This window comes from Cyprinus carpio, chromosome B23, assembly GCF_018340385.1.
Source record: "Cyprinus carpio isolate SPL01 chromosome B23, ASM1834038v1, whole genome shotgun sequence".
NCBI classification, from domain to species: Eukaryota; Metazoa; Chordata; class Actinopteri; order Cypriniformes; family Cyprinidae; genus Cyprinus; species Cyprinus carpio.
Window position 1 is genome coordinate 12,234,340 of NC_056619.1, and position 144,179 is coordinate 12,378,518.

The 144,179-nt window shown below is 36.5% G+C and overlaps 10 protein-coding genes and 1 pseudogene across 15 annotated transcripts; 3 read left to right on the forward strand and 8 right to left on the reverse strand.

Moving 5' to 3' along the window:
• The first annotated feature begins 15,772 nt into the window (after window positions 1-15,772).
• Window positions 15,773-33,051, forward strand: LOC109081501 (vasopressin V2 receptor-like). Its single transcript, XM_042750873.1, has 6 exons — window positions 15,773-16,129; window positions 25,776-26,162; window positions 26,945-27,190; window positions 27,281-27,427; window positions 28,758-29,406; window positions 31,462-33,051. Exons 2-6 carry the CDS (start codon window positions 25,779-25,781, stop codon window positions 31,662-31,664), a joined length of 1,629 nt encoding a protein of 542 aa, XP_042606807.1. The 5' UTR covers window positions 15,773-16,129; window positions 25,776-25,778; the 3' UTR covers window positions 31,665-33,051.
• A 3,964-nt stretch (window positions 33,052-37,015) lies between these two features.
• LOC109088212 (selenide, water dikinase 3-like) lies at window positions 37,016-43,239 on the reverse strand. The gene is made up of 8 exons (XM_042751288.1): window positions 42,765-43,239; window positions 41,636-41,739; window positions 41,448-41,555; window positions 41,154-41,308; window positions 40,898-40,988; window positions 40,616-40,715; window positions 39,709-39,921; window positions 37,016-39,203 (listed from the first exon to the last, which is right to left on the reverse strand). The coding sequence occupies exons 1-8, from the start codon at window positions 43,063-43,065 to the stop codon at window positions 38,929-38,931; spliced, it is 1,347 nt and encodes a 448-aa protein (XP_042607222.1). The 5' UTR covers window positions 43,066-43,239; the 3' UTR covers window positions 37,016-38,928.
• Window positions 43,240-43,622: 383 nt separating this feature from the next.
• Window positions 43,623-45,786, reverse strand: LOC109088225 (translocon-associated protein subunit delta-like). Its single transcript, XM_019102398.2, has 6 exons — window positions 45,625-45,786; window positions 45,264-45,382; window positions 45,114-45,188; window positions 44,648-44,737; window positions 44,244-44,309; window positions 43,623-44,047 (listed from the first exon to the last, which is right to left on the reverse strand). The coding sequence occupies exons 1-6, from the start codon at window positions 45,674-45,676 to the stop codon at window positions 43,943-43,945; spliced, it is 507 nt and encodes a 168-aa protein (XP_018957943.1). The 5' UTR covers window positions 45,677-45,786; the 3' UTR covers window positions 43,623-43,942.
• A 967-nt stretch (window positions 45,787-46,753) lies between these two features.
• LOC109088214 (NF-kappa-B essential modulator-like) lies at window positions 46,754-54,546 on the reverse strand. Of its 2 annotated transcripts, XM_042750481.1 has the most exons (15): window positions 54,275-54,546; window positions 52,969-53,156; window positions 52,604-52,896; window positions 52,446-52,517; window positions 52,053-52,232; window positions 51,416-51,477; window positions 51,196-51,243; window positions 50,401-50,503; window positions 50,167-50,282; window positions 49,932-50,084; window positions 49,737-49,827; window positions 49,007-49,150; window positions 48,737-48,873; window positions 47,587-47,660; window positions 46,754-47,433 (listed from the first exon to the last, which is right to left on the reverse strand). In XM_042750481.1, exons 2-15 carry the CDS (start codon window positions 53,150-53,152, stop codon window positions 47,270-47,272), a joined length of 1,821 nt encoding a protein of 606 aa, XP_042606415.1. In that variant the 5' UTR covers window positions 53,153-53,156; window positions 54,275-54,546; the 3' UTR covers window positions 46,754-47,269. The 2 variants fall into 2 exon arrangements, with proteins under 2 accessions (XP_042606415.1, XP_042606416.1); XM_042750482.1 differs by lacking the exon at window positions 51,196-51,243 and having other exon boundaries at window positions 54,275-54,545.
• A 639-nt stretch (window positions 54,547-55,185) lies between these two features.
• Window positions 55,186-56,062, reverse strand: LOC122141984 (annotated as a pseudogene).
• A 1,642-nt stretch (window positions 56,063-57,704) lies between these two features.
• LOC109088167 (SLIT-ROBO Rho GTPase-activating protein 3-like) lies at window positions 57,705-87,262 on the reverse strand. 3 transcript variants are annotated; one of them, XM_042751063.1, is made up of 24 exons: window positions 86,988-87,262; window positions 79,468-79,995; window positions 79,042-79,213; window positions 76,643-76,805; window positions 76,428-76,490; window positions 74,919-75,092; window positions 74,658-74,786; window positions 73,840-74,061; window positions 73,436-73,537; window positions 73,114-73,299; window positions 72,460-72,544; window positions 72,184-72,211; window positions 66,773-66,800; window positions 66,510-66,570; window positions 66,146-66,223; window positions 65,652-65,780; window positions 65,152-65,257; window positions 64,819-65,049; window positions 63,947-64,002; window positions 63,549-63,720; window positions 62,302-62,397; window positions 62,026-62,205; window positions 60,375-60,456; window positions 57,705-59,153 (listed from the first exon to the last, which is right to left on the reverse strand). In XM_042751063.1, exons 2-24 carry the CDS (start codon window positions 79,532-79,534, stop codon window positions 58,947-58,949), a joined length of 2,817 nt encoding a protein of 938 aa, XP_042606997.1. In that variant the 5' UTR covers window positions 79,535-79,995; window positions 86,988-87,262; the 3' UTR covers window positions 57,705-58,946. The 3 variants fall into 3 exon arrangements, with proteins under 3 accessions (XP_042606997.1, XP_042606996.1, XP_042606995.1); XM_042751062.1 differs by lacking the exon at window positions 66,773-66,800 and adding an exon at window positions 71,712-71,808 and having other exon boundaries at window positions 63,549-63,675; XM_042751061.1 differs by lacking the exon at window positions 66,773-66,800 and adding an exon at window positions 71,712-71,808.
• A 3,158-nt stretch (window positions 87,263-90,420) lies between these two features.
• On the reverse strand, window positions 90,421-92,778 carry LOC109088229 (U8 snoRNA-decapping enzyme-like). The gene is made up of 4 exons (XM_019102402.2): window positions 92,517-92,778; window positions 92,340-92,380; window positions 91,999-92,224; window positions 90,421-91,917 (listed from the first exon to the last, which is right to left on the reverse strand). The coding sequence occupies exons 1-4, from the start codon at window positions 92,643-92,645 to the stop codon at window positions 91,711-91,713; spliced, it is 603 nt and encodes a 200-aa protein (XP_018957947.2). The 5' UTR covers window positions 92,646-92,778; the 3' UTR covers window positions 90,421-91,710.
• A 5,614-nt stretch (window positions 92,779-98,392) lies between these two features.
• Window positions 98,393-115,116, forward strand: LOC109088220 (myosin-7-like). Of its 3 annotated transcripts, XM_042750015.1 has the most exons (43): window positions 98,393-98,540; window positions 98,782-98,918; window positions 99,325-99,428; window positions 99,622-99,765; window positions 99,929-100,085; window positions 100,251-100,278; window positions 100,495-100,591; window positions 101,086-101,178; window positions 101,266-101,329; window positions 101,423-101,521; window positions 101,662-101,765; window positions 101,883-102,021; window positions 102,105-102,223; window positions 102,314-102,463; window positions 102,926-103,096; window positions 103,202-103,381; window positions 103,655-103,787; window positions 103,876-103,946; window positions 104,261-104,348; window positions 104,451-104,568; window positions 105,315-105,438; window positions 105,540-105,676; window positions 107,115-107,370; window positions 107,490-107,732; window positions 107,824-108,000; window positions 108,835-108,980; window positions 109,089-109,179; window positions 109,265-109,654; window positions 109,831-109,957; window positions 110,143-110,261; window positions 110,863-111,059; window positions 111,162-111,345; window positions 111,435-111,600; window positions 111,724-111,848; window positions 111,945-112,060; window positions 112,140-112,332; window positions 112,835-113,038; window positions 113,196-113,321; window positions 113,394-113,564; window positions 113,660-113,764; window positions 113,844-113,939; window positions 114,114-114,251; window positions 114,598-115,116. In XM_042750015.1, exons 2-43 carry the CDS (start codon window positions 98,819-98,821, stop codon window positions 114,607-114,609), a joined length of 5,802 nt encoding a protein of 1,933 aa, XP_042605949.1. In that variant the 5' UTR covers window positions 98,393-98,540; window positions 98,782-98,818; the 3' UTR covers window positions 114,610-115,116. The 3 variants fall into 3 exon arrangements, with proteins under 3 accessions (XP_042605949.1, XP_042605950.1, XP_042605951.1); XM_042750016.1 differs by lacking the exon at window positions 98,393-98,540 and having other exon boundaries at window positions 98,657-98,918; XM_042750017.1 differs by lacking the exons at window positions 98,393-98,540; window positions 98,782-98,918; window positions 99,325-99,428; window positions 100,495-100,591 and having other exon boundaries at window positions 99,628-100,085.
• A 1,570-nt stretch (window positions 115,117-116,686) lies between these two features.
• Window positions 116,687-123,759, reverse strand: LOC109088215 (short transient receptor potential channel 4-associated protein-like). The gene is made up of 19 exons (XM_042750018.1): window positions 123,576-123,759; window positions 123,178-123,306; window positions 122,959-123,075; window positions 121,977-122,034; window positions 121,811-121,866; window positions 121,578-121,706; window positions 120,817-121,018; window positions 120,522-120,707; window positions 120,294-120,436; window positions 119,556-119,684; window positions 119,401-119,459; window positions 119,211-119,312; window positions 119,042-119,125; window positions 118,848-118,938; window positions 118,480-118,620; window positions 118,275-118,386; window positions 118,074-118,186; window positions 117,523-117,729; window positions 116,687-117,432 (listed from the first exon to the last, which is right to left on the reverse strand). Exons 1-19 carry the CDS (start codon window positions 123,696-123,698, stop codon window positions 117,295-117,297), a joined length of 2,319 nt encoding a protein of 772 aa, XP_042605952.1. The 5' UTR covers window positions 123,699-123,759; the 3' UTR covers window positions 116,687-117,294.
• Window positions 123,760-124,911: 1,152 nt separating this feature from the next.
• Window positions 124,912-128,327, forward strand: LOC109082424 (epithelial membrane protein 3-like). Its single transcript, XM_042751025.1, has 5 exons — window positions 124,912-125,057; window positions 127,054-127,146; window positions 127,264-127,366; window positions 127,486-127,626; window positions 127,727-128,327. The coding sequence occupies exons 2-5, from the start codon at window positions 127,069-127,071 to the stop codon at window positions 127,900-127,902; spliced, it is 498 nt and encodes a 165-aa protein (XP_042606959.1). The 5' UTR covers window positions 124,912-125,057; window positions 127,054-127,068; the 3' UTR covers window positions 127,903-128,327.
• A 177-nt stretch (window positions 128,328-128,504) lies between these two features.
• LOC109088210 (NSFL1 cofactor p47) lies at window positions 128,505-136,877 on the reverse strand. Its single transcript, XM_042751026.1, is given in 9 exon segments — window positions 128,505-129,438; window positions 129,508-129,724; window positions 133,835-133,941; window positions 134,214-134,323; window positions 134,413-134,496; window positions 134,616-134,784; window positions 135,939-136,013; window positions 136,092-136,189; window positions 136,721-136,877. Coding segments are annotated over 9 exon segments (1,125 nt in total). The 5' UTR covers window positions 136,823-136,877; the 3' UTR covers window positions 128,505-129,275.
• Between the last annotated feature and the right edge of the window lie 7,302 nt (window positions 136,878-144,179).

The following is a 144,179-nucleotide window of genomic DNA, read 5'->3' on the forward strand; positions in this document are numbered from 1 at the left end:
TCAAAATATATACTGTATGTCTGTGTATTCATATACACAGTACACATATTATGTAAACAAAAACATTTGTTTTGGATGCGATTAATCCTTTGAGAGCACTAATTTATACACTTTAAAATATAAACTAAGGTTTTATTTATACATTTCTTTTGACATGGCATTTGAGTGTTTCCATCTTTGGTAGTCATCAGATATTATTTTGCATCATGAATCCTGTAGGAATGTTGAGCGCAAGTACATCTGTCAACAGTGAATTAGGAAACCAAAAGTTAAGGGGTTTAGATTCTTGTCCAAAACACATGCCTGTGAAAGTGCTGTGCAAAGATTTCTGGCAGTCGTCGTGTTATGACTGGTATTAATAACAGCCGTTCTTTTGAGGTTGATTTATTTTTTTGATTCATCCAACCGTACAAGTATTTTTTCATTTTTGTTTTTATGAATGATGCCCAGAAAGGGAAATTACTCAAAGTTTGGCTGAACTAGTGAGCTTTGACAAGCAGCAACACTTATTTTTGACCTGCAGGAGTTCAAATAATTGTAAGCAGGAGAAACAAAAAGGTCAGATGAGAAAAAGATCCATCAAAGGAGAGAAAGTCTTTAAAGGAACTAATATCACCCCGTGGTTATTAAATCAATGTAAGAGCGCTCTCTTGATGAAAGAGCAATTGAGTGGAAAAAAGACAGTTTGCTATTGCCAGCGAGAGGGCGATGAAAAGGAAAGTGATGGAATGTCAAAAAAGGAGTGAAAAGGAAGGAAAAATTAAGAACGAAGACCTTAGCAGGGTTATACTGATTTCGTTTTTCTGTTGATCACACATACGTTCCCTCAGCCGTTATGATCGCTTTGCTAGTAATATACAACAGAGTACTGAAGTAGGCCTGAAGTAAAATGAGAAAAACAGCTTCAGCATCTCAGCTCCAGCAACGCAGAGAAAAACAGCTCGAATCAAACAGAAAAGGGCCAAAAGTAATTTTGCTGTCTGTAACTGTGCTTTCAAAAACAAGACATATTCCAACTGAAGAGGGCTCTCCAAAACAGCCGGTCTCTCAGTTTTTAAGTGCTGAGGATGGCAGTTTCATTACTTTTCTCAGAGGATTGTTCTGTTTTCCTCCTTTCTTCTGTCTGTACCCTGGACATACAATTCAAACAGTCACAGGGGGGAAAAAATCAGGAATGTTTTGTGAAAATGGCCAACTAGTCAGGTTACTCACCGTATTTAATATTATTTAATGGGAGATATGTTTTTTGTCCGAAGAACCATGGAAAATACACTTTATCAGGAATGTTTTTAGATGTGAAGAAAAACCATAGTACAGTTTAATCTGTTGAACTCATTGATTATCCCTTAAAACACCACTTTCATCCATATTTAAAAAAATAAGTACTTATAAGTTAACATAAATAGTATTTGGGTACCTTAAATTTTAACCAATAACCATGTTCCCCTGAGCCCAATAAAAACCATCTAAATAATAAATGTTTAAAAAAGTTAAAGTTAAAAAGTTAACATTATAATTAATCTAAGAAAACATATTGGTCTCATTTATATACATACTGCATTTCATTTCTCACCTCCCCCAATCAAGTCTACTTACAAAATTCACATGCAGATTTTAAAATTTTTTGTCTTTCAGCAATTTAAGGGTATATGATTATAATCTAGGCTGGCCTTTTTCCCACTTTCTGTCCAAAAGCGAACCAGCATTTGTGATTTAATACCTTTCTTTACCCTCACATTTACATCGACGCAGCTACTTAATGTCATCAAAAATTGAAGAAGTCTTGACCTAAATGTTGCCAAAATGCAGGGCAGTTGAAAGCCCAGCGGAGCCAGCGATCACCCTGTCTAGCTGCTCACGTAACCGCTCTGATTATTGCTTTTTCTTAACTCTTCCAAGTATGCATCCACTCCACTCCACATGTACATCTCTGCCCCTCTCGGGCTGTCCATCACGCTACTCAGCACAGGTTCTCGTAAGCTGTAGTAATTAGTGTAGACACCGGCTGCCCTCCTCAAGACCTGCAGTCATCCCGGATCAGAATCAGCAGCCGTGCGCAAGAGATCCAGCCATGATGGAAACAACAGCAGGAGGTGCCCAATTCCCCAGCAGGAACTTACAAGGGCCACTGCTTATTTCCATGGTAACATTAGGGGCGAGTGTGAGCGTTCCAGTCTTTCACATTAGCCTCTATAGAATAAAGTGATTTCTGGATTACTGCTTAACTTGAATCAGCACCAGTGTGTATATTTTGGTATTTATTTGTTTTTTAAACAATGGATGAGTAGTGCAGTCCATTTATTTTTATGTTGCTTCATAAAACCCTAGCATTTTTTCTCTGTTTTTTTTTTTTCAGTGTGCTACATGTGTCAAAAAAAACAGGTTTGATACGCATGCCCTTTAAAGCAAGTCATTAAAGCAGCAATTTAATTTCAACTGTTTCCATTAATGCAAATACAGCTCCTATCTACCTGAATGTGAAAATTGTAAAACATATTTCAGTCAAGAATAAAATGTGATAAAATTGCCTCATAATATTGACTACTTTAGCTAACTTTACACAAGCAAAACAATTTTTTAAGACTGAAAATGTGCATAATCATTCTCTCCATTAATTGAACAACTGTTCCTCACCTACAGCAGCCATGATGAGTGTTGCAAAGTCTCATAAAAAAGCGATGAGATTAAAGGGATAGTTCACACAAAAATGAAAATTCTGTCATTAATTACTCACCCTCATGTCGTTCTGAACCTGTAAAACCTTCGTTCATCTTCGGAACACAAATTTAAGACATTTTTGATGAAATTCGAGAGCTTTCTGCTCCTCCATAGACAGCAAGGGTACTACCACGTTCAAGGCCCAGAAACATATAAGGACATTGTTAAAATAGTCCATGTGACATCAGTGGTTCAACCTTAATTTGATGAAGCTACGAGAATACTGAAGTGTGCATAGAAAACAAAAATAACGCAATTCTTCTCCTCCGCATCACCCTGGCACCATTTTGGAGAGTACCACAATGTATGCGTGATCTTGAAAATTCTGGGATCGTGACAGGATTTTCATATTTGGTTGAGCTATCCTTTTAACTGTAAATAGCATTAGTGTATTGAGCACCTACTGTGCCATTCTCCAGGATTCCTCTGTTACGTGGGCAGTGTGAATAAGTGTTAATATTAGCATAAACTTGTTCATTTCGCATTCGGTGTGAAACAGGCCTTATGGTGAGATCTGCTATGTAAGAACATTGCATCGGCTGTGCGCTTTCATTTTAGCATCTTATGTTGTCCTGTTCCTCAGTGCCAAACAGCTGCTGTTTTTCCAACCAACCCATCCCCCCACCACTCCTTCCACGGCTTCCTCTCTTTCCCACTCTCTCTAAGAATGTCTGCCACCATCTGTCCGTTTTTCCACACCGTTCCTCTGTCCCCTTCATCAGCCTCACCAGGTGCACTGCTCTTATAATCCAACGGCTGGAAACAGATTTGGACCTCGCTGAACCTGCAGAGGAGTGATCTGTGACTCAATCACTCATGCTCTCATTCACAGATGACCACATCCTCCTTCTGTTTAACATTCGTTCATGTTTTAATGCAGAGTTTAATCGTTTTTCAAGTTCCAGCCTATTATTTCAAAGCAAGGAACTGTGAATGTGCGTGCGAGTGGTACGTGTACTGAAAGATGTTGTGGATCATTAGTTGGGTCAGATATCAGGGGCTGTAGTTTCACACTGGCAGCTGTGCGCTGACACCTGTCGAACCACATCTCTACAGGGAGAGTGAGAAACAATGAAGGGCAGACAGAATATATCAGAAGTGGCCATTAAAACAGAGGGAGAAAGTAGAGAGCTGAGCGAAAAATAGGTGCATGACACCCCTGGAATGTGTGATCATCTCTAAACATATGTTTGGCAGACATCTCACGGTTATGTCACTGTGAATGCTGTGCTCACCGTGTGCATGTTCTGTATGTGGGCAATGCATGTGTTTAGAGTTACCAGGGTGTCTTAGGTAAACAGGGTGCACTGGCCTTTGTGGCAGAGTTTTTGACCTTAGCAGGTCAATCTACCATTATTTTTAATAAGTGCACCATTATACAATAGTTTGTTCTGGTCCTCAAATTTAACTGGCTGAGCTGCATTCCAAGAGCGCTGATATAACTGTCTAACAACAGCACTGGGATTGTTCACTGTTTGCGTAACTATGCTTGTCTGTGTTGGTGTGTTCCAGACAGACTGTCTGTCTGTGGTGGGGATTTTTTAGTGACTCTTCCTGCATGTTACATTGTCGCACCAATAGGTTGCAGCACGTGACTGTCTTAATGAGTTATTAGAATCAATTACTCAACTGAAAACATTGAGTCATTCACAAGTTAAACAAGTGACTGCCTTTCTGAGTGATTTATTCAATCATTTACTCAGTAGATTTGTTCAAGAACACTGATTCATTCAGGAATGAAATAACTGATTGTCTTTCTGTGTGATTTATTCAATAATTTACTCAATTGATTTGTTCAAAAACATTGGTTCATGCAGGAACCAAATAAATGACTGCCTTACAAAGTGATTCATTCAATCATTTAATAAGCTGATTCATTCAAAACATTGATTTGTTCGAGAATGAAATAAGTGACTGCCTTACAGAGCGATTACTCAATGGATTTGTTAAAATATACTCAATTATTAATAATTCCTGAAGTCTTTCTGAGTGATTCATTCAATAATTTACTCTACTGATTTGTTCTCAGGAACCAAATAAGTGACTGCCTTACAGAGTGATTTATGACTGCCTTTCTGTAATTCATTAATAATTTACCAAAATCTTTCCAAAAATGTGCATTCATTAAGGAACAAACAAGTGACTAACTTTCTGACTCATTCCGATTTATTAAACATTTACTCAACCAATTTTTTCAAAAGCATTGATTCATTCAGGAATGAAACAAGTGACTGCTTTACAGAGCAAATTTTACAATCATTTACTCAACTGATTTGTTCAAAACACTGATTCAGGAGCTAAACAAGTGACTGCCTTTCTGAGCCATTCATTCAATCATTTCCTCAACCGATTTGCTCAAAAACACTGATTAGTGTGTATTGCTCAGAGACATGCAACAGTTAATTCTGCTGTGATTTCATTAGGAACTATTTTTGTTGAGGGAAATAGACAAAGTAACTGGCAATGTCTCTAAAATGTAAGTTACTAAATATTAACTTCTTGTCTATTGTTGTATAAAAGAACACACACACACTTGCACTCAAGTCTTACATTGTTTGCTTCCTTGTTCATTTCCCCACTGATAAACAGGAAAGTACTAATTTGCACCCTCTGAGTATTACAATATCCGCTCCGTTCATCTCACCATATGACATTTCCTCACATTGATTCCTCCCTGATCCATATTTGTCTACCCTCATCTGTAGTCCGTTCTTTCTTTTATTCTTCCATTCTGATCATTTGCTGAGTGTCACGAAAAGGCATCTTCTTCCTCTCTCAGACCAGCTCTTGACCTCAAAGGACCTGCTTTACCCCGCGCAGCCTCTCCATTCATGTGCTTGCAGACAGGATATCGACTGCTCCAGTCACCTGTCTGATTCTGTATTTGGCACCACAGCTCAAACAAAACCATGCGGAGAGTAATAAACAAGGCTTTCATTATTTGCTGAAAACTAATAGCTGATTTAATGTCTCCATGGTAAAAGAAGCAGCAATGATCAATATAGTTCACTCTGTTTTTTGCAGCTTCAGGGAATGGTTTGGTTCAAAATGGCCTTTTTTGGCTTGTATTATGCTTAAGCAGACTTTGCTGGAAAATATTGAAATGATTGTGAGACATTACAGTTCTGGCAAAAATAATATCTATATCTAAATTAGATTTATACAGCAGGGATGTTCCAGGCTTGAATTTAATTGGTTGACGAACATTCTAAGCTATGCAAATATTCCTCTGGAAACACGTGGCTAAAGTAGTTCCTGGCAGGTCTTGACTGCATTACAGTTCAATAACACTTCACCAAACGTATTCAGTTATTTTTAGTCAAAGGTCCTTACAGCAAATGAACTAACACTCCCAAAAACTTGGGATGGTAAGATTCACCAATTCGCATCGGTGCATCGGCATAAATGATGGAATGCATCGACTGAAAGAAGTGTGCATCGGATACAAGTTGGCATTTGTATCATGATGCATCGTTTCTTATATATTTGCATAGGTAAAAAATGATTTATTTATATATTATATTAGTAGTAGATTTTATTATTTAGAAATAATTTATGACCAATATTTTATATGTAGATTGATTTCTCCTCTCTTACACACTGTAACTTTCCTCTGTCACCTTAAACATCGTCACCAGGTGCACTGCTTTTATAATCCTATGGCTGGTAACAAATTTGGACCTAAGTAAAACCAGATACATGATTTGGCTATCTGTCTCTTGATGATAATATTTTTTTCATTTCCACTGAGTCTCTTCTGCATAGACACTTCACCCCAGGTGCCCTCGACTGACCTTCCTCCACATGTATCCTTTGATGTCCCACTTCACAACAACAGTTGCCCTGACAACATAATTACAGATTATCAAGATGAATGCAGAGTGGAGTCCTTCATAAAGCTTTTACTATCTGCTAGAGAAACACATCATGGCCTTGCTCCTCTACTCACAAAATGATGACAGCCCCGGATAGAGGCTATCAAGTGCAAATACAAAAATCTGCAGTTCAGACGGACAGCAAATAGGATGCGACAGACGGAGACAAAAGCAAAGGAAATTGGAGACAGAAACACGAACTGCCTTAATGAGGCACTTTAAATGCTCATGATGACCCAGTAGCAAATAACTCGATAAAAACAAAACTCCTCATGGAGAGAGTCATTTGGTTAAGTCCAGCGAGATATGCAAGGAACTGAATGATTAGCATGGGCCCTCACCCACACGTATGCTAATGATGCTAACTGAATGACAATTAATTAGCCCTATCAGCTGAAATTAACTCCACACTGGCCATCCAGAAAGCGAAAGGGTCTTTATCACACCCTCTCCAAAAACGTCTTATCTAAAGCCTGAAGGTGTGCACTATGCTTTTAAATGTTGGTTCCGCTCCTCCTCAGCGTTTTTTAATTCAGCAGCGTTCGTGAGAAAAGCGGGGTGGAGACCTGAGATGCATCAGAATGGATTCTCCTGGGTTCTCCTCCTTTACTGCCTTCTCCATTTATGATCACCTCTCTCTCTCTCTCTCTCTCTCCTCTCCTTCTCTTTTTGCCATGCTACCCTTTATGTTTTCCACGGTTCATGTACCTACAGTGTGAGCCATCTGCTTCTTTTACCATTCTTAACTTTTTGTTAAGTCCTTGTGGACAACTGTTTCTCCTCATCATTACATATTTACTACATGAGACTGAATTGAACAACTTAAACCAGTTACAGTATTTTCTAAGCTTTTAACCACACAAATAGATGTAATGTGCAAATTGAAAATTCTGCCATTAATCACTCACCCTCATGTCATTCCAAACCAGTAAGACCTTTGTTTATCTTGAGAACACAAATTAAGATATTTTTATAACATGTGAGAGTTTTCTTACCCTGCAACTGAACTGACACGTTCAAGGTCCAGAAAGGTAGTAAGGACATCGTTTAATAGTCCATCTGACTTCAGTGCTTCAACTTTAATTTTATGATGCAGCTAGAATACTTTTTTTGTGGAAACTGTTGATTAAAGTAGTTATTTTTGTTTTCTTTGCAGACAAAATGTATTCAAGTTGAACCACTGACGTCACATGGACTATTTTAATGTCCTTACTACCTTTCTGGGCCTTGAAAATTGTAGTTGTGTTGCGGTCTATGGGAGGGTCAGAAAGCTCTTGGATTTCATCAGAAATATCTTAATTTGTGTTCTGAAGATGATCGAAGGTCTTTGGTTTGGAACAACATGAGGATGAGTAATTAATGACAGAATTTTCATTTTTTTTGATGAACTATCCCTTTAATAGCTAATGGCTTCTGCTAATGCAACGTGACAGCATATGCCAGAACCCATACTGTACTCTTCTGCTGTAATGAAACACCTGTCATGAACGTCCACTGTGTTGCATACACTCAGTTTAATTAATGTCCTTGTTGGTTCAGGTTGGTTAGTGCTGGTCTAGCTGTTGGAAAATTCAGAACTTAGAACCTGTATGTTGATGGCATATTTTTCTTAAAATGAGTCCAGTGTTCTTCAAAATATCTCTTTTTGTGTTCCACGGAAGAAGAAAGTCATACAGGTTTGGAACAACATAAGGGTGCAGAAAACTCTCTCCTTAAAAAGCCTGATGGGAACAGCATCACAGCAGTATCCAAAAGACAACATATGCTAATGACCATCAGCGGGTAGATCCAAGAGGTCAAGGTTTGGCTATTTAGCATAGCCCTGTTAGCCCCTGCTGTAATACAGCCGTCTTATCATGGCTATTTAAAAATAAATATTTAAAAATAGCCATTTACTCTGACAAAATAGTATTTTTATATTGCTACAGTATTTTTATACATTACTGTTCAAAGGTTTGAGGTGGGTAAGATTTTTTGTGTTTGAAAGAAGTCTCTTATGCTCACCAAGGCTGCATTTTTTAAATAAAATACAGTAAAAACAGTAATATTGTGAAATATTATTACAATTTAAAATAATTGTTTTGCATTTTAATATATTTTACCATTTTTATTTATTCCAGTAATGCAAAGCTGAATTCAGTGTCTTCAGTGTTCCAAGATCCTACACATTTTTTTAATATGCTGATTTGATACTTAGAAAAAAATGTATCATCATTATCAATGCTGATAATTCTTTTACGAACAAAGTTCAAAACAACGGCATTTATTTTAAATAAAAATATTTTGTATCATTCTGAATATAAATATTTTGTAACATTCTGAATGAAAAATGTTTGAATTGAAATGTAAATACAGTATTTACACATAGCAAATATTTCAGTAAATATATTTTACTGATGAGGTTTAGTTTTTCTCCATTTTATAATTATGTTACTTCTTATTTGCACAAAATACAAAGCTATAAAGCAGGCCAGTTGCCAAGAATTAGGAGCCCCTCTCTCATTGCATGTGTGGCTGGGTGAATGTCCTGGCCCTTCTTCATCTTTGACCCTACAGCGTGCCGTCATATACTCTCAGACTGGCCTGAGTAAAAGCTGCTTCTGCAATTCCCACAGCACTGACTGAGGAAAACAGAATAAGTTATCTGGGAAGAGAAGAAAAATGGCCAAATGTGGAACCATCGTAAGGAGCCTATTGTGAGGTGGTGAGAGAATAGTACAGATGACAGTCTGAGGAGGAACGGTCTGATGTAATTGCTCACTTACACTCTGCTCCTTTTAATTAAACCGTATAATAACGATTAATCAAAGCATGACTAATGCACCTCACTGAGAGCTGCTCTGGGATACCTACATCCGTCTTTCATTAAAGAACAGGAAAGTGGTGGTTGTGAAATATATGTGTAAAGTGGTATTGAGCAGCTTTGAGAGGATAGTAGAATAGCTGCAGAGGACATAAAGGACATCAGTTCATGTACTAAAGACTGGGCTGTTTCCTGTGGATTTTGTTACCACAGGAAAAATGACAGATATAACTGAGCAAAAGATTGAAGGGTTAATGACAAATAAGAGAGTCCACTTTGAAGGAAAGAAACATCTATTAAAAATCTAGCTTAAAGCACATATTACATTCTGAAATCTTATAAATGTATTATTTGTTTTCATTTTGGTTTAAAAAGCTAGGGTAACACCATATTTTGTGTTACACGTTACATGTGCTTACTATTATAACAACAATAAATTATGCATAATTACATGCAAGTTACCCTAATCATAACCCTTACCATACAGTGATTACATGTAGTTAATTAATATTTCTCAGTAATTAAATGAATAATTACACTGTAACAAGGACATCTTAAAATAAAGCGTAACCAAAGCTAGTTTTAATAGAAAATTACACTATTTTCAAGAAATTTATTAATTTATAAAGATTAGTTTATAAAGATTTTTGGGGAAAACATATTAAGAGATCTTTAAAACATGGTTAAAGAAGAAGTGTGTTTCAAATCATTATATGTATAATCAGCAAACATATGAATAAATTAACAATTAATTAATAATGAAAGATTTCATTTATTCACCTCTAATTTAAATAAATCAGCAGATTTAAACAAAAGCATTAGTCACGTCATCAACATGTCAAAAACTTGGGGTTGGAGTAAAAAAATACTTTTCTGAATGAAGGCTGCGCTTATTTGATAAAAAACAGTAATATTATGAAATTATTAGCATATAATTATATATATTAGCATATATTCTAATATGCTGAGTTGCTGCTCAAAAAAACATTTATTATTATTATCAATGCTGAAAATAGTTGTAAAGCTTAATATTTTTGTGCAAACCACGATACATGTTTTTCAGGACTCAAATAGAAAGTGAACAGCATTTATTTGAAATTGAAATCTTTTGAAACATTATAAATGTCTTTACTGTCACTTTTGATTATTTTAATGCATCCTAACTGAATAAAAGTATTCATATGTTTATGTTTATGCTGTTCTCTACACAAAACAGAATTAAGACAATGCCCTGATCTTTCTTCACAGATAGGAGTCATTAATTTATATTGTATAATTTGATACCTTCTAACCTGAACTTTGAATTCTATTTTAGAACAGCAGTTCAGAGCTTTTGCGGATGTGCATGAATGTGTTTAATATACAAAGTTTGTTTTAAATGAACTGTCCAGTAAAAGGCTGGATAACTGTAGCCTGCAGCTGGATTTGTGAGATATCTAACTTGGCACCCAACTCTAGGATCCCGATCCAAGTGTTTTTCTCCCCCTCATGCCTTCCTCAAAGGATTCAGACCTTAATCAGATGCACTTGCTGTAATCCAGATCCAGATGCAGTCATCCCTTCTCTCTGTCAATCAGACCTTCTTGTTTATGTAGTTACATGTGTGACCTTGACTTATACAATAACCTTAAACCCTGAATTTTCATCAAACGATGTATGCAAACCCATGAACTGAGCCTTTCACCCTAACCTATGTACTCTGTATATATTACAGGACCACTGCTCACAACCACCATTGTTCTCATGATTAGACAGATGTTCATGTGTGTTTAAGGGCCCCTCGTTTTTAAGATAGCAGTGGGATCCATAGTCTATTAGTAACTATTAGACATAATGATAGCATATTGTGTGCATGGATTTCTTTGGTCAGTTTCAGTAATTGATAATTATGAAATGGCCATCTGTCATGTGAAGTATTGTATAATGAAACACACACACACACTTAAACACTGGGTTATACATATAAGTGAGGCTTTAGGATCTGTACTCCCCCCAGAGGAATCTGTTATTGCTCAACAGTTTCTCTTCCATAGCTCAGAGGACTTGATGGACTTCTATTCCTGGCTTTGTATGAGCATGGTCAAATATGTTTCTAATAAGAGAAAAAATAGACACAAAGGAAGCGACTTTTGAGTTTTTATGTAGATAGTGCAGATAAATTAATTTAGCTGCACCAATATTAAATCATGTCAGATAAACAGACTGTTTTCATGTCATGGCTAATAAAGTGACAGATACTATCTAAAATACTGCAAAATTTTGTCTAAATTAAAAATGAAATACTATAAATAACATTTTTACATGCTTTAAGTGAATTCAACCATCACAACAATGTACAGTATGAAAATGGTTTAAAGGTTTCAGTTAATGATAATAACCCTGGTTTGCTGACTGCAAATTAAATGTAAAACTGGGCATTAACAATTAAATATCTAATGTACTGATAAATTTTAATAAATACATAAAGATATTGTTAGGATTTCTTCGATTTTTGTCAGGAGAAATCTGCGGAGACCCCATTTGCTTTCAATTTGATCTCATTGCTGTCTGGAAGGAATAAGTGAGATGCGTGTGATTTGTCATTTTCTTGGGACAATTTCAATTAGTAGAAAAGGCTAAAAGAACTGTTAATGCTGGTTTTATTGGTGAGCTTAACAGACCTTATATTTTGTTGTCTTTTTTCTTTTGTTTTTTTCTTTTTTGGCCAGTGGTGAAAAAAAGACAGAGGTGATGAATAATGGATGTCAAAATATAACCGCTGAAAGGCATTGTTTTATGGAAAATATAAAGGGACAAGGAAATAGAAAGCAGAAGTATAAGATAAGAAATCCAAAAAGAGATTTCTGGTTTTCCACACCTTTCTCTCACCTCAGCTCATGTGTGTTTGGTTGGCTGGCTGAGTCTTTCTTCTAGCTGCATGGGTTCTCAAGATCATAAAAACACAAATCTAGTCCTTGATGAACCCCTTAGGTTTTCACACAACAACCAAGTCCCTCAACCACAACACCCAGAAGATGAATTTACTGTAAAACACATTTTATAGCAGGCCCCCAGACAACTGTCTCTTATATAAATTATTAGCACATCTTTGGACACCAGAATGGGAATCTGAAACTTCAGGAGAGAGCCAAAATTGGTCTCCAGTATAGTGTCTACAAGGACACAAGGGAGTTTGGGCTAAATCCTAGAATGAGAGGAAGTTTTGATTCAAGTCCATTATGAAGACAGACAAGGTCCCCTCCTAAAGGATATGTCGCCTTCAGAGAATCAACTCTAATACTTTGTCCATATGTGCACCAAATGCTCCCTAATAGTGAACACACCACTCAAAGTGTCATAATATGTGCTGTCTTATTCTTTGCAGAGAACAGCATTTTATGAGCCAAGTCGTGAAGGGAGCCGTTAAACCTCAGTCTCACCTCTGACCACTCGCTTATGATTCTGCAGCGAGAAGCTGGACATCAGTCTGCAACCCAATATGAAACCAAATTGACAGAGAGTGTAAATAAATACTTTCTCACTAGCAAATATTGGACAACAGGAAAATCTGTATAAAGGCCTGTTCAATGATAAATATAAAGATAACAATAAATACTCATCTGACAGTTTTGTGCATATGAACCCTCGACTCACATGTGCATTAGGCGTATTCTGAACAAAATGAAATTAAGTTTTTTATGTGTTATTTCAGTATTTTGTTTTCCCCAAGCAATGAACATTGTTTAAAGGTTTAAGTTAATGATATTAACCCTGGCTTGATGGCAGCAAATTTAGTCCAAATGTAAAACTAGGCATGAACAGTTAAATATCTAATATACTGTTTAATTTAAATAAATACATTGTTAAAATACACAGTAAGGATTTCTTCCAAAACCATTGAGGAGACACATCAGGTATTTTTGTCAGGAGAATTCAAATCAATTCAAGTTTATTTGTATAGCGCTTTTTACGATACAAATCGTTGCAAAGCAACTTAACAGAAAATTAAGTTTCTACAGTACTTAGCTTATCAGTGGTGACTGTCAGTTTATGTACATATGGCAGAAATGTTCAGAAAAATCAATTGAAGACATAATCAAACAGACGATGAACACTATTAACAGCAATTATTATATGAATCTTTATATGAGTCTCCATTTGTTTTTGCTTTATCTCATTGATGTCTAAAAGGAATAAGTGAGATATTTAATGTGCATAGGTGTATTCTGAGCAAAATCGCAATGTTTGTAAATGCAGAAAGCCACTGTAAAAAATGTCACCAGAGCTACTGCAAATGCTGTTTTTTCAGTATGCTGTATATGTAGCAAATACTCCTTCATGTATCGGTTTATTCGGCGTATAAAAACATATGCAACAAATCACTGCATGTGCGAAAGTTATTGTTGTACCAAATTAAGAAAGTATTCAAATTTAAGCATTTACATGGCTAAACATTTTTCTGTCAAACAGAAAAAAGTGTTTGGTCAGAGCTGAACCCACATGAGCAAACAGGGTGGAAATCAAATCATGTGCTGATGGGGGTTCCTGTGCCAGCCAAGCCACTATACCATTGATATGAATGGGAACACTAACACAACATAGCTTTCTCCAGGTATTATAGACCTGCTTGGCTGAGACAAGTTGTACTAGGTTTGATAACTGATTTGGTCTGTGGATAGAAAGTTTCACAGAAATCGAATTCTCTAGCTCAGATACACTCTTTAAGTAATGGGCATGTGGCATTCTCTCTCCTTGAGTGCCGCTAGTGTGTGCGCAGACACTCACGCTGCCTCTGCAGTAAGAATGAACAGACTCTTTCACAACGCCTCTGTTTCTCTGTGGGAGCAAAACAATCGCATGGAGGGTCACTGCTAACCGAACCATGAATCAGTCCTGTAGATCTATTTCATTAACCCAATTAATTACTTTTAAACAATAAAATCAGTCCCACTCTTTCTTCTCCTCTATCCATCCATCTATTTAATCTATCTATCCATTGTTCTGTCATCAGGAAAAAAATGATTAGGCAGGACTGAGGGAGAGCTTGAAAAAAGGGGGGAAGGGATTTATGTCATTTTTTAAATTTTTTTGGCTGACTCAAGCACTGGGAGTGACTGCTGAGGATGGAGTTCTGCGCTCATTTGAATTGCAGAGAAAAGAGAGAACATCATTTGCTCAAACTTCCATTTAATCCCTTTCAGAGGAGCAGGTGTTTGAAACGCTCGGAGGCTGAACACTGTCATGTTTATGTATTCAGTGTAAGTGTGTAATCTCTTCCATGTTTTAATCGGTCCTTTAATGTGATTAATTTCATAGTATAATGAGCCTGTCAGGTCTAATTTCGTCCTCCTTCAGGGAAAATAAAAACATGGGATTTCTTGTTATGTGCTGATGGCACACACACATTATGAAGATGGATGAAGAGTGTTAAGTTTCAAAGCCATTATTCACTCCTGTGAATCTGGAATAGACTTTACAATTCCAAGAAACAGAATACATAAGACTACAATAAGGTCAATGTGCATAAGTGTGATTACTTCAGTGACATAACTCCAAACTGGTTATAGACAGATTCTACCAGTGTTCGACTACACAAACAAGCCCTTCAGTTATGTGCCACAGATCTGTCCTGACGACTTAAGTCAGCTGAAATATTACAAGTTTTGCATTTCATAAATATATATCTGTATATAATACTGTATAAGAAACACCATCTTTAATTCTTCTTTGATACGGATCAGCATGTGAAAATTAATTCAGACTAACATTAGCATCATTTTTTTTCTGGACTCCATAAAGAAGCTGAAACTGTAAAATAATCTGTGCTTCTGTAGACTTCATGAAAGTGAACACTATTTAACATAATTATGTTTAAATGCATTTACAGTTTGGGTTTATGACATTTAAAATGTCTGGGAAAGGACATAATTATTCCGTTTGACCAATATGGTTGCATGTTTGACCAGTTGCAGGTTTTTGTACACTTTTGTTGTTGAATTTTGTCACACTTAGTAAATTATTGTCTTGAGATGTCAGGGTGAGTGCATTAGTTAAAATGATCAGTTTATTGACATGATGCTGATAAACAAATATTAATGTAATTAGCCTAATTAACATAGGAATGTTCTACAATTACATGCTAGTTAGATATGTAAATACCATTTAGAAGTTTAACTAAATATTTTTGTTTCCCTCTCTCTCTCTTTCTCTATCTATCTGTCTATCTATCTATCTATATGTATGTATCTGCAGTGATTCATTTTTGAAAGAATGTGTTTAAAGAAACTGGATGAAGGAAGGTTTTGGAGTGTGGATGAAAGATAATGAGGGCTAGGGAGGAGTTCTTTGAGAGGGAGGGAGACAGTAGGAGGAACAGAAGTAGCCCAACCAAATTATGTTTAGTGCGTGCACCAGATCAGAGAATATACTGAGACATAACAGACAGAGAGAAAGACATATAGACGCACTTTGCTATTCTATCTGAACGCTGAAAGGATAGGAGCGCATTTAACTCTGTAGGTGAAATGAGTTTGACTGACAGAACAGAATATTTTGGCGACAGTCCTTTATATTTTACATAATCCCCATACAAAGTTACAATGGTAGACGGCGGATATCTTAAACAGATTGATTGTCAACATAGAAGGCGTGGACGTGGCATGGACAGAGCATTATATGGCTTAGTTCGTGAAGAAAACTGTGGATTATATCGCAAAGTGCAATACTTACAGTGAAGAAACGGATCTGCCTGACGGTAAGTGCTGCTAATCAATCAGCGCTCACATATAGCGCTTTCTGTCCACTCACGTGCTCCCTTCAGGCACTACACTGTCAAACGACTTTAATGTTGTTGAATACATTCATATATTTGGTTACTATTGAGTCTTCAACCACTTAAATAACGATCCTGATTTTCCAGTGTTTAAAAATAATACAAACTAAAATGATATAAGCATGTATTAACTATAAATATTGTAGCCTACCTTTTCCAAATGATCTTTTTAATTTGTTAACCCCCAAAAATGTATCTATCGCGGTAAGTATTTTCTTACTTTAGAGACATGAGGTAAGACAAAGATAAAAGATCAATAACTGATGTATCTGTCCAGCAAAAAAAAAAAAACACTTGGAGATCGAGCACTTCTGAATTTACGACTTTTAAAATGTTAGTAATTTGAAGAGGAAGATCATGTAAAATACTACATTTAAAAAAAAAAAACATGTTAATTGCTTATCTAAGTTACCCTAAATTACTGTAAAAATATAATAAAATATGAGTCATCCTACCTTATACTCTAGGATGACTTTTTTTTTTTTAAAGCAACATATTAAAATATTGTTAAAATGTGTTTTTGTAGGTACATAAAATCAGTCACCTGATAAACAGTAAAATAACATTCCCAGAATCCCCTGTGTGATAGCCTAGGCAAGGCTATTTTATTTTATATTCATTTGATATTGCTAGTTATTTAGTGTAACAAATGTCAAGCGTGTTACCTTAAAAGTTTTTTGTGTTTATGTGGATAATTTTGTGCACATTGTGAATGCTCATGGAAAACTTAATGAGCTTTGTTTCATTGTGTAATGTTTTAATAGTTCGAGTAGGCTGCTATATTAACTGTATTATACAGCCACCAAAATGCCTGAAATTAAATGCCTGAAACACTGTCATCACTTTTTCTGAATTTCTGCTGACAATATAGCTGCCAGCTTTTGATAATACATCTAAACAGGATTTTTTAGAGTGAAGAATATGGGCAGAATATGCATGGGGCCCATTAGACCTAAGGTTAAATCACAGTTCAGTTGTCAGTTCAGAGTCATCTACAATGTTGAAATAATTAACTTTAGAACACAATGCAATATAAAATATTTTATAAAAAATTTTCGCTTCATCGAATTTTGAGGTAAACCCCCATTCAGTCCAGTGGATTTTGATGGCTGAGGTCAGCTGTAAAGGTCTCAGTACATCCATCATCCTCGTGCACACACACAGGAGCTTGTGTGTTACAGAGCAATGCTAATTGCCCTTGATGCTTTTGATTTTCCTCTTAATTATAAGACTCGAAAATGCTTTACAGTCTTTCATGAAAAGCTTTACCCATGGCTGCTGATTCACTGGACATTCGGTCAATGTGATTATGTGGGGCGGTCACAATTATGATTGATTGCCTTTTGTAAACAGGAATTTAGGCATAAATGAATGTATGTAGGCTTACAAATAGATTACATGCATTAATCCAGAGAAGAAAAACAATGCAGTGACTCATTTAAATTTTCAGAGCACTTCATGCTTAATTGTTCAGGATTTACATGTTAACGTTGCATAACTGGCATCACAGTCATCATGAATAAACATGGGTGACCTGCTTTTGTTGAAACCTTACAAAGCTTCATAAATCTGTGGACTAAGAAGAATGACTAGGTAAAGTTAGCTGCCCTCAGCTGTTCCAAATTTCAGTGTGTTTACCAGAGTTAGGTTCATGCCTCAGAAGTTAATGTGCCTCCCAAAGAACTTTGAAATCATGGACAGAATCCTGTTATAAATAAACAAACACACAGCGTCTCTCTGTGAACCTGAGAGGTGTCAAAGTCAACTGATGCCTGATGATGCATTCGCTTATGCTTCCCTTGTTGTGTATGCCCCAAACTATGCAGACTAAAGCAGGATAATAAGGCATGGACTGTTTGCTCATATTGTTTTTGTTTCAGTTATGTTATTTTCTTTTTTTCAAGGTTTCAGTTGCACTTAAAGACTGTGATCGGTTTAAACAGGCATATACACTCACTGGCCACTTTATTGGGTACACCATGCTAGTACCAGGTTGGACCTCCTTTTGCCTTCAGAACTGCCTTAATTCTTTGAGGCATAGATTCAACAAGATCTTGGAAACATTCCTCATAGATCTTGGGCCATATTGACATGATAGCATCACGCAGTTGCTGCAGATTTGTCGGCTTCACATCCATAATGCGAATCTCCCGTTCCACCACATCCCAAAACTGCTCTATTGGATTGAGATCTGGTGACAGTGGAGGCCATTTGAGTAAAGTGAACTCATTGTCATGTTCAAGAAACCAGTCCGAGACTCATCAGACCAGGCAACGTTTTTCCAGTCTTCTATTGTCCAATTTTGGTGAGCCTGTGTGAATTGTAGCCTCCGTTACCTGTTCTTAGCTGACAGGAGCGGCACCCGGTGTGGTCTTCTGCTGCTGTAGCCCATCTGCTCCAGTGTTTGACGTGTTGTGCACTCAGAGATGGTATTCTGCATACCTTGGTTGTAACGAGTGGTTATTTGAGTTACTGTTGCCTTTCTATCATTTCTAACCAGTCTGCCCATTCTCTTCTGATCTCTGACAACAACAAGGCATTTTCGTCCACACAACTGCCGCTCACTGTATATTTTCTCATTTTCGGACCATTCTCTGTAAACCCTAGAGATGGTTGTGCGTGAAAATCCCAGCAGATCAGCAGTTTTTGAAATACTCAGACCAGTCCATCTGGCACCAACAACCATTCTACGTTCAAAGTCAATTAAATCCCCTTTCTTCCTCATTCTGATGATTGGTTTGAACTTCAACAAGTCATCTTCACCACATACGTTCATTGTAAATTAAATGTCTTTTGTTTCTCGATTGGCTGATTAGCAATTTGTGTTACCAAGCAATTGAACAGGTGTACCTAATAAAGTGGCCAGTGAGTGTATGTGATTTACTCATTTAGTCATTTACTCAAGTCATTTGTGCATGAACCAATTTCAAAGATCTCCATGTCTTCATTCTCACACACACCTATTCATGTATCATGTATACAGTTTGTAACTACCTGAAAAGACTCTAAATTAAATAGCTGCAAAAAATAATAATAATAATTGTTTGTTGCTCTATACCTCACTATATTGTTCTTAAATGTCTGTCAGGGTTGGAGGAATGTGGGTGTGTTTTTTGGGAGGGACTCTGGGGTTCTGACCCGAGTGCAGGGGTGTATTCCAGAAAGCAGGGTTAACTTACCGTGAAATAAACCCTGAACTCTCGGTTGATTAACCCCAAACCTTGCTTACTCGGGGTATGTGGTTCCAAAAACGCATCTGGGAGTGAGTTCATTCAACTCAGAGTATGTTCCTGATTAAGACTCAAGACATTCTCAACAGAGCGACGAATCGGCGAGTCACTATAGAAACGGACGCTAAGAAAAAGCGCATTTTGTTCATTAGTTGTTTACATGCTTAGTGCATATCGCCACCTAATTGATGGCTGTGCAATCCTTTTTATTTTTTTCATTTATTCTTTAATCCTTGAGAATGTGAATTATATTGTTTGTTTTATGCTAATTATATATTAAATCATATCAGATATGTATTTTGATTTAGAATTTAGACATGATAGAAAATGCCGATCCATGTGTGATCATCAATGTATAAATGTTAAATTTGTGATCATAAAATGTAATATAAGTAAAAATATAAGTTAAACATTACCTTGTCATAGTGTTTTATAATTTATACAGATAACTCTTATATATGCCAATAAAAGAAATAGCTAATCATATAAGAATAATATATTACCTTATTTATTACTTATATTAGTGCTTCCTCATTAACATATAATAATTATATATTTTATTATATATATATATATATATATATATATATATATATATCATTTAAATAGGCTATATTACATATTGTAATATTATATAATGTTGTGCGCTAACTGTCACGCCCACTGAAGGCTCGCTGAAGTGAACTAACCCTGGAACATAACCTGCTCTGGAGCAGGTTAAGTTCAGAGAGTGAGTTGCTATGACTGCTAACATACCCTGAAAGTTACCTCCGTTTTTGGAACCGAAAGTTGAGGTTATCCGCTTACTTACTCTTAAACATACCCGGGTATGTCACATAACCTGCTTTCTGGAATACCCCCAGAACAGAGCTGAAACATGAAAGGACAAACAGACAGTGGGAATGGGTTAGATAAACAAAAGTGTTAACAGATGAAAATAGGTGGATCATTCAGTCATCCTTCCTGTGGTGTGGCTGCTTTCCTGTGATTGACAAAGATGTAAAATAAAGGAGCAAGATGTACTTGCAAGTGTTTTTCTTTTCTTTTTTTAGAAACAGCATGGAATGTTTAATAAAAGCCAAGATTATGTAGAATGATTTTTTTTTTATATAGATATGTGTACAGTTCAAACCAAACAACTAGTGGAAATGCTTCTATTTTGCATTTATTTTTCTAATTCACATTTGATTACTGGCCTAAAAATAAGGTGCAGTATCTGAAATATTTCTTATTAATTGTAGCTATATCATAACTTTTCTTGTGTTTCATTTTTTAAATACCTCAAACTTTCAAATTACCTTCAGGCTTCAATGGGAAAAATACATATTTTAAAGTGGACCCCATTATATGACTGGCAGACAGCTACTTATATTAGAAAGGAGACACACAAGTGATCTGCTGCCGTCAACTGACTCTTTCTTTTCAATCCCTCCATTCTTCTCTATCATCCCTTTAAAGATAGGGATGCTGCACTACACAGTAGCTTCTCCTGCTGTGAGGCATTCCTGGGAGACGTTCATAAATTAGGGATTACTTTCCATACACGTCTTTTTCACCTAGTCCACCAGACACGCACACACACAGATTCCAGTGTAGCCACATAATGCTCTCGTCTGATGTGCTGACGTACATTGATAAATTCCTCATCAGCACTTCATCACCGCTCAGTGTGAGATCTGGCCACTCAATCTCAGCGGCAGACGGATTAAAGAAACCATCCTGGTCAAACATCTGAGCCTATTTTCTATTTTCAATATGAATATTATTCAATGTAGTCTTTGCTGCATAATTAACTTGCAAATTGATATAACACATTTAAATTGTAAATTGAATGTATTAGGTCATAGTGATGTCTGTGGTGCTGGAGGTAAGACTTTGGTTTCCAGTATCCACTAGGTCATAAATAAATCATTGCTTTTTCACTGTTTAGCCTACTTGTTATTGTGAAAGTAGTGTTCTGTCTAAAAAAGCTCACAGACCAATTGACCCTTTGCTAAGCCCGGCATTAAAGACATTAGTGACTATTTCTACCTTAGCAGCTGTTGTCATCTGCTATGTTCTCAGTCACGCTTTTGCTCTGTTCTTATGTAAGTCTCGGAGGATTTGTGTTTTATCAGTTTTAAATGCAATTTACAGAAATTCTACTAAAATACAGAAAACATACAAATGTTTTCATTGAAATAATGAACCATAAGTTAACATTAGAAACAGCAACACAACCCACTATAATGCTGACTACAAAACCTAAGCAAAAAAACAAGCTAACACAAATTTCAGTTCACCATTATCATATCATAGTTTTCTGATTTGAAATATAATTAATTTCTAAAACATATACAACACACACACACACACACACAAAGATTCTTGCCAAAGTGTATTTCACATATATTGTGAATGTTGTTTTTCCAAAAAAATTATAAATAAATAAATATATACACCACACACATTTAATATTTTTTATGTAAATATTTATGTAAATATATTTTTTAAATCTATATTTGCCATTTTTGCCAATTTTGTGTATTTTTTAAAATATTTAAAATGTATTTATTGCCATATATAATTGCCAGGTACAATTTAATTTTTACTTATCATTATTCCGCTAATTTAACCAGTTATATAATATTACAAAGTAAACACCTGAGGTTTTATATCATCTTCCTCTCAGATTTTTAAATTCACTTTTAATTTCCAATGTGCATTTCTGTATGCCCTCTCTTTTTCCACCTCTTCTAGTATTTCCTCTCTCATTTTTCACCATATTTATTTATTTGATGGCAAAAGGCCCCTTAAAAAAAAGTGCTGCTTAAGGGTCACAGGCTCAAGTCCCAGTGCACCCCATTGCTGTGCCTTGACCGTCCTTTCCTCCCATCATATGACCCCGGGCTGGCACCGAGCAAGGCACAGGTCTGGGAAGCATCATTTTTAGAACCCATGAGAGTCATTCGGCAGATGAGATCTGAAAGGTAGAAGTTACACCTGACCATCAACATTAAGAGCTCAGCTGTGAAGTGAAGAACCAGGTCGAGTTTTGCTAAAGCTGTTACTGTTCTGCTGCTGGAATAGATGAGGAGATATCAAGGACAGGCTGATCTGGTAAAAGGATGATATTTGAGATTTGATGAACAGGGAGAGGATTCAAACTGAGAAAGGAGCAAAGGAGCGAGAGAGACGGATGAGTGCACTGCTGCTCTCCACAGTTGGCTTTCACATCCTCCAATCTCATCTCCTCTTTTCCACTGCCCCCTTGACCTCGAAGCAGAGCACTACGGGAAACGTGAAATATTTTTAGTGTCCATCTGATAACCAGCAGATGGAGGTTTGAAAGACAGAGAACACATCTCTGTTAGCTTAGGTGTGGTTTTGATTGGATTCTTGGATTGCGCAGTGGTTGCTCTTTCATAGCTCAGGAGACACTCTTAAAAAAATTAAATAAAGGTTCCAAAATGTAGATTTTCACACCAATGCCTTTTTGGTTCTCCAAAGAAACTTTTGGTGAAGAGCCATTATTTTCTTAGTGTGAAGTACATTTTCAAAATCTGAAGAAACTTTTTTCAGTATTGAGAATCTTTTGTACAATGGAGAGGTTCCATTGATGTTTATAGAACCATAGATGCCAACAAACAACCTTTATTTTCAATAGTTTTAACATGTTTCTTCTAAAATCTTTAGGATAAATAAAAACAATGAGATTTTTGACATACAGTAAGAGTTTAGTGCTATAAAATTCAAAGGCCACATGAATTTAATCTTCAAAGATTTTTTAAATGTTCAATGCTAAGATGGAGAAAGTACAATGCATAGTTGTGAAAACTAAGTTAAAATGGAGAATGTAGTATAAATACATTCAATATTAATACTGCACTAAGGAAAAATATACAAATATATTTCAGGTAAAAAAAATATGGGATAATTTTCACCAATTACCTTTTTATTTTATTTCTAAATCTTCATACAAATGACCACACATTATGATTTTTCTTTTTTTAGTTCTGAATAAATCATTTGATCGCAGACTCGTTCTGACATTTTATCGCAGTTTTTTGTTATGTTATTTTATTGTCTTTTAAAACCATAGAGAAGACGCATGTGGTATTTCTGGAGAGGAGATTCCATTTCCTCTCCATGTAATTTCAACATGAGAAATGAAAGAGATATGAAAGAGTCATTTTTACGCTTTATCTTGTGGGTAGACCCAGCCGAGTGCTTCATGCACACATGCCCAGCAGGGGCACATCACAGAGCCACTTTCTGTCTGATGAATAGCCAGTGCCAGCACATGTGCATCAGACACATTTAAAGACCCAGAGCGTGCGAGGAGGCTCTTTCTGTAATTTCCCAGGAGGTATCAAAGTAGGTAATGGAAAGTAGTTGGGACATGCATAGAGTGCGAACAGACGACAAACTGGACAGCAAGAACAACTGACGGGCTTTCCGCGAGCAACGTCAAAGGAAGGCCTTGCCAGGCTTTGTGTTACAATTGGAAGGATTTCATTAGGACTCTGTAACCAGCACAGCTCTGAAGTGGCTATTTCTGTTGTGAATTGATTATGCAAATACAAGATGAAAACCACCACTCCAGATGGATGGAGAGAGTGAGAGCAAGAGTGAGTGAGTGAGGATGAATGAAGTGAATGAAATATTGCAGGTCTCAGAGACTTGGACTTGAATCAAGAGCTAATTTTAAAACAAACTGCATTCGAAAGCTTTCTGCTTCCATTCTTGCTAATCCTCACATAAATCATAAACACACTGACAGGAATACACTCATGGAAGGCTACGCAGCATGTATGAGCTAACAAACACCAGAAGAATCAAAGAAAATATCAAACCACACGAAATCAATTCCTTGTTTTCCAGTGACTACAACATTTTTTTTAATATTCAAATGATTTACACTAGCATTCAGAAGTTTCAGTTTGGTTAAGATTTGTTTTTGTTTTTTTATGTTTTTAAAGTGCTCACCAAGGCATGCTGATTTGAAACGTTTCTTATTATTATCAATGTTGAAAACAGTGCTGCTTATTTTTATTTTGTTTAATTTTTGGAAGAAACCTTTATTTATTTACTGTACTCGGTTTTTTAATTTAATGTATTAAAATAATTAATACATTGAATTAAAAGCATTTAAATATTTTAATGCTGAAAAAAAGCATTTATTCCTTTAAAAAAAAAAAACTTTACACATTAATTAAATTAAAATAAGACTAGTCCTTCGAATCTGTCTGTGTGAGACTTATTAATACAGCCACACATTTTCTCCTCATAGTGGCAGCGCTCTTTGCAATAAACCACCCTGTTCTACCTTTATTATCTGATGCTGTTTTCTTAAATGCTTTCGCACTTTCAATCTTTCACTCATATTTGATTTCATATTTCCTTAATACCAGTATGCATGTATGGTAAATTGCATGCACTTTAAAAGTGTGGAATTTATGAGCGTATTCAATAAATTTCAATAAATATTCAAAAAAGCATTTGCACAAAACTTACTCTTGGGCCTCCTGTTTCAGTTATATACTGTATGTCAGCACATAATAATTACAGACACCTTTAAAATCTGCTTCCTTCTCCATTTAGCCCTTAAAAGCGCGTCCTCCTGCCCACCTCCCCCATCCATGCCTCAGTCATACACTGTGTATCCAAAAGAGGGGTTTAAAGCATAATTGTTCCCATACCTCTCTCATATTTTTTTTTTCTCAGTCTCACCGCAAATGTTTTCCTGTGTCTGGAGACAAAGGATGAGTAAATCCCAAGAGAATCTCAGATTTGCCTTTCAGATATTCGCTAAATAAATTTGCTTTAGCAGCTGGTCATAATAATCCACACAGCATCTTAATGAGGCAGACTTAAAGAAACTGGAGGGGTTTCTAAATGTTTTATGTGGAGGTTCCAGAAAGACAATGATTCAAAGCTGTCTTTAATGAATTCATAAACAGTTTTATTATTAATGTTTTTCACTTGCTTTCCTTTTGTTCCAAACCTCAAAACTTACCTCAAAACACATGGGTACACGTGTAGTTAATTTCTTACCGTTTTGGCTAAAAACACAATGATTAACATGATGTTTTAAGCTCTTTCTCTAAAAACAGAAGCTGAGATGGAGAATTTAATTTGAGATGATATGGGAGACATCGTGATGACTTCATTTGATTTAGACGCCACCATTCCTTTACTCTTGCTGAAGAGCTACAGAAATAGCCAACAAAATGAAATTCATTTGGCCTAATTTTATTACTATGATTTACAAGCGTTTGTTTATCAATTTAGGCCAGTCGGGGATCAGTGTTAGAATGTTTTGGATTTGCCTTTCATGTCTGTCCTTCTCATTGTAGGTCATGAGGATGGCCTCTTGGGAAGAGAATTTGGGTCAGCCCAATCGCTCTGTTCTGGAGATGGAGGAGCCACCGGACCTGTCCAGCTCCCTCTTCAATCTCAGCAGTAGTTATGGGGGCACAGGGGCTTTCCTCTGGCTGTTTCCATCAGAGAACATCACATTGACCACCACGAGACCCACAATCCAGCCAGTTGCCCCTCCACATGTACGGGACCAAGCCTTGGCCCAGGCAGAGATCGGGGTGCTGGGGTTGGTGCTTGCCCTCACCACTCTGGGTAATGGATTTGTGTTGTGGGTGTTGCTGCGTAGGAAGAAACATCACGCTCCCATGCACCTCTTCATGGTCAATCTGTGTGTGGCTGACCTGGTAGTGGCCTTCTTTCAGGTAACAGCCTCTTGAGACTATTAAAAATGATGAGTGTGGTGAAATGAGCTTAACGGTTAAGTAATCATTGACCTGAATGGAAACATATAGTGAGACTACGTTTATTAAAATGCAGTTGAAGTATCAGGTGTGGGAGTAATGTTGTGTCAGCAGAGAAGTTCTAGGTATTATAAGGGCTGCACGATTAATTAAAAAAAAAAAAAAAAAAAAAAACATTATTTAACATTTGAAAAAAATTAAATAAAATTAGTTTAAGCAGCCATAAATATTAGTATTGTAATTTTATGGTGAAATAAAAGTATAAGTTGTAGTAGCAGTTGTAGTAGTAATTTCTTTTATTTAATGCTAATAATAACATCTATATATATAACCACAAACATTTTGGCCAAATTGGGCAGCACTACAAACAAGCACAGCAAACCTGGAACTTTTTTTTTTTTTAAATCGCAATTGCAATTTTGCTAGACAAGTGGTGCTTGGAGTTTTGGTTCCTTACCACTGTCGCCTTTGGCTTGCTTAGTTGGGGACACTTAATTTCTGGCAATACTGTTGACTTGATTGCACAGATACTATTTAAACTCAACTGAGCTGGACAATGACATCACTGAATCAATGATGAACTGACTTTAACTGGAAAATTGTGTTTACTCTTATAATCTTGCATTATCGACACACTATTATCCTGTTTAATACTGTAAAGCTGCTTTGACACAATCAGTATTGTATAAAGCTGTGTATAAATAAAGGTGACTTGACTTGATATGTCTTTATTTTGTCCCCAGGTGCTGCCACAGCTGGTGTGGGACATCACAGAGCACTTTCAGGGCCCTGATGCTCTGTGTCGCTCTGTCAAGTATTTGCAGATCGTCGGGATGTTTGCATCCTCTTATATGATTGTTGCCATGACTGTGGATCGGCACTATGCCATCTGCTGCCCCCTGCAAGCGTATCGCGGAGGTGCACCCTCCCGCTGGAACACCCCCATTGTGGTTGCGTGGGGCCTGGCCCTTGTGCTCAGTTTGCCACAGGTAAGGAGTAGACGGTCTTTCCTGACTTTTTTTTTGATTGGTTCACAACTATTTTGTTGCGCTCATGACTGTCTCCTTGTTTGCATGCAGGTGTTTATCTTCTCGCGATCAGAGGTGTCCCCTGGGGTGTTCGAATGCTGGGGCCACTTTGCTGAGCCGTGGGGTCTTAAAGCATACGTCACCTGGATGACTGTGGCTGTATTTGTATTGCCAGCCTTTATAATCACTGTCTGTCAGGTATCTCCAGCTTTTTCTCTTCTCAATCTCTCACTGTCTACACATTTTTTTAATTGAATGTATTGGTTTGACATCTCTTGTCTACAATGTATCATAGCACAAGAACGTGATGTATACTATGCAAATGTCAAAGACTTGGTATGTTTGATAGGAATTAGATGCACTGCAGGGTAAAACTTGATGGATGTGCTAGTGCTGGGTGAAATTCAGAATTTAATAATTGGCTCCTTTTCAATTCATGAGTTGGATGTTGAATTTGAATGACAGTAAGAGGAATTTACTTAATTGCAATTCAAAAAAATTCACTGTAACACCACAGAGGAATTTCCATAGTCCAAAACAAGTTTGCTAATAATTTTGACGTGGCTTGGCTTCCGTTTCACTTATTTTGCAATGCCAAGGTCATCGGTTTGATTTCCAAAACTCATGAACTGATAAAGTGTATACCTTGAATGCAACGCAAGACAATTTGCATGCATTGCCCACCGAATGCATAAATGTAAATGACGTACACAAAAAGCTTCACCTTAAAAATGTTACTGACCAGCAACTGTTGCCATGTATCATTTTTCTCAGACTAGCTTTTGCTCTTTTCTAGTGTAAGGCTATTAAGGATCTATGTATTTGGAAAGTTATAAAAACAGTTTTATCCAAAAGTATAGTAAATGCATTGTAATGTAAAAAAAAACATGTAAAATGCTACAGAAAAAAAAAAAGTTAATTGATTAACTGGAAGTTAACGTACATGGTTAAAAAAAACTGTAAATGGTTTAACATCACACTATATGTGTATATATATTTACTGTAGAATATTGTCAAACATATGGTTTTTGGAGGTTAAAAAAACTATGAATTAAAATGTACATTCCCAGAAGTCCTGTAACACATCCACATATGATTGTAATTCATGCACATTAGTTTGTTTCTTCTTTTTTTTTTATCAGTAATTCATATTAAAGTGTTTTGAGCTTGCTAGGGTTATAGGGTGTTTTTTATGCATCTTCTGTTATTTAATGTTTACTACATTATTTTAGTGCCACATGTGACCATCTACGCAATCTAACAACATGATTTCCTCAACAAATTAAGCATATTTATCAGAATTAAGCTAAATAATGCCAAAACAGACAAAAATTTAATTTAAAACAAATAACTGCTAAGTGTAATTGTATTCCATTTAATTATATTTCCTTACATTCAAATTTACAGTTCTGTCAGTTCTCTTAAATGGAAATTAAAATGTACTCTTAGTTCAGTTCTAAATGACACACAACTCTGGAACCCTATAGCAGGAGTATGTTTACATTGATGTATCTCTTTTTCACCTCAGGTTCGCATCTTCAGAGAAATCCATGACAATATCTACCTGAAGTCTGAGCGGGTGGTGACAGCAGAATTTAAGAGGAACTCTGTCTTCTTCCACTTTGCTCAGCGGGAGGGGGGCAGGGGAAGGAGCAGAGAGAGGAACAGACAGAGCAGACACAGTCATCATGCTGACAGCAGTCTCAGTCAAGCTCACTGCAGCCCCTCACATCATGCAGGAGAGGAAGCGTGCTCCTCAAGCCTTTATCATAGCTACCCTCATACTCTACCCTGTAGTAGCTCTATCTGCGAGCCTTGCTTTGGGCCCCGCCCCTCTTCAGACAGCTCCTCCCCTTCTGTCCAAACTCACCTGCAAATCACCTCCAACCATCTCTCAGACCCCTCCCATTCTCAGTCAATATCAGCCAATAGCGTGTGTGCATTGGCTGAACACCCAAATAGCTCTGGAGCTTCTGAACTGTGGCCAGGTGTACTTCCAGATGCTTTTCCCCTTCCGACCGACTATTCGCACCCGCCGCCTCTCCCAGGTGTGACTAAGGCCATGTCTAAGACAGTGAGGATGACTCTTGTCATTGTGCTGGTATACACCATCTGCTGGTCTCCTTTCTTTATTGTTCAGTTATGGGCAGCCTGGGACCCCAACCCACCAAACCAAGGTCAGACCCAAGCAAACACATGAATGCATGTCCTGTACAGTCACACAATAAGGCTTCTTGGAATGGTAAAACAGTACAATGTATTTTTAAAGAGGTTCACATCATAATAGAAAATAGGCAATCAATTTGTTGATACAGACTACACACTTTTTTGTGCATGTGCATTAGCTTAGCCAGAGATTGTTTTTCAGGGTGATTTTAGTAATAAAGAAGTAAAAACTGTTTTCATCACTGATAATAATAATAAATGTTTCTTGAGCAGCAAGTCAGCATGTTAAAATTATTTGTAAAGGATTACCTGTCACTGAAGACTGGAGTAATGCTGCTGAAAATTCAGCTTTGCCATCAGCAGGGTGGAGTTCGTAACCAAACAAGCAGCACATTCTCCAGGAATATCTCAAAAACAGAGATGCCCGTTCTTGGAAATCTACCTTCCAGCAGTGTTTTGTTCAAAGTACAATCAAAAAAATCATTCATCAGGGTTTTCAAGGTTGCTTGGAAATTGCAGGCAGGTGTGTTCGAGCTTGGCTGGAACTGAAGTCTGTGGGAGGGGAGTTCTCCAGGAGCAGAAATAATCAATCATGTTTTCAGCGTGTCCCCTTTTTTATTGTCCTCTTCTTTATTTAACTGTCCCCTGCTTTCTTTCCCCTGAACACTTAGACATACAAACACCTGCTCACTCCCTTGAGTGTTGGGTAATCTCATTGGTATTTACACCTCTGTATTAGACTGGACTTTCTGCACAGTTTGACCAGTGACAGGTTGCCACTTGGCAACCAAATCACTATGAAAACAGCACAAACTTACTCTTAAGATGTGTTTTAGTCTTTTAGTTAAAAACTAGGCTTTTTTTCAAAGTTTGCCTTAAATTGGGTTCAGTATGGCTTATATTATTATATTTTGCATTTAACCGCCTTGTTTTTTATTATACATTACCACTCAAAAGTTTGGGCTTGAAAGAAATTTATTCAGCAAGGATGGATTAAATTGATAAAAAAAAATGTCAGTAAAACATTTATAATTCTATTTTAAACAGAAATGTTTAACTTGTTTCTTAAACAGCAAATCAGCAAATAAGAATGATTTCTGAAGGTTCAAGCGACACTGAAAACTGGAGTAATAGATTATGAAAATTCAGCTTTGCCATTACAGAAATAAAATACATTTTAAAATATATTCAAAGTTATTTAAATTGTAATAATATCTCACAATTTCCATTTTACTGTATTAGTAATCAGATAAATGCAGCCTTGTTAAACATAAGAGCGTTTTAATATAAATAAATAAAAAGTTATCAAATCCAAACATAAAAACAGTAGTATATTATGCATATGTATGTATTATATGCAAACTCAGTGTTAATTTGCACTTTTTCAAAAATTTACCTTAGTTAACTGTTATCTGTAGTTACAGCAGTTCTTGTAATTTAAAGGGATACTCCACCCCAAAATAAAATTTTTGTTATTAATCACTTACCCCCATGTCGTTCCAAACCCGTAAAAGCTTTGTTCATCTTCGGAACACAATTTAAGATATTTTTAACTCAGATTGCACGTCTGATGGCAGATGGAGTATTCTGACGACGACTTTCATATCTTTTATGGACCTTGACACTGTCATTTACTTGGCAGTCTATGGGACAGTCTCAGGCCTCCCGGTTTTCATCCAAAATATCTTAAATTGTGTTCCGAAGATGAACAAAGTTTTTACGGGTTTGGAACGAAATGGGGGTGAGCGATTAATAACAAAATTTTCATTTTGGGGTGGAGTATCCCTTTAAATCATAATATATGAACATAGAAACTTCTTCAGACAGTGCAAGAATTTTCTTTTTGCTCTGAATTTTTCTGTCACTATTATTATTTGCACTGATTGTGTTACAAGCCTTAATACTTTTCTAAGCAATCTTAAGGCTTTCAACTGATAGATGATAAAACATGGACAAATCTCATAGACCTGCACATATAATTCGCACAATGATATTGCAATATTGTAGAGCTGTCAATGCAGTAATAAATGCAAAGTGTTATTTCCTTGCCTTTCTCTCTCATGCAGGGGCTGCTTTCACTATCCTGATGCTTCTAGCCAGTCTAAACTCCTGCACTAACCCATGGATCTACACAGCCTTCTCCAACAGTGTGTCCCGTGAGCTGTTTGCACTGCTGCGCTGCCACACCGGATCCCCACGCAGAGGTTCGCTGCCGGACGACTCAACCACAACTCACACATCAACCAACACCAAGGACTCTATGTACTGACCTCTGGCCTGACTCTACTGCACACACACACCACAGACGTGACAGGCTATACCCTGTCCCAAATGCCACTCTTTGCCTATGTGTTGATAACATAATAGTGCATAAACTGACAGGCAGTTCTCCAAAGGGCGCAGTAAACATCTTTTTAGTATTTAAAATTACAAATGGGATGCGCTACGGTCTTCATGGACAAGTGCCAATAGCACAAGTGTGCAAAAAGTGTGCCGTTTGGTACGGGACTGGGGTAATGTCCTGGCTACTTTAGATTCAGGTTCATGGTGGTTACACAATCTGAAAAGCAGACACTGATCTGTCATCGACAGTGTTACATCAATTACAAAGACAAAATTCCATTGCCATGCCTAGTGCATTTTACAGACAGCTGTCTATTCAGTTACATGAGAGCAGACTGGAGTGTGACGAATCAGGAGGAAGGTTAGGAAGCAAAGGATCAGAGGTCCTCCAGTCTTCTCCATCTTTCTTTCATGGACGGTTTTCATAGATTAGGGTTGCAGAATTATATCAGACTTTACAGTACAAAGTTTGGAAAAGAGAAAAAAGGATGTGAACAATGCATACAGAATGGACAAAAGGTTATCTGGCTGTACTCCAGACAGCTTCAGAAGACCAGCGGCAAGATGCTGCAAATGAGAGCCTCAGAAGTTTAGGGGAACATATCCACCACCAGCGAGAATGTTATGAAAATATCAGCCTGATTGTGGGAATCAAACACAGTGGCAGCTTAGTGACACAGCAACTTTCCGAATCATATTTAATCTATATATCAAATGTAAAGTGTTCAGAAGACACTGTAAATTTAATTGGTCTATAGTATTAGCCCTTAAATTATTAGAAGTGCTGGCAGTGGATGTTGTTACAGTGGACAGAAATCTACATTTGACCGCAGAAGGAAATCTCATTTTCTGTGTTGGTCATTTTTGTGGATTAATGTACCAAAGCAAAGACATTTTGTGGAATGCATTTCAGTACAACCAATGCTATGTACATATCCTCACAGTCCTTGGAAATCCTTGTAAAATCAGTGGGAAAAAAATAGTATTTAATTTTTTTCTTTTTATATGCTTTGGGTGAGAAATAACTTTTTTACAGAAGAAACAGGGTAATGGTAAATGAACAGCAATACACAGGTCAATTTCCAATCTAATCACTGTAGTAGGTAGCAAAATTTCGAATGTCACAGTTGAAATCTCTATTATGTATATATGTACACACTAATCACTCTAATAATTTGTCACTCTTTTAGCTCTACCTCTGGAATCAGGGGACCATTCACATGCTTCAGAGTAACTTATTTGTACAGAAAATATTATAAATATAATAAAGAAGTGTTAAAGGTTTAAGGAAAAAATACTAAATTGCAACTTAAGCGCCTTATTATCAGACTAAACAGACTAAATAAAAAAGTATATATATATATATATATATATATATAATATATATATAATATATATATATATATATATATATATATATATATATAGTATGTACATGTATGTTCCTAATTCTTTGAGATTCTTGAGGTACTAGTGAGTGCATTTAGGATTTCAGTAGTGTCTGTGGTAGTTTTAGGAGGCTACACTTCTGCTTGCTTTAATCCCACCACTGCAAACTATTATTAGAAACACATATTTCAATCATAAATTCATTCTTGAAGTCCAAAACTTGCTTACTCTCAGCTTGATAAAAAATTAACTCCCATTTTAGGAAGCTTTTTTGTAGTTTTGAAATACACTGACTTATCACATTTCCTGCTTTATGACAAAATGATTGAAATTCTTGCTGATTGGAAATGTTATTATATATTTATATATATATATATATATATATATATATATATATATATATATATATATATATACATACATATATATATATTATTGTCCAACACTATATCAATGACTGTGATTAACTGTACTAACCATTAGATATTAATAAGAATAGTGATCAGATATTAGAAACATTGAGAAAACTTACTGCTAGGGAACCTTTTGTTATACTCAACTCATAATGATGGATAATCATAAAATTATTTAGCACATATTTAATTGACAAGATGTGCAGTACCTAAAATACGATCAACATTGTAATAAATTATTTTTATATCAATTTACTCTTTGTTGTTCTTTATTTTGGTCCTTCTTATCATAAGGTAAACATAGGACATACATAAACTCCAGAAAATGTTTTTCACCTCAAGATCACCAATTTTTAATGAATAGCTACAGTTGTAAGGCAGTATGTGCACAACTCACTTGAATAAGTCGAGTCTCAGCCAATGGGTTCACATCATTCACATAAACTGAGGTTATATTATTTATCTCACCAGATAAATATGAGTAAAATGAAGCTTTGTCTACATGAAGAGGAAATAAAGTTTTGAGTCTTGACCAATTCTAAAGGTACTTTTATGCTTAAAACCTTTTATCTAGCTAGAAAAAAAAAATACTGAGTGGATATTTACAGTATATGCATTGCAAACATTATGACATAATTTCACTGTTCATTTAAGATGAATCGTAATTTTATGAGAATCGACTATAGATAGAAACACTTCCCCTCTCTCTTGTGTCAGCTTCTACTGTTCCTCATCCTGGATATTTTGTGGCATGCAGATGGCTCTATGTTGTTGGAAGGGCTTGTAAAACAATAGAGCTCAAAAACTGAATGCATTAGATATGGATTTCCAGTGCAGAGAGGACAGAAGAAACTGACTGCTTGTGGATTTGCTTTTGGTTTACTCTGCTTCTGCTGGCTGGTGTGCTTTACCTCACAGGAGATGACAGGAAGACGGGTGCAATGTCTGGGGTCAAAAGAGGTGGTCGCATGTACCTGTCTCTTTCCTTTATGCAAAGAAACCTCACATTATCTTTAAATCAAAGCAAAAACATGACTGTGGTGTCTGAATATGGGGAGGGATGTACACTGCAGCTTGATTTTTTAAGGGGATGCTCCTGTGTTTTAAGGAACACACTGCAGCTTGACTGTATAAGGAGATGCTCCTGTGTTTTAAGGAACATGTAAGAATGTTTTTTTTTATAAGGAGATGCTCCTGTGTTTTAAGGAACATGTAAGAATGTAGTTTTTAAGGTCAGCTCTTCAAGGGTCACAAGGGATACTATGAGTGAACAGAGTGAGATGGATAGAGACTGGATGTGTCTGGAATGGAATACTAGCTTACTGCTTACTGAATATGGTGTAGTACTGCATACAATGGGATAGTTACACACAACCACACAAAAAAATAACAGATTTTAAAAAACATATTTTTTAAAAAGTCTCTTATGCTGTTGGATGTAAAAACGCACTTTCACCAGAGGCCGTCTTTGAGGCTCGTGCTCTCCATACTGAACTAACAAACCAATATCTGTTATCCCACTTTACTCAAGCTCATATGACATATTGTTATTGCTTGTGCAACAGATTGCCAGCTTACACACTTAAATCTAATTTTCACAAATACTGATCTCTATATCCATGACTGGGTACACATTTTGATTCGAGTTTGATTAATTTGCATAGTAAATGTAAAGTACACTTTGCTGACATAAGACCCAATCTGTCTGCTAATGATTTAAATATACATTTATTCAAAATATTAATATATTTAAATTTATACAGCTCAGCATTGAACTGGTAACTTAAAAGTATGAACTACTCATAAGAACCAGCTCATTAAAATGCTTTAGTATATAATAAATAGGAGATAAAAAGTCACAATTTTAATACAAATCAGAATTAGTAGATTAGAAAGTCAAAATTAAGAGACATAAATTTATAATCATGATAAAAATGTTGACTGTATCTCCATTTCGGCTTTTTGTGTCCATTTTGCAACCTGTTTTTATTAAATGACTAAAACAACCATGGCTAAGGGTTATTCAGGAATAATGTATGTTTTTAATTCAGTAAAATGATGCAGTTTATAAAGAGTTGTGTTAATCCAAATACACTCGCTGCTCCTGAAGAAGGCTTTGAAGCTGAAATGCGTAGATCTACCTTTTTAACTATTTTCATGATTTAGCCCAGTCAATTAAAGGTTTTTAATTGTTACTACGAGTGCCTCGGAGTAATTTATCATTCTAGTTGATATTGACCTCAAAATATCCAAAGAGCACCATTGATTATGTGACTGCTTCCAACTGTAAGATGTTTCTTGCCATTATTTTATAGCAGGCTACACACTGTTTTTATAAAACTGCTTATTCAACTCAACACAAACACACAATAATCTGTACAGGGAGCATTAATACACAGTGCACAACTTGTCCACCAAGGGTTCTGCTGAACAGGGTTAGACTGGGCATGGTGTCAGGCTCCATGAACAGAAAATGAGTGGAATCACAAGCTGTTAAACTATTTGCTCACTGAGATCAGACTCTGCACCAGAAAGGACATTATGAAAGAGAAAGAGGGGGTTGCGGAGTGTGAAAAGGCAAAACTAAATATGCGCACAATGCACAATTATCAATCTCTTCCTCTGCTAATCAAAAACAAACCAGATGATGGAGGGAGAAGAGCTGGTAAACAAAATGTTTTAGGTCAATAAAAAGTCAGATGACGATCTATTATGGTTGCAAATCTAATTGAAGATTCAGGCAAGGAGAGTGGAAAAAAAAGAAAGAAAAAAACCTAAAGGTAAAAAAAACAAGTAAAGCACAGAGATGGAAGAATTCTGCCTGCACAAATTCCTATATATTCTCATATTGCGCTTATGCACGTAATTGAGCAATGGAACAGTCTCTCTCCATAATGAAAATGAAGACTTTTTTCTACTCTTTATGGATACATAAAGCTGACTAGAGATATTTGGAGATCTAGAAGGTTCTGAGCTGGAGTGCATGAAGTGACAAAAACAAATGTACTCTCCAGTACTAAACATTTAAAATGTAAGTTAAATTAACTTTGCACTAATGAAAAGTGATATGACAAATCTTCCTTCTTATTATCTTGAATTTTATAAAAATTCATAAATGCTTCAGCCTACATCTGTCCACTGGCAGAAGATGAAAAAATCTGTTTCTGATCATGCACATTTATGACAACTATGTTCATTCGTTCTTTTACAGTTTTCCCTTTGCTCAAACACCAATTGCCATATGCTCAAAAAATGCATTGTTTATCATACAATTTAAATGTCAATTACCGCATCTGAGGTTCAAAAGAGGTCAACTAAAGCAGCATGATGTTATGCAGCCAGAACAACTGCTTTCATCTTACAATGTTGCACTCTGCTGACACACTGTGGTCGACCATGTGCAACACATCTAGACCCTCAACAACAGAGACCATCAAACAACCTTCAACAAAGCTTCAATGAATAATACAGCCAGTTTAGAGAAATGACAGGTTTATTATGGATAAAAACTGCAATGACAAAACCAGTGGCAAGTGAATGAACATGGCAGATCAGCCTATCCCTTCCTATCTAACATCAACCTCACCCGTCCCATGAGCTGGGGTTAAAGAGAGAGGTGTCATAAAGAGGACTGTGGACACTGCTGTTCTGTCCCAGCCATTCAGTTGGCACAACAGGCATTCTGGGCTCACCCGCTGGACCAGAGAAAGCTGCTCAACCCTTTCTCAAATACAAAGGAGAGAACCAGACTACTTTATCCTTACCTTAGAGAAGAAAAAGAGTTTACGATGCACATCATCCATATGTCTCAACACAATCATTCAGAATTAACTGCTGCCCCTAAAACCATGACACATGTTGAAAGTATTCTAATGAATGAAGAACCAGTCTAACCTAATCTAACCACCGTGAGGTCACTATTTAGGAAAAGGAACCACATTAACCTAATTTTACCAGGCATATGTCAATGCTACAAGGATGTCCTATTAAAACAGGTGGAACATTCAGACCTATGTGGACTGCACAAGATCAGCATCACCTAAAAAAACACTTGAAATTTGGATAACTGCATGTAAATCTTTGACACAAATTCAATATCAATTGTACAAATAAATATCACAATTTAACAGATGATTATGATTATTCAGGCTCCAGGATACATTGGTGTGACAGTGTGTCCAGCTTTGACACATCTGTCAGATGGCTTAAATTAAAAACACTTTTGATTGTCATTTTAGGATCATTGCTATTCAAAGCGTTTGATTGATCAGGAACTCATTGGAATGTTTTCTTGGTAAGCCTGGCTTCATTTAAGTGTGAGGTCCCAAAGCCACCACCTCATAAAGCAGAATGAATTACTCTCTGGATAAGGTTTAAACTCATTTACAATCAAACAAACAAAAAAAACCATTTTCTAGAGAAAGGAATAGTTCGCCCGAAAACGTACATTTTATTTTATTATTTACTCAACTTGATGTTATTCTAAACCCATGTGTTATTTTATTCTGTCTGCTGATAGCAAAACGTGACTTTCTTACTCAGTATTTTTTTTTCCATTCCAGCACAAATATCATTTAACATACACTTGAGAAGCATAAAGATCAGATTTTCTGTCTGTTTTCTGGAGAAAAAAAAAAAGTAAGTTTAAATTTAAAACAAGAAAACACTATTTGTGGTAAGAAAAATCATAATAAGGAAAAGGCTTATAAAGCAAGTTTATTCATACCCTATTTTTTCTTGTTTTAAGCAGGAACTCATCTCATTTTGATCCATTTTTCAAGAAGCAAGATGTCGGCTTGCCTCTCAGGTTGATGTAAGAATGTTTAGATATTTGTGCTAGAAAATAAAACAAATACGAAGTAAGAAAATTACTTTTTGTAGTGTCTGGCTTAAAGAAACTTGGAAAATAGCACAGAAGAACTACTTTCATGATAGACATGGTCACTATGATCAGTTGTATAGAAAAGTGTAGCCGGTGTCCCACAATTTTTTTTCAAATTAACATATAGCAGCATACAGGTTTTCAGCAACATGAGGGTAATAACTCAGCTTGGGTGTTGTTTGGGTGAACTATTCTTTTAAAGAACAGCTGAAAAACAGCTCAATTGACAAAAAAGGGAAACAAAGTGGAGATGTGTGTGTTTGAAAGAATGAGAGATGAAAATATGTTTGCTTGTTGTCCGTTCCATCTCCCACCAGGTAAATCAGAATATTTTTGGTCTGTTGCTCTCAACCCTTTGGTTGAACAGGGGGAGGAAATGGACAGCAGGAGTAACCACACATACTCGGTCCTTCACACAAACTCCATGTCTGTTATGGCCACACACACTCAAATCTATCAAGCTCACTGAGGATAACTGGGAGAGCCTCCGTGGCGCTGTGGAGTTGTTAGGTCAGCTGCACCTCAGGGGGACTGGCATTATTGTTGCTCCCCTCCTGTGCGCTGACCACAGAGCCACGGTACGGGACCTCTATGATCCGAGGTTTGTCAATGATCCGGGCACAACGGTTGCCCTTCTCCACGATGCCAATGATCCAAGCCTGTTGCCCATCGCCCGCCCCTCCGTCCTGCCCCACAGCTCCCGAAAAACCCACACGACTGGATTTCATCTCGGCACAAAAGCGGGCCGCCTGCTCCCGCGGCAAGCAGATCAACAGACCACCTGAGAGAGGCAGGAAAAAGATTTTTATCTACCTAAGAGCTTGGAGAAATCTCTACAGACCAGGAAAGTCTTAATAAACGATTAGTTGATTAATCATTAATGTTAATCCCGCAAAACATAAGGAGGAGCTTGAATATAACGTGTATTTATTTTTATTTAAATTTAACCAATCAAATGCAAGAATTGATATTGTTAGTCCACTGACTGTATTTTAATATATTTAGGCTGTTCATTGTACATATGTTAGCTTTAATTTATAACTATTAATAATAAAACTAAAAACAAAAGATACAAAGCTTTCTCTGTTAACATTTTCTGATTGTCAGTGACACTGTCTTGACTGGCAATGCTTTTTGTTAAAATATTTGAAGTGACAAACTTTACTTATACAGAAAAGATCCAAAACTGATTATGTTAAGGCACTTCAGGTTTCAGTGTAATTTCAAAGTTATAACGATCATTATTGGTTCACAACTGTGTTTGTCCATTGAGCTGGGACTCTCACCTGATGTTTCAGAAGAGGTGCCCTGCAAAAGCCCAAACAGGTTGCCACCAGCCTTGCTGATTGCTGCCATTTTGGAGATAATGGGAAGGTTGTGAATGACAAAGGCAACATCATTTTTCTGCTGCTGGGCGAGATTCCGTGCGTGACCTATGATCCCGAAGCCTGTGATGTCTGTGGCAGCGTGTGCATTAAATTTGTGCATTAAGGCAGCAGCTGAAGAGAGAAAGAAAACAAAAATAACATTAGAAAACAATATAAAACTGGTTGTATCTGGCAAAAAAAAAAAAAAAAAAAAATTGTAAATAACATTTAAATTTTTTGAACTCTGCATTTCTTTATGTTTTTGAAAATGCTAATGCTCACCAAGGCTGCATTTATTTATCAAAAATACAGTAAAAACAGTAATATTATGAAATTAATTTACTACAACGACCCCAAACCTTGGAAAGATAGTGTATACCTAAAGGGCTCTTGTAAAAACTGTTAACAATTTAGAATAGGAAAAATGTTTTAACTATTAAGAGTTTTCCCTGAACAAACTTCTAATTTGCTGCTTATTAATAGTTAATAAGGTGGGCTAGTTGTTATGATTATTGGGTGGATTAAGGGAATCTAAAATATGGTCATGCAGGAAAAGGCATTATATGTGCTTTATATGTATTAATAAAAAGCCAATATGCTAGTAATATGCATGCTGATAAGCAACACATTAATAGTGAGAATTGGTCCTTATAATAAAGAATAACCTATAAATTTTATTTTTTCCTTTTTTTCCTCACCATTTAAAAAGTAAACATATAGGTCATTTGAACTACAACAAAGTTGCCGTACTAGGTTGTGTGTGTACTGAATATTGGCCCTTCTGGTAAAATGAATCCACGCTAAGAATGCTTATGCAGTGACATACCAGTGCGATTGAGGGTGGCCATACTGAGCATAGCCTCCTGATAAGCTTGCTCCACCTCCTCCCTGGATATCACCAACTTTATCTTGTTCCACTTCTCAGGCTAAATAAATTAAGCATAAAGGTAAACAGACACAGAAAGAAATGAGATGAGATTACAGTGATACATGTGGAGTTGTTATCTCTTCATAACCTCTACAAAAAAAGGGGTGGGGGAAAAAAACAGACAAGCAATCATTTCAAAGATGTACGTCATATTTGAGGCTAATACACAGCGGTACTCACTATATCCAGCCACTGATGGGCATTCACTGCTACTTGAGTTCCCAGAGGTTTAGTCAGAACTAACACATCTCCAGGTACAGCACTGTCAGGCCTGCAAACATACACATACATGTGAGCATTTACACAACTAAAACCGTGAAGTGGATTTTCACTTTGATAAGTGTGGAGATATACATTTAGACAAATCTGAATCACTCAGAACTGAGTGTATGGACACAGTCCTTTGATTCACGAGAGAGCAGACAGAGACACTCACATGATGAAATCATTGGGCTGGCACACCACAGAAGCCACACCCCCGATGATGATCCAGGGATTGATGACTGTTTGTCCCCCGGTTACCGAAGTCCCAGCCTCCTCTGCCGCATCACGGAAGCCCTTCATCATTAGAGGCATCACCTGATCTCTCTCCTGAGAGAACAACGGCACAGTACAAAGAGAATTAACCATTTCACACTCAGCAAAAACCTATACATAGAAAACATATTTACGAAGCACAAAAAATGGAAAACAAAAATGACTGAAAATGAATGCAGAGAGCCCAGCTCACCTTCTCATTCATCTTCTGACTGACGCTGAGAAGCATGAGCATGTTGTCACACTCTGTGATGCCCATGGCATACAGATCACTCAGAACATTTGCACAAGCAATTCGTCCCTGTAAAAGAATGGATGTGAGTCCCACTTATCTGCAAGTCCCATGCTAACATTTACGAAATATTAATAGAGATCACTCACCATCATGTAAGGATCCTCCACTAAAGGATAGAAGAAATCTGTGGTTTGGATCAGGGAAAGACCTCCATGTCTCAGAGGGATCACACATGAGTCCATTCCAATACCTGCAGATAAGAACGAACAGAGATATTATTTTTCACCCTTGGTAATTTCATGCACAGTGTGCATGCATATTTAAAGAAGCTTTGACTAATAATATAATATAGGTACTTAAATCCTTATAAAACCATTCAGTTGGCAACAGTATGAAGCATTATTGCAGGATTACTTATGATCCATTTTGCAGTGGAAAGCATTAATTTATAGCCTGGGTCCATAGTTCACATCTCTTTCAAATGATTGCGTTATACTTCCTAGTAGTTTTTAATTAACAGGATAAGCCAAAGGTTAAACAAAGAGTTTTACAAACACAGATGGCCTGTGATTTTTCGAGATTGAGACTTTCAAATAACATGAAAACAACAGTACTTTGTAGTTCTGTGTTATACATAAATAGATGACAACATAGTGCACGCTGAATTACTTCTGTAATAAAAATAAATTAATATATTATTATAGTTATTACATAGTCAGGTTAATCGGGGTATATTAAAGGACTGATGAAGGAAACAAAACAGTTAGTTTCTTCAGACCTGTCCATATGCACAGAAAACACTTTCGTTATTTCACTTTGACATTTGGCAATGATGGGGAGTCTGACTCATTTCCGCGACTCGGTTCTTTTGAACAGTTCGTTTCCATGAACCGGTTCACAAAACCGATTCAGTGATTTTTTAAGATCACAAAAAAAAACTATAAGTAGTCAACATATTACTGCTTACTAATGTTTTTTTTATATATTAACCAATGTGTTTGATGTAACTATTTTATTAAATTAACCTCTTATTGGGAAATTCTATCATTTAATCAAGTCCAAATATATATTTCCAATAGGTTTTATTCATACAAATGCTTTTGTCTATTTAATTAATCTAATTTTCGCCCTATCAGTCAATTTCCTGGTTCACTTTTTTTAAACTGTTCAACATATTCATGAATAAGATCCGACTCAAAAGCACGAGGGGTTCCCGGATCAGCGCTCGGAGTTTGACAGCGCTGGTGTGACTGTGACAGGTCAGTCATACTGTACCTAGTCGAGGACCCTGAGCAACTGAAACAAGTCCGAATTCAGCGGTATCATCTGCGACACCCGCCCCCGAGCCGCCGTCCTCTTCGAGCGGGCCGTCCGGCTCCAGTCCCTGCAGGAGTTTGAGCAGAGTCTCCTGCGGGACTTTACACCCTCATCCCTTCAGATCGGAGAAGGCCGTGAGTCGGAAGCCGCGGTCTAGGCCGTGCTCCTCCGGGTTCAGCGCCTGGTATCCAGCCGGGTAAAAGGCTCCGTACCCTCCCGCTCCGCCAGAGTCCACTGACGCTGGCTCAGAAACTGACATGGCTAGACTGAATTTTATTCACTCCTCATTCAGAACACGGGGAAATGAAAGAGAAGGGCGAATCGTTTGACGGGTTAAATGGCTGACAGAATCAAGAGAGCGTGTTTTATCTGCACGCTTGGTCATAAAAACGAGTGCGGACGCGGCGCGCTCGCGGACTGAACCATCTCACCCTGCAGAGGGGAGTGGAGTCTCCTTATGACACTAGTTAGAGAATTCATACAGACAGATTACTGCCAGAATACACTCAAACCGCATTATTTGTCAGAACCCCGGCAGATAAATTGTAGAAAATTCATCTTGCACAAAATTTAACTACGTCTAGGATGCTTTGCGTTTGACTGGTCCCACTTAAACCCCTCTAAAATAAGCATCGCATAGTCTGCTATTGTGAGCTCCGCCTATTGTGGGACTGCCATAAAGGTGCATCAGACGGTTGTATATTCATGCAAATATTGGCTCTGTGTGTGTGTGTGTATAAATACGTGATGTCACAATGTTAATGGGGTAGGGCGGTTAATCATTCAACCTCTTTATAAAAAAAAAATTAGTCAGGAAACCTTTGAGAAAACTGTTTATTCCCATAGTCAATGAATTTCATCGATATTTGGGACACTTCACAATAGAGAACTGGGCTGATGATGATGGTTTAATATTAATAGCACAAATTAAAAAAAAAAAAAAAAAATACCATAACACCAACTTTGGCTGTTATAATTAATGTCCATATTGATATTTTCCGCAAGCTCTACAACAAACCAGTCTTGTGTTTTAGCCAAGGTGTCCATGGCACTAAAATCTGCATATTAAATGTCAGGATAGGGAATGCCTCAAGACCAGTCTGAACAGTGAGGTGGAATGGACTTTTCTTCTCATCTCAAGCCTGGATTGCACTTTTGGTGCTGTAAGCCAGGTAGTAGACCAGAATGCCAATCAGAGCAGCCAAGACCTCCGTGGACACCCAGGGACCACTCCATGCACCCTGCAATTCATAAACACACTGATTAATAAACATACAGATACAAATCATACAAAAACATAGAAAGTAAACACGTAGCAGCAACACAATCCAGTGTGGAGGTATATTTTTATAAATATAGGTTTCCAGGTTTTTCTCAGCACTAATCATTACACAGATAAGGCGACTGTGGACAGTGAAGATTAATATGCATATTTACCCTGTGATCCACATTGACAGAGAACAAAGGCTTGATGGCATCAACATCTTCATTGTTTCTCTGAGCCTGAAAGCATTAACATTTTTATCAGCACCGTTGAATATACAGTCCCATCAATTGTGTTAAATGGATATTTCACTCAAGAATAAAAACTGTCATTATTTACTCAACCAAACATGTACTCATTTCTTTCTTATGCAGAACCCAAAAAACTATATTTTTAAGAATACTGGTAGCCAAACTGTATTGGTGCTCATTAAGTTAAGGCATTCTTCATAACATCTTTTATGCTTCACAGAAGCAAGTAAGTCGTGCAGGTTTGAAATGACATGTGGGTGAGCAAATGATGACAGAACTTTAAATTTATGGTTGAATTACCCCAATCATTCCTTAAATTTACCAACCTTCCTTAGAGTACTGTAAGACTCCTCGTCAAAGAATTTGACCTGATATGTGCCTGAGCTGGCCTGCTTATGAGGAACACTCCATGAGACCTGGACAAAAATAAATTAATAGAACAGTTTGTCACATATGTTGAAGAATCTCACACGTATGGCTTCGTTAGAACACAGTAAAGGGATAGTTCACACAAAAACTGAAAATACCGTCATCATTTAACTCACACTCAAGTTGTTCATTCTGCAGAATGTTGGTACCCATACAGTTGATGGAAAAAATAAATACTATGGATGTCAACAGCTACCATCAACTGTTTGGTTACCAACATTCTTCAAAATGTATTCTTTTGTGTTCGGCAGAAGAAAAAAAAAAAGAAAGCTCATACGGGTTTGGAACAAGTGCATGTGGAACAAATTCTGACTAATTGTTCTTTTTTGGGTAACTATCCCTTTAAATCCTCTGTAACCGTACCTGGTATTTGCCAACATCTTGGCCTCTGGTCACAGGAAACTGCTTGCCATTGACGTCTGCATACAGAGCAACACTCTAAAAACAAAACACAGGTCTGCTCAGTCCACACTTCTGTACCAGTGAAGCGTGTTTATATGTTAGTCCACTCACTTGAGCTCCGTTAGCACACGCCAGACTCAGCTCAACGATGAAGACGGTCTCGGAGGAGATGAGCGCGTCTGTCGTCGTGTATGAAGACGGAGAGATGGCTGGGTCTGTGCAGGTCTCAGCTGAGGACAGAAAACACCGGTCACACTATACAGACCTGGCGAATAACAGGTCACATGTCGAGTTTGGGCCCTGAATTAAAGTTAACTATAAAGCTTTGAAATAGATGACTGTGATAGAGCGGAACCAATTCAGTTTAGCTTGAAACATCTCGATGTTAGCATGCCTGCCGATGAACGAAAACATTGAAAGCCGTGTATGGTGCTGTATATCGAACGTGAATTGAAAGAAATGTGAAAATTACCTGCACAAAGGCTCAGACAAAGAGCCAAAATCGCTGTTATAACTCGCATCATGTTGATCACCGGGCAGCTGAATCCACCTCTATTCACTCGAACCTGAGGAAAAAGACCAGCGCTAGCGTCCACCCAATGAAACGCAGACAGACACGTCACCTCAACGGAAGAGTGGCGCGTCTGATAGCGAGTGCGCCTCTGGCGAAGGCCGCCGGTACTGCAGAGCAGAGGCTCACAGCCAGGCAGCCAAGTGATGTGAAGCGATTATTTAATAGAATTGAATTTTATATTATTATTAATACATCTAAATAATCGCAATTAAATAAAATGCTACAAAAAATACATACAAATAGTTTTTTCCCCTATTAAACAAAATAAAAAGTGTTGGCAAATGATGGGCCTTGACCACTGATCTATATATGACCAGTGGCCTTGACATAAAAAAGCATGAGAACCACTGGTGTAGATCTGGTGCACATCTGCATTGATTTAAATGTATTATGCATTGCTGCATTATTGCAATGTAATTAATATTTAAATTATATATATATATATATATATATATATATATATATATATATATATATATATATATATATATAAAAACTCAATTTTAATTAAAACTTTTGTGAAATGTTTGCTTGTGCAAATTGACATAAAAACAAAATAAATTTCACTTGGTTTGCTATTTTTAACTATTGCAACCATTTGCAAATATTAGTATATATGTGATTAAATTGGATTTAATTTCATCAGTTCATCAGCATATCATAATTCAACTGAAATTTTTAATTGACAGTGCTAATATTATAATATAAAAATGTATTACTCTTTGGTCAAAATAAAAAATGATGGATAAAATGACTATTTTGAGATTTGCAAAATATTAGATAATAGTTTTTAAGTTATTTTTAAAGATTACCTTGTGGACAGTTAAATATCCAAAACTGACCAAAAAAAAAAAAATCTCTAATCTATTGGTTGTAATAAAATTATTATTTTTGTAAAATCTTGACTAATGCCTTATTCAGCAAGTCCTGCATCTCTTTTAAGGTTTTTCATAAATCTAAGTGATTTGTAAGTACACAAAGTCTTCTGCTGCACACACAGTATGTGCTTGACAAAAGAAAAAGTACATAGATTCATACTTTTATTTCTTTAAATCTCTCCATAACAATAGTCTGTACAAAGGTCTTGTGTTTTTTTCATATTCACTTTGGCTGATAATACACAATATTAACACAGGCGGGCATGAATCCTCAAGAGTGCCTACATCCAGAGAAACAAATACCACAGGAAACGCTGTCACTGTCAGATGTGTGCAGACGTAAAGCAGACGCAAACATTCACACGTGCAGAACATTACACTACGCTGTCACAGAGAGGCAGAACAGATATGCTTTTTTTGTAAAGAGATACACACACTAAGTGTACAGAAACATGGTGGCTGCTATAGCCACATGATAAAAACATCCCCTAAACATCTGCTATCTGTCTACTTCAAGTCAATCTGCAGCAGGATTAAATGTTCAAAGTCCTTAGATGGGTCTTCTGTTCTTGTTTCTAACATGTTTTTGATTTTCACTTCTTGAATTGATTTATTTTGTTGTTGTTCACTCAGGTGTCAGGAGATCACCTGAACATCTCTTCCTCTCACTGGATACAGTCCATGACGTGAATCTGCAGGGTGTCCATGTCTGGAGCCTTGTACATACATTTGGGACAGCAGAAATCAGGCAGCCCGTCGTGATCTTCGTCTCTTCTGCGTGCAGATGGAGGTTGGGCGGGGTTAAACATGGCCGCTCCTGTGAAAGGTGCTTCAAAAGCAGAAATTTCGATAAAGATTAATATAATATGCTATAAGACATGCATTTGCCATGTAGTCAGTGAAACTAACAACAATTATATTAAAAACGAAGGAAAGAAAGTGCATGTTGTAGTTGATGCAGACTCTGAATGAGGTGTTTTACCGGCTTGAGGAGGAGGGTGTGGACGAGGCCTGTAGTCCTCCAAATGTCTCTGTTGCATCTCTTCAATGCGAGCTCTGTGAGGAAACAACATTCACTTGTAACTCTTGGACATTTGGAGGCTTTTATAAGCAAATATTCATATATATATTCATTCAATGCAATTCATTTCAATTAAATCAATTCAATGGCATACCATCTGATTCAATTAAAATGTTCAAATGACATTACTAATATGAATATTATAATAATACAAAAATTTAATACTTTTTGGTTTAAAAAAATACTTTAAATGCTACAAGTTAATTTAGGCATCACATATAATGTAAAGCATAAAAAATGGATTTTCATTTTGAGATCTGCTGAAGATTAGTGTTAGTTAATGGGGTGATCATTTTACAGTTTTTGATAGATGTATCATATAATTTTTCAGATCAGCAAAAAAGTTTTTTAGTTGTCTGAGAGCAGTATTCAGATTCATATATAAAAACACTGCATAGTATAAATTAAATACAGATTCATCTTTTTTAAAGCTACTAAATTGATTCAGTCAAGAGCAAAGAGGGATGTTTTCTTTTTATTTATTTATTTTTTGATCAACATTAACAACACATATAAATTAAGCAGCTGTGGCTTCATGGACTAATATAATGATACACATCCGATTTCCTTCTCAACTGTTTACGGTTACTTACATCACAACCAACTGTGTTTACGAGGATACTCAACAAGACTGTATTTTGAGACAATTTTGTGTGTTTGACCGTTCAACAAAGAAGATGTGAAAGAGAATTTGGTGTTTTAATACTCTCTTTTGCATCTTGTTGCACTTGAATGATTTCGCTTAAATGTTTGACTCTGGAAAGACTTAAAAACAGTTGCAAATTAGAAACTTTGACTATATGGTGGTTCAACTTTGCTATTAATCTGCAAGTCACATGCCAAACCATGGGAGCTGGTCATATAGATTATAGATCAACTCTAATTTAATAAATAACATTATGTGATAGAATATAACATCTAAATGTAGAAATAAAGGAAATTAGCAATTGAACATCCAATATGACCGATATCAATAAATTAAAAAAATTAATCTCTAATAACGTTCAGTAGCATATCATATAGTAGTCACTGTGTCCATCTCTTTTCCTACCTTGAGGTTCCTTCTTGCTTGAGTCTGTCTATCTCAACTAGTGCCTTACTCAGCTCCTCCTGCAACTCTTCCTTCTTTTGATTGAGTTTCTCTCTGGCTTCCCTCTCAGCTAGGAAGTCCATCTTATAGATCTCTGCCTGCAAAAATAAAATGTGCAATTGTGTTTGTGTTATTATATGCAGCATGTATGCTGAACATGTATTTATAGCAGGCTAAGACAAAGTAAGTGAGCAGAGCACTGTAACATCAGTGTGCAGATGTTATATTCACCTGAGCGTTCAGCACTGGTATAGTCTCTAATGCAGATCTCAGCTGCTCTGATTCCTCCTTGAGTTTATCGATGAGGTCCTGTTTCAGGGCCAGAGCTTTCTCAGCCTCAGCTAACCTGTTAGCTAGAGTATCTGCCTCTCCACTCTGAAATGGAAATCACCGCATGTATGCTTTCCGTTAACAAATTTATAGTGAGCCATGCACTGACCTATTTTTAAAAGTGCCTACCACAAACATCAAAGAGTCACAGTTTTCTAGTTTTGTAGCATTTAAATTAAGACTTGGGTCAATGACTAATAAGCATGTCCACAATAAAGAACAGAAAAAATATTTTAAAATGTAGTTTATAAATCTAGTTCTTTTTTTTCAATGAGATACTTACTTATTACAAATATCATGAATTTTTAATAAATGTTTATTTAGGCTAACTGACTTTAACACACAATCAGGAGGGTTCAAATGGGTTTTATTGATATAAATTTACTATTTAGTTTTTTTGTATGCTGGTTGCACACTATCAGCATTAGTGTTACTGAAAACTAGGACTATTACAAACCGCTTTTCGATAACTGAAAAATCTTAAATAAATATATAAAACTTACATGAAAAATTCAAAATGTTGCCCTGTCATCTAACTGAAATTAAATAAATTCAAGTACTGTAATCAATAAAACTAAAACTGAAATAGAAACAAAGCAAAAAAAAATAATCACAAACAGCTGCTACCTACCCTGTGATTGGCTTGCTTCTCACTTTTGAGTTTTTTGTCATAATCCTGAAACAAACATGTGTAGGCATGTTGGAGCTGGGCCAGCTTCCTCCTAGATGAGGAAGAGCAACAGGAATTGTGAGTTACTCTTACAACCATAACAATGAAAAAGGAAGCTGCGTTTGTTAGCTGGGTTCTCCATCCAGCTAAACCCACCTCTCCTCCACTATGACTAGCCTCTCGTTCTTCAGTGCAGTTTCTAGGTTCTGTGTCTGCAGTAAAAGATTGTCCACTGTCACACTGTGCTGCTTCTTCTGCTGCTCCATGTCTCTCTCTAAAGTCTGCAGTCGTTCGGTCTTCTTGCCAAACCTGGGAGATCAAACAGGTTTGTACACACAGCTGCCGAATCTCATACACAAACACATGCACAAGGACTAAGAGATGCACTCACTTGTCCTCTAAAATCCGTCTCTCTGCTTCACTTTTCTCCAGCCAATTCTGTCGTTCATTCAACTCACCGAGAAGGGACGTGACCTGAGCCCTCAGAGCTTCACTATCCTTTGTCAGCTACAAACACAAAGAGGATGATCACTCATCCCAAACTACTGCAAATGCTGCCACAGCTCGGCATAGAAAGAAATGGCTTTTGCATACTGAATCACAGGTTGTTTATGTGTTTATGTACCTGAACAAAGTCCTTCTCCTTCTGTTTGAGTAGAGCCTCATTTCTATCTCTCTGAACAGAGCTCTTCTGAAGACAGTCCAGCTTCTCCTGGAGCTCCCTGTACCTACATCCCAGCAAAGACACAAACAGGATTAACCGTCCATCTTACAGCAGTTCACCACCAAACGCTCCAATTCATTCCTCATTATAAGTGCAGTTTCTACATTTGATCAAATCATCAAATTAAAGGAAAAAGGAGCCACAAAAACTAAAGTGTTACAAAAAACAAAAACAAAATATGTATTTTAGCTTCTTTAATATACTTGCCTATGATTTGCCTAGATGCAAATTCTGGCCAACAATGAGATTTTTGTGTATGCTAGAAACTTGTTTGCTGCATTTACTGCATTCACTATTCAGTCTAACTCCAATAAAAATAATGCCAATAAATACTTTTATATGAAATTTTTATTTCTAAAATCTATTAATAAAATAATAATATAAACTATTGTTCAAAAGTTTTGGTTCAGTAAAATGTATTAAAACTTTTCTCTTAAATTTTTAAGTTAATTTATAGAAAGTCCATACAATATTCTGTAATATTATAAATGTCTTTACCGCCACTTTTAAACAACTTAATGGGTCCTTGCTGAATAAAAGCATTCATTTCTTTATTTAAACTTCTGAACAGTAGTCTAAATGAGAAATGGTAGTGCATCAGTCTCATTCCAGTCACAGACACAATGTTCTTTCAACACCAATGAGGGGAGGCACACGCGAGCGCACACACACACAGTGAGATATAGTTCCCCTCACCTGCCTTGTGTAGCCTGAAGCTGCTCAGTTAGTTTAGCCAAGTGAGAGCTAAGCAGACACATGGATCAAAACAGAAGACAGAAAAGAGAGATTCCAAACCATTCACATTAAAAGAAAGGAAGTGAAGCACATTTAAGATTTAGAGTTGAGGGAGGATCGCTGTCAGCCTTTTACAGCCTGCAGGGAGAGAGAGCAGTGTAAACTGAACATCTGAGAGTACCTTTCTGCAGGAACGGTGAGCGCGCATGCCTGCTGGACTGACTCTTCAGTAACACCACAGTTCTGATAAAGAGAAGATTAATCAATTTTCAGGAGTTAGATAGATATATAAACACCGTTCTAACATTTCTATTCAAAGAATCCCGAAAAACAAATGTCTCAAAATATTAAACAGCACAACTATTGATAATATTAAGTAATATTTCTTGAACACCAAAACAGCATAATAAAATTATTTCTGAATAGTCACGTGACACTGAATACCACTGAATGGTTATTTAAATTGTAATAATATTACTGTTTTTACTGTATATTTGATTAAATAAATACAGCCTTGGTGAACATAAATTAAATAAATCTGACTGACCCCAAACAGTAGTGTATATAATTTAGAATTGATCTTAATAATAATTTGTATAATTTTAGAAATGCAGTTATTATGATAACCTTATATTAATTAAGCAACTATGTGGAAGTCTATTACACTGTAGAATTATCTAAAAAAAAAAAATCTTGAAGTTGTATTGTAAAAATATAAAAAATGATCAAAGTGAAAAGGCGTTGAACATTTTATTTGTGAACTACCATTATGATATGTCTAATTATATCAATAAACAAATGGGACATAAACGCTCTACCTGATTGAGTTTGCAGCGTAACTGCTCTACAGTGGCGAGGAGATTTTCTCTCTCTTTCTCATTCTCTGTCTTCTCCTTCTCCAGCTCCTCATTCCTCCTCCTCAGTGCCCTCATCCCTTCCTCCAGCTTCTCTTTGTGGCTTTTCAGCAGTTTCAGAAAATCATTAGAGCCCTCAGCAGGCTGAAGTGAAAAAGATTTGTAAAGATGAAGGCACAAATACTTAAAAAAAAAGAAACAACTTGATCTTTATCCATGTTTGGATTATACTTTAACACAGTGTACCAGGAGGATAAAACACACCTCACCCAAAAGAAGTCAAAGCAGATTAACACTCAATACTGATAAAGCTCTATTGTACAGACATCTCACATATTGACATTTCTGGTTAATTACCAAACTTTGAGGCATTGTGTGTCTGCCAGCGTTTCCTTCAGCTCGGTCTGTCAGTACAGCTTCATTTAATACCTGCGTAATGAAACAATAAAGAAAAGTTTTAATTCAATGAACTAACAACTTCCTGCAAGTTCCAAATGCTTCACAAAAGAACCTACTTCCGGTGAGTCCATGAGGACATTCTTCTCTACATTAGTGCACTTCAGCTCTTGGTCCTGGCCTTGATTTCCGGTCTCTTTAGAGATGCCGACACTTGGACTCCCTGTTTGACTGATGCTGTGGTTGAGCTGTCCCTGCAGGCTCTGGTTTTCCTCTGCCAGTCGCTGCACTAAATCTCTGGCCTCACGAAACCTACAGCTCAGGAACTCGCGCTCCTCTCTTGACCTCCTCTGCCACACCTCCATCTCTTCGCATCTCTCTTTGAGGGCATCATTGCTTCGCTTCAGAGCCTCTGTGGAATGTTTAGAGTTGTTTATAGAGTTGTTTGCAATGAATCTGGCATAGACAATCTCTCAAGTCTTACCTCGTAGCTGATGATTATCTGTTATGAGTCTATGGACCACTTCATTTCCCGCTAATTCAGGAGGGACCCCCACAGACCCCTGTGAACTGGCCATCAGTGACCCTTGACCCCTGGCACCCACAGTCTCCTCTCCAGTCAGCTCCCACTGCAGAGTACAACCACCTGACGGCTGCGGCTGGACCATGATCCTGAGAGAGAAAACCAGACAATAATTAACATCTGGAGCTCGGAAACTCAATTAGTTTTACAGTTGTTTGTGTTTGGTAGATAAACATATTGAATGAGTTTATAATGATTGCTGCAGCAAACTACGAGTCTTTATTAAGTGCTTTTACAGTGTTTATTAATCTTTGTTAGTTAATACAAATACAACGTATTAGTAAAAGCTAAAAAAAAAAACACATTATTATTATTATTGGAATTTGCATTTGTGCCATTAAATTTATGCACTGTTTTTCTGCAATCAAAAACAGCAACTTTATTTTTATCTGTTTTGTTCCATAAAATGTTACACAGCTCACAATTTTAAATACTAACATACTCAACTTTTGACTTTTTTACTATTTTTAGTAAATGTTGAATTTAACATTAAGTAAGATGAATAACTTCTAAAGTATTAAATATTTTTCAGTTAGTTAACTAATGTTAACAAATTGTACAGCATTAACAATAACGATTATGAACTTATTTATTTTATTTTATCAAACAACATTATTAATTAACTATTTTTTTCAGTGCTGGATTATATTTTATTATTAGTTATGTTATTTTAAAATCTCACATGAAGTTTAAAAGTCTAATGGATGAATGGAGGGTTTTAATTACAGTTTCGCTTTACAGCAAGGGCTAAATGGGGCGATTCACTGACATTTCTGCCCTTAACAACGCTACAGCTAAAATCAAATAGTCTCTCCAATCACAAAACATAGTTTTTCATTCCGTTTTATTCTCCTATTCCCTTCAAAAAAAATGTTTACTGTTTCTCAGCGCGGTGTTGATTCCAAAGACAAACACACACTTCATTAACACTGTTAAATATAATATTGTGCTGATATTTAATTATCATCGACACGTTTATTTTAAACAACTCCTTAGATCTTCTGAAAGACAAGAATCAATGTTTTGTTTACAGGTTTCTGACAGACGTAACGTTACTTAGCTAACGACACGACTAGCATGATAGCATCAGAGCATTTAAAACCCCTAAAACATTCAAAACCACACACTAACACAAGTCAAATTCCTTAGACATGCATAAAGTATGTGGTAAATATATAGGAGGATGTAATAGAAATGTAATTACTACCTTTTTAAGCCGTTCACAGTGTTTAACTCTCTGCGCTAACACAGATCCACTGTCTGTCGGTCTTCCGCCAAGGAAACACTGCACGGTTTACAGTCAACCACAGACGCTAAGATCGGCAAACATCTTCAGCCTCACCGAGCTGGAAAGTCAGAATCGAGTTTGATAAAGTGAATTAAATAAAAATGTCAAGAAAAGCTCGGACAGGTACAGAATGTCGAGGAATTCCCCCTCGATACTTCCGCGCTTCATCACACTCTACGTTATTTCCGGGTGGGGGAATTATGGGAAGACAAAATAGAATAAAAAGTCGCGAGGAACAAAACTTTTAATGTCCTCAATGTCATTTTTGACATATTTTTGATTAAGAATACATTACAGATCCAACCAATATTGTTTTTTGTTTTCCTTTTTACAAACAACACTACTGCTGATTATTTCTGTTTTGACACAATAACAACTAGCCTATAGACCAAACAATGACGAAATAAGGGGCATTACGAATATTATCAATATTATTATTTTTAACACTATTATTATTACTAGACTTCTAGATTAGATTATTAGGTTTACTTTGCCTAGCCTATAAACACTGCTTTAGAGATCCACTAAATTGGGCTATTTATTTGTAGTCCTGATATTTTAACAAGGACATATGATTATGTAGAAATGTGTATATATATATATATGTATATATATATATATATATATATATATATATATATATATATATATATATATATATATATATATATATATATATATATATATATATTGGCCAAACTGATAACCTCTTAACACTGAGATTTCATCATACTGTTCATCCTTTTGAAAAGAAAGGACTTATTGTAATGGATACAAAAATCCACTGTTCCATAAAGGTTTATTCGTTCTTTATATATATATATGTTTCTACATATGACAAACCCATGCAGAATTTGTTACAAATGATTAAATATCTATTTAATAACATGTAAAATCAGTTTAATAACATGTAATCCTCTTCTTTGAATGTCTCATTGTTATTTCAACACAGCTTCAAACAGCAAAAAATCCATTCAGGTATTCCATTGATTCATGTTTTGTAACTGAGAGAAAAGCAGTTTGACAAGCTTCCTCCGATTTCTCCTTGTGTTTCGTCATTCTTTGGAGAACACCACGTGTATGCCACTGCAACAGCGAACCACAGATGTGCAGAGCGGAGTGATGAAGATGTTAACCACACTCATCCACAGTGACCTCACACAGGCCAGCTGTGAAACACCTGGAGACAGGGCATCACACACCTGTGGCAAGAGACAGCACTTTTGATTAACACGTTTCATTCCATTTATGTAACAGATTGCATAAATGATCGCCAAAATGAGCGTACCAGATGTGCATACAGGCCAGTAGGGCAAAGAGACCGCGACGGAGACATGAGAGCGGAAGCGCGCAGAGAGCTGTGAGGCTGCGGTAACCCCAGAGCCGCGCGCACTCGAAACCGACGCCGCTGTACACCCACACGCGGGCTCCGCCAAAACATCGCTGAACTCTATCTGGTGGTGTCACAATGAAGAGAAAGTTAGTGGCACTTTATTAATGGTCATGTGGTTTTCACTTAAAACCTCCCATAAGAGGAGACAGCTGTGTTCACCTTCAAGTGTTTGTTGAGGCCACAGGGATCCCTGACCTCACCCTGAGTGAGGGACGAGGTGGAGGAGAACTGTGGGGAGGAGGCGGAGACGGGTGGACCTTCTTCACATCATCATCATCAATATTACACTCCACCAAATACTCGTATGACATCATACTGACTGCAAAGCAGAGCGCACTCTTTGTGTCTTTTGTGCAGTTTTTCATAATCATCAGTGCAGAACCAAACAGTACAGTACCGAGTATTTTTATTATTATTATTATTATTATTATTATTGAATAGGTTAGGTTTTTACTAGCGTAACTGTGGGTTAAATGGGTTAGTTCCAGTAGAGAAACTACAGCAGTGGTTCTCAACATTTCTGAGTGCTGGATGTGCTAGATACCCACAAGATATTCCTGATACTTCTTTTACAAAGACAGATGCTCATTTTCACACGTTTTATTTACAGAAACTTAAGAGTGACAATATAAATTAAATTAAATTAAACAATTATAAATAATTAAATCTTAAATAATTAAATCTTATTCAATAACTGAATATTGTTTATGTTTTACACTTTTTCAGTACAATTTTACATGATTTTTTTTTTAGTTAGTGAAGACATTGTTATTAAATAGCAATATCTAACCATGAAATAAAATTTGATATGATTTGGCTTGATATGGATTCATTATATAAAAAGAATTGAATATCTTAAGAAATTATTAATTCCTTTACTTTCCAGGTCTATAAATCATAACTCTGAACTCTGAGATATTGAGAACTTGGTTTTTAAGTAAAAATGGCAGTTGTTACAGGAACAAATTTAAATAAGATAAATTGTTTTAGTATATGTCTTGCTATTTTAGCTGTTCTTGGTGATTTTTTAACCTTGTTTTGTCTTATTTTCAATTATTTTGAGCCATCTTGCATCCCCTTTGGGAGTGTGCTGAGGCCTCCTGTCAGCTCCAAGCCCCACTGAACTACAAGCACATGTGACAAATATTAACTCAGATCAGACAAGACACGCCCTGGCAACTCCTGCTTACTATTACTCACTCATTATAGTACATCATATTGTAATAGTAGTACTGAGCAGTGATGAAATGAACTCATCAGTACAGTATGGTTGTAAATGTAAATGTCACCATCATTTCATATAGAATTTGTTTAAAAATTAACCTAAAAGTATTTTGTAAAAAAAACAAAAAAAAACAAAGACTGCATTTAATTTTAATAGTCATTAATTATTATTATTATTATATAAGTTTATATTATTTAATAAAGAATTACCCATGAATGCTATGCAAAATAATTTAAGCAATAATGAATATTTATCACTTACCCTATTCAATAGTCTTGGTCCAAAAATAAACTGTAATCCTGTCCAGGTCAATAAAGCAAATTCAGTAAAAGCAACAGTTTTGATCAATCTGACAGACACTGATAATCTCCATAAATTTTCTCGTTGTCCACATCTAACAGATGAATATGTGGCCTGTATCAAACTATTTCAGGAGGGGACCGTCTTTCAGTGCGGAGGTGTGACCTCACTCTTTCTGCCTTGTGTTCTCTGCCATAGTCTAGTGTGTGGAAGTGTCTGTACCCAGTGAAGAATTAGCAGATTGAGTGTAGAGTTATTTTGGGGAGAGGAATGGAGAGGGCACCACTGATCAGGTTACGGGACAGGCTAACCCTCCTCACAAGCAGCCAGTTTCCTCACATATCATCTCATATTTAAAACAATTAATAACAACCCAACTAGCATTTCAAGAGTAATTATTATGCATGAAGAAACACGCGGCAAGCCGACAGTATTTTAGAATCTATATCATTTATTTAGATATTATTGTAATCCACACATCAATGATGACACCATCTACCAGAGACGCACACTGCTAAAGGGAATGCATGGGTGACGGGCTGGACGTCGAGGGAGACCGGTGACCAGGGGCACTAATGTGCAGCAAAAAGAAAGTGAGTGCCATTGTTCTTTCCTGCAACTACATGTGCTATTTCACAGTTTGATCTTTTCTCCAGTCAGTTCTCAGTTGGACAGTTCCTGAGCTGCTCTGAGTGGCACTTGTCTTCACAGTTGTCTTTCCAGTTTTTATATGTGACAGAGAGAAAATGGAGCTGTAGGGGTAAAAGCAGCTACAGAGCTGTGCTTATTTTGGGCACTCCACCTGTTCCCACGTGAGACTATCCACGTCAGTGTTTGCATGCATGTGTGCTGGTTCCTTTATGATAGAATGCTTTTTAAAGAATAATATATTGTAATGCAAATAATTGTAATAGCAATGCAATAAAAAAAAAAATAATTAAATAGCAAATGATACAAAAAACATAAATGAGTTTTCTAAAAAAGAAAAACCAGCGCATTTTAATATTCATCATGTCGTACCTTGAAGTATTTGAGCTATGCACATCAAAAAGCAACAAAAAAGCACTGAAAATAAAAAACTAAACACAGTGAAGTAGAATCTTGGTTGGCAAACATCTGAGGATAACATCGGCCTTCAAAAATCTCTTGCTACATTCAGGGTGACACGTCTATTTCTAAAATAACAATGTGGAGTCTGTCTGTCATGGACGTCATTCCCACAGTTCACTTGTCCATCTGAATCTATGTGCTTTGAGGGACTCAACACTTGTTTTCTGGTACTCCATGAATACATCATCAGCAGATACTTATGTTTCTCCAAATGAACACGGTCTACACTACAGTCAAAAATGTCAGACACATCGGACATCACTGCGATGGATGATTAGTTAGGAAGAGGGAGATTCTTGAATGAGGACCAGATTAACTGTTGTCAAAGCTAAAACACAACTAATTAAAAAGTACAACTAATAATAGGATCAATGACTTGGTCTTACGTGAAACAAAACCATATTCAGTCACTGTCAAATCTTTTGAATACACTTTAGTTAATAAGGCGTAAAGAGTACCATATACTGTATGTCTGGAAAAATATATTCATATCTGTGATGAGTTTGCTGTTCCCCCACAACGCTCATACTCAGATTCACTCGTCTATCATCCCTTCCTCTCCCTCAGTCCTGTTGGTCTTGGGCTTTGAAGAGACCTCTGCTGCGCAGGCTGAAGCCTCCCTTCTTCACCGGAGGTCGAGCGGCAGCAGAGGGTACTGAAGGGACAGAAGCGGGAGGAGAGGAGGGAGGAGGGTTCGAACCCGAGGCTTCCAGAGGCGGCTGACGGGACAACAGCTCCTTAAACACTGAGTTCATCTGACGACTGACCTCCTGTGAGAAAGAGAGAAACGTTTATTAATACATAAGGATATCTGTTTGGGTTTACAAGTGCTACCTCTTCAAATTCATGGATTGAAACTTTCATTTATTGTCTAAGATAATATTCCTCCCATGTAGGCATGTAGGTAAGGTATTTTTGGTACTTCTACTGTAATGACAGAGCTGCTTGTTTTTTGTTTACAAAGTATATTCCATAATATTCCAGAGATATAACTAGAACTATGTATATTCATCATAGAAATTCCCATGACTTCTTAATATTTTATTAATTCCCACGACTTTCCCAGATCTAGAAATCACAATTATACCTTTTATACCCAGAATATGACGTTAGTTCATATCTAGATTGTTAGGTTTTGATGGATAATTTAAAATCTTTAAAGCCATCTTGCGGCTCCTGAGGAATTGCGTTGAGGCCCCCAGTGGGGCCCATCCTCTAATTTAAGGAGTCGTTGAGGAGTTGACTCATTTAAATGATTGTACTTATGAGTGTTGAAATATGGCCAAAGAGACAAAAAAAGAGATCTGAATCCGGGTGTGTGTTCACGGTGTGTGTGTGTGTGTGTGTGTGTGTTCACTTTGGATGGGTTAAATGCAGAGCACGAATTCTGAGTATGGGTCACCATACTTGGCTGTATGTCACGTGACGTCACTAGATAATTCAGATTTTTAAGCCTTCATGCAGAACAATTTAGATTCATTATATAAATTGCCGTAACTGCTAAGATTTTAATTACATTTCTATGACTCTCCTAAGCCTGGAAAAAAATATTTAGCAATTTCCTAATATATCCAGAATTTCCACAAGTATGAAAACCCTGGTATGTATTCAAATATGGCATGGACAGTTCAGGTTTGATGACTGATGTGTTAAATTTTACTATACATCTGAAATTTGAAAGCTACAATAAGAGGGCAAGATTGTCAATGAATAGTGATTTAAATTCTGTTCATCTCATAAAGCTATCATATGGCAAATTAACACATGAATATAGACCATGAGTCATAGGGCCTATTTTTCTGGGGCTTTACGGTTATTGTATGGTTCTTTTTTATTTTTATTTATCTAGCTTGTCAGACCTTGCTTACTTGCATGTTTTCACTGCACATGAAGGAGTTCTTCAAGACTCCTCATTCTTAGTAAATCAATACAGAACTTCAATTTTTGAGCATAGTATTCCTTCAGGGGAAATATCAGTAGAAGAATCAGACCTTGTCAATATGCACTGTCTGTCTGTCTGCTGGTCCTCCAGCTGGCCTCAGACTGTCTAAAGTGTGTCTGCGCTCCTGATGACTAAAGAGAAAGAAAGACAGGCAAATAAGGGAATAAAAATGTTCAATTGCTTATAACAATATACACTACGTTTCAAAAGTTAGTGGTCGGTAAGATGTTCTTTAAAGAAGTTAACGTTCACCAAGGCTGCACTTATTTGTTTCATCTATCTGCCTTCTTCAGTGTAACAATTCACTGTTTCTCAGAAACAGAAATGAAGAAATGGTAAACTATTACACTGAAGAAAGCAGATAGCTGAAACATTTGTGATACAGTTTTTATTCTGTGCTTTAAAGGGATAGTTCCCCCAAAAATGGAAATTCTGTCATTAATTACTCACCCTCATGTCGACCCTCCCATAGACAGCAAGGATCCTAACACGATCAAGGTCCAGAAACGTAGCAAGGACATTGTTAAAATAATCCATGTGACATCAGTGGTTCAACTGTCATTTTTACGAAGCTACAAGAATACTTTTTGTGCGCAAAGAAAACAATAATAACAACTGTATTCAACAATTCGTCTCCTCTGTGTCACCCTGGCACCATTTTGGTAAATGTGATATTTGTTGATTTTTTAGTGGAAGTAAACGGATTTGTTGTTTACACTGTTTCGGCTTTGATCTGAACAAAAACAACATTTCCGCATGGTGCTGCATTCGTCGTTTACGTTCAGTGCATACTCACCAAAACGGTGCTATAGGGTGACGTGGAGGAGACGAATTGTTGAATAAAGTAGTTATTATTGTTTTCTTTGCGCACAAAAAGTATTCTCATAGCTTCGCAAAATTACGGTTGAACCACTGATGTCACATGGACTGTTTTAACGATGTCCTTGCTATGTTTCTGAATCTTGATCATGGTAGTATCCTTTCTGAATATGAAAGGCTCAGAGAGCTCTCGGAATTCATCAAAAATATCTTAATTTGTGTTCCGAAGATGGTCGAAGGTCTTACGGGTTTGGAACGACATGAGAGTGAGTAATTAAGGACAAAACTTTCATTTTTGATGAACTATCCCTTTAAGGAATTTTTTTAGAATGCAGACTTTTTTTGAACTTTCTGATTAAAAATACAGTAAAACAGAAATTGTGTCATTTAAAAGAACTGTTCTATATTTTGAGATATTTAAAAATGTATTCATGTGATGACAAAGCTGAATTTTCAGAATAATTACTCCAGTCTTCAGTGTCACATGATCCTTCAGAAATCATTCTAATATGCTGATTTATTGCCCAGGAAACATTAATTATTATTGCCAATTTTGAAAACAGGTACTTTTATTTTTACAGGTACTTTTTTTCAGGATCAAAAAAAGGATTATTCAGAATTATTTGACGAATTGAAACTTATTTTAAACTGGACATCTTGTAATTTATTACACTTTTGGACAATATAATGCATTCCTGCTAAATAAAAGTATTTATTTGCTTAAAAAAATAATCTTTTTTGATTTAGCATAAACACTGTCATCTCCAGAATAATTCTGTAAGCTTATTGCGGTTTAATGGTGGTCATACACTCAGATAACTTCTCATACACAAGACCTTCAGCAGCTGGTACCATCAAAACAACACCTTCTGTTCTCCTACCCTGAGAATTGGCGTGCAACTGCAGTTGTCTGAGGAGGAAAGATGAGTCGTCCCTCAGGCACCTGCATGATCTTCCGGATGGGGCTTCCACTCCCACTGTTGCCTCCACCCATACTGCTGCCTCCGCTGCCTGTCCTCTGCCGGCCGGGCAAAGACGCGCTGTCACTGTTCACTCTCATACTGGGGAATGACAGCAAACACGGTACAGTAAACATCTCACTGGGCCTGTGACGAAGATTCAAGGTCCATTATTATCAGCGGTCTGATTAAATATACCGAGTGCTGTGTTCAGGCAGCTGCTGTTCGTCTGATAGGTTTCCTGTGCTGCCTCCTCTGGTGTCCTCCTTCTTCCCTCGTTCTTTACGCTCTGCCCTGAGGATGAGAAGACAACAAGATGAGGTCTCCAAAGCTAGTGGTCAGGTTATTGCTACCAAGATATTGTTTAAAAAGTAAATCAATATGTTTATCTATTATGATTTTCCTTAGTCACATGTCTCTGCAATGGTTTGCTAGACTTAGTTAGTGTAGACACCATATATAATTTGATGCAAACAAAAAAGAGATGTGAGGAACAGAATCAGTCCGTTCAATGGGTCTCATAAATAAAGCACAAGCAGAATTTCTGTGTAAATCAGTCATAAATCCATTCTTATGTAAATGGTTGCAGTGAATTGAATGTGACAATTTATGCAAGAATGGATTTAAAAATTGTGTTTCTTCTTGTGTTTTATGAATGAGGCCCATGGACTGTACTTGGTTGTGTCTGTGTCAGGTTAAATATGACATCTATTCTGAATAAAACTATATTCATGACAGAACTAAATAATTTATTGTGCTTCTAATCAGTTTTGTTTTCACATGGTAATATAAAAGCAGGATTAGTGCACAAATAATTAATCATCACAGCTGTTTTGGTTAGCAAATTATACTCATTAGCTCTGTTGCAAAACCTAATGAGTTGCCCATAGAGGCAAGATTCATTACTGAGAGAATACTGATAAAAATAATTCAGAGTAATAGATTTGGGGTTGGTAAGTTTAAAAAAAATCGTCCTTTTTGAAAGACTCTTTTGAAAGACTTGGTACTCTTGTGAACAAGCAGAGAAGACTGACATAGAACATAAGGAATTGTTGAATAAAGTCTTTAATTTTGTTTTCTTTGCACACAAAAAATATTCTTGTAGCTTCATAACATTAATGATAAACCACTGATGACACATGGACTATTTTAACAATGTCCTTACTACCTTCCTGGCCCTTGAATGTGTCAGTTGCATTGGTGTTTATGCAGGGTCAGAAAGCTCTCGGATTTCATCAAAAATATCTTAATTTGCGTTCTGAAGATGAATGGTTTCATGGGTTTGGAACGACATGAGGGTGAGTAATTAATGACAGAATTTTCATTTTTGTCGGGATTTTTTTTTTAAACCTTGACTAGGTTTTGAAACAGAGCCACTGTAATAGTAACATTAATGAAATGTTTGAAGGAACCTCATCAAGTTTATAGTGAAGTTTATGTCTCACCCCTCTATCACACTGATGTACTTATGGGGGATCAGGCCTTTTACTCCTCCTACTTCCCCTCTCCACCAATCAGCAGAGGCCTTGCTGTGTAGTAGGAGGTGGTCACCCTGCTTGAATGACAGCTCGGCTGCAGAGCGTGCAACATAATCAAACATGGCCACAGCCTCCCACTCTGCCCATACAATGCACACACACAAACACAACACAAAGCATGGCAACAAAAATGCCACATATGCCAAAATCCAACATGGAATGGCCACAATGCAACAACAGGACACAACAGGAAACCCAGCATGGAACACACATAGACACATTTAGATTAATATTATTACATTAATAATTAAAACTTGAAAGGTTTAAAAAATATATTGGCATAATGTATGTGTTGTGTTTTTTACCATCTTCACTGGGAAGATGTTCAGCGTCTCCCTCGCCCTCCTCTGTGATGGGTTCACTGGAAAAAGAGGTTGGAGTTACTTGAAAGGAAAAAAAATTCCGGTAAGAACTGCTCAAGGGAATATTTTGCTGGAAAAAAATGCTTAATCCAAGATGGTCATCCAAGACGTAGAGGAGTTTGTTTCTTCATCAGAACAGATTTGAAGAAATTTAGCATTACATCAATTGCTCACTACTGGATCCTCTGCAGTGAATGGGTGCCATCAGAATGAGAGTTCAAACAGCTGATAAAAACATCACAATAATCCACAAGTAATCCACATTACTGCAGTTCATCAAATGATGTCTTTTGAAGTGAAAAACTGTGTTTTTTAATAAATCCATCATTAATGCATTTAACTTTAAACCATAGCTTTTGGCCAAACCACAAGTTCATAATCCATAATAACGCTTCCTCCAGTGAAGAAGTGCATCCCCTTTTGTCCTCTCACATCAAAAAGATATTATTACAAAAACATCTTTTAACTTCACAAGATGTTAATTAATGGACTGGAGTGGTGTGGATTACTTGTGGATTATTGTGATGTTTTTATCAGCTGTTTGAACTCTCATTCTGATGGCACCCATTCGCTGCAGAGGATCCACTAGTGAGCACCACTAGTGATGTAATGCTAAATTTATCCAAATCTGTTCTGATGAAGAAACAAACAAACGCTTCTTTGATGGCATGAAAGTTGAGTTAAGTTTTTAGCAAAGTTTCATTTTTGGGTGAACTACTTCTTTAACTATTCTTCGAAAATTACGATTTCTTTTTAGGACATCCAAAAATGATGACAATTGATATTTTTGGCTTAACTCTCCCTTTAAGACTCACCAGTACTCCTGCTCTAGAGTCATGCATTTCTCATAGACGGGCCCTGGGAGCTCGGACGGCCCCGGGAAAATGCTCTCATGATGGATGATCATGGTCTTAACAAGGTCATTGATCTGAGGTGCCAGTGTCACTTCATCACCACCCATCTCCACCCCTCTGAGCAGACTGGGGCCGAAGCACACGGCCAGGTTATACGGCTGCATCATGTTCTCATCACTGTACTGAGAGACACTGAACAGACACAAACAAACAGGTTATGAACTGTATCACTGACCACCTTAATCAGGTTTAGAATGATTACAAAGGCCTTTAAAAAAAGAGAGCAGGACTCACTGATGAAGGAAGGCAAAGAGATACCGCATCACTATGATGACGGGTCTGGGGAAGGACGAGACTACGGTCTTAACCTGCGCTACTTTTTCTGTCATGTTTTCCATCTCTGAGAAGAATACAAAGTTTACAGAATTTAGTCAACATACTGGAATCAAAACTTTAAAAACAAAAACAGTACCGTAACTCTATTAAAGTGTTATTTCAAGTCAGTAAGAGTTTTTGAAAGAGGTCTCACATGCTCACTATGGCTTTATATATTTGATAAAAAATACAGTAAAAACAGCAATACTGTGAAATTTTATCATGATTTGAAAAACCTGTTTTACATTTTAATATATTTTAAAATGTAATGTATTCCTTGTGATGGTAAAGCTGAAATTTCCAGTCTTCAGATGCCACTGTAGTTTGATATGTTGCTACCTTATGCAAATTATATGTCCAAAGACTGAAAGTGCACATAATCACACAGAAGCAGAGAGAACACATGAAAGGCATCTTACGGACACACTCCATGAGCTGGCTGAAGCTCTGCTCAGGAAACAGAGGTTTGTCTAGACCTCTGAAATAGAGCTTCAGAACCCCTGCCACTGAATCAATGTCACTCTCGCTGTCAGTGAGCGGGTCCTCTCCTGCAAAAAAACAAACAAAGAGCAGTCAGAGAGACAGAAAAAAGGGCATTTTTGTTTATAAATTCAATTAATATTTATATATTTTTAAATACTGTATGATAATATATACTACTATTCAAAATGTTGAGGTTGGTAAGATATTTTAAGCTTTTTCTTTTTTCAAAAGAAGTATCTTATGCTCACCAAGGCTGCATATATTTGCATTTATAAAACCAGTAATATTTATTTGCAGAAAACTAGTTATATTGTGAAATATTATTACAATTTAAAACATATTAATTTAAAATTATGATTTGCAAATGTATACTTCTTGCTACAAATTTATGTTAATACACCTGTATTTATCAATTTGAACATGACTGTACCTGTTTCAAAGGCATCCCTGATATGATTGACTTCAGTCTGTGATCCAGGAACTCTAAAAATGCCTTCATGATGCAAACCTGTTTAAAAAAGCATTACATTCATTTTCACACACACACATAAATACTTTATACTATTACTACTTATGTTAAAGGTGTCACTCAGTAAATGTTGTTTTTGTTGCACTGGCCAAGCGGCATGGTCTATCTGATTCATTTTTACTTTTATTAGTACTGTAGTCGTCATCATATGTGATTGTATTTCATTTCATATACATGTTTTTAAAAAGTATTGTTTCATTATGTGTAAAACCTTTTTAATGAGGAAAAATGACAGAGCCTAAACTATAACAATGAACAGTTTTACCGTGCAGGTTAATAAAGCGAATGCAGCTCTCCACCACCAGGGGGATCTGTTGCCCAGAGCTCTGATAGAAAGAATGAAGGGAAATTGGGAAAACAATTATGCACATCTGAATAGGACTAGAGTTGTATAAACATCATGAAAGGAATAAAACAAATATACATATGAAATACAGTGAACAAAGATCGAGAAAAAGAGTGCAGAATGCGCAGAAATACATTTGCCCACACAAACAGATGCATGCATGACAGGGGAAACAGCTGTACCTGAGTCCTCGACATCCGTCTCCTCCTTCTACAGTCACAGGCAGCCAAGCAAGGAAAGAAAGAGACAGGAGGGATGTATAAAGGAGGAGTAGATTGTGTGGCATGACCAGAAGGAGTGTAACATGAAAAATGGGGAGAGAATAGCAAACATTAGCAAAAGCAGTTAGAAAAAGGGGAGAAAATCAGGGTGAGGGAGAAAGACAAAAGCAGAGAACAAGGAGTTTAGATGAAAAGCAACATGTCAGGGATGCTCTGTTTTCATTTAGATCTGGCTAGATGGGAATAATGTGCTTAAAGGGATTCTCCACCCCAAAATGAAAATTCTGTCATTAATCACTTACCCCCATGTCGTTCCAAACCCGTAAAAGCTCCGTTCGTCTTCGGAATACAATTTAAGATATTTTGAATGAGAACGGTAGGCCTGTGACTGTCCCATAGACTGCCAAGTAAATAACAGTGTCAAGGTCCATAAAAGTATGAAAAGCATCATCAGAATACTCCATCTGCCATCAGTGATTCAACCGTAATGTTTTGAAGCGACGAGAATACTTTTTGTACAAGAAGAAAAAAAAATTACGACTTTATTCAACAATTTTTCTCCTCTGTGTCTCTCCACATTAGCCTAGCACAATTTTGGAGAATCTGAGCTGAACGCAGGCAGCTTACGCTCTTCTGTGTCAGCCGTGCCATAAGGATATGTTTTCTATGTATATTTATGCTTTGATTTGAAGGAAAATAGCACATCAGTGCAGCGCGGCTGATAAAGAAGAGTGTAAGCTGTCTGCGTTCAGCTCAGATTCACCAAAATGGTGCTACGCTGATGTTGAGAGACACAGAGCAGACAAATTGTTGAATAAAGTCATTATTTTTGTTTTATTTGTGTACCAAAAGTATTCTTGTCACTTCATAACATTACGGTTGAAACACTGATGGCAGATGGACTATTCTGACGATGCTTTTCATACTTTTATGGACCTTGACACTGTTATTTACTTGGCAGTCTATGGGACAGTCACAAGCCTCAAGGTTTTCATCCAAAATATATTAAATTGTGTTCCGAAGGAAGCTTTTACGGGTTTGTAACGACATGGGGGTAAGTGATTAATGACACAACTTTCATTTTGGGGTGGAATATCCCTTTAAAGACTGCATTACATTAGATTAGTCCGTGTATTCTTATTTATATGCTAGTGTACTCTTGGACACTGACAAAATACACTTTTAGCAGATAAATAAACTACTGTTCAAAAGTTTGGGATCAAAAAGTTTTATTAAGCATAGATGTATTAAATTGATCAAAAGAGAATGCTTTGTAATGTATTTTATTATTTCAAATGATGTTCATCTCATTTACAAAACAAACTAAAATAAAACTGTTTTCAACACTGATAATAATAAAAATGTTTGTGAACAAATCAGTATATTAGAATAATTTCTGAAGGGTCATGCTACACTGAAGACTGGAGTAATAGTATTGTAATAATATTTTACAATATTACTGTTTTTACTGTATTTTGGTCAAAAAAAATGCACCCTTGGTGAGAGTAAGAGACTTCCCTCAAAAAAAAAAAAAATAAAACTTTAAAAAATTTAACCAATCCCAAACTTTTGAAGGTTGTGTACATTTAACTTTTTATCCTTTTCTTACAGGAAACAGATTGATGCATTACACAGATTTTTGTCCAATCAAATTCTGTCTAGAATAAGAAAGTCCCTCACCAAAAAGCATGTCACTTTTTATTTATTTGTTTTTTAAAGGAACAATTTCTTGACTATATCTCACCCAAAACTATGGTTGTTACAAAATGTAGGATCTTTTAGTATCAGAAACAACATGTTAGCATGTTAGCTCAACGCCAACCATATTTCTAAATCAGATTTCAATCCACTTAGCCAGAAAAATGTCCATTTTACTGGGCTGCACCCATTGATCAACCAATCGAGACAAAAAAAAAAAGTGTTGTTGGCAAAGCAGTCCTGTGGCCCTGACTGCATTATCCAATTATTAGCGGTGTAACGAGAGTGCACATCTCATAGATTTACTGTCCACTTAAGATGAAGAGATACACCAGCCATTGCTAATGCAGGATGTAGCAGACACTGTTAGACACTCCACCACAATAGAATAAAAGTGTGAGAGAATGGAAGTGAGTGGACGAGAGGAGAAGGAAGTCATTTCTCAAGGCGCAGAGAGCCAGATGGCAGAGCAGTGCTCTACAGGCCTGAGCTCCCAGGAATAGAGAGAGACACGGTGGGAATCTCAGAGAATAGAGAGCACCCTGCTGGAACCACTAGCATGACTGCTCACCAGCATATGCTGTCTGGTGGATGCTGGCATCCCCAATAGGTTTCTTAAATAACTTAACCAGTGAGATTACCACCGCTGACCAGCTTCACCAGAAAGTCCATGCTGCTTGATCTATTTGACCTTCAGTGTTTGCTTTACTCAAAGCCAACATTAATCACCCCTGACTAGAATTGAAATGGAAAGTTGACATGAAAGTTCAAATATGAGTGTGACATGCTATATTGATTTTGAATGTTTTTTAATGCTTTTTAAATTCATTTGTCACACTGCAGGACTACTTAAGTGAATTTGATGTTGATTTAAAAAGGTAAAAACCTACATAATAATGTTTAAAATGTTTATTGGTAAAAAGTTTGGAATAATTGGAATTTTTTAATGTTTTGAAAAGAGATATCTTATGCTCAATAAGGCTGCATTTATTTGATCAAAAACAGTAGTATTGTGAAATATTACAATAACCATTTTCTCTTTTAATATATTTTAGAATGCAATTTATTCCTGTGACTGAGTTATTATTGTTATTCAGCAAGCATGCATTACATTGATAAACAGTGACAGTAACAGACATTTATAATGTTACAATCTATTTCAAATGAATGCTGTCCTTTTGAACTTTCTATTTATTAAAGAATCCTGAAAATTTTTTAATTATGAAGCAAAAACTGTTTTCAACATTAAAAATAATAATTATTAATAAAAACTGAGCAGCAAATAAGCATTTCAGAATGATTTGTGAAGGATCATGTCACAATGGAGACTAGAGTAATGATGCTGAAAATTCAACTTGCCATCACATTAAAAAATTTGTGAAGGATCATGTCACAATGGAGACTAGAGTAATGATGCTGAAAATTCAACTTGCCATCACATTAAAAAAACTAAAAAAAAATTTTACCAAATAAATGAAAAAAATTCTCAATTATTAAAAACTTAACTGGTAGTGTAATCTGTTCCATACACATTTATATTTAACTTATTTCTTAACTTATTATTAACTCATTTTATCTAAAAGTTTCTTGTTAAAAATGGTTTTGCACATTACTGGTCAACTACCCAAGTGCATGCTGGTCTAAGCTGGTCTTTTCAGCAGGGTGGATTGTTGGTGGTCTTCAAAGGACACTGCTAATGAGCAAAGGACATCAAGACAAGATAAGCATGATGGTGCAGAATTTAGTGGGTATTATGCACAAGCTGTTACGGCCTCTATGCTTTAACAGCTAGGATATTCACTCAAAAAATCTAAAGTATGAAGTCTGGAGTTCCCCAGCACTATCAGAGAGCCACATCTTGAAAGAGCGCTGAGTCTTATTTTTAGTTTGTAAAACACTTTGTCAGCAGAGCAAATGAGAGTTAATTAAAGGAGGCATCATATGTGGCTAATAAAATCCCATATGCTTCTCTAGAAGCCACAAGTGTAATTTTAAAATCAAATACAGGAAGCTCCACCAATCACACAGAAATAGAAAAAGTGACAAAAGAGCACAAGAGCAACAACCCACTCTCATCATGATTATGTAAGATGTAATTAAGAAGTAAACTGATAAAGATGCACTTACACTCTCAATCTACTTATGGTATAATATTCATATAAAAATATTTAATAGACTAACTTAATTATGTAAAATTATTATTATTATTCTATACAATTGACATATACATATATATGTATATAAACAAATACACACATATATACATATATAATTATTATAACATTATAACATATATATATAACATTATAACATATATATTTTTTTTTTTTTAAATTTTAGGATTAATTTTTTTTATATGTTTTTTTTTTTTTTTTTTTTTTTATATATATATATATATATATATATATATATATATATATATATATATCCAAGTGGAGAAAACAAGAGAAAAATGTAAATGAAAATTCCAGATCTACTGAAAAACTGGACAGTCACTGTTGAGCTCTTTTGACTGTATTTTCAATGAGAAGCAAGATATGCGATAAATACGAGCATCACAAAGCATTTCACTGAGGAAGAGGCTTGGATAAGCATTCAAACAATGACTGCAGTGGATCATATGAGCACAAACATGCACAAAAATATGCATGCCTCCACTCACACACACAGGTGAACACACATTTTTGTTGGCTAGCACATGGATTATTAGGCTGCACAGATGCCTGGAGAGGAAACTGTGAGCGCGTCTGTCTCACCCGATTTAATAAGCAGCCATGTCACTTTATGGAAATAACATAGCATGTCATTTCAAATAAGATTCAATCATGCAAACCATGCCAAGGCTTCTAATCTTACTAGGGGAGCATGAAATTATCACATTATCTCCAAATATGTTATTAATATCTAACATTCACCTTGTAGATTTGCAACCTGACCGGTCAGAACAAAAGGTTTTGATTCACAAATAATCATTAAGAGGCCACATTAACAAACCATTTACGTTATTGTGTCACAAGCCATAATCAGACAAAGGGGCAGCCATGCTTAAAGCCATACCAGAAGTATACAAATGCAACACACATGACCAGAAGCACAATGTGTTAAGGAAGCCATGGAGGGAATGGAGTTAGAGGAACACAGCAAGAACATTACAGAAATCTGTCTGTAACAGATCAGAGGGCTGTCAGCTGCAGGGCTATACCTGAATGAAGGAGAGCATATCTCCAGAGAAGAGTTTGTGGTTGTACTGGGAGCAGGGCCTGGCTTTCCGCACACGCACTGCCCTACCAGGTTGCATTCTGGGAAATATATACACCGGCACTCCACTGTGACACTATGGCATCAGTGTACTCATGCAAACATGCTAACATAACAGTAATTCACACAGAACAGACAACACAACAGAAACGTACTCTAGAGCATGCATACAGTTTATGGTCAGTACACACTATTTATCCCACAATGAGTTGTTTTAGCCTCATTATGAAATTGATTCGTTCGATCATTCGAGTCGTTTAAACTGATCGTTAAATTTCTCAATGGAGCCGTCTTAATTTCTGCTGAACACGCAAAGACCGTAGGCCAGCAAACAAGAGCAGATGTTTGCCGGATTCGGCCAATGACTGTGTGAACAGCACATAGTGACAGAGAGACAGATGGGATGGGAGACGTACCTGGAGGGATCGCTATCAATGGCCTCAGCTGCAAAAGAGACAGAGGGAAAATAAGGATAACGGTTAAGTTGACAGTTACTCCATCACATAGTTTCCACCAAAGCACTATAGTTACTAAAGTTACTGTTGCACCATTAAAACTGTTGCAACTTTTATTGTGATAAGGCACCTTACACCATCGTACCCTATATTTTATTAGGGCACAGCGACAAACTTCTTTCACACAAGCTTTTTTTTAATTTCTTTTCATTCTTAGTTGAAGAGTTGGTTAGTTACCTTTCTGTATGGCCTCTTTAACTAGGTCATGCTTGGCTTGGAGTTTGGAGATCAGAGAGCTGCCACTTACATGCTCCTTCACTTTCTGAAAAAATAAATGTATTGGATACATGTAACATGAATGACTAAGTTATTGTTAGCCATCAAGGTATTTACTTTTCTGCTGTAAGATTTGCATGAACATTATATGGCCAAAAGTATAAGTATTGTTCAGAAGTTTGTGGTTGGTAAGATCTTTTAAATGTTTTTGAAAGAAGTCTTCTATGCTCGCCAAAGCTGCATGTATTTGCTTAAATACAGTAAAAATAGTGAAATATTATTACAATTGAAAATACCTGTTGTTTATTTGAATATATTTTAAATTATCATTCATTCCTTTGATGCAAAGCCGAATTTTCAGCATCATTACTCCAGTCTTCAGTGTAACTTCAGTGATATGATGCTTAAGAAACATTTCTTCATTATTAATGTTGAAAACAGTTATGCTGCTTAACCATGATAAATCTGATGAATAGAAAGTTTAAAAGAACATCATTTATTTGAAATAGAAATCTTTACTGTTCTTACTGTCACATCTTTAATGACTAGTAGGTGGTGTCCACATATTTTTGGTCACAAAGCATATCAATCCAGAAGAAGAGGAGGAGATCTTACTGTGAAGTAGAAAGTCTCTGTGTCCTGTTGATTGGCTCTGCGTTTGGCGAGGCTGGGTTTGGTTCCTGTGCCTTCACCTGTGCTCTCCACTGATGGGGTGACGGAGGCATCAGGGGTGGGGTTGCAGTCATCATCACAGACGCTCTCCAGAAGATTTGAGAGTGTTGTCTTAAGTGTCTTACTGATCTGAAGGAATTTCACAGGTTGGAGATATATGAGCATCAGAAAGGGGTTTTTCACAAATTCACTTGAGAAACCGAGTGTCAGAGAGATGCACAGTACTGCTATGAGCATCTCTGAAGGAGCGTAGCACAGATTTTACCTCCTCAGTTTCCAAGGTAACTGATGCCAGTCTGGACTGAAGCTGCTGGAATCTGGTCTCGAGCTCATACCTCACCTGGCCTTCTGCGCTCACCTCACACACCTGTCACATGCACCAGATGGTTTTATTATACATAATGATGGCCACTGTGTTAAGATCACATGATCAGCTGAATACTACTCTTTTTAACTTGGCAACACCTTAATACCAAACAAAAATTATTATTATAATTTTTTTTTTTTTTATGTTTTTGAAATAGATATACAGTATTATTTTCATCAAGGCTGCATTTGTTTGACCACAAATACAGTAAAAACTGGAATATTGTGAAATATTATTACAATTTTATATATTTTACATATTTTAAAGTGTAGTTTATTCCCGTGGTCATTCTCATGCATCACCTGGTCTCCTTCGTGGGGCTGGTACTGAAAGCGGAAGGGCAGACAGAATGCTGTGTTATGGGCTTGGAGCAGAGCATCTCTATCCTGGCCCTGGTTGAGTCCAGTCACCGCTGTGTCTAGCTGCTGAAGGCCATTTTTCATATTCTGGACGGTTCGGTTTCTGTTGGAGAGGTAACCGCGTATAACCCGAGACACAGACAGGTGGTACCCCAGATCTGTGCACTGCATTCAATATCAGCCAGATGGCAAGACAAAGACAAGAAGAGAAAAGTACAGTCATTGACTGTTCTGATTCACACTCACTGACTAAACCTGCTGTGATGTTCTTGACTTGACATGTTCTACAATGTGCCTCAGGCAGAGGGAATAACAAACCATCAGACACTTTTGAGAGCTGAAGATATCAATGCCACAAAAGACTACAGTACCAGTCAAGAAGTAGAACAATAGTGAAGTCGTTGAAACTATGAATTGACACAAGTATGGAAATGATCTAGTGACTTCATGAAGTGCATCCTGGGATTCTTTTAACAATACTACCGGGGTTTATATGTATGCTAGACATGTGTCGGCTCTTTTCCTGCACTTTACCTGCATCAAAAGCTGCTTAAGACCATGAGGAACATAAATCAGTCAAGTGTGATTCTCTAGATCTCTCTCAATGGACACATTCCGTATATAGTAAATACATTAGATAAAATGCTCTGTGCTATTTTGGTGAGGGGTCAATTTGAAATGAAAAGGGAACTAAAACCTAATGTCATCAAATAAAGAGTGTCTAGACAGATGGTAATGGGACAGCAGTGTTTTAAACTCACATCAATCAGAGTGCAAATGTCCTGCAGATAGTACTTATTCATGGAGGCATTAGCTGCTGCCATGTTGAGCAAGTAGTCGTTACGAGCTTTAGTGCACTTCAGCTGTGTTTCCTGTACTTTGCCTTGTCTCTGTAAAGAAAGCAAACATACAGTGGAAACTGGGGGGTTAGATAAAGTGAGATATTGCTCTTCCTGTGCCATCTTCACAGAGCAAAGCTCCGGATGTCACCGTTTTTCATTCTTACAAACCACTGATTTTACCTTCTCCATCAGTCTCTCCATTTTTTTCACAGAACTGCGCCTCTGCCCTCCTGATTGGCTGAGCCCCAGATCAGATGACTTGCCCGTCTGTTTCTCCTCCAGTCGTGTGGCCTCTTTGAGCTTACCCTCAGCAGCCAGACAGTCAACGTGGTACTGATGGTAAGTTTTCAAAGCCTGTAAGAAAGTAATCACTTTTACAACATGTACAGCAAAAAAATTATTTTCTTAATTCATATTCATTAATCATTTTACAATAGTTTCTAAACATCCTTCAAACACCGTAAACTTTACTCCATGGGCAAATTATAATTTTTTTATTTATTGTAACATAATGAGACAGATAATGTTTAGCTTATTGTTAGATTAGTCAATAAAACAGGATTTATAATAATAATAATAATAATAATAATTTTTTAAATATAATTATTTTATATAAGTATTATATTTTTTTTTTACTCCATGGTCATATTTTTTATTGTTTTGACATAATACACCAGATATTTTAAGCTTATTGTTAGATTTACAAATAAAACAAAATCAAAATATATACTATTATTATAATAAAAAATAATATTTTTTTATATTTTTAAATAATAATAGTAATTATTATTATTATTATTATTATAATATATTTTTATTTTAATTTTTATTATTGTTATTATTTTTTTTTTTTTTATTGTTTTTTTTGTTTTAAGTTATTTTTTGATATATGTTAATATCTTTTTTTATTGTTTTTAACATAAGCTAGATATTTTAACCCTATTTACAAATAAAACAATATTTAAAATATAATAACATCAATAATAATAATTATTATTATTATTATTTATTTTGAATTATTATTGTTGTAGTTGTTGTAATAAACATGATTATTTTTATTTCATGGGCAAATCCTTTTTACAATTATTGTTTAACATAATAAGCCAGATATTGTCATCTTATTGTTTGAGTTATGAATAAAACAAGATTTATGTTATGTAACACCCTCAAATAAAGTTCTATTTTTAATTTTATGATCAAGCTTAGCGTATTTATTTTTAGTGACATTAAATACCTTGACTGCAAAAAGAACATACACGCAAACATTAAATCGCTGAGCCTTGAGCCAAGACACTTGTGGTAGGCAAGCTGTTTGTCTACTGGAGGGTAGAGAGCACACAGCTGCTGTCAGCCGGGGTCAGTGGGCTTGATCTTGCAGCTCTGACCCGAGCACAGCTAGAAATTAGCTCTGGAAAGCAGGGGGGCATATGGGCTTTTTGTGCTACAGGATGGACCAAAATGCATTGTAACTTAAGGGTTTATAGAAAGACAAGCAGACACATTTAATCATGAATGCATGAGCAAATATAGGCATCATGTGTTATTCAGTCAAGTTTAATCACGCAGTCTCTGGCCGCAGAGAGATAATGTAATTCAAAGCTGATGCCATTTGGACTCTATTTCAGTTCACTAGAGCGTGTTCCTCCGTGTAAATTTAGCATGTTCACAGCAAAACAGCATCCAACCTACCGTCTGCAGCTCTGTGGTGACTTTCAAGAGCTCATCCTGCATCTGGAGTCCCACATCCTTGCTCTGAAACAGAGAATAAGAATCAGTGTTAAATAAGGAAGATTGTTTGGCTGTGTTTTGTGTGGGAGTGTTACTGCGGTAAATAAGAGGAGAAGGGAAGGAGGGGATTTAGATGTCAGATCTGGAAATAGAGTGGAAGAGAGAGATTTCTGTACCCGTTTTGCCAGGCGCTGTGTGTCCTCTATGCAGTGTGAAAGCCGCTGCGTGAGTGTGTTGCAGCAAAGCTCACTCAGTGAACTGTGATCTCGGCTCTCCTGCCTGGTCTGGGTCAGCAGAACAGTCCAGCACTGAGCCACCGACAGGTCCAACTGCTCCTTCCTAAAGAGAGACAACAGCAGAGAGAATGAAAGAGAAGGTTAAAGTTTCAATGTAACAGAAATGGTGACAGATCTTCTATTCTGTATTATCGAGAAAAAAAAAAAAATGTAGACTTGGTTCAGTTGTTGACAGGATGGAGGCAGATCTGAAAGTGAGCATGCAATTAACTGAAAATAAAAGAGTGTGGTTTAAGTGAACTAAGTGTTTAAAATCTGGCATACATCACCAGAGAGAAGTCTCTTGTTTCACCAGAAGATCCAGTTTTGATTATTCAATTAAAAATTGAGGTGAAAATTTCTAAAAATGAAAACTGAAATTGTTTACAATAAATTTTGTGTAAATTTTCATTCCATGACAACTTTTAATGCCAATGTAAGTACACTCAATAATACTATATAATACAACGGGTAAAATAAGTATTGAACACATCAGTTCATCTTTCACAAACTGTGAAACAAATAGTTGATCGTCAACAAATAGTTAATATTGGGTACACTTATATATGTGACGATCGGTTGAGATGCTAAACAAATCGCAATTCAATTAGGGGGAGGAGTTTATATGAATGTTTGTCTGAGGGGAACTTACTGTCTTTAGAAAAGTTCAGATGGTATTTTGTCTTTTCATCTTGCCTCTGTATAATGCATATTAAAGATCATAAGTGCAGCTCTGCTTTGTTTACAGCAGAAACCAAGGAAACGCTTTAAGCTCCACCTGCTGGCAGAGAGTGAATCTGCGTCTTGTTCAGCTCGTCTGCTGAAGTTTCATGCAAATATTTTTATGTATCATTTCACAAAACTGAAGTCAAACCATTCTGTTTTTGCTTCAAATTTCAAAATTATACAATCTAATTTAAATTAAAAACTGCTCATGTTGCATGTATGCAGCATCTTTGTTTGGATCATGATTAAAATGCAGTGGTTGCCTCTAATTTTAAATGGAAAGAGCACAGAGAAAGCCATAATTTGTTTATATGAAGAGATTTATTTTATTTGTGTTACTTATTTGATTTAGAGCATGCTTTAATTTAAATTTCAATTTAGTTAGTATTTACATTTACATTTTATTTCAATTTTGTCATTTAGCAGACGCTTTTATCCAAAGCGACTTACAAATAAAGACAATAGAAGCAACCAAAACCAACAAAAGAGCAATAATATGCAAGTGCTATATTAGTATATTATTATAGTGTTATATTTCAATTTCACAAAGAAATGTTCAGCATTTTGTCCAAGCAATAATAAAAGGACACATTTAATTTATAATTTGTCTTAAATCTCATTTTGTAAAGTAATAAAATAAAAAAATCGTGAATCGAATCGAGTTGTGAAATCAAAATCATGAATTGAATCGAATCGTGAGTTTAGTGACTCTCTCACTAGAGCTGCATGAGTCTGGATATATAGAAAATCACAAAAAAAAATTTCAAACAGAGATCACGTTTCTTCCACTATTCTGAACTTAAGAAAATAATGTCTCATTTACTAGAGGCTGTGACATAATATTAATTGCTACAGTCTATTTAAAAATGTTTAATCAATTTGCATGAAATATAACATATAATACATATTTAAAATGTATTTAATAAACCAATTTTCTTTAATTATTAAAAAATAAGTTTGAATGAATGATTCAATGACACACTCATAAATACTTCACTTGTTTCATTACTGGTCTGGATGAATCAGCGCTTTTGAACATATCTCTTGAATGAATGATTCAATGACAAATACATTTTTCACAAGTCATTTGTCGCCACCTAGTCGTAAAACAATGTAATTGATACAAACTTTATTTTAAGAGCCAATTACTTTCAAAAGGTGATTTGCTTTATTTCATCCCAGTATTTCTGTGATAATGATTGTTATACAAAAATAATACTTTGTGTTCGAAAAGACCGTTGTGAAGCTGTTTCTTACCTAAACATGGTAACTGCTCACTGTGTCAGTGGCAGATTTGAATGTTCTGATGTGACTTTGTCATTAAAAATGAGATTGCATGGGTGTTTGAATCAAGATTATGAACTTTTAATGATTAATCGTGCAGCTCTCTCACTGACAGAGACAGTTACATTTGAATGACCCAATGTGTTTGAATGATTCAGTTACAAGAATGATCTATCTATCTATCTATCTATCTATCTATGTATCTATCTATCTATCTATCAACATGTAGCTATACAACACTAGGTCACATCTCAGTTTGACTTCATCAGTGCTAAAAGCAGGATGAGTACCTCTTGGTCTTCACAGTGAACCTCTCGCTGAGTTTCTCCAGAGAGCGTGCATACTCTGCCTCAATCTCCCCCCGTCTGCGCAGGTACTCGCTTAGATCCTGCAGCTGCTGTGTCTTGACCTCCAGCTGCGCGTCTAGGATTTTTAGCTGCTCTGAGAGCTGACCCCGCACCTCTGAGCAAAGAGAGAGAAGGAAAAGAGATCACATATGGATGGTTTTCAGCACAAAAAGTGGCGTGAACTGATGACTTTGTATCCCCCTGCACTAGTGTCCCTGGCCTGGGGCTGAGAGCTGATTGGATGAGGGAAGACAGTATCCCTAATACTGCCTATAAATACATCACAGAGCAGGCCTACATCTCACACATAGAACAAACATTACATGTAGAGTCTGTACTACCTAGTCAAGTGAAAGAGATAGTTTTTACCTTTGATTTGTGTCTCATACTCCGCCAGACTCCCCTTTTCCTTTCGAAGTTTTCCATGTGATGTCATGTTCTCCTCCGCTGGTGTAGCGCTCCTGTTGACTTGTGATCACAGTCTGAGATGATCACGCAAAGGTTTTGCTCCTCTTCAAAAAGAAGCTATTCCAATTTCAGTATCGATGTATTGTTTTGCTTTGTTTTTTTTTTTGCAAAATGAGTTATATTTGCATTATAGTGCAGAAAGGCATGCCACATTCGGTCTGGAGTTCATACCGAGCTACAAAAAAAAAAAAAAACCTTTTCAGTCTTCAATCTGTGCCCTCAGCAGAAACGGAACAGGGAAGTCTCTGTGTGCACGTGTATGTTTGAGTGTTTGTGAACACCGAGGGAGTTCCAATCCAAGCAATTCTCTCTCAGCACTGAGTCTGTGCATTTAAAGGTTCGTTTTCAGAGCAGAGAACGTTGCAGGGGCCTGATAGTTTTTTTTTACTACTCTTTCCTGAGACTGTGGTTAAATGTGATTGTCCTTCCCTGGAAAAGACAGAGGAAGAGAATTATGGTAAGAGAGGTGTGACAAAGACAAAGTACAAGACAGAAACACACCATAAATGGAATATGGAAGTAAATGCAAGTTAAGAGAGACAGGAGAGGAAGAGAGATGTTACTTTAGTATGACGTGTCTCTGGCACTTCCAGACGACAAAAACGGTTAAGCGAACAGAGAACACCTGCCCACATCCTGTTTGTCTTCTATGATGTGTGTTATTCAGAAAGATTCTCACATCAAGAAATCCTGTCAATCCTAAATTAACCATCCACACATTTAACTGCTTCTAAAAACAAACCTCTTCAAGTTCTCAACAGGGTTTACTTTAAATGATTGTCAAGTGGCAACCCAACAAAGTACCAAAACTGTATTTAATTTTGCACAATGCAACCTGTCCATGTTGGCATCTGCCTAGTTTGGCTTCTTCCACCAAGTGACAGATGAATTTGCATCAAAAATAGATTCTAATTGAACACACAGTCTTTGATATCAACAACAAATGATATAGCAACTGTTTGTTTCTTCCTTCTTATGAAGTCTGTTTATTTAGCTAATCTAACATTTAATTATTTGCATTTAGCATCTCCAATGCTGCCTACAATCCAATCAGACAAACCTGTGACCCAATTTTTGGTCGCAACCCACTGCTGAGTGAGAACAACTCCTCTAAAGCATGAGCTAATAACTCAAATTAAAGGCCTTTAACACGTCAGAGAGGGAAAGGAGGAATTTTTAGAAGCTCTGACTCTGTCTACGTGACTGATTGTTTGTTGTAGGACGGCAGGCTGAACTGTGCTAGAGTTCCTGTGAGTTGCGCCAGTGATGGCCGTTGGTCTCATGAGAGGGTGGAGGGACCTGAGTCATCAAGGCTCTCGGCACAAACACACACACTCATAGTCAGACCAGAGAGTGCTGCTCAAGCACTGTGCATTAAGAATTTAAGGTACCACACATATATGGTGGGTAACCTGAGAAACACGCACAGAAATGTTCTGCACATTGTGAATTAATGGACATATTTACATAAATGGGTTAAAAGGTTTCTTATCATAGTCATTTGTCTAATGTGTGCACTTAAACTTGCTGGTGTGCATATATGTTTTAGGTCAGGGATTCCCAAACGTTTGTAAGCCAAACCGCTAAAGAGATATGAGATTTTTAGGTTTGAGATGTGATATTTTATGTTATTTCAACAGTTTAATAGCACATGCACATGTTCATGTTTCTCTGATGTTGGTTAATGCTCACAACATGCACGTCGTAAACAAATAAAAAACTAATATATATAGATAGATCTGATGGATTTGTTTTGTTTCACTTGCATGGAGAACTCCTTTGAGTGCATGATGTTGGTTCACAGCAACAGCTTCCAAATTCAAATGGCACACTTAGAATCAACTCTACAACTTTTACCTGCTTAATTGATGTAGAAATAACAAAGGAATAGCCCACATCTGTCCATGAAATGGCTTTTGAGTCAACTGTCCAATTACTTGTGGTCCCTTGAAAAAGGGGGGAGGTACATATTAAAGAGCTGTAATTCCTTAACCTTTCCTTACCCTCAGATTAAAGTTCAGAGTGTGCACTTTTAAGCCCATATTCATTATATAACTGTAACCTGAATACGTTTTGGTCAACAGCTAAAATAATAAAAATTCTGCCTGTGTCCAAATATATATGGATACTTATATATGTAAACGCACACACACACACACACACACTGTAACCCGAACCTATATAATTATTATTGGGATACATTAAACAATTAAACAATTTCAGTCTTTCTACTTCAAAATGTAATTTTTAATTCAATGTGTTACTTGCCGTTTCTTTGTAATTATTTGTGAAATATACTAGCAACTATATCAATTGTTGTTTTTAAGTCCATCTTTAACCACATTTTTTTCAACCGTCATGAGCACTAAGCTTTTCATTTAACAATGGCATCAAATAAATACATAATTATTGCACATTATCCATAATACTAATAGTATAGACTATTTATAAGCAACACATTTCCTTGTCAACAGACTCCATGAAAAAGGCAGACCATAGACTCTCAGTCATTGAGTGGTCATGACAGTTTGCTCTTCTCTTCCTCCATCTCACTGTTTAGAGGTCAAAAGCCTCAGCCAGCCAATCAGAACACAGCAGAGACTTCATTATGATAATGCTATTATTGATTCACAAGAGTTGAATCGGATTTGTGCACAATGGGGTTGAATTCTATTGCATTAGTGTATGGCGGCACTGCTGCATGTCAGTGCGTTTTTGTTATATACTCTTGGCATGAGTTTCTCTATTTTATAGGAAGGATGCATTTTAACTGTAATCTACTTCAGATGAAAAAAAAAATGCAAGCCTGCATTTCTATGAATAAAACCCCCACACGGTGTCCACTCATTTAATAGCATAATATATTAAGCAATTCACAAATCAGCAAAATAGTAGTGGTGAATTCTATTTTTAAATATATGTCTACATATACTGGCTGCTACACATAAGCAAGCAAAGCACATATATTGATCCAGCAGTGGAATGCCTGCGTGAAACCACTCCGGTGTCCTGACTGAGTGATTGTGCCTGTTTAAACTTGATCTGTCTGCTGTATTGAGTTAAAGCAACTGAGGGGAATAGAGATCCATGGGATCAATCCTGTTTTACGCTCCCAGTGGAGGCTGGGAAGAAGCTGAGCTCTGGTCTTATCTCTCAGAGCAGAAGACCACAGGGACCCTCACACACACACTTATAGCCACCACCGCTGAGACCTCTGCTGTGTTCTCTCATTGCCATGGATTGATGCTCCCGCCACACAGACAAAGGCACAAATATTAAAGACTGCATCACAAAATGTTTATTTAAGAGTATAGCTAACGCCAGTATTAAAGTTCAAGTTCATTTACTCACCCTCATGCCATTTCAAACCAGTATGATCCTTCTTTCTTCAGTGGAACACAACAGATGATAATAAGCTGAATGTCTAAGCTGTGCTGTTTCATAAATGTAACAATGGTTGTCAAAAATGATTTTCAAGACACCATTTTCAAATAATAATAACTTTAATTTCAGTCTGATCCTCACACAAAGCTACTCAATGGAATTGCATAAAACGACTTTCCTCATAAAATATTAGTTGGTCCTTTTTTTGGAGCTTGACATCTACTTTTGAATGCATGGAAAATTGCAGCTTGAACATTATGTCTAATACATCTTTTTTTTATTGCAAGGAAAATAGAAAGTCATATGAGTTTGAAACAACATGTTGGTGATGGTGAGACAGAATGACAACTAAATCAGAGCTGCACGATAAATCGTATAAATCTCATTTCTAAATGACAACGATTCACCCGTGTCAAATCATACCGGAACATTCAAATCTGCATTTGCACTGCCGTTTACACAGAGAGAAGACAGTTACCATTGTTTAGGTATAAAAACAGCTTCAAACTGTCTTTTCAACTACACAGTATTATTTCTGTCTTGCAGTTTATCATATGATCACAGAAATACTGGAAAGTTTATAGTTCTGATATAAACATTGCATAGCAGCAATCGAAATAGAGCAAATCACCTTCTGAAAGTAATTAGTGTTTCAAATAATGTTTATGTTGATTATATTGTTTTATCACTAGGTGGCGACAAGTGACAGGTAAAAATGTATTTGTCATTGAATCATTCATTCAAGAGATTTGTTCGAAAACATGGATTCATCCAATAATGAAACAACTAGTGAAGTATTTATGAGTGAGTGAGTCATTGAGTCTTTCATTCAAACTACTTTTTCATAATTTTAATATTAAAAATTGGCTTATTAAATCAATTATATTTTAAATCTATATAGGCTATTGGCTTATTAAATCAATTCTATTTTAAATCTATATAGGCTATCATATATTCAAATATGTAATAATGTATTCAAAATAACTAAACGCTTTTAAATAGACTGCAGCAATTAACATTTTGTAACATACATTATTTGGTTTACTTCAGAATCATGGTAGAATTGCGATGTTCATTTTTGGGGTGAACTCTCTCTTTACATAACAACTATAAAAGTCTTTACTGTCATTTTGTGATCAATTTAATGCATCCTTGCTGAATAAAAGTATTAACATCTTTCAAAAAAATAGATTATTTTATTAAATAGTGCAGGAGATGCATATCACAGCTAAAACACACAATGTATGTTTCCAACCAGCACCCACACACTCTATCCTGCCAATATGCCAGTACAACACTACAGTCAAACTATGAAGTGCAACATACCCATAACGTTAAATGCCATTCAAAATGGAAACACACCAACTTGTCTAATTACACAACATCACTAACTACACAACAGTACAGAAACTCATGTGATGTGACCATTGATAATGCATTGCATACCACATCCGTGACACAGTTACTTCTCACAACCCGGTCTCATTTTTTAAAGAAAGCTTCAGATGTGTGTCTCTCCACAAATCTTGTTGCTAATGTTCATTATCACAATTGCACCAAGAGCCATTAAAATGAGCATAATTCTGAACATGCATGTTATGGACTATGGCGGGGGGAAGGGGGGGTGCATTTCTGCAAAAGCAATTAGCAAATATTGCCTCAGACTAATAAGTTAATTAAGATATGCCTTACTCTGATGGCTGCCAATAGGAATGAAATATCACAAATGAGATCTTTGAAGCATCTCAATGGTTTTTCCAAGTTAGCGATGTGATGAAGTGTCCTGCATCTTAGATTTTTCTCCTGAGGAATGGGTAAAGTAATCACGCTCAGAGATTCAAAAGAGATCTCAATAATGCCTCTGGTCTTATACTAACATTCAAAAAATGGTTGGTTGGGGTCTCATGTTCACAAAGGCTGCATTTACTTGATTACAGATAGAGTAAAAACATTAATGTTGTGAAATATTACTACAATTTAAAATATCGGAATTCTATTTGAATATTTTTTTTATCTATGATGGCAAAGCTAAATTTTCAGCAGCCATTACTCCAGTCTTCATATTCACATGATGCTTCAGAAATCAGTTTAATATGTCTGAAATCATAACTGAGATTTTAAGCTATGAGAGAGCAACTTCTGAGCAAATAACATTTTTAAGAGATAGCGAGAGCTTTGAGGGACAGCTCAGAGCAGTAAATAGGAGCTGAGTAGAGGTCATGCTGAGATGAGACTGCTTATTTGACAATCACGATTCCCTTTCCTGCACTGTCACGCCTTTTCAGCATGTCTACATGAAAACACACAGACACTCTCTCTCACACAAACACACACACTCTCTAATCCCATATTAAGCAGCTTGAGTCACTGTAGTCTTTCCTGAACTTCCTCTGAAGTCTTACATTTGCCTTTTTCACAAAATTCGGAAATTACGTCAGCACAGGGTAAAAGTTAGTTCCGTTACAGGCCTGTGCCTATCATAGTAAGCCCTTTTCTCAAATAATGCTTCTTACTTTTTCCTGTTTTGTCTGTTTTCCAAGTTGTTATATAATCTATAAAGAAATAAAATTTTACTTGTTAGTAACTTATATGGCCACTCAGATAGCTGACTCGTGAGATAATATGCTCAACATAGCGCTGGATGGTTTCTATTCTTCATCTACGAGATCCCTTTTTATAGCTATAGACTTTCATCTCCGATACATTTGAGAGTATTATCTCAATTTACTCAGTCATTTCCCTTGAATCACTACATCATAATAAATAACTTAAAAATTACAACATTTATGACCAGATGCACATTTTTCCAAGAATACATTAAACAATTCTCAGTCCGGTTGAAGCATATTAAACTCAACACAACAATGTAATCCCAATAGAATAAGAACAAAGTCATGAATCTGAGTCATCTCTTGTTTAATATGTATTTGCCAGGGCAGATTATACAACGTACATTTACGCCAAACAGTTAATTGTGAAATGTTTATGCTTTGTAGAGTAAAGCACCGGCAGTTCGAGCATTTTCATAATATATATATATATATATATATATATATATATATATATATATATATATATATATATATATATATATATATATATATATATATTTTTTTTTTTTTTTTTTTTTTTTAAAGCCTTTGATTCTCGAACTCATTCTCATTAAGTAAAGCCACTGTTGTCACCCGGAAGCAATCTCTCATCTTCTGCTTATCTGACAAGTTTTGCGTCTGAAGACTCATACATCTACCTTTCAATACCTCTTTCAAGGGAGCATCTATCCCAGCTGCCGCATATCTGCCTTTTCAAGGGTTAGTTCACCTCTCATCGTTTACTCATACACACAATATTAATAATACTTTTTCTAATACTTAAAGCCTGACAACCATTTACTTTCATTGTATGGAAAAGAGCAGCATGAACACTCTACCAAACATCTACTTTCATGTTAGACAGAACTCATACAGGTTTGAAACTACACGATGACGTGTAATTAATGAGAAAAATTCAATTTCAACGTGTACTATTACTTTAAGGGTGATTAGAAGACAGGAGATTGTGCAAGAGGAAGAGAGAAAGAGCGACACAGAGGGAAACCCTCCGCCAAAATGACAACACCACAGAGGTAGAGGAGGTGAGAGGGGAGGTGATGAGGTGGAAGAATGAAGCAAAGAGGTGGGACGGACAGCCTGATCACAATCAATGCTGAGACACACTGAAAGAGGAAGCAGCCTATCAGTTAGCGGCTTTCTCTCACTGTGTATCATCCTTGCGCACAATCAGTCATGTATGAAAAAACACGCAGCCTGTGCGTGGACGTGATGGACGCATCTGCCAAAAACACGCACACACTCATCCCACTGAAAGGATAATAGCGCATGCATCTAAGAAATGCCCGCTGTCATACACACACAAACATGTCAGTGAGCCTCCACTGCGTGTGTGAGGAGATGAAATGAGAACACATACAACCGGTCATGCTGAGAGGATTGCACAGTGAATTTACAATAATAAACAATAAAGAAACCAAATCTTACCTCATTCTCCTAGGTTCTGTCTCTCTTTCCTTCTCACTGGACACAGAGAAGACTGTGTTTGAGTCACAGATTTCACGCAGCCAGTTTGATTTCACCCCCTCTGACAGATTCTACACACATGACTCTCTCTCTCAGGGAGTGCATTCAAAATAAGGCTGAAGCACACACTAGCAAGCATGCTAGAAAACAGCTCCCCTTCTTTGGTTCACACACACATGCACGCACACACACCACACGCGCATGCTGAAACACAGCCTCTCTCTCTGTCTCCTCCGCTCTCAGGCAATCAGAGAGAATGTCAGAACCGAAGCCACGCCCCCTCGCCCCCCTCCCCGCAGGCTTACTATAAATACAGGAATGGATATGAATATGCTGTCTTGTTCTCCTAGACTTCCCCCCTCCCGATTTGCTCCATCTCTCAATCCTAATATTCCCTCTCTGTGGCCATGAAATGCTTCTCTTATGACCTTGCATTGTGCTCGCGCCTCGCGAGGACTACCAGCCCCCCTTTCCCTGCACACACACACACGTTCAGAATTAATGTACACTCGTGAATTTTATGTTCTTGCAGATGAGCTATAAAATTGATACTAATGCCAATACGAAAGGAACTGAATAGGTAATAGCAATAGCTGGGTGATAAACAAACAATGGCCGACGCTTCTGTGCACGCACACACACCTGCTGGCACTGTAATGGGCGGTACACACAGAACGCCTTTTTTTTCGTTCCACTGTGTTGTTTTTCTGTGGAACGTTGAACGTTACGCCACGTCGAAGTTCAACTTTTTATAAACGTTCTTTCAATTGCACTACGCTGCGCCTTGCTTTCAAACGCAACACGTTCTGTGTGAACGAACTGTTGTTACAGCACGCGAGCGCGCGCTATCATGTGCTAATGACTTATCTGTCACATCTCGTATGCAATGCATGTGCAAATATTTGTGTAGCTCATTAGATCCATTATTTTTATGCATACATTAAGAGTTTTCAGATGAGTTCGCACCTCACAGGAAATGGTGCCCACAAAACCGCCAATTTACGAGACAGCAACAGCTTCAGATGCTAGAATACCGAGAAGTGTTTGTGTGTGGGTCGTGACTTGTGAATGTTCCAGAATTATTAAATTTGTTGTTTAAACAAATATGCTTGGCTAATGAATTTAGAAGAGGCAGTTCTATTTTTTCACCCTTATGTAAAAATACCGGCGCCATTTGCATATGCATAAAAAATCTAATTTAGTAAATGAGAAGCCCTTAATGGTATAGTTCGTCCAAAAATGAAATTTCTGTCATCAATTACTCACCCTGGTGTTGTTGTAAACCAGTATGGCTTGCTTTCTTCTTAAAAACACAAAATAAGGTTTTGAATAACTAAACAGTTCAGATTGACTTCCATTTCATCAGACAAAAAAACAAGCATTTCTCAAAATATATATTTTTGTGTTCAACAGATTAGAAAGAAAGTCATGGTTTTGGAACAACATGACAGTGAAAAAAAAATATGATAGAATTACTAATTATTGGATGAACTCCCTTTAATATCTAGAATGAGATTATTTGTTATTCTTAAAATCAATTTGAATAATATTTCCAAATCCACATGTGTAATAATGTACAATGAAGCTTAAGGTTTGGCTTTTTTCGAATGACACCCAGAACAAGCAATCACATGCTTAAAAACTGCTCAAAATACACTATCTATAACATAGAAAACCTCAATGTTGCCTAATTCTAAAGTAATGAAACATAAATGTAGCAATGCAATGTTTACATTTTGTGGTTTAATATGAATAATTAAATATTTCTGGTGGACGGTACAGTAAAATTCCTGTCTTGAGTGTTGTAAGGTGCAACGAGAAGTTCAAACCCTTCACCTCCCCCATCTTTCCTGTGCTTGTTTCCTTCCTCTCTCATGTTAAGCCTGTGTTCACTCTCTTTCTCTCACTATAAAATCCTCAGGATGTGACAAATAAAGACAAATTAAGCCCCTTAAATCCTATAATGTGAAGCACACACACACACAATATATATATTTACACATAAAACCAGACAGAAGCACACACAGCTGAGCAAAACATCTACAGCTGCAGTGCCGCCCAATCTCACCACATAAAAAGGTTGATGATTATTGATCCCTAAAGAGAAATCCAGTGCAGCAGCAGCACTATTAAACAAGAGTGCAATATAATGAAACCGTATATGCGTCCACTGAACATAAACTATATATGTGTGTAGTTGGTCAGTAAGGACTTCACAAAATCATGGATATAATAGCTGTGACAAGGATTGTTGCACATGCTCCAGTTCCCTTGTGCCAAACGAATGGTCTACGGGAAGCATCACCCCACCCATGAGTGCTTGGAAAGGCGACTCCACTGTGAGGGTGGCTGGGGGGAAGCCATGATGTGACTTGGAAACATTATAGCAGGTTGTCAGATTTTAGCAATATGAGAAGCGATTTATATGGCCCAGCATGTAGCAAACATATAAGCAGTTTGTTAGTGCTGCCTCTGATACCATTGGTTCTACACTTGCTCCTCTTCCCGCATCAACCCTTACTAGCCCGGCCCGTCCTCCCTAGGGACAGTTCAGTTTCCACTTGGTCAGTCAGTCCTCACAGCTTTGACCTACTTCATGTCTCTGGCTTCATATGCGTACTCATAGGCTCACACACTCAAAACTGCACATGCAGCGATGCAAATGAATGCTGAGTGGTGATTACAAAGTTGATTTCACCTGCTGTGGTCTGATGAACACATCAACAAAGCTGCTGTTCAGAGACTGCAGAACGTAGCAGTGACATAAACGGACCACATAGACACATGTGCATTGATCACAGAGTGGGGTTCAAAACTGTGAAACCACAGTCAATGCCGAGATTTAAAATAAACCATAAAGAGAACGTTTATTTAAAAAATATTAAACCAGAAAAGTGAACAAACAGGAAGTATTTAAATTAATATTTAAGCAAATTGGTGACATTGCAACATGTGACTCTTTGAACAGATTTTTGTGCTTCCACTGAAGCTCAAAATGCTCTTTAGATTATTTTCAAATCATGCTAGAGAACACGATGTTCAGGTTTCACACATACCTATAGAGTTCATGAAATTGCTGCTGCCATTAAAAGATGAACAAAGCAAATACTAGGATTATTTTTAGTTCACTATAATACTTAATATAGCTTGTAATAAAAAGTAAAAATTTAATGGGAACAAAGCAAACTAGAAACATTTTCACTAAGAGACTGATCTTTCACATTTAGACCCCTTACTTTTACATATACACGTTTTCCAGAATATATATATAACGTAGTAAATTCTTAGAATAAAAAAAAAAAAATGCTTAAAGGGTAAGTTTGCCAATTTTCAACTATCCTTGTAATGTTACAGTGTCTGTAGTATATGAACAAAATTTTCTGTGTTACTTGCACCAAGATATCCCCATTTTATTGTCCGCAAACAACATAACCCATAACCCTTTTGACACCTTCAGGGCTTTTGTGAAAACTACTGATTTTTCTTTAATTGCATTTCTACTGTACAGACAGACAATTTTTATTAAAACCCACCTTGTCAGCAGTAAATTCCTACTTTAAATAAAATGGGTATTAAAGTATTGTGCTACATCTTAACGCAATCATTTTAAAGAAAAGTGAATTACTGGAAATGCATCAATCATTTCGTTGAAAGACATCTGAGTAATGAAGTTTCTGAAAGTCATGAATCCTGTGGAACTGTCTCCTACAAGAAAGGGGAAGCTGAAATGAGTTAAAACGAACTGTACCCTCCTTTCATTTCTGGTGGGTGTTATGCAATGTTTTCTAAATTATAATGTCATGTAACACTAAAGGTTATGTAAGCCATTTGTAGATTTCTCTAAAATGTGTAAATACTGAAGCTCTAGTAAAAATGTTTGTAGTCTGCAACACTGGTGCAACCAATGGCTTGACTTTGGGATGGGACTGTCTGTTTGCTAACCAATGGCAGATTAGAAAAACATCATTATTTTTACAATTCCGTCAAATATTTTTACAACTGAAAAAAGTGGCACTGAAATTACACACTGCAGCTTTAAACTACAGCCAGATATATAGACTTGCTTGTAAAAGGGGAAGTCTGGTAGCGCAACTCTGTGGTCATTTTAAGTATTGCAAGTGTGCTGGGATTAAAACCTTAGCTTTGGATACAAGTTTGAGAAAAACCTGCTAAAAATAAGCTTTATATGCGGTCTGCTGTCAAACCAGCACGCCCAATTTATCTTGCAAATATCAAACTCTCATAAACAGATCTGATAAATTCGACAAACAGTATGACGTATAAGTCTCTTATGCAATTCTTCATGAATAATATATTATTCATTTGCATATGCAAATTATATGGGTTCATGTAAACAACATATTAAATTGTTATGAGGTATAATTATTGCAACATCCCAGAGTATGTCCAAATATGCACATAAAGATACTACCAAGCAATAACAATCCCAATTAAGTGAATCTAGTGTCACAAGTACATTTTTGATTAACAGTTAAGGCATATTAAACTGTTCCGATCCTCTGAAACACAGGATATCTACAGAAAGTACATGCTGTATATGGTTGAATCATGAACGGAGGGTAGGGTGAGGACAAGAGGGAGTTTCTACTGGCAATGGGGGGGTTGGGCTACTGTGATGTAGCTGTGGCCCAGGGGTGAAAAGGCACCGCTGTGTAAACTGATGTCAGTGTGGATCACCACTGTTTGTGCGTCTCATCTGCTCAGCCTGTCTCACAGCCTTCTCCAGCTCCCCCTGGGACAGCAGCCCGCAGCGCTGCAGGGCAGAGAGCAGCTGGGCCCGAGAGTTGCTGATGAACGAGTGGGACAGGAAATAGGGGAGACCACCTCCATTCTTCAGGAAGTAGAGGGGCACTCTAACCATACCTAATACCTGGAGACAGATAAGAAAGATGCATAATAAGATTTTATAAGTACATTTGCATACACGTGAAATAACAGACAGAGTTTTAACCTCTAAACCATGGTCTGTGGCTGTAGCTACTGCTGCTTTCTCCATCTCTTTCAGCTCTGACTCTGTCATCTTCTTGATGTAGAAGTGCGTGATGAGCCGAGGGCAGGATGGAGAAAGACAGGAGGACACGTGATTGTCCACGCCCACAGGCACAGCCACGCCCACCTCCTCGTGGAGCTCTCTGCTAAGCCCCGCCTCCAGCGTCTCCTCAGACGGGTTCACCAATCTGATAAAATAAAACACAGCCTTCATGAATAATGCTGGTTCATTTGTAAACAACTTAAAATTCATTCATTCAAACTTTACTAATTTTTTTTTTTTTTGCATAAAGTGGAACTCACCCCCCTGGGAAACCCAGCAAGCCATCGAAACGCATCTGCATCTAAATGACAGTAATCAGAATTCAGGTTCGGGGCGTTCATTTACATATTATTTTTAACTTCCTGCACCTGTCATAGTCACACTCTTCACATAAAGGTAAAAACCGTGCAGGTCACAGTGAGTGCACTGTTCCTTACCAGTACTATATGTTTGATAGGAATTTTCCCGAAGAGTTTGGCACTAGAGTCTCCGTACAACATAATGTGACACGCATGTCTGTAGCCCTCTCGTGTCAACGCATCTTCTCTCGTGATCTGTTCCGCCATTCCTGGACGAGCGATGAACAAACAAGTGAACCAGACAGTTGTGTATTTAATAACGCACAAGGAATGACACAAGAAGACACTGTGTGCGTGTGTGTTACTACCGCAAGCAATAATGTGCCACTACAATCACCTGACGTTCACTATTTCAAAATAATAGTCCATTGCGAACGCACCTCTAACTTTTTTTCCAGAACTTTTTTTAAAACCATAGCTACCACAATACACTATATAAACGTGATATTTAACACAACAAAACGGTCCAAACTTTGTATTTACCACATCTGTCAAATAAAACTATTAAAATAAAAATAAATACAAATCCTGAAACCTATTCAAAATGTTCGAGGTCCCAAATTAATTCATAATTATTAAGAAGAATTGGTAACAATAACTGTTTTAACCATAGTGTTTTAGTCAAAACTACCATGGCAATTATATTATAAGGTTGGAACCAATAATTTATTTTATATAGCCATATATAACTAATGAGAACGATGGGCTTAAACAAATGTTTAATGGTAATATTTATAGTCCTATATTTTATAACAATACTGCACATATTCAAAAGTTATGCATATTAAGAATTCATTACGCAGTTTTTATTAACTTTTCAGACAACGTACGTCTGTTGTCCTATAGATGGCAGTAGCAACTAAATTTTGCACCTTAAGACGTTTACATTCACTCAAAGAAAAGAAAGGAAGAAAGAAAAAAACGAAAAAGTGTTCCTGTTGAAAGAAGAAGCCAGAGGAGAAAGACAAAGTGGATATAGATACAGTGCTTCCCTTCTCTTTTATGTCACTCCAAATCTATGCCACCTGTGCATAGCACTAGAAATAACCTCTTCTATCTAAATGCAGGGTGGCTTCAAAAGCAAAGCCGATTCCACGGTCATCACTGTTAAATCCTCACGCATGCACTGACTCTAGTTTCATGTTGCCCAATTAGTTTGCAAAGAACCGGTGAACTGCTTTGGCCCCTCACATAACATTGCAAGTATCAGACATGTCTTTTCAAAATTACTGTGACAACCACAACAACAAAACTAATCTAAATTATTTTTATTCTATTTACATTGAGATGTTTGTACATACCCTATATTGTAAATCCTTGAGGTTAAACAGAGAATGATTACTGTAGGATAATGGTGTTTGGTTACTGTTCATAAATGGTGTTAGTGTATCCATACAAGTTTAAATGTTCCAACCGCAAGAAACCTTCAGTAATTTATTTCATAAACAAACTATTAAATATCTGAGTGTTGCAGCAGCAGCCCTGAGGGAATGTGCGTAAGACATCTCAAGAGTGTAAGACTACACTGCTTCCATGCCATACAACACTTGACAGGATTCTTCAGCAGCCTTATAGGAGCTTTACAAGTTTTAAACCATGATGTTCCTACCATCTCTCTGACCTTGTGCATTGCAAGGTGATGACTGGAGGAAATATTCTGTTTCACAACCATTCCCTTCTTCTTTTCCAACAAATATCATGTCTTCTCAACTCTTGTGCCAGTTGGACACAGAACATGCCAGCATGGTGCCGTAGCAAATAATATAGGAAAATATAATAAAGTTTATACATGTAAACATTTTTAAACAACTATAATATCTGAAAATAGCTGCATTTATTCAGCATTAGTGAGCACTCGTGTAGTATAAATGGTAAATAGGCTACAGCAAACACAGCTAGATTCACTACAAGGTAAAGGAATAACTGTGAACTGCGGTAAATATGGTACTAGTGTGTGTGTGTGTGTGTGTGTGTGTGTGTGTGTGTGTGTGTGTGTGCGTGTGGATTCTTCAACAGTTGTTTGCAGCGTTGGATATGGCTAATGTGGGTTTTCTGAGTCAGCCATGTGGATGTTTCCATCAATCCCTGGGCCTTTGAATTGTTAAGAGATGTTTCACATAGCAATATCTATGGGAGACTGACTGAATTAACTCATATTCACTTCCCATTCCAGTCTGTCAAGGTTCCCATTGTCCCATGATAGGAGACAGGATAGGAGTAAATGAATGCGGAGATGTGCAGGTGTATATAAGTGGGGCTGAGAATTTTAATTGCAGGTTATATGTACTATTTAAATAGTAATGATGTTAGTGTAAGACTATACTAGGAATGTTAAGAGACAATGAGACAGATGGAGAGATAAAGCGAGGTTATGATGCTGAGCACATGGACACATTCATCACAGTTCTTGTTTTGCTCATTTCAATCACTGTAAATGTATAGCAGTTAAATTCTGATAAGCTGGAAAATCATTACAGTGATTTACCATGATGTTTTTTAATTAAGTTAAGTTAAGTTAAGTTAAGTTAAGTTAAGTTAAGTTAAATTAAATTGTGGAATTCTCATTATTAATAATACATTATTATATTATGAATTAAAGAACTGTAGATTAATGAAAAATGTAAATTAATAAATGTAATTATTTTAAATTAAAGAATTTAATTATTATTAAATTAATATTAATTATTGTTAGAAAATTTAATTGTTCCATCAGTTAATAGTTCATTAGCCTTACAGCAGGCTGTTGGTCAAGCAACAAAGCAACTTTTTGCTTTAATATAGAATTCAACTGATTTGCAGCCACAGGTGTGTGTATATGCATGCTGTACAATGGCTTTAAACACGGTTCATCCAATCAAATTTCAGAGCTGAATCTATCCATTTTATAAAATGTAACTGAAACTTTGAGCATCCGTGCCCACAGACTTGAATCAGGCATTTAGGATTGTTGAAGTCAATGTTGACTCAAGGCCTTGTTAACTCTGTCCGTCCTCTCTGGGCTTACCGTGTGGCAGGGGATTGCGCCAGAATGGCTGCGCTATTCTAGAGCCTCAGCGCTTTCTAAGTTTAAAAGGTTTATGAGAGCTGCTGGCTATTGTTCTGGTGAAGGCGTCAGGGATTGTTATGGGGGATCTTAGTGGGAGAGATATAGTGCTGTCAAAATCCAGACTAAAATAAGCAGACAGCTGTGGGTGCTCATATCTAGGTTATGTGTGAGTGTGTGTGTGTGTGATTGTTTGTGTATGAGTGGAGTAATAAAATGATGAAGGCAGGTGTTTTGTAGAAGGATGATGGGGGAGAATGGCACTGGTTGTCTCCATCCAATGAGTCACTTGCTAAAAGACTGATTAGCTTACATTATTGCTGATTTGTGGGGACGGGCTGGCTGGTTATCCTGAGATTAGGACATCTAGGCTTTCCCAAACTCTCCTTTTCGTCATACTCACTCTCAATCACACACACAGGTGCAGGGAGATTGCTGTGTGCCAGGGTCTTACACCACTGTCAGAGGCAGATCAGTGGGAAAAATTAATGTAGAATCCTGAATTGTGGGGAGTCGAACGCTGCTCAGCTGGGATCTGGTTCACATGTCTGCGCCTGCTGGATAGATCACACATAGGATTTAGAAGACCAGGAGATACTGTATGTTTTGACTGGCAAGAGGAAAACATTTATTAAGAGGCAGTTTATGTGTATTTTTCTTGCCCCCATTGGGTGTGGGTATACAGAATGCGACCACCCTCCTCCACCTCTGACCTTTTAGCCTCTGTGTTAAGAGTTTTGTGCCACTGGATGAGAGCTGATAATCTGTAACAACTGCTCACCATGTGTTGAACTTCAAACCCTGGTTCCTGGAAGCTTTGTTTAGGTGTGCCATGTCAGCCACTCTTTTATGGCAAATGACATTGTAATGAATTGTAGAATGCTGGAGAGAATCTATCTATACGGTACATCGCTGTTTTTAAACAATGAACTGAGGAAATAATCAAACATGTTCACCTAAACGTTCCTGTCTCTCTGATGTTTAGCTTTGGAAAGTCTGATTCATTCTAATTAACTGGTTCACCTTAAATGGTTTTCTCTGTACTATGTAACACTGGAAAGTCTAATTCACTCAAATGAATCATTTAATCTTAAACTGTTCTCTCTTTTCTATGTATCATTGTAAATTTTTAGTCTTTCTAATGAATCGGTTTATCTTTAACAGTTCTGTCCTGTGGAGCATTGAAAAGTCAGATTCCTTCTAATAAATAGTTTTTTTTTTTTTCCAAACAAATAGATTACAAAACGTTTTACAGACTCAAATGCTTGTACTATTTTTTATTTATGTCAGTAGGATACATATAAATCGGTCTGAAGCCCTCATTGTTTTGGTGTAAGTCTGATTAAATTATAAATTACATCACTGAATAGTTTTATTTTTCTCCAAAAACATATTGCACCCTTAAGTAACTTCTGTATAGTTATAGCTAATTATGTTTTCAAAAAAAAAAAAAAAAGTTTAAATTGCTGTGTGAAGTAGCCGAATTAATAACATCATCCCTGCCATCAATACAAACAAACAAAAAAAGATAAATAAAATAATAAAAAATAGTAAAAAAAATAAATAAATAAATTTAAAAAAAATCATCAATAATAATAAAAAAAATAATAATGTGCACTTATGAAAAATTACTTGGGGTACAGAGAGTTTAACAACATTTTCAGTATACCAAACCTAGATGGTGTCATCTGTGTACCTCTGACAGTATTTATAGGGTTGAGATAGTGTGGACGCTCTTTCAGTGCTTGATCACTGGCAGATCACTCTCAGTAATTTCTAAGGGAAACAAAACAGAGCACCGCCTCTTTAACCACAAACCCATGCCAGACAGCACGGCTATCTCTGCACGGAATGCCGGCTATTGCGAACAGGAGTTGTATTCTCTTCTATTTTCGGACTACATAGTGGGCTCTGGACTCTGCTAGAGGACACTTATCTCAGCTTTACCCCTCAAGGTCGACAGCTTCTGAGGCGCCTATTTGCTGAGGAGGATCTGATTGTATCAGTAACCCAGTATGAACATCATGCATATCTTGTGTGTTATATTGAACATACCACTAGTCTTTCAACTAGTCTGTCAAATAAGGCAAAGACAGATACCCTTCTAATACACACACAGAAATGGACTGCACCGAGTAGCCTAGATAAAAGTTTAAATCCTTATCTCAGAAATTAGTAATAGGAAGCCTTCCGTTATAAGCACAGATTTCATCCCTTTCAAATACCATATTTCATCCTGTCATAACAGTTTAAGCCTACTCTTAAAAATCCCTTGATAGTTCTTTGAATTTCCTGAGCTAATTGTCCCATGTTGTATGGTATGTAGTTAATGTGTACATTTAGCAAGTAATCATATTATATATATATATATATATATATATATATATATATATATATATATATATATATATATATATATATATATATGTATGTATGTATGTATACAACTTATATTTATTATGCTAATAAAACCACAAATATAAATACTACATTGCCTACTTGCTTGGTTCGATACTGTTCCTATCGTTGCCAGAAGTAAACGCGTCTTTCCTTGAGCGTCAATTTAGCATAATTTATAATTATTGTAGTAACAGAAATATTGTCTGAAAACGCCGTTGTATGCACAAAATAACCCTCTTCCCCGACTCAATCTTTAACTATCTTATAGGGGTTCGAATCTTAATTAGGGCCAGACCCCTCCAAAGAGATTTGCATTTTTATTATAATCACTTTTTTTTTTTTTTTTGCCAATTATAACATCACTTAAGTCTTTAAAGAAATAGAGAGGTCACGTATTTAACCTCTTGACAACCGTGTATAAATCACAACCAACAACAATGTCGTTTTAAAAATAACCCCTTACAGTACGATTCCTCAAACCTGTTTGCCTTTTGTGAAGGCGCAGGGCTGGACCGCAGGACCACACAGCCAATGAGCAACTGAACACACACGGACACATGGGGATTTCTGACATATCTCCCCAACTCTGACCTTGAGGGAAACAATAAAAGAGGACCGAGCCACTTCTTTTGAGGCCAACCCGTTTAGACATTACTGAGGTTAGTATTCAAATGCATGTGCGCTGTTTGGACAGGGCGCCTTGCCTTGCATGAGACGAAACGTGTAATTTGAAGAATTAATTTTATTATTTATTTTTTTATTTATTTTTTTGACACAAATAGGCCTACTTACCAAGATTTTGGATTAGAAAGGTTTTTTTTATTTTTTCTGCACATGCCTATGAAAAACACAACAAAGTGGAGAAAACTTTCTTCTAACAAAGTTTCTACGACGTTACAGGTGTTTGAGCGCAGGACCGGGACCAGAAGCGTTAATCATGTCCCGCTTTATGGAATTGAGGGATTTTGGAGATGCGGCCACATTTCTGCGTAAAACCAACCTGGAACAACTCGCTGCGCAGTCCCATGCGTTTGATGGTACTGTCGCACATCCTGTTTGTGTCCTGTGTGAAAACCAGATATTTTATTGCTGCATAAGCCTATCAAAACATTTAAATAACTGATTTGAAATAATACCCGACTCTGAACGAATGGGTTATACAGTGAAATGAGCATGTATTATGCATGTAAACACTAGAATATTGACAATTCCTGTATATTTTGATATAACACCCGCTATTTTTTTTTTTTACATAGCAATGCAAAATACATTTATATCATATCCTACGTAGCGTAATAACAATAATAGTAGGAGTAGTAGTAGTAGTAGTAGTATTTTTAATTGATTTAGCAAGCATAAGATGAAATTTATCATGGTATGTAATGTTATAAGTTACCTGACAGTTAATTTCAGAAGTAACACATACTGTACTTCTGTGTGCAGGGAAGAAACGTGTTTGGATTCCAGATGAGAAAGAAGCCTACATTGAGGTGGAGATCAAAGATACAGATGGAGATAAAGTCATGGTGGAGACCAAAGATGGAATGGTCAGTGAAGCTTCAATTGCCCTTTTTCTTTTCTGTGACAATGCTTATATATATATATATATATATATATATATATATATATATATATATATATATATATATATATATATTGAAGTAACTACACTTGATCTACAATGGAAATCAAAAACTTATCACAAGGTGGTGATTAAATTCTTTAATCTAATACTGACAGATGTTAACGGTGAAAGAGGAAGATATTCAGCAGATGAATCCCCCGAAGTTTGACATGATTGAAGACATGGCTATGCTTACGCACCTCAACGAGGCCTCTGTTCTTTTCAACCTCAGCCGTCGCTACAGTTTCTGGATGATCTACGTGAGACACGACATTATCATTTACTGCTAAAAGCTGTCTGTGACCAAAGAGGTTTAAGAATAACCTGAGAGTCAAGTAATCTGTTTCTGTAACACTCATGATGACTTTTGAATAATTTCAGGTCTGTCTCAGTCTTAATGCGTGTGCTTTTGTCTGTCCGCAGACATATTCAGGGCTGTTTTGTGTGACAATTAACCCATATAAATGGCTTCCCGTCTATTCTCCTGAAGTGGTTGCAGCATATAAGGGAAAGCGTCGCACAGATGTTCCACCTCACATCTATGCCATAGCAGACAATGCCTACAATGACATGCTAAAAAGTATGTTATGAAACACATTTAACTTTTGATCTCAATTTCTATGTCTTATATGTTGCATGTATTTTGATTCAGAATACTGTAGGTCAAAACATAACTGATCAGTTTAATGGCCTTAATTTTTTAACACATACTTTTAAAGTGATCTGAGCTGTTTTTCCCCTGTAGATCGTGAAAACCAGTCAATGCTTATCACGTAAGTGACCCTACATTACCCCGATACATCTCTATTCTACAACTATTAGGTCAAAAAGTTCTGAAATCCTTTTTGCTCATTATTTAATCATGAAGCGGTATAAAAAAATGGGTTTTTACCATTTTTGAAAAGTTTTCTTTTTTTCTTCTTTAATCTTCACTTCTTGAATTTAATATTGTTTCATGTATATTTCACATAAATTTTGTCCATGCCTAGCGGAGAATCCGGTGCTGGCAAAACAGTCAACACGAAACGTGTAATTCAGTATTTTGCCATTATAGCTGCTCTTGGCGATGCAGGGGGCAAAAAAGGAGTAAGGGCAGAAACTTCTGTCTTTTTGTCATCACCCATCCTTATCCTTTGTTTTTGTTTCCCTACAAGTCTTATTTTTCTTCCTCTACATCTTGTTTTTGGGGATTTTTAATAATGTCTGAATGTTTATCTATTCCTTTTGGATTGACAGACATCCTTTTAACCGATAAGGAGTGACCCTCAGAGTTTTGATACCCTAGTTTTGTATTCCCGTTCCAGTATGTTTTTATAAACCCTTTTTATACCACTCTTTACATTGCCCTTTTCCCTTTTTGCAATGTCTCTCATTATTGTCTCTTGCTTTTAACATTATAAACTCCTTTTTCATTCTTTGCCTTTTTGAAAAAAAAACAACCCCGACTTCATCTATTTTCCCCTCAATCATGACGGATAATATTTCATTTTCATTTCCATTTGAGTGTTCTGTCCTACTCATAGATATAATTTTGGTGTTAGAGTCAAAACTCACAATTTTTCTGTTTTCAACGTAAACAGGGTACATTAGAGGATCAGATCATTGAGGCAAACCCAGCTATGGAAGCGTTCGGCAATGCAAAAACCCTGAGGAATGACAACTCATCCCGCTTTGTGAGTGAACATCATAAGAGGAGCACAGCATCTCGTTTTCTTCCAGTATTGTTCTCTGTCTCACTTCTTTCCCTCTCTTTAACACAGGGCAAATTCATACGAATCCATTTTGGTCCAACAGGGAAACTAGCATCTTCTGACATTGACATCTGTAAGCTGAGATAAAAAATATTCCTGTCTTAATAGATTAAATAAACTGTTTTTCCTTCAAACCCTGTTCCGTTTCACATTCTCTTTCATTTAGACCTTCTGGAGAAATCCAGAGTGATTTTTCAGCAAGCTGGAGAGAGAAGCTACCACATCTACTACCAGATCCTCTCGCACAGGAAACCAGAACTCCAAGGTATTCAGAGGAACCCATACAGCATGACTATATTTAAGCTGAGGTTTATACCAAGTATAGAAATCTACATGCCTCCAATATTATATTCCACAGTGCCCTGTGTGACTTAAAAACCAAACCTCTTCCATCTTCCATTACAGACATGTTGCTGGTGTCATCAAATCCCTATGACTACCACTTCTGCTCGCAGGGAGTTACAACTGTGGACCACCTGGATGATGGAGATGAGCTGCTTGCAACTGACGTAAGTACTGTTGTATGATGGAGATCCCTGTAAAGAGATTCTTAGATACTGATTATTCCACATTAAACACTGAATAACCACTCACCTATAAGGAAACCTGCTTACTGTCCTCTCTAGCATGCAATGGACACCCTTGGCTTCACCCCTGAGGAGAAGTATGGCTGTTACAAGATAGTTGGTGCTATCATGCACTTTGGTAACATGAAGTTCAAAGTGCGGCAGAGAGAGGAGCAAGCAGAGGCGGACGGCACTGAAAGTAAGAGGGATTCTGTCATAAGCAATGTCAGTGTTTTCGGTTTAGTGTCGTAGTTTGGCTAAGCGCTGTATTTTTTTACCCAGGTGCAGACAAAGCCTCCTATCTCATGGGGATCAGTTCAGCTGACCTCATAAAGGGACTGCTTCACCCCAGAGTGAAAGTGGGCAATGAGTACATTGTCAGAGGACAGACAGTTGAACAGGTCAGTTTGGTCAGATTAATGATGAATTGGCTTCGCTGCTGTATAATTTCATCTTGCAGTGAGAGTATTTGGGCTTTTGTGTCATAACAGGTGACCTATGCTGTTGGTGCTTTAGCCAAAGCCACATATGACCGCATGTTTAAATGGCTGGTGAGCAGAATCAATAAAACCCTGTACACGGCTCTCCCTCGTCAGTTCTTCATAGGAGTGCTGGACATTGCAGGCTTTGAGATCTTTGAAGTAAGTCAGCTGATTACTGTCAATCAAATTGCTTTGCATCACTCCAATCTCTGCACATCACATATGGATCTTAAAGATAGAAATCTAGATTTTCCCATTAATCTTCATTCCTAAAACTTCATCTGATTGCCACGATTTTGCTACTTAAAATTTCAAGTTTGATTTTTCAAGTTTGACCAAATGACAGTATCGTCTGCACCACTTAAAAAAAAAATGACTTTCATAAACTGGTTCTTGCTAGTGAACCAAAAATAGCTTATACAACAATAGCTTGAAGAAAATTTCTCTTATATAAGCATAATAGACACTGCAACTCATACATACATCAATGAACTGAAATAAAAATGAATCAAAGTCAGATCGAATTGAGAACTTCAGAAAAATATGTGTTGAGACCCAACTCTATATATTATTCGGTATTCATTGTACCTTAAACTCTTTCTCTCTTTTTTTCCTGAACAGTTCAACAACTTTGAGCAAATGTGCATCAACTTCACAAATGAGAAACTGCAACAGTTTTTCAACCATCACATGTTCATCCTAGAGCAGGAGGAGTACAAGACAGAGGGCATAGAGTGGACTTTCATAGACTTCGGATTAGACCTGCAGGCCTGCATTGATCTCATTGAGAAGGTTGATATAGAATTATAAATAATTCTGTGAAAGAATGTGTATGTCTGTGTAAGATAAGTACACTAAGCTGCTCTAGCGGTTACATTCCTCTTGCATTGTTTGCAGCCAATGGGTATACTGTCTATTCTGGAGGAGGAGTGCATGTTTCCTAAAGCTACAGAGAGCAGCTTCAAAGCTAAACTCTACGATAATCACCTTGGCAAGTCTCCCAACTTCCTGAAACCAAGGCCAGACAAAAAACGCAAATATGAGACTCACTTTGAGCTGGTGCACTACGCCGGAGTGGTGAGTGGAAATAACTTCATATTTACACACATATGTCAAGGCTATTTTTACCATAGCATATAGTAGAGTCTTTATAAGCCACATAACTGAGGCCAGTGGAATTTGTTAAGCAATTTACAGTATGCATTGCCGCCATAGAATGGCACCATTTTAGTAACAGGGATAGTGTGGACCATGCCGAGGTTAAGTGAAACAATGGTGATAACCCAAGCCTTGATCACTATAATTCACTTAAAATATAATATTAATTCACATACACATGTATGTTGTCAGGTACCATATAACATCAATGGATGGCTCGACAAAAACAGAGATCCTCTGAATGAAACAGTGGTGGGAATCTTTCAAAGGACGTCAAACAAGTTAATGGCAAGCCTCTTCGAGAACTTCATCAGCTTAGATTCAGGTGCATATTATTACAACCGATATTCAAGAGTTAATTCCAATGGACCTGATTGTACTGAGGTGTTTAACATGTATACTTACAAGTACAGAAGCAAAGCCAGGGAGCAAAGAGAAGAGGAGAAAAGGAGCATCATTTCAAACAGTGTCCCAGCTGCATAAGGTGGGTCAAAAGATGTCTAAATGCACCAGAAAAGCCACTTTTCATTTCTTTAAATATCTGCAAATGTTAAAACTATATAGATATTGGAAATGTCTTGGGAGAGTGAGCCAGTTAAGACTTGCAGTGATGTTTAGGTAATCTGACCCATGAACATCACTTTAAGTCTGTGCTGGCTCAACTTTCACCAGCTACAGATTGAAAGATGCAGGTAAGATCTGACCCAGTAGTTAACATCACTAGTGTAGAAACAGTAAACTGAGCATGTTGCATTATGGACCGCGTGTTGAATGATCTTTCCTTCTCTGTCACTCTAGGAGAATCTAAACAAGTTGATGACTAATTTGAGAAGCACTCAGCCTCATTTTGTACGATGCATTATCCCCAATGAGACAAAGAACCCAGGTACAAAAAAATTCACAGTACAGAGGATAAAACCATTTCCATCTCCATAAACCTATTGTAAACACATCATCAGTCTTCAGTTTTTGTTCTTGTATCTGATAGGGATGATGGAGCCATTTTTAGTTCTGCACCAGCTTCGCTGCAATGGAGTCCTAGAAGGGATCCGCATTTGCAGGAAGGGATTTCCCAACCGCATTCTCTATGCAGAGTTCAAACAGCGGTTCGTTTTTCTTCATGGGTCACATTTGTGTTTTCATCAGCACACATGGAACTGGATAATGCTGGAATGACAGGAATATAATTTTGCCCATCTATCTATCTTTGATTTTAAATTTTACTGCTACCCAAGTCCCTTTCAAGGAAAGTCTGTTCACTCGGCAGCCATATTTGCAACACCTCCAGGAATGTATTTGGACAGCTTTTTAAGGCATGTAATATCTAGATTGATTGTGGAGTGCTGTTTTCTCAAAAACTGCTTGCTGAACTCGCAATTTCATTACTTATTTCAAATCAGCAACAAAATCTAAAAAATGAACTACCCCATAAATGTTGTTCCTTATGCTCAAATAGCATTAAAAAGCATGTTTTTCCCATCTAGACCAGCTAATGCGCATGTGCAGTCATAAACGTGAGTCTCTGGCTTCTATGAGAACTAGAGCTTTTAACAGCCACTGCAGTGACAAAATGACTTTACCACTCAGCCATTGGCTGTTTTATTCAGAAGGTGGAACTATTCCACCATATTGCGCGTTGCAGTTTCTCCCATTCATAAGTAATAGGAGTGAACCTTCTTTGTATACTGTATCTATAGTCATTGATTCTGCTATTATTCAAATTCAACTTGCAGTTCTGTATCTTGTTTACTAGCTTAAGGAATAAGTACCAATTTAAAAGTCAATTCTGAATGGCACATAACCCTATAATGAAGATGAATAAAAATGACATTAAACCTTCATGATTTACCAGTTACCGTATCCTGAACCCTTTGGCCATCCCAGAGGACACATATGTGGACAGCAGGAAAGCTGTAGAGAAGTTGCTTGGGTCTCTGGATATCGACCACACGCAGTACAAGTTTGGCCACAGCAAGGTTGATGAATTTGTCATCTCTCACTCTCATCCTACTCAGTATTTTTAGTCCTTTGAAACTCATCCTAGGCTACACTGACCTGTGAATCTGTGCTCCTTCAGGTTTTCTTTAAGGCCGGACTTCTTGGCCAGCTGGAGGATATGAGGGACGAACGTCTGTCTGAGATCCTCACCATGCTGCAGGCCTTCTGCAGGGGCAAACTCATGCGGATGGAGCGCAGGAGGATGATGAAAGAGAAGTATGTGCCGTTTGGATGTCCAAATCATGACAATAGTTATAAAGTGTCTAAATAACAGAATGCAAATAGTTGCTATTACTCACTAACTAAAGAAGGTGTCAGTTTGCAGATCTTGCTTACTTGAGCCTGTTATAAGAACTGTGATAAACTGTTGAGAGTGTGCACAGGCCTGTGAGCCTGCAAATCTATGGGAGGAATGTCCAAAGTGCATGTGGACTATGTTGTGGCGTGTGTCCGGCGTGTGTCTGTATGTTTTGTACGTGTGTGAGCGGTCGCTACAGAAAAAGCCGGTTAAACCCCCTCCACCCCAAATGGCATTTACAAAAGCAGGTGTGGAGGTGGGTCATGTATCCCGCAAACAGCGCACATACCAGTTGTTCACAGTTCCTTACCAGAGTCCCCCCTCCTGCCTTTATTATAAATAACCCTCTTTTGTCCAGAAAGGATATGTCTGGAAGCAGGCTGAAAATTGCTGAAATGCCATCCCAGGTGACAGAGTATTAAGTCCTCTTGTTTCTTCAAATGGGTTCAGCTTTAGATAATCAACAACTTCTGCCTGACCTTTGACTGTCCCTGATTGTGTCGCCGCTTCAGCAATGCGGAATTGATTTACTCTTTAGGCATGTTCAGTGTCACGGTGGGATTACTGATATAGAACACATGAAACAATGGCGTGTGGCAGCCTGGCCCTATTTGGTGCTAGACATACTGAGCTAATTTAGAACAACAAGGGGCGGGGAGTGTGAGGTGCAGGGTACAAAATGCATGGGGCTTCTTTTATTCTTGGACAAAAGAGCAAAGTTTGAAGGGGTTTTGAGAAGGTATAAAAGGCTTCATCTTGATACTCCTCAATTAGGCTTACAATAATATCTTTTGTTGAAACTTTGCAATGTATTCATCTGATGTTTTATGTAATATCAGCACCAGGGTCAATGACATGATTCACATTTTGTTCTAGATCTATTCATTTAAAACTGTTTTGTGACTTTAATACACTGCTTCTATGATGCAAATTTGAAGAAATGAAATTCATTTTGATATTTGATGATAAGTCGAAATATCAGAGCGTTACAAATGTCCTGATATCAGACGGAACTAAATAAAAAAACTAATTTTAAAATTATGAGATTCTTTCTGAAGAAAGGTTTGTAGTGCAATCTACATGCACAGAGAAAAAAGGTTAAAAGTTAATAAATTAAGAAATATGAATTTTATAATAATAATTAAAAAAACTTCTTACATTGAAAAATATTTTTACAACTTTTTTGGAAAACAATGATTAAGATACACTCCATGCACTTAGATGTAAGAAAAAAAAGCTAATTATATTATAAGGTGGTTACACCACATGAGTCATTTAAACATTTCTTGGTTGGTTTTGAAACCAACAGTCATATACATTATGTAATTAATCCACTATCTCATTATCTTCACTCAGGGAAGCTCTAATGGTCATTCAGTGGAACATCCGTGCTTTTCACGCCGTCAAGAACTGGCCGTGGATGTGTCTGTTCTTCAAGATCAAACCTCTTCTGAGGAGCGCAGCTACAGAGAAGGAGCTGGCTGCACTGAAGGAGGAGTTCCAGAAGCTAAAAGAGACTCTCGAGAGGTCTGAGGTGAAGAGGAAGGAGTTTGAGGAGAGACAGGTCTCTTTGGTGCAAGAGAAAAATGACCTCTCTTTACAGCTTCAAGCGGTTAGTGTCAGAGTTGATTCACACCACTGAAACAAGTTACAAATCAGAATCACATAGTTTCTAACATGATGATTTCTTGATGTGATCATATCTTGATGCATCATACATTCTGACCCCAGGAGCAGGATAACCTGGCCGATGCTGAGGACCGATGTAACCTGCTTATCAAGTCTAAGATCCAGATGGAGGGGAAAATGAAGGAGCTGATGGAGAGGCTTGAAGACGAAGAGGAGGTTAATGCCACCATCTTGGCCAAGAAACGCAAACTTGAGGATGAGTGTATTGAACTGAAGAAAGACCTGGATGACCTAGAGATTACTTTGGCCAAGGTGGAGAAGGAAAAACATGCCACTGAGAACAAGGTAACTGACACGTTCATGGATGGGGAAATGTTGTCTTCATTTGATGCTCTAATGAACTGATTAGCAAGAACCTTCTTTTTACTTATCTCAGGTGAAAAACTTATTGGAGGAAATGGCTGTATTGGATGAAACCATCCTCAGACTGACAAAAGAGAAGAAAGCCCTGCAGGATGCTCATCAGCAGGCTCTGGAAGACCTGCAGAATGAGGAAAACAAAGTAAACATGCTGTCCAAGGCCAAGATCAAACTTGAGCAGCAGGTGGATGATGTGAGTATGAAGTGGACTCAGTTAAACCCTACAAGACAAACTTAAAGGGTTAGTTCACCCAAAAATGAAAATTAGCCTGTGTTTTACTCACCCTCGAGCCATCCTAGGTGTATATTACTTTTTTCATTCAGACGAATCCAATCGGAGTTATGTTAAAAATTGTCCTGGCTTTTCCAAGCGTTATTATTGCAGTGGGTGGGTGTTTCTCTCTAACAGTCCAAAACACATTAAATAAAGTGGGCGCATCCATAATAAAATGTGCCTCACATAGCTTCGGGGCATGAAAAAAGGTTCCCTGTAGCGATTCCATGCGTTTTTGTAAGAAAAATATCCATATTTTAAATGTAATAAACACTTTTCTCTCACTTCTGCTGACTGTCATACGTGGAACCTGTTCTGGCGGATATGGATAATAATATGTATATTGTAAGTATGGATATTTTTCTTACAAAAATGCATGGATTCGCTACAGGAGGCCTTTATTTACTCCCCGGGGGCATGTGAGGCACGTTTCATTACAGATGTGTACGCTTTATTTAACGTGTTTTGGAATGTTGAACAGAAACAGCCACCCACTGCAATGATAGAGCTTAGAAGTGCCAGGACATTTTTTAATATAACTCCGATTGGATTCGTCGGAAAGAAAAAAGTCATATAGACACAGGATGTCTTGAGAGTGAGTAAAACACTTATTTTCATTTTTGGGTGAACTAACCCTTTAAGAGTCCGTAACAGCCCATAACTCCTTAATCACAGGGCAGATTTAAAATGGGAAATAAAATGCTTATTAGAGAACACAACTCAATGTTTATTATTATTTCCTAACTGCAACAGTTAGAGGGATCTTTGGAGCAAGAGAAGAAAGTGCGTATGGATCTGGAGCGAGTGAAGCGGAAGCTTGAGGGAGATCTAAAGATTGCCATTGAGTCATCCATGGATTTAGAGAACAACAAACAACAGCTAGAGGAAAGACTGAAGAAGTGAGATTTTACAGACATTATGCAGTCTTAATGTTGCAAATGGAAGCACTGTGCTATGCTGTATGATCAACTGAGCTCTAATGAAGTCTGTATATGGTCTTTTCTGAAGAGAGACCTTGAAATGGTTCACATAGGTGCAAAGGTTGAAGAGGAGCAAGCATTGGTTATTCAGCTGCAGAAAAAAATTAAAGAATTACAGGTAATTATTTGGCTAATGACCGAAAATAACCCGCATTTGCATAACGAGTTATTACTATAACAGTATTATGGTAAACTCTTTACAGACACGTATTGAAGAGCTTGAGGAGGAACTTGAGGCTGAAAGAGCAGCTCGATCAAAGTCGGACAAGCAGCGTGCTGATGTATCAAGGGAACTGGAGGAGTTAAGTGAACGTCTGGAGGAAGCAGGAGGTGCTACCGCTGCCCAGATCGAGATGAACAAGAAGCGGGAGGCTGACTTCTTAAAAATGCGGAGAGATCTGGAAGAAGCCTCACTGCATCATGAAACTACTATGGCCATGTTGAGAAGAAAGCATGCGGACACTGTGGTTGAGTTGGGGGAGCAACTGGACAACCTGCAGAGGGTCAAGCAGAAGCTGGAGAAGGAAAAGGCAGAAATAAGAATGGAGTCTGAAGATCTGGCATCTAACCTTGAACATCTCTCCAGAGCCAAAGTAAGTCATCTCAATGTGCTTTACATGGTTTCTGAGACTCATAATGCTACTGTGTTATCATCCATGGAACTCATGGTTAAAACATATAGAGTAAACATGAACTAAGTTGAAAAATACTTTATTAGTGGTTGTTATATGCCAAATGAGTGAGTTAACAGAAAGACTGTTGTTTGCAGGCCACAACAGAGAAAATGTGCAGGATGTATGAAGACCAGCTGAATGAGTCTAAAACCAAGGTGGAGGAACTCCAGAGGCAGCTAATGGATGTCACCTCTCAAAAAGCACGGGCCCAGACAGAGAGCGGTCAGTGTCCTGCATTATGAAACAGAATAAACATCAGGAGCTAGAAATAAGAAAGTCTCCAAAAGAAATTCAGATTTACATTTGTCTTAGAAACAAGTGGCAAAACAGAGCTCAAATAATGTAAGAAAAAGACCACTGGCACTTGGTAAAGGCTTTGTTTTCTTTTTTCGGTCTTACGTTAACAGCCGAGGTCAGTCGCAGACTGGAAGAGAGAGAGGTTCTGGTTATGCAACTGCAGCGGACAAAGAGTGCTCTCACCCAGAGCATGGAAGAGCTGAAGAAACAGCTAGAAGAGGAATGCAAAGTGAGCCAGAATTTTACTACATTGGATGCAGTTGTGCCATATCTCTTAGGATCAATCAATTAAAATTTCTAACCACAATTATGCAATGTTTGCTGAAAACATAACAATATTGTGGCAGACAAGAAAAGCATTGGGAAAAAAAGACTTTAGAAGTTGATGTATTTTTGTACACTACTGATGAAATGTTTGGGATCCGCAAGATGTGGGGGTTAGAAATGAATACATTGATTCTGAAAGGACAGATTAAAGACTTTTAGAAAGATTTTAACAATGTTTCTTGAGAACCAAAATCAACAAAAGTTTCATGATTTCATGATTGGAATTATGGATGCTGAAAATTCAGTTTTACTGTTACAGGAATAGTTATAATTACATTTTAAAATTTATTTAAATAGAAAACTGTTATTTTAAATTGTAATATTGTTTTAAAATATTACTGAAGTACCTTATATTTGATCAAATAAATGCAGCTTTAGTGAGCATAAGAGAGTTAAATCTTACTGACCTCAAGCCTTTGAACAATAGTGTTTATATATATTCAGTATATTCATCTCAAGTGCATCATATTTAAAATCATACTGGGTTTGTTTTTACATACCAGGCAAAGAACAGTTTAGCTCATGCGGTACAGTCATCCAGACATGATTGTGAGCTTTTGAGAGAGCAGTTTGAGGAGGAGCAGGAGGCCAAATCTGAGCTGCAGCGTGCTCTGTCTAAAGCCAACGCCGAGATCGCACAGTGGAGGACAAAGTATGAGACTGATGCCATTCAGAGGACTGATGAACTAGAGGATGCCAAGTAAGAGATCACTCTACTGTCAGTCGATGTAACATTGTGTCTTGTTCACTGAACAAACAGAATTGCTGCTTTATTTCTTAAAACTGATTTATCTTCCTTCAGGAAGAAGCTGGTTGCACGGCTCCAAAGTTCTGAGGAGGCAGTGGAAGCCTCCAATGCCAAATGTGCCTCGCTGGAGAAGACCAAGCACCGTCTGCAGACTGAGATCGAGGACTTGATGGTTGATTTGGAACGTTCTAATGCTGTGGCTGTTGCATTGGACAAAAAGCAACGCAATTTTGATAAGGTCAGGATGAAAGTATTTCAATATTTGATTTAACCAGGCATTGTTCATATTTATTTTCTACTAACACATATTCTTATTACTATGTCCAGGTTCTGTGTGAATGGAGGCAGAAGTTTGAGGAGACACAGGCCGAGCTGGAAAGCTCTCAGAAAGAGTCCCGTAGTCTCAGCACAGAGCTCTTCAAGCTCAAAAACTCCTATGAAGAAGCCCTAGACCAGCTGGAGACAATCAAAAGGGAGAACAAGAACCTGCAGGGTACATAGACTTCAGGAAAGGGCGTATCTGTGAAATAGCATACATTTATAATAAGGAAGGGCGATTCCATTTTGGTCCAGAATCATTTTCAAAATGAGCCCAACCAATGTGTTTGTTTTGCAGAGGAAATTATTGACTTGACTGATCAAATTAGTCATGGCAACAAGACCATCCATGAGCTTGAACAGATGAAGAAGGTGCTGGACCATGAGAAGAGCGGCATCCAAGCAGCACTGGAGGAGGCGGAGGTGATAAATATGACCTGAGACAATGCTAACCCGCGGACATTAATAATTATATACATTGATACAAAGCGAATGTGCCTCTAACTCTGTCTGATTTAGGGCACACTGGAGCATGAGGAAAGCAAGACCATACGCATCCAGCTGGAGCTCAGCCAGACAAGAACTGAAATTGAAAAGAAACTCGCAGAGAAAGATGAAGAGATTGACAATCTCCGGTAAGGAAGAAAGACAAGAAAACATACTATTAAAATTCCAGCATATAATTAAGTCACATTAAACTATTTATCAATGCAGTCGAAACCATCAGCGGACTCTGGACACCATGCAGACCACACTGGATGCAGAGATCAGGGCACGTAATGAGGCAGTCAGGGTTAAGAAAAAGATGGAGGGAGATATGAATGAGATGGAGATCCATCTGAACCATGCAAACAGACAAGCTGTGGAGTCTCAGAAAATGGTGCGCAACCTACAGCTTCAAATCAAGGTGAGACAGAAGGATTGGTTGAATCAATATGCAGGTTAAAAAGATAATCAACTATATGGAACCGAAAACAGGAACTGGAAATAATCTTTAGGGATGCATAATGATTTTTTAAATGATCATTATCCGTTGATATTGAATATTTAATTGTCCATGCTCATTTCCTCTAATTTTACATTTCGATTATTGTTGCTGTCATCTAATATTTGTTTAAAGTTCATCAATTCCATGAATAATTTAATAACACTTAAAATGTCATTTTTTGCATATTAATGTTGTGATGCCTAAATCACATTTTTTTTACTTATTTAGACAAAATCATATGCATTTTAACATTACACTTTAACATGAAAATAATTACCAGCTTATCTGTATTTACCAGTATTTTAATATCAATTCATGCCTATTGATTTGTATCACTCACAATGAAATGGTTATAGAAATAATCATTTCAATTTAGCATGTTAGTGCTCTTTTAAGTAGTGCAATTGGTTTGTCTTCTCAGGACCTGCAGTTAGAGTTAGATGAGTTTATACATCAGTGTGAGGACCTGAAGGAGCAGGTGATGGTCACAGAAAGAAGAAACACCCTGCTAACAGCAGAGTTGGAGGAGCTGCGTGGAGTGGTGGAGCAGACAGACCGTATGCGTAAAGTTGCTGAGCACGAGCTTCTGGAGTCCACTGAGAGAGTGAACCTGCTGCACGCTCAGGTAAGACTCATAATTCACATTTATTTGCATAACGCTTTACAAAAAATTTACGTTTCTTATTTTTAGTAGTAGCTAATCAGTGGTGACTATCATTAATCATTAATGAAACAACTTAGCAATAATTCAACATCACAATCTCACCTGTCAATCTCTACAGAACACAGTAGTGTTGAACCACAAGAAGAAGTTAGAGAGTGATCTGTCCTCACTGTCTGGCGAGGTGGATGATGCTCTGCAGGAGTGCCGTAATGCTGAAGAGAAGGCGAAGAAGGCCATAACCGATGTGAGTTCCTTCTGGCAGAAGTATTTTTGCTGTTCGATATTATAGCATTTAACCAAATTTATCCCTCATTAGGCAGCCATGATGGCAGAGGAACTAAAGAAGGAGCAGGACACCAGCAGCCACCTGGAGAGGATGAAGAGGAACATGGAGCAGACCATCAAAGACCTGCAGATACGTCTGGATGAGGCTGAGCAGACTGCTCTCAAGGGAGGAAAGAAACAGATTCAGAAACTGGAAATTCGGGTAGGCAGAGAAAGTCTATTTTAGCTTTGGTTGAGACATGTATATAACATTCTTTACGGATTAACCTGCATCTGTGGGAACATTTCCATCCCCAGGTGCGAGAGCTAGAGGGAGAGCTGGAGTGTGAGCAGAAGAAGAGCGGAGATTTTCAAAAAGGAATAAGAAAATATGAGAGGAGGATTAAAGAGCTCACTTACCAGGTATTACTCATAGGACACATGTGAAACAACAGGAAAAACGGTCATCTTCAGCATGTTTAAAAGACTGTTCTGTCTGTAGACGGAGGAGGACAGGAAAACTCTCCTGAGGATGCAAGACCTGATTGACAAACTACAGGCAAAAGTAAAGAGCTTTAAGAGACAAGCCGAGGATGCAGTACGTACCTCCTGTTCATTTACTTTATCAACTTTGCGAATTCATTCTTTTTGTATATAACTGAGCCAAAATGGTGTTTGAAAAAATATATCATGTGACCTGTTAAACAATAAGGCGCTGTCCATTCTAAGGCACACAGATTTCAGAGCTCTGTATTTTACTTTCGTATGGCAGGAGGAGCAGGCTAACTGCAATATGTGTCGGTTCAAGAAGATCCAGCATGAGCTGGATGAAGCCGAGGAGAGGGCAGATATAGCCGAATCTCAGGTCAACAAGCTGCGGGTGCGCACCCGAGAGACTCACGTCGTCAAGGTAACCTGATCTCAGATACTTAAATAGATCGATCACCCAAAAATGAGATTCCTGTCATCATTTACTCACTTTCATTCTTCTGTGGAACACAAAAGATGATATTTTGTTTTTCATCCATACAATGAATTTCATAGGGGTCCAAAACAACACTGGAACCCATTGACCCATTTTCATTGTTTTGAGGAAAAAGAGAGAGAGAGAGAGAGAGAGAGAACACTAAGACATTTCAAAATATGCTCTTTTCTATTCCACAGAGTTTTCATTCTTGGGTGAACTCACCCTTTAAGTGTGAAAAAACTGAAATATTAAAAATGTGTCATTACAAACATACTTTTTTTGTTCGCAGATCGTGGAGTGAAGACTGACTTAAGCCAGATGACTTTTAAGAGTCATATATCGTGTGACAAGTACCTTTCCTTTCTTTTTGGTCTTTGTAAAATGCTGCAAGGCACAGAGGTTTTGGAAATGTTTAATGCTTACTGAAGGTCAACGCAAACTGATTTTTCTTGTTGTGATTGAAGCCTTCAGAGATAAAAATGCTGATTTCCAGATGTCAAACAGTAGTCTTTAAAAGTTTTTTTTAAGTGTTTGTTCATATGTCCTTCTTGGAAAGGTCTCAGACTTTGCAATGTTTTGGAAAATCACAGTGTCATTACAGTACAGCTGAAGAGCAGCACGAGGAAACAGCTGCGTGCCTCTCATACCTTTCTGTAACAGCTGATTTGAAACTGGACTGAGTTTAAGGACCCACAGGGTATTTGAAAAGCTATTTGGATGTGATAAATTAACAACGCCTAAATGGAAATGTTTGCTTGATCATATCAAGTTGCACAGAAATTCATCTGGAATAAAAATGCTAAGAATGTGTTCTTGTTTTTCTGTCACCAAATAATGTTTACCAGTTTACACACTGTTGTATCAGCAGGAAATCTGACAAAAGACCAATTAGAGACATTCTGTCATTAAATACTCACACTCTTGTCGTTCCAAACCCACAACCTTTGTTCATCTTTGAAGCACAAATTAAGATATTTTTGATTTAGTCTGAGAACTCTCAGACCCTGCACAGAAAGCAATGGAACTGACATGTTCCAGAAAGGTAGTGAGGACATCATTAAAATAGTCCATGTGACATCAGAGGTTCAACCATAATTTGATGAAGCTATGAGAATACTTTTTGTGCATAAAGAAAAAAAATTACTTTATTTAACGATTTCTTCTCTTCCCTGTAAGTCTTCAGTGCGCATTCACAAGAGTACCACGACACGTGTGTGATGCTGCTGACACAGAAGTCTGCGTTCTGACGTAGAACGTCCATCTCTCTAAGTTCATTGTCTGTTCTATATTCTGGTTTGAATAAGTTAGGCTGGGCAAAAAAATTCAAGTCACCCTCTCTGTCTAAATCTTTAGACATGTTTACGAAGACTGTTTTTTGTACAGCGTGCATCTTCCTCTGCTTGTAAACCAGGCGTAGCACATTCGGGTTCTACGTCAGAAAGCCAGCTCTAGTGTCAGCAGCACAACACCCATGGAAGATAAAAAATGTTGAATAAAGTCATTATTTTTGTTTTGTTTGCACACAAAAAGTATTATTGTAGCTTCATAAAATTTAAGGTTGAACCACTGATGTCAAACTATTTTAACGATTTCCTTACTACCTTTTGGGGCCTTGAACGTGATAGTTCTATCGCTGTCTATGGAAGGTCAGAGAGCTCTCAGATTTCAGCAAAAATATCTTATTTGTGTTCCGAAGATGAACAAAGGTCTTACAGATTTGGAACGACATGAGAGTGAGTAAATAATCAATGACAGAATTTTCATTTTTGGGTGAATGATCCCTTTGAAAGGTGAATAATATAAATTTTATATATAGAGATTATATAAGAAAACTATATTTTTATAACTAACTTCGTAATCTATCAGTCAGTTACACACTAAGCTTGCATACATACTAATCCTGATATTTAGTAGGACTAGGTTTTGTTGCTTTCAATGTATCTGCCTTAAACAGATGTAATCTAACAAATGTAATTAATTTAACGTAAAAAGTACCTCACCTCAAAAAAAAAAAAAAAAAAAAAAAAAAAAAAAAACAACAAAAAAGAATCCCCGAGTGATGCCAACTTGACTCAACAAGCAAGCTGGTCAGACTGAAGAGAGACGGGGAAAAAAGTCCAGTGCAAGGGGCTGTTGTTTTTGAATTATGGAGAAAGAACATTTATATAATTAAGTTTATCAGTATAGAAAACAAAATTGTAGATTACATTAAATATAAAGTAACCCCGGAAACTTAAAAATAATATATTTTAATTTATCAGACTCTTTTACAAAAATAATCCCAAAGTTAAAATCTTAAACCTGGCTCTCTATCCCTACGGTTCCATAACAAACTGATTTTAACAGATGAATTAGTAGCCACACAGAAAGAAACATGCTTTTGATAAACAAGATCTTTATTTTCTTCTGTTGATTTTGTGTTTAAGTTTGGGGTTGAAAATTTAAAATTTTAGGTCAAGTGAGAACTACGTACATAAGAACATAAATATACAGGCAGTATGTAAACTAAGCCAATCACCAATATTAAACATTAGAATGTCCCTGAATTAAACAGTCTTTTTTTGCAGTAAGGGACAGTGGGCAGTGAGGCTCTTCCGGACTACTTCCAGGAGTTTGTCATGTCTGAATGCGTAACTGACAAGCCAACCTACAGGAGGCGAGAGAATTCAGCACTAGAGAACAAGGCAGCTGTAGCTCTATCAACTAAAAAACATCCAGACCCTAGTGCCACTGCAAACACAAACACACCTACAGTGGCATTACATATTCCCAAGCACATTCATTTCACATTTAATACTTTGAGCCAACATACATTCATGCTATTGAACACGAGCAGATCAATACCCTCAGCACCATGAATACCCAGATACACTTGCATCCACACACACACACACACACCTATTCTGTAATGCATCTGAATGGACTAGGTCTTATAAACTTAGGCATGATGTAATTCTGATGTAAAGAGAGTCCTCTCAGTCTCTAGTCACAGCTCCAGGAAGTCTCTGTCCAGGTCCCTGTAGGCTTCATCAATGTAGGAGGCAATAGCACAGCGTGAGCTTCTTCCAGAGCCCAGAAGCACTGAGACCGTCTCCTTCCAGTAGGTGAAGGGAATACAAGAGCTCTGTTTTTGGAAAGAGATAGAAAAGTTAATATCTTAAGAGCTCACAACTGTGAGAGGATATCTGTGTTTGGTCAATGGAGCCGAGCTCACGTTCTCCAGGCAGGTGCTGTCCTTGTCCTTGTTGAGGTAGTGGTGCTGCCAGAAGCGTAGAAGGTTGTGGAAGTTGTTGAGCAGGCAGCCGGGGTATTTCTCTGCATATTCCTTCTCTCGCAGAGCACTCAGATAAAGAGGCAACTTATCCCGCCTCCGCGCCAGCATCAGAATCACCAGACTGGTGTTCAGACAGCTCACGTTCTCCTGTGATTGATCAAAATCATGCCAATCAGTTTTAAGGGTCAATGGTATATAATAATAAAAAAAGAAATCAGTACCACTTTATTTTATGGTGTCATTCTTGTTACATGTACTTACTACAGTAAAAAACTTGCTTATTTACTTCATAAAAAGAATATTTACAAACAAAAAAAGCATTATACATAAAGGACTTCAGCTACACCTGAATCAATTGCATGCACCACTCTTGCTACTGCTCATGTGCCAGTGATTACACTTCCCTGTGTCAATACTGGCACTCATGCTGAAGGTTGCTGACCCCTGACACACACACACACACACACACACACACAAATCATATAACTTGCCTGAGTGAGGGTTTGGACATTGATGATGCTGGTCAGTCTGAAAAGGAAGGACAACCTGTTTTCCACCTGAGCCATGTGGGACAAGAGGCGACACTCTGAAAACACTTCCACCACTGAGAAAGAGACAAAGAAACACATCTTTAACACCCTTTAACACTCTCATCCATCTCTCAATCAACTGTTCAGTCATTTGAGTCAAACCTTTCACATCATTCGTCTGGCTCTCAAAGCGGTCCAGAGACAGGACGATACATCGCACCAGCATGTTAGAGTCTACCAGAGAGCTGTTGATCTGAGTCAGGAACATCTGAAACTGAGGTGTCAAAAGGGAGAAAGACAGATTTGAGAGGTACTGGATCATTTTACATTATAAGAAAAATCACAAAGGGTCTGACTGTAAACCCACCTTCTCCTCTGTGTTGACATATTTGTTAAATCTTTTGAAGGCATCGATGTTGAACTTCATAAGCTCACCAAGTAGGTCAAAGTAGCTCTGAAGGACGTCATGTGACTTGCAGCCGCTGTCGATGATGCAATATAGAATATGCTGAAAGAAGAGAATTATGAGATGACTTAATAGTTCTATAACTGTACACTACCTGGTTAAGATTTTTAAAGTTATTGAAAAAATTATCTTATGCTCACCAAGGTTGCATTTATTTAATTAAAAATACAGTAATATTTGAAATACTAGTACAGTCTGACATAATTTTTTTGTGTGTATGTGTATGTTCACGCAGGCATTGTAATGCATCACACACATATTTCGCTCACCTCCAACAAGCCTCTTCTGAGAAGGAACACTTGATCAGCATATGATGGCGTTCCTCTCAGAAAACTCTCCACGGCTCTTGCCTGCCAGAACCTGAAGCGAGACATGGAGAAATGTCAAACTCAAGACACGAGATGTCTATTATGAAAACATTACAATGTTATAAAACATTACAAAATGTGACTAAAGATCTCACCTGAATGAAGAATCAATTGGCTCTTTCTTCATGACTGAGATTAACCGTGTAAGAAGACCCTTTTTACCATCACAGACAAGGTTCCTGTAAACCAATTGACCAGTTAATATAAACCAATTAATGAGCAGTTCAAAATTTAAGTAATCTGATATGAAATGCATCCCCATGCCTGTCTGTGTTATTCAGTGCTTCCATTTCAAAGACGTTTGCATTCAGGTAGATGTCACTCAGTTCATTCAGTTCCTGTCCACTTAGAAGAAGGTATTTATTCCTGTGAACAATAAAGAAAAAGTTTCCTATCAGAACAGTTTGATCTTTCTCAGTTTTAGCATTTCCTTGCATCTCTTTGTGATACTCACTCATGGTGGTCACTGAAGCTCTGCAGCAGCCTGAGGAACTGGATCTTGAAAGAGATCTCCTGATGTAGAGGGGAAAAGAACTGTATTCTGCCACTGTAACCATCCATATGTAAGAGTCTTTTAAATAATAAAGGTAATAAAGGGCTGCTTCTTACCGGACTGCAGTCGCAGTTCTGGTTTTGCCGATGTAGGACGTGACCAGAAGGCTGCCTCCTCCAGATCAGCTTATCAAACAGGTTATTGAGACCTGGAATTAACTTAAACTCTGCCAACATTCTGTGAACCTGTGTCACAAGAGTAAAAATCTATGAAGAAAATCCTTCAAAATATCATTCAAAAGTAGAAGGACAGCATGATTTGTTTTCATTTTAAAAGACATTAAAGATGCTGTTCATTTTTTCCAAGAATCCTTGACCAAAAAGCATAACTGTGTATATGCACAACCGTTTTCAACACTGATAAAAATAAATAATGTTTCCTGAGCAATTCAGCACATTAGAATGATGACAGTAAAGACTGTGCGAAGACATTTACAATTCAATGTCATTACAATGTTTAAAAATCAGCTTTGATACCAATGGTATAAATTAGTTTTAATAAACATATTTAAATAGAAAACAGTTACTTTAAATTGTAATGTTCCATTTTATTACTGTTTTACTAAAATATATATATATATATATATATATATATATATATATATATATATATATATATATATATATATATATATATATATATATTACACAAAATAAATTCAAATTCTAAATAAACATACTGGTCAACCTTAGTCAACATTATTAAGTGACTGGTCAGTTAACTATTAGTTCATCCTGACTCATTCCACATCATATGTATTAAAATTCACAATCACTTCCATCCCATCACATTACCTGATTTCTCTGTCGGCCCATAAGCAGCACACACAGCACATAGAGAACCTCCACTTTGTACATGATCTCATGTACGATCTTCATGGATTGGGGCAGCCTGTGTCTGAGCGGACGAGAGGACAGGGAGCTCTCATCAGATGACTCTGAAAGACAGCCAATCAAGACTTGGTGAGACCAAATAATGCATCTAATGGAAATACCAGAGCGGGAAAGAGAGGAGGACCCCACCTGTACTGCTCTGCTCTGCTTCCTCAATTGCTAACTGCATGAGAGCATCCAGAACCAATGCATTGTCAAGCCAACTGTGCCAGTCCTCCAGCTCCAGTCGGGCAGAGGCATCCGCCGCCTCTGTAACTTTCCGTGTGGCAAGCTTACACAAACGCTCAATGAAGCCTGGGATATTCACCAGAGTTACTGCAGAAAGATCACATGACACTGTAAAATGTATAGTGCTATTTTACATAAGAGCAATTATAACCTTGTCAACATTTTGTGTGGATTAACTGCAGTTGTGTTTTCTAACCCTGGTTGCTCTCGGCGCGTGATGGGCATGTGCTGGTCTTTTGCTGGGTACTGCGGGCCAGGAGGGTGTGTTTGTCATCTACACCCACGTCTGGCTCTGATATGGTGACTGAGAGGATACGACAGAAGTTGGCCAGCTGCTGCTGGTTGAAGCTCTGGACCAGACTGGCCAAGTTGGGAATTTCTTCAAGCTGGATGATTTCCTAAGATTAAAATGGTAAAAAAAGTGATTTATTGCATTGCTAAAGTTCAGATAGCATTTCTAAAGAACACACAATGTTAATTTATTGCGTTGATAATTTTATTATAGATTTTTGATTAATTTATGATATATTTTGTAAATTACGTGTATTCATTAATGGCACACTGAATTTTCAGTCATAATCCGTCTTCAATGTCAGAAATTCTTCAGAAATCATTCTAATATGCAGATTTGATGCTCAATTTCTTATCAATTTTGAAAACATTTGTGCTGTTTTTATTTTTTGTGGAAACTGATACATATTAAGGTATAATATGTATCAGTTTCCACAAAAAAAATTAAAATATGAAATATATCAAATATTAAATATTATTTTTTCCACAAAAAATTTATTATACATGATATTAGTATTTAAAATAAGAATCACTTGTAACAAAAATTCTTACTATCTCTTTTGACCTATTTAATGCAACGTTTCTGAAAAACTATTATTATATTTTTAAACATAATTATACTGAACCCAGACATTTAAATAACAGTGTATATGCTTTGGCTTTTACCTTTCGAACACTCAGAATGTCCTCAATAAGAGTGGCAGTTTGTAGGAAAATCTTTTTATTGGACATGAGAGTGAACAGGAACGTGACAAAATCTTCCCTCGCTGCAAGGCTTTTTGTAACACCCTCTGTCTGTCAGACAAAAACAGAGGCTGTTACTCATGAGGAAACAAGCTAAACAATTCATAATTATTATTTGCATCCTTCCGGAGTCATACACATTGTTTTATACTTACACATATACAGCAGTTGTACAGAACGCTTAGACAATCCTTGATGAGATCATCACTCACTGAAAAGAATGAAGCAAATCTTTAATGATTGGGACAGCATTATTATTATTTCTATTCTTAAATTATGGAAATAAAGAATTTATTGGATTTATTATTTAAATAAGCTTACGTATGGGTAGGTCTCCCTGTACTGTGAGCGTTGGCCGCATCAGAATCTCTACAAATAACTGCAGATGAATGACAAATGCATAGTGAGTAACTAACAAATCTGCATTCTGCAATTATGAGAATTATGGTGCCAGCCAAACTGGTTTCTTTCAGATTAAAATATTATGATTCCAAGTTGGTACAGTTCAGTTTCTGCTGTTTTTCCACACTGCAAGAGCGGAATAAGAAGACAAAGCTAAGAACACGTAACAGCACTTGATGAGAAGCTCTTGTCATTTGACTTCTTGTGAGTATTTTTTTTCAAGTTGGTTTGGTTTAGAAATCTTCTGTAATATTTTTAACAATTGATTAATGATTAATTTAATGCTGCATCTGACACTATCGACAACAACATTCTTTTGAGTAGACTACAAAAATATGCTGGCATTAGTGGAATTGCATTGGCATGGTTCAAATCTTACTTATCGGACCATCATCAATTGCTAGCAGTGAATGACGAGGTATCATATCGATCACAAATAGAGTATGGAGTACCACAAGGCTCAGTACAAGGACCGCTGCTTTTCACGCTCCTTGCTGAGTATTCCTTCAACTCAAAACAGTTTGTACAATAGTGTACATTTTTACAGGCTCTTGGAGCTCTTGATCACGCATAACTCAAAACTAAAAACTACATATAAGAGGAATAAGAATAATTATTTACATTAATGCCTTCAAATACAGTATGGAGTGCCACAAGGCTCAGTACAAGGACCGCTGCTTTTCACGCTCCTTGCTGAGTATTCCTTCAACTCAAAACAGTTTGTACAATAGTGTACATTTTACAGGCTCTTGGAGCTCTTGATCAAGCATAACACAAAACTAAAAACTCCATATAAGAGGAATGAGAATAATTATTTACATTAATGCCTTCAAACGGAATACAATTAAACTTATTTTGACCAAGATAAGTAAGGAGTAATATTTAACTACAAAAAACTCACATCAACTCCTCCAAACAAGTCAAACGTATATGTATTTGGAGAAATCGACTCCTGTGGTGTTTTGCGCTCCTCTGTGACAAATGACATAGCCTCCATAGACAGCAATGATGACAGCTCCTGCACAATCACAAAACAACTCACTTAACATCTGATAGCAAATTATACAAATGTATTTAAGGCGATGCATTTTGTGTGAACAGACAAGGAAGTCTTGAATACCATGACCATGCTGTGAATCTTGGAGAGATCGCTGTTAGGATGGCTGCTCTCATGAAGTCTCCTCAATAACACTGGTATCCCATGCCATTGAGCTCTTTTATCTCTCTCTTCCAGCAGAGCCACAGGAAACTGCATTTGATAACACAATCACAACACTTGTCAAGCACTGCAAATACATTTCAAATAAGACAAACAGGTCAGACACTATATTATTTCTCTTATTAGTATCATTGATTATTTAAGCACTAAGTAGCTTAGGCTAGAGATATCGTCTAAATGCTGTATATTTTGGTTTGAGACCTATTTTATATTCATGGCTCTTCAGGCCCTCGTATGTAAACAGTGTCCAAGAAACGCTTTGAAGACAGTTTAGACCGTCATATAATTCAATATCTCACCTGAGACCCTCTAGTCAACCCAACACCCCTGATTTGGCCTTGTCGGATTTTATTAAAAATGTTTTTGCATGAATTTCCTCTGCTTGTTTGGGTCCGTGAAAAGCCAGAGCTCCTCGTCGCCATTGCTGTTCCTCTGACGCTGTGACGTTGAGAAGGTTCCACGAACCCAGCGGGGATGACAGAGTTAATACTGCTCCCTACTGGACTGGCGTGGAAACTACAACAATGCCTATTATGGACATAAACCACATACTCATAAACATTCCTTCCTTATGAATTCTAACCCTGATGGATGCACTATTTAATCACAATAAATAAATAAATAAATAAATAAATAAATAAATAAATAAATAAAAACATCATATATATTTTAACTTAGAAACCACGATGCATAATAATGAGTTAATAATAATAATAATAATAATAATAATAATAATAATAATAATAATAATAATATTAGATTTTTAACTATGGCACATTTAGTATTAAATCACACACAAACATTAATAATGAATATTATTATTTATAATATAATTAATGATTCAACTCTTTCAACTTTCATAATAATAACTAATAATTGACAATAATAATAAAAACAACTTTTTTTTTTTTTTTTTATTATTTTTATTTTTTTTTTTTTTTTTTATTATTATTATTATTATTATTATTATTATTGTGGATTTTAAGTATTTTTGGTTTTGTTGTGCAGTAATGTAAATCACGGACTATTATTAAAAGCAAAATATGCTCATATATTGTAAACCATTAACCTGCTGCAATTGTTATGAACTTGTTATATGAACTTAAAAATAACATAAAATAGCAAACTCTTTCTGTGTCATTATTTTCTATTATATTAAATTAGTGTATTCTTTGTGTGAATGTATATACTTATTTAAATTATTATACTTATTTAATTTTTAATTCATGGTATCCAATACAATGGACAGATGTCCTATATATAACAAATAGAGATATATATATTTTTCCTGGTCCACCTACATTTACTGTACACAGTATGACAAATAAACATTGAGGTTCCTGTTGTTTTCCCAATTTAGGTGGCTTACCCTTCCTTGTTAAATGACCATAACTCCATCTCTTGGGCGATGATGAATGAAACCAACCAACACACATATAATCAAGATCATCAAAGCATCAAAGGAGATTGAAGTTATGATAGAAGCCCATAGAAACTCAGCGCACACCCTCTGAGATGATAAACGACCAGCAAGGAAAGAGAGACGTGTGCCCATGCTCATGCGTTTCCTGAACACACAAGGAGGATCTGATGGGACTGTGTGCAGGACAACAGCACTAACTCGGCGACAAGGAAATGGGCGTTTGCTGAAGTTGACCCCAAGAAACATCCTCCAATTCACTGGTGAGCCGAAAAGGGCGGAAAGCAGCAACAGACCTGGATAAACACGACAAGAGTCCATACATAGTATACTTTCCTCTGCTGGGTTTGGATCACATCTGGTGAGTTCACATTTTATTTAGTTCGCTTCTACTATTGTTTATGATTTGAATAGTTATAAAAAGGAAATTTGAACCATAAAATACAACAGCATAACACTACCACATCAAACTCTCCTGTGAATATAACATGATTTTAACAAGGCAATGAAAATGAAAAGTTTTTGTTACTATAAATATCTCACAGAACAATACAAGACTGGTTATGAGAGTGTGACTTTTCCCAAGGCTGTTCTTCTCTAGTTTTGCCCTGAGGAAAAGCATGGTGTGTCTCAGAAAAGTCTGAATGAGTGCCTTAATTTCTCACTTCTGGACTCCAGCCATAGTCAGTTTACTTCTGGCCTTTTCCATCTTTAACTTTTAGCAAAAGCAGATTGTCAAACCTCTTGTGCTCACAGAAAACCTGAGGGTAATCATACAATCATGCAGTTGTATCTTAAACCCTCCAATCAACATCAAATAACTATTTTCTTATGTAATAATGATGATGATAATAATAATAATGGTTTTTATCATAATATTGATAGTATTATAAAAATAAATAACATACAGAAAATTGTTTTTACATAATATATTAACAATAACAATATAATATTATTTATAATATTTTAACATTTTAAGTGATGTGTTTATTGTTTTTAATAATTATTATTAATGTTTTTTTATATTATTGTTGGTATTATTATAATAATTAATATAATGAACATTGTTTATAATAAATATATTAACAACAACATGTTAGGTTAAATGTTTATAAAAATGAATCATAATAATAATGTTTTATCATATCATAACAAACATTATTTTTAAATAATAAATATATTAACAATAACAATTTATTATTTATAATATTTTGTCATGTTATGTGAAATGTTTATAAACATTAATAATAATAATAATAATAATAATAATAATAATGGTTTTTATCATATAATTGATAGTATATTGATAGTATTATGAAAAAAATAACATACAGAACAATGTTTTTATATAATATATTAACAATAACAATATAATATTATTTATAATATTTTAACATTTTAAGTGAGATGTTTATAAACATTAATAATAATTATGGTTTTTATCATATAATTGATAGTATTATAAAAATAAACATACAGAACATTGTTTTTATATAATAAATATATTAACAATAACAATATATTATTTATAATATTTTAACATGTTAAGTGAAATGTTTAAACATTAATAATAATAATGTTTTATCATATAATTGATAGTATTATAAAAATAAATAACATACAGAACATTGTTTATAATAAATATATTAACAACAACATGTTAGGTTAAATGTTTATAAAAATTAATCATCATAATAATGTTTTATCATATAATTGATAGTATTATAAAAATAAATAACATACAGAACATTGTTTTATATAATACTTATATCAACAATAACAATATAATATTATTTATAATATTTTAACATGTTAAGTGAAATGTTTATAAACATTAATAATAATATTGTTTTATCATAGAATTGATAGTATTATAAAAATAAATAACATACAGAACATTATTTTTATAAAATAAATATATTAACAACAACATGTTAGGTTAAATGTTTATAAACATTAATCGTAATAATTATTTTTTATCATATAATTGATAGTATTATAAAAATAAATAACATACAGAACACTGTTTTGTATACAATAAATATATTAACAATAACAATATAATATTATCCTATATTTAACATTTTAAGTGAGATGTTTATAAACATTAATAATAATAATGTTTTATCATATAATTGATAGTATTATAAAATAACATATATAACATTATTTTTTTATATAATAAATATAATACAGTTTAAAATATTTAAAAATGTTAAGTGAAATGTTCAGAAACAATATAATAATAATAATATTAATAATAAATATACAAATATTGTACAAATATATTAACAACAACATGTTAGGTTAAATGTTTATAAACATTGTTCAGATGAGAAAGTTTCGGATGTTGACAGGTGCTGTTCATCACCATGGCGTCTCTTCTGCTGTTTGTCACACTGCTTCATCTCATCACACTGACGGTTCTCTTCATCGCCACACTGGAGAAGGTAAATGTGTGAAACCCTTTACAGCGGATTACGTTCCAAAGCTATTTGACAATCCGTTAGTATGATGTGCATATGTCTGAAATCATGGGTGCATGTTTAATCTTCTGTATGATTCAGTCCTGGTGGGTTTGGGACGGCTCAGAACACTCGGACCTCTGGTACACCTGCAGATTTGACAATGAAACAGAGGCACGGCTCTGTTTATCATCAGAAAAGACGGGTAAAACAATACATTTGAGCACTTTAATGGTTTTAGAATATGGGGATTTACTCGAAGGTACATCACCACTGTTTAAAGATGAATAAGAATAGTCTCTCGGTTTTGTTTTTTTCCACCAGAATGGCTTCAGGCTGTGCAGGTTCTGATGATCCTGTCAGTGGTTTTCTCAGCCATCTCATTCCTGATATTCCTGGGACAACTCTTCACCATATCTAAAGGAGGACTCTTTTACCTCACCGGGGTCTGTCAGGCATTTGCCGGTAAGTGCTTCAACCTAATGAGCTTTATTGCCCAAGCCAAGCACTCATTTCAGTTGCTCTGAAGTCGAGGAAAATGATCTGAAATGTTGTGTCTTCTCAGGCCTCAACACCTTCACCGCTGTGCTCATTTACACTCTGCACAATAAAGAAATCCTCCACGACTCTCGGGAGCTGAGCTCGGGACACTTCGGCTACTGCTTTTACTTGGCGTGGGTTTGTGTACCTCTGCTCCTGTGCAGCGGAATCATGTACATCCATCTGCGCAAAAGGGAATAGAAACGAGTCTCCTAAAAAAAGACAAGCCATGCGGAGAATGTGTGCTGTTGATATACTCCACTGATTGATTATGTACTTTATGATAGCTTGCAGGACATTCATTTTTTGATTATTTAGACTGCATTTAGCCGTATATAAATATACAAAGTTGAAATATGGCCGAAGATCAGCCCATTTTAGTTAACTCTTAAAGGGCAACCACGACTAATCTATCAGATTAGCTAGATTATATCTAATTTAATAATAAATGGGGCCCACTTAATCTTGTTTCATACTGAAGGATGAACATTATAGTGATGCCAATATGTTAAAGTTTTAATATGTATTTTAGTAAAAAAAAAAAAAAATCCTACTGTCATTAATGTCTGATTTCAGTTTCATGCCTGTGTGAAAGTATTCCTCACAAATACAGTGCTAGACCTTGAGAGTGCCTGACAAACTCATGACTCCAGTTTCTGAACTAATAGCTTCCATCACGCTGTTTAGCATGATCTTACACAAACAAAGCTTTCAAAAACAAACCACTTTCTGGGGGATTAGGACATCAGCACCTGGTGGTGGTGACATGCTCTCAAGCTCCAAAAAATAAAAGTGCTCTCCAATGCCAGACAAAGGGGTTTAATATCAGGTTCACCACAGCTCACAATCACACAGTATCTCCAGAATTATAGTCATCTTCTGCATAGAGTACAAGAAGGCCACTGATATGTTCACCAGCAGCAGTGTCCGAAGTTGAAGTTGGCTCTTAATCAACCAATTCATAATTTCATCCTTTAATTACCAGGAAAAATATAATGATGACAATAATAAAAAAATCAATATAGCGTGACATCCTAAATATCAAAATAAAGCCTCAAATGTCATAAAAGTTAGATTGTTTTGTAAAAAAAAAAAAAAAAAGGTTTTACTCATTGACAGTTGAGGTTGATCTTGGTCATGGGGCTAGAATATAAGGCTACTTTAGCTTTAATGACAGTTGTGAGAAATGTTAAGGGATGAATCAGAGAACAAAGAATAAAACTGAGAAGGAGGTAAAGCAAAGCAGCGTAAAGCTGCGAGATAGACACCGAGGTAAAAGTATGTCAAAACTCTTCAGAAAGCTCTTTATTTCAATCTGAATATGTTCAGCAGTTATTCTAAAACCGTAAAACATGTTAGTTCTTCTCTTCGGTTCCTCTCTCCCTCTCTTTAACTCTATCACAGTGTGATTGCTTCCCCTTCATCTCCATTTCACTTTATCAGAAACACCCACCACCCCAAAACTGTCACGGAGGAATAACATATCACTAAAGAAAACAAAATTAAGTAATTAGAAGTCCTTTCAGTCCCGGTATCTCCAACTCCAGAGTGCTTCACTAAAGCCAGGTCACCGGTCACTTTAGCCGCTGCACAATGACTGCGTTCAGCAGGTTGGCTTCCTTCAGCGTCTGGCTCTCGTCCGTCAGCTCCTTGTTGGGGAAAGTCGTCATGAGAACGAACTCGGTGGCAGCTAAAGCCGGGCGAGCACTCACCACGAACTGACGCACATCAGACACCCTGTGACAGAGAAAGATGGAATAAGAGGAAGATTTTCATGATATAGAGTTATTTTCATTTTTTTTTTACCTGTGGGTGTGGTTGAACTTCTGCACCAGCCGGCCTCCGTCGGCCAGCCTGATCTGGATGCTAGTGACCGGTTGAGAGCTGTCCAAACTGACGGAAGCACTGGCCTCAGCTTCAAGGGCGGCCTGGTCCTGCGGGCTTCTCTGGTGCGACACCAGCTCTGGAGTGGCACTGCGGAGGTTAGAGGGAAATAAGGACAGCAAAGTTTGAAAAGTTCAGTCTGTGGCTGTGATTTGTTTTAATGAATATATGCATCTTCTCAAACTTGTTATGAGCAGCCCTTATAAACCCTGCGGTTTTCCATTAAAATAAAATTCAAGCCATACTGTAAAATAAAACTTTTTCTTATACTTTGTTTTACAACTAAATTAAAATAGTATTTTTTTATTTTAATATTATTATTATAGTCATACTGACACAATCACACAATTTTGGGCCAACTTGTGCAGCCCTACAAACAAGCAAAACAAACCTGCAGTTTTTTATTATTAATATTAATAGCTGTTAAAATTGCAATTTTTCCACAAATTGCGAAGCTCTAATATTTTTCCCAAAATCGTGAAGCCCTACTATTTTCCTATTGCTATTAACAGCACCAAACACAGGAGGACAGTACAATTGTCAATAAACTATAAAAGGCAATAAACTATCGCCCCCTTGTGGTAAAACAGATACACCGAACGTAGAAAACAAGGCTTAAAAAGTTAATACTGCACATTGTTCATACTTGTGATGGGTAAGGATTGACTAATTAACCACCAATTTCAGTTAAGTGTTGGGTAAGGATTGAATTTTTGTTTATATTTTTTTTTTTTTTTTTTTTAGTTTTTAGATTATTGTAATTATTGTAAGAACAATAAGTGTCACAATTAACATCTGAAATCAAATTATCTACTCCAATCATTATGTATAATAACCAGAGCCATGCACAGACATTTTGAGGGGCAGTGGCCCAAACCAAGAAAAGGGGCACTGGGGTGTGGGTGCTTGTTAATACAAATTATCCAGTTGTTACAAATATACAATTAAAAGAGAAGATAGCACACTCTTTAATAATTGACTTTATTGTAGATGTTTTGATTAGAGTAGGCTCTCCCTCACTCTCTGAGCCTGCTTCTGTCTCATCTTTAGTGGAAACAGAGGAGAGTGGAGTAAGTTGACCAACCCCCTGCATCTTGGCAACTGTACACTTTAACTGTCATGTGACCGTGTATTTTGGTACCACGCATCATTTCTGCCAGATTGTGAAGAGGAGAAACACACTGGGGGAATGGAAGGCCCCACAGCCGTAGCCAGGGTTTGAAGATAAGTGTGGTCTGGGTGGGAATTGTGCTATAATAACCCTCTCATTATATACACTTTAAAAACACTTTAAAAGAGACAGATATGTAGATGTTTGTGAAAGATGTTTTCTCTGTTTTGGAGGAATGAGCATTGTTAAATTATATCACATTGCACCATTACTTTAGGTTAGGGGTAGCTATATAATTTTATCAGTTGTTTATTATTCATTTAGCAATACATAGGCCTATTACTGTTATAGTTTTCATTAATAACCATTGCTATATAGATAACTTTGTCTAGTGCCCTTATGAATGTTGCTGGCACGACATGAAATATGAAATGAAATATGAAATTTGAAATTTGAACTACAATATGAAATAACAGACGTAACATACTTGTTCTACAGATCTCTGCACTAGTGTTATAAGCTACTGTTTTGATAGCGTTGATATTGAACTACAATATGAAATAACAGACGTAACATACTTGTTCTACAGATCCTTTACCGAATGTGGTATCCTGCCAGGAATGTCTGTGGGCTCTTTTGATTACTATCAGCTTAAGTTCTGGCATGGTTGCCAGATATGGCTATGAAAACAAATAAAAATAAATAAATAAAAATATATTTCCACCTGTAGTCACTCATGGCCAACAAACTCTGTTTAGTCTGTTTTTAGGAAGGCTACAACTTTGGTGTTCAACATATTGTTTCATAACAATTAAATATTAAAATTTAAACTTCATTTGGTTGGTTTTATGTTGTTAAAGATAACTTTAAGAAATATGACTGTCTGTAAAAGGAAATTATTAAATTGGTTTTTAAATTGTTATTTATTTCACATGGGTCTTGAATCAGATTCAGTCTGATTACTAGTAATAATTATTTTATTTTTTTTTTTTTGTCTACAAATTGTGCCAACGACAGCCAATTTTGTGTTATCTATATTAGATCTGATCAGGTACAATAATTTGATTAGACATTCTAATTCTAAGAACATGGATAGCAATATCATGATGTGTTTTTTTGTTTGTTTTGAATAACAAAAACAAACAGTAACAGACAGCTTTGAGCTGGGGTGATGGGGGATTGGTGCGAGGGGCACCTCAGCCGATGAGGGCAAAGGGGCAGTGGCTCTTGCCACCGGGCCACCCTCCGTGCACGGCCCTGATAATAACGTCCTTGTCAGGACTTTAAAGTTCCATGCAAAATATTTTATAGAACAATTTCACTACTGAAACTGTAAACAGACAAAGTCTAATCACTGTTAATATAAAACAAATTACCTCTTAACTTCAGAGAAAAAAAAAGACATTGATTGGTTCATTCAGTCAATAAGTCTTCCTGTCCATCGAGGCATTAGCCAAACACTTGTTTTAGCAAGAGAAACAGTGTAATAAAGCACTTCAGCATTCCTTAGCTCAGAAGAGGAATAAAGAAACAGTTTTCCAACCAGCGTTAATTTTGACAGCAAATTTGGATTTAGTTTTAGTCAGTCTAGTTTGGACTAAAAACCCATTTAGTTTAGTCACATTTTAGTCTTCTGAACTGATTTAATCTTATTCTAGTTTTAGTCGACGTAATATCATATGACTTCAGTTGACTAAATCTACAGTAAATTTACCCCCGGTTTCACAGACAAGGCTTAAGCCTAGTCCTAGACTTAAATGTAAATCTTAGCTGTTTCAACTGAAAGAAACTTGCACTGATTGATCTTAAAATATAACAATGCCTTTGTTTTGTCTCAAGATGGAATCTTAGCTTTATTTTTTTTTTTTTCTAAGGCACGTTTATAAAAATTACTTAAATGTCCAAATTGAACTATGGCCTAATCCTGGTTTAGTCTAAGCCCTGTCTGTGAAACCAGGCCAACATGTCCTTTTCTCGAAATTAAATAAAACCACTTCTCATAAAGAAACAAGAACACGGTCCTCTTTTGAAATACCATTGGTTATATAATAGGCATTCTTTATAACAACTTGCATACATTGACATCATTTTTCAAGCAGACATTTATTTATATTAGTGCTGTCAAACAATTAATCGTGTCCAAAATAAAAGGTTTTGTTTACATAATATATGTAGGTATACAGTGTATATTTATTATGTTCATATAAATACACACACATAATATTTACATGTATATACATCTATACATTAATATTCTTATTTTATATTATATATATATATATATATATTTAATATATAAACATTTTTCTTAAATATATAACATGCATGTGTTCGTATTTATATATACATAATAAATACACACAGTATACACACATATTTTATGTAAACAAAACCTTTTTTTGCATGCAATTAATCGTTTGACAGCACTAGTTTATATACATTAAAATGAGAATCATTCAAGAGCAGTAAGTGATTTTCTCTCTTTTGTTGATTCATTAACAATAAGGACACAGACAACAGCAACTAAATTAGGCTGCTGCCCCTTTAAAACTGAATGCACAGATTCAATACACTAGTACACACATCTGATATTCTCCCAACGGTTTACATTCACTTCAGATGTAACCGGGTGTGTTTATGTGAATACTCATCAAAACGGACAATTTGAGATCATTTTGTGTGTATTTCTCCGTTAAGATGCAAGAGAAAAGAGAATTCAACGTAATTGTGTGATGTTTAGGTGTTTATTTTGTGCTTTTGTTTAAGGGCTCTTACGCGTCGTCAGGCTTTTCAAATTTTTCCATATGTCTGGTCTTTCTTATTCCCAGGCGCTGACATTTTTTACATTTTATGAGACGTGCAGCAAGTGTATACAAACTTATGATAAGAGCATTACAGTTCAAATGCGCACATCTCCCTTCCTTTCCACACAGGAAATCCGTTCTGACTGGATCTCTGCTCAGTCGTCCCTCCCTAACTTCTTAAACATTTTTGTCTCATTTTTATCCATTGACAAAAATGTCAATATATTTTTGTCAATGTCTTTGTCATGCAAAAATAGTTTTTATTCGTTATAGTCTCATTTTCATCAGTGAAAAAAAGTCATTGGCGAAAATTATTCATCATTGAAATTAACACGTTTGAAAGCAAATTTGGGTTTGGAAAAATCTTCATCCCGATGGTCCTCCATGTCTAGGTTTACCTGTCCACCCCGGAAACGCTGTCTCAATTCCAGAGGAATCTCCCTGAAAGTGCCAGAAAGCAAGAAAGAGGTTCTATTAAGTCTGATTTGACAATCAGTTAGAAGAGGACTGTCTAATAAAAGTCAACTAATAAGTCAGTATCTAGAGGGCCCAACACAAAACTAAATGTGTTTTAATGTGTGCAAAGAACACAACCAAAAACTTTAGAGGATTCTGGAATTAACTTGAGGGGGAACTATGATTTCAGTTAATTAAAATCAACTTCTGTAAACTGCCAAAATGACCAAATACCAGTGAATGGATTCAGAGCTCACCCTCTGCGGATGGACTCCAGGAAGAGAGCGTTCCCAGGATCACTGTAGTTCCTCAGCTCTCCATCATCAAGACTAAAGCCAGTCTTCCAGAGCTTCAGCACCACATGCACCTGTTGGCACAGCACAAACCACTGCAGCAGATCTCTCTACGTCTCAAAGACTTCAGCGGTCACAGGCTAGTGACTCACATCTTGTGCACTGCTGGACTGTCTCCTTTTTTCTTGCAAATTAGTGGTTCTTCTTTTGGTGCTGCACCCAATCGATAACCACCACCCAGAAACGGCTGTAGAATAAGACGACAAAGAAAAATGGAGTGACTCAAAATCAGATGAGATATGAGTACACAACAAGCAGGCATATAATCTTTAATTTACAGTATAGTTTATTCAGTGGAGAATCTACCTTGCTGGATTTGCTGGATTCTCCAGGTCCCTTGCCTGGTTTGTCAACAGGAACCGCCCCGTGCTCCTTAGCACCTTTAAACAAGTCCTCAACCAGCTCATTTGGGCTCTTCTTTTTGGGAGGACCAACAATCTGCTGCCCACTGCGTTCTGAGCCCCCGGCAAAGAACCTATGAGAGCAAAAGTCAGACATTACTCAATAAAATTAAGCATTGAATGCCATTTTTGAGTTAACATTGCATTTAAAAAGTGAGAGTATTTATTTCATTACTTAGTCTTGGAGGGTGACATGTTATATTTGATATAAAACATTACATGAACATTATATGAATCATTATATTACAGCTGCACAATTAATCAAGTTTCTAATCGCTATTACAATTATGGATGCCACAATTACATAATCATTCAAAGCAGCAATTAATCATTCATAAAAGTCCACTTATGTTATTCTGCATGCTTAAGATGCGTTTTTTTCTTTCTACGTGTTATCTTAAGGGTTTTTCCCATTATTTTAATTTTAGTGTAACATTATAATACCATTCATATTTGTACTTTTTTAGAATTTAAAGAAGAAACTAATCTGATGTATAGTTGACATTTGAGGCTTAATACAATAGAAAAGCACTAAAGGTTTTTCAGTTAGAGTGTTTTCATATAAAAATAGAACATGCAGTTGCATCAAACAATGGTATAAACATCATTCAGTGTAAATTGTGATAATCGCAATTACTAATCGCAATTACAATTTCAAGGGAATAATCGACAAGTATGATTTTTGTCATAATCGTGCAGCCCTACATTATATGAACCCTAAATATCTAATTTATTCTGCTATAATCATCACACTTTTTCAATGATCTTTTAATAATTGAAACACTAAGTTGAATATTTCTACTTCTCCAAATCATGTTAATGCATGATCATTAGAACAGCAAAAAGATAGTGACTAAAAATGGAGAAAAACCTAAAAGACATGGTGTGCAGTCACAGAATCTAAATTTGTCCTTTATGCAATCATATACAAGAAAAACAACTTCTCAATCCAAAAAAAAAATATATATATATAGGTGACGTTTGATAATTGTTGCAATCTTAAATTGTTTATGCAATCTAGAGGTTGCTTAAAATAAACACTGCAATATTCTATTTTTTTTTAAAAATCATTATATGAACACTAAATATCTAATAAACACTGCAATACTGATTTACAAGTATAAATGATTCATATTATAATGAAATTCCTTTAAAAAATAGGAAATTTCCATTTTGATTTCATGGTGAGTTGGTGACTTGAGCTGTTAACTGTAGAGGAATTCAGTACCTCTGGCCTTCCTCTTCACCGCTGTCATCTTCATCCTCGTGCATGAATTCTCTAAAGGATGTCACTCTGTGTTCACTGAAATCAAAACACATCGCATTACCCGTACATCTGATACTGTATAACTGAAAAGCCAAAACATATGACTTATGTTACCTTGGCCCCGCGGACCGACTGACAGAGACAGATTCTGGCTGAGGAAGGGTGGCAATATCATCATCTCCTCCATCCTCAAAGAAATTAGCTAAAGCAAGCTGAGGACACAGAGGTAACGGAGCAGTCACTTCATTTCAGAGATAGACAGACACGCACTGCGTGAACTACACAAACAAACAACACCTACTCTCTGCCTTCTGTAACTAGATAAATCAGATTCATTATATTAGCGACTCCAAAATCACATAATTTAGGATGTTTCAGGACGAACAGAAATCAAACCACGAATGTAAACATGAGTATCTCTTGATCATGCTAACGTTAAACTGCTAGCTTAAGACTTCGTTTCTATGTAAAATATACAGGCACGGTTTAAAAATCTCTACTTCATCGTAATACTGACTGCCAGTCCTGCAGTGTGAATCATATCAAATATGATTAACCAGATGAACCGGTTTAAGATACTTCTTGTGATTTTAATGAAGAGTGACTTGCACATTTCGTTAGCCGGCTGTACGTACACTTCACTGGCTGCCCGTGGAGGCTTAAAGTCTGCTAAATCCTCGGATGCAGAGCTCGTGCTTCACAGTATAATATTTCAGTGATAAAGTGATCAGTGTGCTACTGACCTGCAGGTCCCAGCCGGCTGACTCGAGGAAGAAACGGGCCCTCTCTTCATCAACATCAGTTACAGCGACGAACCCCCTCACCGCTTCTTCCCGCTCCGCCATTTTGACGTGTCACGCGCAGGAGAGATCCGACAGGAAACGGGGAAACGAAAGCGTAGTTCCGCTGTTTTGGAGCACAAAGTTCAGAGTGTTTTTTTTTTTTTTGCGTCGATGTTTTTGCAAATGCACATATTTTTGTTTTAAATTTAAAGATTTATAATAATCCGCAAAACAATCATATATCGATTTGCATATATTTATTTAGCAGGCTATAAGGTGCATACTTATTATTTTTATATGTACTTAAAACATATATAGTGCAGATATTACCACTTCAGCCTTAGCACATGTGGAGAATTAAGAATTCAAAAACAAATTCATTATGTCGTGATCGCTCCCCTTTTATATATTTATATATATTGGAGGCCAGCAGATGGCAGTACAGAACCGTCTGTTAGTCACTACATTAGTTGCTCCTACTATGCAGCGCATAATTTCAGGTCCACATCATGTTTTGTTTTATTGGATACAAATTATATTTATAGTTTACAAAGATGTAAATTATATTAGTTCGTTAATGATGGTAAACAATTGGCAGATGGTGCAACATTTGTCATATTCCATCTTTATTTGATCCCTTTCTCTGACTGAAATCTTTCAAACCGAAATAAAAAAGGGTTTTCTTTGCAATATTGTTTTGATTGGTCATCATTTCATTTTTTATTTTTTTTCTTGTGTCCTCAAATTTACTTTCAATGCTGTTCACCCTGTTGGTTAAGTCCTACTGTCCTCACTTCAGAGAACTTCTTTCAGATTACAGAAACATTTTATTATATCAAAAAGTCAAACGATAGCTGCAAAATATCAAAATTAACTTTATGTTGACACTGCCATGCAGGCTAAATTTAATCCCATGCTTCTTATACCTATATGATACTATAGCATATAGCATAATAATATTTATAATAATAATAGCACAGTATTATTTTTACAATATAAGCGTAATATTTTTAGGGTTTCAATGTTTTAGTAAAATTGGAAATAAAACAGTGTCTCTTTTGTCCATGTAGGCCTACAATAATAATAATAATAATAATAATAATGTGTCTCTTTTGTCCATGTAGGCCTACAATAGTGTGTGTGTGTGTGTGTGTGTGTGTGTGTGTGTGTGCCTACAATAATAATAATAATTGTAGTTTTTCCAAAGTAAAAAACTGTGTTGGGACAAAAACTTTTGTCCTGTAATATCCATTCATTGGCAACTGCTGATTCAAACAGAGGCAAAATATGTGCTAAATTGGTTTGGGAGGACCTAATTTAGCACCTTATTGTTTCTGAAGGGAAACTTGGCGATGCTTTGTTGTTTGTTTCCAAGTGCACTGGCTCGTTTGATCTTCACAGAAAATCAGGTTCTGGAACATGACTAAACACCAGAGCATTGCTTTTATTATTTAACCCCAAGGTTTTCTTTTCTTTTAAAATTAATTGAGGTTTTGCGAGAGAGCTATATGCCCTCAAATGTGAGAGCCCCTTTTTAATCATCTTGCATGCCCTTAAGGGAAAACAATTCTATTTTTAAATACATTATTGCTGCATGTTCTTATTGATTGAGAAAAGTGTGTCCTCTTTCTGCAATCGGTTATACAGACATATACATGACATACGTCCCTTGTTCCTCATAAAAACGGAATCCAAGAACAATGTGATTTTAAAGGTGCATTAATCTATCAGATTATCCTGATTTTCTCATACTATATTTACATTCTCAGGAGGCTAATTGATGTTATGCATACCCTAAAGTATGTCAACGTATCTGTCCAATCTTCACTAATGAAATATTGTAAGCAACAGCTCTGTCTAAAACAGTTGTTGACAATGATAAACATGGGTGTGTTCAACCAGAGAGAAAGAGGAGAAAGAGGAAGAACCAGCCTTATCATGGGGAAACTAACACCGTCAGCTTGGCTGTGGGCCTGCAGTCACTGTTGTGTTAAAGGGCAGGGAAGTAGTTCCTAACACACAATACAAAGAGCAGAGGCCTGTGCAGCTGCAGTAGGAAGAGCAGACAGACAGACAGTATCCCAGGGCCAGAACCAGAAAGGACATAATAAAATAACAGCAATTTCCTCATTGGGTGTGATACTGAAATACATACAAGTGTGAATGAACAAGATGGCTATGAGGAATATGACTGATCTGAGACAGTTTATGTTCATATGAATCAATTTGAGAGAGGTCTTATATTATGTAGGCTACCGCAAGCATGACTAGATAAGCATGAGTACTTCTGTCAATATGGCGTTTGAGCTTGGATAAACACACTCTTTCCCAATGACAGATCAGGAAGAGCATCAGAGAGGAAGACTGTGGTGTGGAGCAGGACATTTAGGGTCAAAGGCTGCACCTGTGAGAGTTTAAAAAAACTAGGGTTGCAGGTGTTTTAGTTTAAAAGGGTTCATTTATAATAGTTTCAGATATGTATTATGTTTGAGTTGACCATTTAATTGCTGTTTAATGATGCCAAAAAAAAAATTAATCAATTCAGAAATAACTCAGCTTGGAACCATTTCAGCCACAAGAAAATTAAACTATGGTATTTTTATGACAAAATGTATTTAAAAAAATAAGATAAGTCATAAATATGAGATACAAAGTTTGTAAAAATGAGATAGTAAGTCATAATTATGAGATCAAAATTAAATATGAGATACAAAGCCATAATTATGAGAATAAAAATTACAAATTATGATAAAAAGTACAAACTATGAGACACTAAGTCATAATTATGAAACACAACATCACAATTATGAGTTACTAAGTAAAGATTTTTTCATGTCAAAATAATGACATATTTTAACAGAATTATGATGTGTAGACTAAATAAAAATATCACATGCAGTTGCCCACAACACACATACACAAAAATATTTGAATGTTAATTCTATTAATCAACATTAATAATCTTAATTACAATATCAAGGAGAGTAATTGACAGTTCTGATTTTATGTCACATCATGCAGTCCAGTTGACAAGTGAAAATAACTCTACTTAAATACTCACAGTACACATTTCAAAGAAACATCAGCTTTTTAATCTTTAATCTGGTTTACCATTTTATAGTTTTCCCTGATGTACAAACAGGAAAGTGGATCTATTCAGTGAGATGATTTATACTGTATATAGCGTGATGGGAGTGATTAAAATAATGAGAGAGTAAGGCTTACGTGCATCAGTTTCTGGGCTGATTAGACCACTTCTGGGTGGGGCCTTAATGGGCAACCTGGTCGTGTGAATTAAGGCTCATTTACCACTTTCTAACCGTTGTTTGAGAACTAATTGCATCAGTGTTGTGCAGATAGCGTCTCTCGGTCCATCCCTCCTATTCATACCACCACCCCTCCAGCTGAAACCAAAGGCCTGACCTTTGACCCATGAGCTTATGGCTTCCAAACAGAGCTCACGGTTTACTTCCTCTTCAGTGATAGTCACCTTTACTAACTGATTCCCACGGGCACTACAGATGCATGGGCAAAATCATGAATGATATCCTTTCCTATCCATGAATGATATTTGGAGGATAGTAATACATAAAATTGGAACACCAAAGACAAGGGAAATGGTTCTGTAATTACAAAGATAACAAATTATACTGTTATACAAATTAGTTTAATCTTAATTTACATCAATGGACACTTCTGTATACTTAGCAAGGCCGCTTTCCCGTGCTATCTGTTCCTCTCCCAGGATTAGCTCTGTTTGTATGGAGCGCTATAGCACTTCACAGGGTTAGATGTGGAGATAATGTTTGGATCAACAGGAAGAGCTCTGCTCGTAGACCGGAGAGCCATGGGATTACGCTCCCATCTCTTGTCATCTTTTTCATTACAGGCATCTTTTACAACACTCTTCCATCCTTTCGCCATTGTGATCGACAATCACATATATCTCTTTACACTCTTATCACTTCATTCTTAAGAATAATTAATATTTGGCATTAATTGTTCCATAAAGAACCTTTAACATACATGGAACCTTTCCATTGCACAAAAGGTTTTTTTTTATTTTGGAAATGGGTTCTTTAGATTATAACAATGTCCTTTTAAGAACTTAAGGAACCAAAAATGGCAAACAGCCATCTTTTGGAACCTTTATTTTTAAGAGTGTGCCGTTTTATTTTAATTTAAACATTTTTTCATTCTAAAGAACATTTGAAATTTTGAAAAGCTCAATGGATTTTGAGATTCTATCTTGGAACCCTGGATGTCAATAAAGAGCCTTCATTTTTATGAATGCTCTCTTTTTAGTGTGTGTGTGTGTGTGTGTGTGTGTGGTAAATATCTCAAACGCCCCTCTCTATGACCTTCCATTTTTCACTCTGACAGTTTAATCAGAGTTCAACTATACACTACTGCAAGCTTTACTCGTCCTGACCTCCTCCCCTCCCTCCTGTCCATCCGTTTCACTCTTGTCCCTCCCATTTTCCATAAATCAGCTTCCATCTGTCTCTCTCTCTCTCTCTCTGCGATGGCTGTCAATCCACCTGTATGTATGCACGGATGGACTCAAAGTGGCTTCACTCTACTATATGCACTGAATGTTGAGTCCTGTATCACAGCAGAGATCACAGGAGGAACATCAAACTGGAGAAACCTCCCACAGTGAAATCATATCTTCACAGAAAATGAGAAGAAGATTCATGGTGTATGACCCACCCTGCTATTACAAGAGCCCACAGTGTTCAAAAGCAGCAGAGAACAGAAGCACACAGGTTATAAAGCAGAAAGGACAGAGTGATCTCCCTCTTGACAGAGTGAGAGCAGTAAATCTACTGTGAGCACGCCAGCAGTGTAACTCTATCTATTTTTAGTGCACTCTAACAAGAGCCCTTTCTTCTATCAACCTTTCCAAACCACAGTGTAAACTCTAATTAAACAACACTCAATAAGTTTGCTTTCATCTTTGAATTAAAATCTCTATGAGTACTTATTAAACACATTTCTCATACTGTTCTATTACTTAAAATTGAGAAAAAAACATCTATCTATCTATCTATCTATCTATCTATCTATCTATCTATCTATCTATCTATCTATCTATCTATCTATCTATCTATCTATCTATAATTAATTATTATAAGAAACTGAATTATTAATTATACGAAATTGAAATTCTCTTAATATAAAATAAAATCTCATAAAATAATTGTATTAAAATTATCTAATTTTTCTTAAAAGTAGTTCATAAATCTAAGTAAAAAAGACCAAAGTTAGACAACTGTTCCCATACATTTATAGTGTTATAAAACAAATGTTGATATTAGATCATATGTTCTTGGAAGTATATGTGATAAATCTGAGTTCATACTGAAACTGCTCATTTATTATTGGTAATAATAAAGAAATTAGTATTTTTGACAAATCTGAGCACAGTTTACACCACTGTTGATATATTTTGTGTTTACTGGGATTTTTTTCATTTAAATTTAAAAAAATGGTGTGTTGTGTTATGTATAATTTTGATTTTCTTTCAATCTCACTGTCTAAGACAAACAACTCAGACATTAAAGTAATCTAATTTGCAGTTTTTCTATCCTGTTGTTCCAGACAGAAGGTGAAAGGGAAACAGACATCACTTCCTGTTAGAATAGGTGTGACATTTCCACAGTTCATCCTGTATTTATTTAAGCAATCAACAATTAGTCAGAGTCTGTGAATGTTTTTATGATGCTATTAGCACAATTAACCTCTCAAGTCAGACAATGAAAGTGTGTATTCATCACACAAATGACAGACATTGACAAACCCATACCAAAATGTGTGTGCAGGTCTAGTGGCCTGAGCGTCATCAGAGCTTCTCTCAGACACTAAGACTCCATATGTACATCAGGGTCTCCAGCTCAGCATCCCTCCTCCAGATGCCCAGGCAATGGCCTCTCATGCTCATTAATATAGTAGTCACCATGGCAACCAGTGAGGACCTCATCTGGCTGGTTAGACGTCTGGGTTGCGCCAGTAAGTAAATGCCCAGGATATCAGTGAACATTTGGCTGCTCTGTGACCCATGTGTGCGCATATGTGTGTATATGTAGGTTAAATGATGTGTGTTAGGGGGAGTGTGTTTAATAGCACTGATGGGATTAATCTGAATTGTGTTTCTGTTGCTGGATTCAAATTAAGCATTTATGAGATACATTTAATGCATTTGTTTTACTGATTTTATTACAGTGCATTTGGACTGCAAGAGATGCTTTAAATTGAGAGTAAAGACATTTTAAACTTTTTATTCATCATAGAATCCGGGAAAAAAAATATATCATGGTTTTCACCAAAATATACTGAGCAGCACAACTGTTTTCAATAATAATAAATGTTACTTGAGCAGCAAATCAGTATATTGTAATTATTTCTGAAGGATCATGTGATACTGAAAGCTGGAGCAATAATACTGAAAATTCAGCTGTGCATCACATGAATAACTTACATTTGAAAATATATTCAAATACGACACAACCGTTTTAAATTGTAATAATATTTAACAGCATTACCGTTTTTACTGAATTTTTTTAATCAAATAAATGCAGCCATGGTTAGCATAAGAGACTTCTTTCAAAGACATTTAAAAAACCTGACTGACCCCAGACCTTTGAACAGTAGTGTATGTGTTCAAGAAACATCATGTCTTCATGTAAGAGAAAGGAGGGGAACACAGCTGCACTTCAACAGCTGTAATCAACACTCATACTATTACCATGACTTGGGAACACTGCAGGAACAACAGGTGCACAGGGTCTGGAAGAAATGTGAGCGCTACAATGCAGACTTGTGAATTTCTCAGAAAAGGAGAGAGATGGAAAAAGGCAGTAGTATACATTTTAAGACTAAATTCATCTCTGTAACAAGCACACACATGCAGCTGCTGTAATGGGAAACTCACACAAAGCCCAAGTGACTGTTGGAAAAGCACACAATCAAATCAGCTTCACCTCATAAATCTGCGCTCGGTCATGTTGTTAAGGAAGCTGGCAGGACTGATGGTCAGGACGGCTTACCACAGATCCACGTGTAAATTGCCACAATACATCCAGGCTGGACATATGTACTAAATTTATTCTCATAAAAGATAAGGCCATCAAATGATTGAGGGAACCATTTCATAACACACACATTTTTTTTAAAGAAATTAAATTAATTTAAAAAACAATTATCTATCTATCTATTGCTTCTCTTAAGTTATCTTAAATTTATTTTAAAAATTTCTAAGAAAATGAAACTCTCTTGTTATAAAATAAAATGTTCTAAAATGATCTTATAATTATTTTAATTTTCTTAAAAAAAAAAAACAAAATAAAATTCATATTACTTTTCACAATAAACTTTTAATTATTTAAACGTTAAATTTAATTCACAAAAATGTTGTGAA

Excerpts from the sequence above, each read along its gene's own strand:
- LOC109088225 (XM_019102398.2), bottom strand. The coding sequence starts at position 45,676 with ATGATGCGAGTTATAACAGCGATTTTGGCTCTTTGTCTGAGCCTTTGT. Across the intron at positions 44,738-45,113 it reads AAGATGTTGGCAAATACCAG|GTCTCATGGAGTGTTCCTCA; the intron begins GTACGGTTACAG and ends ATTTTTGTCCAG. Across the intron at positions 44,048-44,243 it reads CTGTCAATGTGGATCACAGG|GGTGCATGGAGTGGTCCCTG; the intron begins GTAAATATGCAT and ends TATGAATTGCAG.
- LOC109082424 (XM_042751025.1), top strand. The coding sequence starts at position 127,069 with ATGGCGTCTCTTCTGCTGTTTGTCACACTGCTTCATCTCATCACACTG. Across the intron at positions 127,147-127,263 it reads TCATCGCCACACTGGAGAAG|TCCTGGTGGGTTTGGGACGG; the intron begins GTAAATGTGTGA and ends TGTATGATTCAG. Across the intron at positions 127,367-127,485 it reads TTTATCATCAGAAAAGACGG|AATGGCTTCAGGCTGTGCAG; the intron begins GTAAAACAATAC and ends TTTTTCCACCAG.
- LOC109088229 (XM_019102402.2), bottom strand. The coding sequence starts at position 92,645 with ATGGCGGAACAGATCACGAGAGAAGATGCGTTGACACGAGAGGGCTAC. Across the intron at positions 92,381-92,516 it reads CTATCAAACATATAGTACTG|ATGCAGATGCGTTTCGATGG; the intron begins GTAAGGAACAGT and ends ACTGTCATTTAG. Across the intron at positions 92,225-92,339 it reads TTGCTGGGTTTCCCAGGGGG|ATTGGTGAACCCGTCTGAGG; the intron begins GTGAGTTCCACT and ends TTATTTTATCAG.
- LOC109088167 (XM_042751061.1), bottom strand. The coding sequence starts at position 79,534 with ATGACATCACATGGAAAACTTCGAAAGGAAAAGGGGAGTCTGGCGGAG. Across the intron at positions 66,224-66,509 it reads TCGCTTTATTAACCTGCACG|GTTTGCATCATGAAGGCATT; the intron begins GTAAAACTGTTC and ends TTTTTTAAACAG. Across the intron at positions 65,781-66,145 it reads CAGGGATGCCTTTGAAACAG|GAGAGGACCCGCTCACTGAC; the intron begins GTACAGTCATGT and ends GTTTTTTTGCAG.
- LOC109081501 (XM_042750873.1), top strand. The coding sequence starts at position 25,779 with ATGAGGATGGCCTCTTGGGAAGAGAATTTGGGTCAGCCCAATCGCTCT. Across the intron at positions 26,163-26,944 it reads TGGTAGTGGCCTTCTTTCAG|GTGCTGCCACAGCTGGTGTG; the intron begins GTAACAGCCTCT and ends TTTTGTCCCCAG. Across the intron at positions 29,407-31,461 it reads CCCCAACCCACCAAACCAAG|GGGCTGCTTTCACTATCCTG; the intron begins GTCAGACCCAAG and ends TCTCTCATGCAG.
- LOC109088214 (XM_042750481.1), bottom strand. The coding sequence starts at position 53,152 with ATGGTCCAGCCGCAGCCGTCAGGTGGTTGTACTCTGCAGTGGGAGCTG. Across the intron at positions 51,478-52,052 it reads TACGCTGCAAACTCAATCAG|AACTGTGGTGTTACTGAAGA; the intron begins GTAGAGCGTTTA and ends TCTCTTTATCAG. Across the intron at positions 49,828-49,931 it reads CTAGTCATAGTGGAGGAGAG|GAGGAAGCTGGCCCAGCTCC; the intron begins GTGGGTTTAGCT and ends TTCCTCATCTAG.
- LOC109088220 (XM_042750015.1), top strand. The coding sequence starts at position 98,819 with ATGTCCCGCTTTATGGAATTGAGGGATTTTGGAGATGCGGCCACATTT. Across the intron at positions 101,330-101,422 it reads ATCTTCTGACATTGACATCT|ACCTTCTGGAGAAATCCAGA; the intron begins GTAAGCTGAGAT and ends TCTTTCATTTAG. Across the intron at positions 111,601-111,723 it reads GGAGAACAAGAACCTGCAGG|AGGAAATTATTGACTTGACT; the intron begins GTACATAGACTT and ends TTTGTTTTGCAG.
- LOC109088215 (XM_042750018.1), bottom strand. The coding sequence starts at position 123,698 with ATGGCGACGAGGAGCTCTGGCTTTTCACGGACCCAAACAAGCAGAGGA. Across the intron at positions 123,307-123,575 it reads GGTTGACTAGAGGGTCTCAG|TTTCCTGTGGCTCTGCTGGA; the intron begins GTGAGATATTGA and ends TATCAAATGCAG. Across the intron at positions 117,433-117,522 it reads ACAGCACCTGCCTGGAGAAC|AGCTCTTGTATTCCCTTCAC; the intron begins GTGAGCTCGGCT and ends TTCCAAAAACAG.